At 44.0% G+C, this 128540-nt stretch overlaps 3 protein-coding genes and 1 long non-coding RNA gene across 5 annotated transcripts; 1 reads left to right on the top strand and 3 right to left on the bottom strand.

The window, feature by feature from the left end:
* Nucleotides 1-13957: 13957 nt before the first annotated feature.
* LOC309444310 (G-protein coupled receptor 12-like) lies at nt 13958-15013 on the bottom strand (the record flags this gene model as incomplete). Its single annotated transcript, XM_082062015.1, has 1 exon — nt 13958-15013. One exon carries the CDS (start codon nt 15011-15013, stop codon nt 13958-13960), a length of 1056 nt encoding a protein of 351 aa, XP_081918141.1.
* A 17516-nt stretch (nt 15014-32529) lies between these two features.
* LOC309444350 (ubiquitin carboxyl-terminal hydrolase 12-like) lies at nt 32530-66042 on the bottom strand. 2 transcript variants are annotated; one of them, XM_082062095.1, is made up of 9 exons: nt 65880-66042; nt 52869-52949; nt 47531-47744; nt 46332-46558; nt 45093-45169; nt 44109-44192; nt 43228-43425; nt 39774-39852; nt 32530-35504 (listed from the first exon to the last, which is right to left on the bottom strand). In XM_082062095.1, the coding sequence occupies exons 1-9, from the start codon at nt 65925-65927 to the stop codon at nt 35403-35405; spliced, it is 1110 nt and encodes a 369-aa protein (XP_081918221.1). In that variant the 5' UTR covers nt 65928-66042; the 3' UTR covers nt 32530-35402. The 2 variants fall into 2 exon arrangements, with proteins under 2 accessions (XP_081918221.1, XP_081918222.1); XM_082062096.1 differs by having other exon boundaries at nt 32531-35504; nt 47531-47604; nt 65880-66022.
* A 3790-nt stretch (nt 66043-69832) lies between these two features.
* Nucleotides 69833-80688, bottom strand: LOC309444246. The gene is made up of 3 exons (XR_014184974.1): nt 80592-80688; nt 80130-80205; nt 69833-70309 (listed from the first exon to the last, which is right to left on the bottom strand). It is a non-coding gene; the product is annotated as an uncharacterized lncRNA (long non-coding RNA).
* LOC309444245 (ras-like protein family member 11A-like) lies at nt 72218-81763 on the top strand. The gene is made up of 4 exons (XM_082061909.1): nt 72218-72768; nt 74174-74230; nt 76528-76610; nt 80334-81763. The coding sequence occupies exons 1-4, from the start codon at nt 72624-72626 to the stop codon at nt 80799-80801; spliced, it is 753 nt and encodes a 250-aa protein (XP_081918035.1). The 5' UTR covers nt 72218-72623; the 3' UTR covers nt 80802-81763.
* The last annotated feature ends 46777 nt before the right edge of the window (nt 81764-128540 follow it).

Here is a 128540-nt window from a genome sequence, read left to right as displayed (position 1 = left end):
TGGGCTCTTGGAGCTGCTGTTACTTGTTCACGGTGGTCGAAGGGCTGCAGTTGACTGCAGGGACCCAGCTGGGGCTTGGACAGAGCTGGTGAGTCCCACTGGGACATGAAGAGGGACATGTAGGACATGCAGAGCTGGCTTGTCCCTTGGGTCTGTGAACGTCCCAGTTCTGCAAAGCTGAGCTGATCCTGATGGGAACTGGAGAGGAGCCCAGTGCCCCTAGAAGACTGGGTCCCTTCTTTTCATGCACTAGTTGCTTTGTGTGTGTCATGTGAATCTACGATAACTTTCGTAGGACTCCATTGGCGTGTCAGGATTGTCCTCATAGTCTCCCAGTTCCCTGTCACCTCACAGCAGCTCTGCTCTGCTTGGGATTGGCAGCAGTCACTCAACCCCTGCCACTAGCAGGGTCAATGCCGTTGAATGGCAAAGCGCCCGACAATCACAGAACTCCAGCCTCGCCATGTGCACCAGCCACATCTGCGGAGCAGATGCACAGCTGGGAGCCTTGGGGATCCAGGGAGCAAGGCTCATCCCCATTTCCTCACACCTTTACATTCTTACACCATCCTCTCCTCTTTGGACATCCCAGCACATCCTCACCATTTACAGTCTGCTTAAGAAAATTCCCAGCCCCTGGTAACACAAACCCATTTCACATGCTCCAAAACAAGTCAGCAGGACCATAACCTCCTGGTGTTGCCCATTGGTTGAAGACATCATGATACAGCTCTTCCAGGGATCTGAACTGCCTTGGCTTCACTGAAGCTGTCTTGATACCCTGGATGGGGCTGATCCACAGGTAGCCTCCCCCAGAGAGATGTCTGCATCAGAGCTCATTGTTCAGGTCTCATGTGTAATCAATGTGGGCTGTAGACACCCATTTCTGGTCTGATCACGGTGCACCTTGTGCTTCCCAGCTCTCCTGACAACATCACAAGGTGGGCAAGCACATGGTGGCACCAAGAGCCCCAGTCTCCGCCATTCTTGCAAGGCCAGCTCTGCTGGTCAACATCCTTAGTGCCTTTGCTTGGTGGACTCAGCCATGTTTGAGGATTAACATCTTACTTTAGGCGCATTCATCTATTTTTTGCCCAGATGACTTCTGAAATCCAACACAAGTGACACCAACTCCTTGGTTGGTCTGGGCTGGGTTAGTGCTGCTGGAATTGGTTGAGCCATACTAATTAGCACTGGCTGGCTGACCCATATGCTTTGTACTCAATATTTTGTACATATGTGCCTATTTCCGTATACTCTTCCAAAAGTAGGCCATGGCGCGTTACACAACCTGAAATGCTCAAATCCCCACATGGGCTGATATAAAAGTGAATATTTAAATATTTTATCTAGCTTGGCAGCCATTAAAAATACAATCCAGGTCACAGATGATTTAATTTCTCCTTTCTCAAGCATACCAGAAGTGGGCTGAGGAGATTCTCTTGTACATTAAGGCATCCCATTTCATGTTAAAATATAGCAGCGGCATTTCATTGCCAACAGATAATCACAGAGTGCCAAACATTTAATGAGCCCAACTGATCTCCTGAGAGTTTCTCTTACCATTTTATCTGCTTTCTCCTACTTGCCAATTTATGGGCATAGATTAAAAATAATAAATATGACTGCCAATAGGAGGAAGTATATTCTGCGTGCATACAAATGAATTGGGTCAGAGGCAGTGGAAGAGTAAATAAGCCGGTTTGGTTCTGCTTTGATAAATTAACAGAAGGCTGTAGTCCTTGGGGTCCATCAGGAACCTCTTGGACATTTCTGATTTATCTGAAAAGGAACATCATGAACACCACTGGGCACAGGTTATTACCTGTGAATGCTACATAGGTGTGAAGTCTGGTCTTGCTTAAGTTTTGTAAAGGTTGGTGGAAGTCTAGCAGTGTTCATGTCCTGGCATTGCACTCTCAGTGTCTCCTTGATTTTGAGTGGACATTGGAGCTGGCAGTTGACGCTGGTGGCTCTCAGAGGATCAGTGCCCTGAAGGAAAAAAGGAGTTGGGTAGTTTCTAACTTTCCACCCTGGGCAGTGACCTCAGGCACCTGAACATCACATCCTATAAGAGGTCCTGTTTTTGCAACTACTTGATCTCAGGTTTTACTCTAGTGAGAATTTAAGGCTGAACACAGCTTCTCCAGAGAACTCCCTTCACCTAAGAGCCCTCAAATTTCCTCCCAGCAATTTTTCCATCTCTGTCTCCCTTTCAAGACACCAAACAGCCTGAGCAGCAGCTTTGCAGACTCCCCTGGGAACAGAGCCTGAATTAACACCTCAGCTTTAAGGACAAATGGAAGTTTCGCTTGTGGGGAGGCAGGTTGTAGCACGGGAGGTGGTATTTTGGAGGGTGCTTTCTGGAGGTACGTGGCTGGCAGGAACACCATGCCAGTATCTTAGGGATGGACCATGGAGGGCTGTGAGAAGCGTTCCCCATCGTGAGATACTGTCAAGGAGAGCACAGGCTGTTCCTTCTACCATGGTTCCTGTTTTTCCTGTAGTAGTGGTTGTTATTTAGGGGTAAGTGTTATTTGGGGATAAGGTTTTCTCAGCTGGCATGTCACTTTACAGATAAAAAAAAAATAAAAGGGCGGGCAAGGACTTTGTCCTGAGGAGTTTACAGTTTACAGCAAAGACCATATAACCTGCACTGCACTTTAGAAGCCTCAAACGCTCACCCACCCATGACTCCACTCCCAACTGGGCAGCAGCACGTTGAGGACTGTTGTCCCTTCCTTAGGTGACCCCACAACCAGCACCACGACCACATCCCCCTGCTGATGGCAGCAGTGGGGCTCTCCTGCCCCTCTCCACTATCCCCACACAAAAGTGCCTGAGCAAAGTACAGGAGCCCCAAGACATGCTGGTTTTGTCTCTGAACAGGTCGCCATGCCCTCAGGATGGTCCCCACATGTCACTCAGGGCTCTGCTCCTCTGGGATGTCCATGCATGTGATAGGAAACATGCCCAGGGGCACCATTGCAACTACCTGCCAACACTTAGAGCTGTGCATACAATACATATAACACCCTACTAACTCATAGAAAGTGTCCTCCTTCAAGCATCTATACATAAGCCTAGATTTGGAAGTATTTCAGTCTTGTTTTGAGAGTCAAAGGGGTTTTTTTTTGCTTTGGTGTGTGTGAAGCTGATCTTTTAACAGACGCCAGGTTTTCTAGGATCACTTTCTCAAGCTCTGCTTTCTCCAGGTGAGAACTGCACCTGCATTTTGCTGGGGGAGTGAAAGAAATAACCACACCCACAAACTTCAGTGAGGGGTTTGTCCCTTCTGTACTGTGCCAACAGGCAGGCTGGGAGGAGGTCACCAAAGTGGTCCCAAAGGAGGACACCATCCTGGTGGTGTCACTAGGCTGAGGCAGAGCCTGCAGCAAGGGATGGGCTTTTGCTGCAGGAAATCCCCAGCTCAGACCTGGATTGACCATGGTGTCCCCTGAAGGTTATGCTGATGTGACATTATCACTATTATCTGTCTTCTGTTGGTACAGGGCCCTGAGGTCACAAACATCTCCATAGAACTACATGATGGTAGATCACCAATGCTTCACCCTCCCATGGGCATATCTCCTAACAGACATCTTCCCACAGAGCTGCACCCACAGACCCCTCTGTGGTCTTTTAGCAGGAACAGGCTTAAATCTGCTGGCAGTCATTGTGTTTGGGAGCTTGCGAGTCCAAGGGTGCATGATATGAGCCTTTCCCTGCACCCCTCTCCCATGGTGGCAGTACCAGTGGACTGGATTGGTCCCAGGGGGACTTTCAGCCCAAAGGTAGCTCTAGCACTTAGCTGTGCAGAAAGTGTTCAGAGTGCAGAGAGGAGGAAACAAGACAGAAAGAAAATAGCCTGGCATTTTAGGTTGGTTGTGCTCCCACCACTCCATATGGGAAAAGCCTCAGGTGGGCAAAAACCTCTGCAAAGCTACAAAGAACAGGGGGGAGAATAAACCCATTTTTTTGTGCAATGTGTTGGACTAGAGTAGAAAGCATAGGCTTCAGTTGTGACAGAAAGGAGTAAAATCAGATCTCAGGGCAAGCTTTCTCAAGGTAAGGATGAAGAAACCCTGAAATGGATCACAGGCACTCAACCATGGGAGGTCTTGGAGAAGCAGGTAGGCAAAGACCAGAGAGGAGCTCATGTTGGCCCAGTGGATGGTGGAGGTGCCCACAGGGCATCTCTTCCAGCTCAGTATGTTTGTAGTTCTGCCTTATCACCTCCTCCAGCAGCACCACTACTTATAGAGCCATCCTGGCAGGTTACAATCCCAAAACATTGCCTATCAGCCAGGGCAGGATGCTTGTGCTCTCCCTTAGCTTTGTTGCCCCTTTTCTGATTTTGGTGTTGACCCTTAAATACAATACAGATAAAATGTACTGCAGAATAAGCACCTGAGGGGGAAGGATGTGAAGTAACCACAGAGAACCAGGACACACAGCTGTTACCACTGTATTTCAATAGTTAGAAAACAACAGCTCCAGCAGCCTGCTCCTTCAGACCATTCACCATCCACAGACTGCATTGTGTAAACCATGGTGGTGCAGCAAGTCAAGCAATTTTAAAGTTACCCTTTGATTTGGGGTAGCTCAGTTCAGGAATCTAAAAACAAACACAAAGCTGAAAACAAACAAAAAGTAACTTACCTGTGATTTCCAAAAGGAAAATCTGTTCTGTCGCCTTCCCCTGGACCTTGAGGGACAGTGAGACCCAGCATCGCTTCCCAGCTAAGCACCAAAAAATGGAGCAGTTATCACCATAACCGCTTCCAAAAATCAGCTCTCTAAGAAACTGCTGCTTGAGAACAGAGCAAACAGCACATTAGCCCACATGGCAACAAAGAGACAGGGCTCCTGCTATTGTAGGAAGTGCTTTTATCCCTGAAGGTCCCACCCCAGCTCAAGTGTTTCAAATCCCATTGATTTTCGCCTGTTACCAGTGTTTGTGTATGCCTGATGCCTCAGCTGGGAACACTTACTCCATAGAAAGTCACTTCTTGGTGTGAAAAAAAACCCATAAAAATTTTGCATTAGAAATGCAGAAGACTTTGAGCCTGATGATGTTACTGTGATACACATGGAGGACTTGCTGGTTTCCTGCTGGTGGTAGGAGCATCTTTGGCGTGATCTTGCCAGGTCTCTGAAAATCCTACTGTTATGAGCATCAACAACCCCCCTCACCACCGCCAAAGTTATTTCAATACTGAGATGTTTCAGATCTACCTTTAATTCTGGCCATTTTTCCACAAATGGGGCCTCTCTTTGTGGTGCCTTTCATCTCAGAGCAGATTAGGCAAAAGAAAGAAAATCCCCACTAAAATGAAAACTTTTTCTCCAAAATGCATTTTTAGGAGTGTTTTGGGCCTGATGGCTCCTCATTTCCTTCATTCTGGGGCTACTTGACTTACCTGGGGGAATCTGAACCAGGATATCCCCTGTGTGAGTTTGGGTTGATGCTGAAGTGTTGCTGGTGCTTTGTACCCCTCCGCTTTTGGCTGTGCCGTGTCCCTCGTGCCTTTTCTGGAGGTCCCCATTGCGTGGCCGAGGAGCGCAGGGCTTTGCGGGGCTTCCCGGGGCGGGTGTGTTGGCCAAGCTGGGGAAGGGCAGAGCATTTCCAAGTATTTCTGATGCTCAGCCTGTCCTCACCTGGGTGGAAATGTGGACCTGCCCAGACCCTGAGGTATCCGCTGGGATTCCTTCTCCACGCAGGGGGTTTTTACACCCCTGGCTGTGCACAGGTAGTTTTGGGAGCAGCTTTTACTCTGATCTTGGCCAACCCAAGGGAAAACTTGCATGGGGACATGGAGGGCACGCAGGAGGAGACAAACCCTATCACCGCTTTGCTGTGGGACACGCACATGCTGGTGGGTTTGCTCCAGAGCGTGTACACTGCTGCTACCATGGGACAAGCATTCAGGCTGAAGAGCCTTCCTCCTCCTCATCCTCCTCCTCCTGCCGCAGCCCAGGACGTGATTGCAGCAGGACAGGAGCCAGCTCGCTGCCGGGTTTCCATGGCCATCAGGGTGAGCAGGAGCAGCAGCACCCCTGGGTGAGCCCGTGTGCTGCAGGAGTGTTATTTTGACAGGCACTGAAGCCTGCCCTGCAGCCACCAGCTGGGGCTTCCAGGCCAGCCCAGGCTGGGAGCACCTCAGATACCCCAAAAAACCCTCTGCGCTACCCAAACGCAGCAGCTACGAGGTATGGAAAACCCCTGGGGCAACTGGTCGTCCTAAAATACGGCATCTGTGAGTGGCCGGCTCGTGCCGAGCACTTTGAAAGCAATTTTCTCCCCTTCTAGCACTGGCCTTTCATAGGGACAGCCTGGAGCTGGGGCTGATCTTCACAGAGGTTGGCTCCAGCTCTGCAGGGTTGGCATGGCGGGGACAGGGAAGTGTGGTGTGCTTCCCAGCATCAGTGGGGCCACCCTGATGCTCCTGCAAAAGGCTCACTTTATAATACCGGCAGAAATATTACCTGTATTTCTTTCAACTTGCTGTTTGACAGAATCAGCTGATGGGAGACGGGCATCTCTCCCATGGGAGGGTCACCCGTTACAGGCCATAACTTGATTTCCGTTATTATATAGGTGACATTGAAAAAGAGGGAGATGTTCACTGTCCAATGGGGTCTTTTAACCATGTGCACTTAGTCAATAGGTGAGTAGATGTTGCTGCTTGTATCTATTTACCGTACCCAGTTGCTACATGTGAACAAGTGTGTTTTTTCCCAGTGTTGTGGGTTCTGCCTATCGTGACACGATGACGGAAAGGTAGGGACTATGTCCATCGCAACACGAGCTTTCTTCTGTACAGTGTAGAGAGGAAACCTGGAACAATCCGAAGCACCGCTTGTAACTACATTTGTTCAAAAAATGTCGTCTTAATCCCAAACTGTTGACACTTTATGCATGTGATAATTTAAAAAATAATAATAATAATAAAGATTTTAAGAGGTTAAAGTAGATTTGGGTTTGGCTTTTTGTCAGCTTGCCCTCACTGAATCCCTTTGCTGTGAGTTATCAACCCTGTGATATGCCCTTCTCTATTAGAGTCAGGGCACAAAAGCAGCAGCAGGAAGCTGTGATTTCTCTAGAACTCTTCATTTGGAGAAGCCAGCTCTCAAAGATCAGTTCATTCCCATGAGTATTTAATCCCTGACCGCCTGGGCAATCAGAGGACAGAATCACTTGCTGATGGAGAAGTCTCCATCCTTTTGCATGAAGCCGTTCCTTTCCAACCCGTACGATCAATGTCTTGAGCAGGTTTTATCCTCACCCAGCTCATCGTGATCCAAGTGGAAACACAGACCTTGGGTGAGGGAAAACAGAAACCTGCACCAGGCTTGCTTCAGCTGAAATAAAAACACAGACACGCACAGTATGGCACATACCTGGGACAGGAGCCCAGATCTCCAAATGTTTTAATTTTAACCCCCCCTCCCTCTATTTTTGGATATCCTCTTGACAAATCACTTTAACAGTTTTATTTACAGTAATAAAAATAAATTACTCTTACAGATGAATGTATAATATTGTACACAATAGAGATACAGTGCAATAACAGCATTGATTTGTTTTCACTTGTTCATAAAGTGCATCAAAGGGGCCTGATTTAACCATAATTGAATGATAACTGTACATTTTTCTTTGAGATCCGTTTTCCCGGTCAAGTTAAAAGGCTAATGAAAACACATCAAAATAAGTTGCTGTTTTAATTGCTCGGAAACAGCCTTGTTCCTGGGAAGCAGGTTGGACGGGAGGCAGGATGGGGAATGGGGACGATTGAGTCCCGCTCTGCCCATCTGTGCTGCCGTGGGTGACACTGACGGATGCTGCCCAGAGCCCGGTCAGGCTAATTTGGGTTTCAGAGCCTCAGGAGGGCAAATGAAGGGCCACCCCAGTGACCCCAGAGCCACCCCGGTGACCGCAGGGCCACCCAGTGACCCCAGAGCAGGGTCTGGCCCTGGGCCACCCCACTCTGCCTGAGGCTCCTGCTGGGCTTTGCCACCAGAAATTCATCCTGCTTCAAGCTAGAGGATGTGCTCTCCTGGGAGGATTCTATTTATCCTGCTGGGGGATTGATTCTGTCCTACTCACAAAGGACATCAGAAAAAAGCCCTGTCCTTGTCATTCTCTACATGATGAAGAGAAAAGGCAAGGCAGAGCTGAGACCCCAGGCTGTAGCAGAAGCGAAAGGCCAGCACTCCCTCTCATCCTTAGCCAGATACTACCCAGATGGAAAAGAGCTTTTCCTGGGACAAACCAAATGTTTTCCAACTCCCGGATCCTGCAACAAGGTCGTAAACCTGTTCCTTTGATTTTGGTCTCTACTGAGATGATGTGCTGTCAGACATCCAGCATCCTACCCGTTGCAGTATGCTCAAGTTGTGAAGGAATAACCTGGGTTTAGACATAATTAAGCTTGACATTGAGCAGAATTCGTGAAGGCAACTGTTACCCTTGGAGCCAGAGACTATTCACATCCCTCAAAGTCAGGCACAAAAGACCTCTGGACTACCCATCCTGATTTGGGTCTTCTCTACTGAAAATCCGTTTTCTCTCTACAATGCTCTGTATTGCAGAGTTTTCCAATGGGAGTGGGAAAGCTCCATTCCCGGGGTTGCAGACACGGTGGGAAGGGTGGCTCTCGGGGGATTTTACAGTAGGCAACTGCATTGCTAACAGCAAAGGTACAAATGGTACAAGCGAAGCAATCAGCTGTGTTAGGGAAGTAATTCCCTAACAGCGGCATGTTACCACCTCACCCAGAGCAAAGGTTGCACACGAGTGGAAGAAAAGAGTCACAAGGAAATACCATGCGCATTGAACAATTATTCCTGACAATTAAAAGTGAACCGTTGTTAACAATTAGGTGAGTTTTCAACGCTGGTCACTACACATCGATACAAGTGATTACCAAGATCAATGGCTTTTTAAAGACCTCCCTACCCCAAATTTGATGCTTCTACAAGGAAGAGGTACTTCATCACCTACCAAGAACACTAACAGTTTCTTGGGATTTTATTCAAAGCTCAGTTAAAACTCTTTGTTTGAGATGAACAAGTTACGGCTGCCACATCAGGACTGAGATCCTTGAGATATCTACTGCTGGTTACTCAACTGAAGCTGGCTAAAAAGAGATGTTTTCTCTGCTCAAAATCCCCAATTGAATGAACTGGAAAGAAAGAAAGAAAACAAAACAAAGAAACAACCAACCAACCAAAACATAAACCAGCAAAACAAACAAAATGGGGAAAAACACAAATAAAAAACTACTAAAACCACAAGCAAACAAAAACCCCACAAACCCTATGTGACTTCATTGGTTTGTTGGTAGAGTCTGTACATTTTATCACCTTTTCTTTCTTTCTTTTCTTTTTTTTTTTTAATTTTTTTTTTCAGTTTCTCAGTTGAACCACTCTGGGACGGGGACAAGAGCTTGCTGTTCATGCACAAGCTCACACCCACCCCTAGCACATCTCTAAGAAACTCGGGGTGTTCGTGCAGATGTGGTCACATCCCATCCGACAGCGTCCCTGACCTTTTCACAGTATATTTGAGGAATGTTTTCTCTTTCTCCTGCTTGCCCTTTCCTCATCCCCCCAACTCAAACAGCCAACCACTGACACAGGAAGCATTTCATACCTATAACCTGCTTGCCACCAACTCACAGTAGAAAAGCCAAAGGCAAACAGAAACTTGTAAACAAATCAACCAAATAAGAAACTGATTCATTTCCCTGGATACGTTGATCCCTGCCATAGGTTTGGCACTGGTTAGATACCTCATGTAATTGCTCAGGACCAATGTTCTCCTTGTTTCTGCTGCTGTAAGTCCAGACCAGCTCCTGTAGGGTCCAGAAGCAATGTGAGTGTAAGAGGGGCCAGGCTCTGGCCCTTCACCTTTTACCAGAAGCTATTTGCAAAGCTCAGTTTTTGAAGGTACAGTGGCAAGATCTGGGCTGTTCACCAGGGTGAGGACACAGAGGTCTTCCCACTAAACTCCAACCAATCCTCTCCAAGCAGGTGCAGCTTCCAACTGGAATGGCCATAGTGGCTCTGCGGAAATCACACAATCATGTAATAGAATTGTTTTGGTTGCAGAAGACCTTTAAGATCATTGGGTCCAACCATTAACCCAACACTCAAGTCCACCACTAAACCATGTCCCTAAGAACCTCATCTACATGTCTTTTAAACCCCTCCAGGGCTGTTCCAATGCCTGACAATTCTTTCTGGGGATAATATTTTCCTGATGTCCAATCTAAACCTCCCCTGGCACAACTTGAGGCCATTTCCTCTCGTCCTGTCACTTGTTACTCGGGAGAAGAGACCAACCCCCTCCATGCTCCAGGCTCCTTTCAGGCAGTTCAGGGATCAGAAGGTCTCCCCTCAGCTCCTGTTCTCCAGCTGAACCCCCCAGGTCCCTTGGCTGCTCCTCATAAGCTCACAGGACACCTGCACATTTCCACCAGCTAAAGACCTTGTGTTTTGCAGAACTGCCACCGTCCTCTTATAGCTCATCTGAAAAGCACTACAATTAGATCAATGGCTTTTATAGATCTTAACTTTTCTAATGACTCATGACATAGGAATCCCAGCTGGAGGAGGCTTACCAATACATTCAATACCAGAAAATCGAGAACAATGGTCCATACTGTGTCCTTGTCATGAGGCCCATGAGCTAGACAGGGGCTGGTTGGCTCTTTTCACCATTTTTTCCAGATGTTTTAGACCCTCAGTGAATCTGCAGAGGATTCACTGTGCTGGAAAACCCTTCCTGTTTTCCAGTGCTCTTCTTATCATTGGTGCCCCATCCACATAGGATATCATGACATTCACAGGAGGTGATCCTGGTTTATGGCAACAAAATCTCATCCAAATTCAGGCCCTGTATTCTGTACTGAACATGTCCCAAAGCCACACCGAGCACCAGGGCATTCCCACCCTGCACACAGCATTGCTAACTTGCTAAGTATGTTAAGGCTTTAAGTTAGCTCTCACGATGTCCAACATAAGGAGCTTCCAACATCCAGCGGCCTCGCTGATGTCCAACGTTATCACTCAAAATATTTTCCAGTCAAATATTTTCTTTATGAAAAAAAAACCCCAACAAAACACTAAGCAAAGGTGCAGTAAAAGGGTTAGAGATTTCCATAATGCAATGTATGGCAGGTTAACTCGTACCTGTTTATTTTCTTCCTCACTTCTCCTTGTTTTCCCCTCTTTCCACCAATAAGAAACAACAGGGGAAACATCAAAGGAAAAAACACTTAGAAAATGTGTTTATTTTTACTTAGTGGAAAGACTGCAAAAATGCCAATGCATCAAAATGTTCTTTAGAGATTTCTTAAGAGTCTTCCTATCAAGCATTTTTATCAACTTCCATGGCCACCTTCAACAGTCTCCAAGAGACAGGTTTTAGATCAGCATTTTGAACTAAACCTGAGCGTGCAATATACTTGTGCCACATCTTCATGCTGACCATGAGCTGGATTAGTGCAGCAGAATGTCTCCCTAGTGCAAGGACCAGAATTTAGGCAGCAGCCTTCACCTTGGACAAAGTTGTTGTCCAAGTGTTTGGGAGAGTACCAAGCATTTCAGTGAGGACATCTCCACCTCCTCTCTAACTCAGCTCTTTGGTAGGGACCTTATCCTCATCTCATCCCAAGTTTTTCTCCTACTGTTATGGAGGGACACAGCAGAAAATTGTTTTCCATTGCCCCTCGTACACCTTTGTCAAAGCTGATCCATGATCCCTCCAACTGAGACAAGTTTCAAGTATATGATTAAACTCTAACCAGAACATTTTAAAATAAATTCTTCAGCAACAGGGAATTGACTGGAAAGCCAAGAAAATGCAACTTTTTTCATGACAATGTTTCTCTGGAGACCATTAGTTAATACTACATTTCATTTAAAGATACAAAATGAGCTTCCCAGAGAAACAAATACTGTCTACTAGATAGGGTTGTATAAAACCAGTTCAAAGTGTTCACAATGTTTCAAAAATGGTTTAAATTATGTCTTGAATTTTCACACTGAGGAACTGCAGGGACCTAGCTGCAGAATAAATAAAATGAGCAAAGTTTTTATATATATATATTACTCTTTCTTACATATAGATTTACTTTTGAATGTATGCTGATTCAACATTGTGCCTACTGCCCATTGTCCAAGGCATTCAAAAGAGAAAGAAAATGAAAAAAAGGTGAGACTGGCCACCTTTCAAAGGTAGACAATAAGTCCAAGCCCCAGGCACGCTGTGGAGATTCGTAGCTTTCCTGTGTGCACTTAGCTCTGAGGAGCGAGAAATTCATTGCACAGATCCAGAGAGAAAAACAAAAGTTGTGCCTGTATCCACCCATAAAGTGGCTTCGTACCCACTACTGCCTCACAAAGCAAGAACATTTCTGTCTTCCATGAAATCACGGTGTACACACACCATGGTTTGGTGGCAGTGATGCCCTTGGGTTCTGTCGATAGGAACCCGCATCTGTTTTGCCCATGGTGCAGCAGAACCTGGCTCCTGCTTTAAAGAGGGGCATCTTGGATGCTGGAGATCGCAGCATCTTTCTTTAAAGAAGAGCAAATGTGTTTGGGACACCAGGCTCAGCTGGTGGGGTGTCTCCTGCTGCAATGGCTCAGCTGTTTCCATACCAGACCCCATCCACCACCTCTGCCCTGGGCGTTTCACCCCAAGCCCTGCCATCTCTCTGAATGTTGCTTGATTTCTTGCTTTTTAAGTGAATGCACTATTCCACTTCTCGGCCAAAAGAAAGCACAAGATAAAGGACACTTCATCATGGTCTCACTAACACCACAAAGCATGTGATACAGTAGAGGAATGTGAAGGTACCGTAGCTTCTCTGATGAAGCGAGTTAAACTGGCAGCATCCAGAATAACATGTGTGAATATAGAGGCTTCCCTTTAGGGGACCCAGCAACCCAGACCTGTCTTTGGATTAAAATCCCACCCCATGTAAACGATCGGTGTGGAAGTGAGTGCAGCTGGGGCAGCACATCACCCCAGGGCCCCAAACCCTGCAGGGGTGCCCTACTTTGGCCTCCCCAGAGCCTTGGGGGTGCGGGGCACCCCAGCTGCCCTCACCTCCTGTACACCATGAGCCCCCACCCTGCCCATTGTCACCTTTTTTTGGGGGGGAGGGGGGAGGGGGAGTGAAGAATGGATTCCCTGGGGTACCCCCATCCCCACAACAACCCAAAACAACGACTGTACCCTAAAGTGCCTTTCGCCCCGCAGGTTCTCAAAGTGCTTTGCAAATGACATACAAATAGAGACACATTGTTCGCCCCGCAAGGTCCCCTCCACCCCAGATCCCCGCAGCTCCCTGCACTCCTCCGGGTCCCCCCCGGCAGAGCCACCCGCCCCCACTGGGCTGCAGCTGTCCACCTCCCCCCTCCCCCCAATTATTGCATAGCATTGCAAGACCTGATTTTAGGGGGATGGGCGCCCTGGACAACAAACCCACACGTGGGGACCAGCCCCGTTGTGGGGGACCCGACACCCCCCCGCCCCCCACCACTCCCCGTGGCCTTTCCAGCAGCTGCCACTCGTGGGACGTGCCCCCCCAGGCCAAGCTCGCTGCTCCTCTGTCTTCTTACCATGAGAGGAGACAAACGCCATCGTACAGACATTCTTTTTTCCTCCCTTATTTTTTTTTTTGTGTTTTGTGTTTTTAAATAAAAAATAAAATGTGTAAGAAAATAACATTTCTAAAGGAAACCATTATCATTCTACTCTCTCTCTTTCTTTCCTCCTTCTTTTTCCCTTTTCCTTTTTTCTCTTTTTGGCCATCTTTCCATGGAACGAGATGTGCTGGCCGGGGAGGGGGGTTCCTCCCGGTAGGAAACAATAACGGTGGAGGGGAAAAGGAGGAGAAGGAGGAGAGCGAGGGATTGCGTCTCGCTCCGTGCTCAGTCCTCACACATCACTGGATGTCCTTGGTCTGGAGGAGAACGTGGAAGGGATACATCCGCAGCAGGCCAGCCAGAGCGACTTCTGGATGTCTGGGTTTCTGAAGGCGTAAATGATGGGGTTGATGAGGGAGTTGCAGGTGGCAGGCAGCGCCAGGGAGTAGGTGTAGACCACGGGGTAGCTGGAATCGGCCACCAGAGAGTAAATGGCAAAAGGGATCCAGCACAGGGCGAAGGTGCCGAGGATGAGGGAGAGGGTGGAGAGCCCTTTGCGGGTGGAGGTGGCCTGTGCCGTGGCGATGAACTGGTGCTGCACGGCGATCTGCTGGGCGTGCCGGAAGGCGATCTTGCAAATCTGCAGGTAAAGCTGCATCATGAGGGCGAAGAGCAGCAGGAAGGTGACGGCCAGCACCGCCGCGTTGTCCTTGGTGACGGGCCGCAGGATGCTGCAGGCGCTCTGGTCCCGCAGGCAGTTCCAGCCCAGGAGGGGCAGCAGCCCCACGCCCAGGCACAGCAGCCACATCAGCAGCACCATGGCGCAGGTGAAGCCCAGCGTGCGTTCGCTGTGGTAGGTGAGAGCGTTGTACAGCGACAGGTAGCGGTCCACGGTGATGGCCAGCAGGCTGCAGACGGAGGCGGAGAAGGCGGCCAGCAGCAGCCCCGCCGCCCCCAGCTCCGCCGCCTCGCTGGGCGGCCGCAGCAGGTACCGGACGGCGAAGTTGGCCACCAGCCCCAGCCCCGCCAGCAGATCGGCCAGGGCCAGGCTGCCGATCAGCAGGAACATGGGGGCCCGCAGGCTCGGCGTGTAGAACAGCACGGCCAGCACCAGCGCGTTTTCCCCCGCCACCGCCGTCCCCGTGGCGCACAGCGCGATGTCCCAGGGGCTGACGGCTCCCCCGGTCCCGGTTCCGGCCCCGCCGCCGCCTCCCGGCGCCGCCGTCCCCGGCCCTCCCGCTGCCGACGGCCAGGCGCTGGGCTCAGAGACGTTGCCGAGCCCCGGGAGCCGCTGCTGCTGCGGCTGCGGCTGCCACGGCTCCCCCATGGCGGCGGGGCCGTGCAGCATCGCTGGGGAGAGAGGGAGAGGGATGCGGTGAGGGGCGGCGGACCCGGGCGCCGGGCTGCGGGAGAGGCACCGAGCCCCGCACCGAGCCCGGGGAGCCCCGCACCGAGCCCCACACCGGGTTCCGGGGCCACCCACCCCGTCCTTAGCTCCGGGACGCCCCGCACCGAGCCGCTCCCGCCCGCCGCAGGGCGCATCCCGTCCACCTCTCCCTAGCCCGACTGCAGCTTCCCCGGCAAGTAACATCCCCTCCAGCCCGGGGTACGCCCGCATCCCCCCCACCCCACACGCACCCCTGCCCGGGGAAGCCTCGCCGCTAGCTCCTGCTCCTCCCGTCGGGCTGAGGCCGAGCACAACTCAGCGCCCCGATGCCGGCAGCAGCCTCCATGCGCTCTGCCCCGCGCAGGGTCCGCGGGCGCTGCGCACCCCGGCGCCGGGGAACACACGGTACCGCCTGCTCCGTCGTCCTCCTCCTTTCCCCGGGGCAGCTACCTTTTGTCGCCTATTTATAGCTCAAAGCTCGCCCCCCCCACCCCGCAGCCTTTTCTTTTCTGCGTGCAGCGAGTAAAAATAAATACTATTAATAGGCCAGCCCTCGCATGTATGCGGAGCCGCTGATGAGCAGGCAGCGGCAAGGGACGGCCTGCGTTAACTTTCTCCTTTCTCCTTCCCTTCCCCTCTTTTGGAAAAGACTGGTGCAAGGTGCTCCCAGCTTGCTGCAGACAGCTGCAAGATCCTGCCCGGCTCAGTGCAGTCCCTCTTGCAGAGTAAATGCGCGCCCCCCAGGGCCGGGCAGCCGAAGTGTGAAGGTCGGGGGGGGCTCTGCCCGCTGCCAGCCCCCACTGCCGGCATCACCCTTTCCCGCATGCAGCCCAGCCCGGGGGTTGTTGTTTTTTTACCTGGCTTTAATGCTCAAGGATCAGCTTGCTTCCCCTCGTTTTTATTTTTTTGCTTCCCAGTCCTTCCAGTCCTTGGTGTTAAGCCTCATTCCTCGGTGAGCATTGCTAATAACGTTGCCAGATAGCTGGCATCCACTTGCACTTAATATTCCTGCCCCATTGGATCTGCTGATAAATCTCAACTCTGACGTCAAAGTCTTCACTTATATTCATGATCCAAGTCTGTGAATCAGAGCCGCTGTGATCAGAATAACAACAAGGCTGGCTCCCTGCTCCACATCCACATCCACACCCGCAGGCACGAGGGGATGCGCGCACCCGCACGCACCCATGCACGCACCCCTGCACGCACCCGCCCCGCCGTTCATTCATAAGCTCTCCCGCCAGCCCGACGCACCTCCCCAAGGTCAGGGCCCTCCGCACCTGTGTTTTGCAGATGCAGTTTGGGTGCCAGCCAGGCCCTGGTGGCTCGCAAAGGCGGCCGGGCAATGTTTATTTTTACCGCTTGTGCCGAGGGACGCGAGGATCTGAAGGGAGGGGTGGTGACCTGGTGTGGCGTGGTTTGGCTGCCCCACTCTTCAAGGGCAATGCCCAGGGACAGCAGCGCTTGGTCTCCATGCAGCCCCAGGAGCTGGCAGCTGGGGGTGTTTGGGGGGCCCTGCGTAACCAGGCTGGGGCAGATGCATCCCCGCATGGGGCAGACATTGAACCCCAGAGCCTTCACCCTGCATGGGCTTCCCCCCAGCCAGGGGAAAAACTGGGATGAAGACGATCAACCCCTGGGAGCTTCATGTGGGCTGCCCAGCCCAGCACCCACTCTCTTGCACAGGAGTCCTGCCCAAGGACAGTGGGTGCGGGGGGTCTGTCCCCCTCCCCACACCACAGCACCCACCCACCCCCAAGGCTTCCTTTCTGACTATTTGGGAAAGGACCAGCGTGGAAAGGAACATATCCCAAAGACACAATTATTTTTCTGGCCACAGACATCTCTGTGATTCAGAGAGGGAGCAGGATCTTCAAAGCAGGGATGCTCAGCTCCTGCGTCGGCAATATTTCAGCTACACCTTCTCCCCCCTTTCCGTCTGGTTTCATAATACTCCAGCTTTACTCCTTCATCCCCCTCTCTCTTCCAGGCTGTAGCTATACAGTGCAGCAAGCTTGATGGCAGGAATAATTTCCAGCTCCTGATGCACAAAGATATTTTGATGAATACCGGTGGTTTTGGATGAACCCAGTCGCTCCAGTTAGGATCATCTGGGTTCTTAATCAGGCCGAGCCTCATCCCAGGGGACTTAAATCGTCATCTACCTGGGGCCGCCGGCCGCGTGACTGAGCGCTGTTGTGTGCCGAGTGACATGAGCAGCATGAAAAGGGGCGGAGGAAATCTGAGCAAAGAACTGAATGAATTCGCTCCCGCTCCCAGTAATTACACACTGCCTGGGAAAGGGGAGGCGGGTGAGGAGCTCTGATTGACTCCTATCAGCAGCTGCCTCTGCCAGGAGGTGGGTGCAGAAGATGGGCTGGGCTGAGCTGTTGCGGCAGAGGAGATGTGACAGCTGTGCAAGGGACAGAGCCCACCCAGGGCCCCCAGGCTGAGATGAGTGGGGGTGGCCTCAGCCCAGCCAGGCTGATGTGCCATGAGCAGCTGCAGGTCTGAGCAGGGATGGCCCTGCTGCCACCATTGGATCTACAGGGGGCTTCCGAACCCCCTACCCGGCCCAGGGGACACTGCTGCAGCTCCGGGTCCCCGTGTCCAGCCAGCAGTGAGGCTGAGCAGGGATGGGCACATGCAGATGCACTGTGCATCCCTCCAGTAGGTGCCCTCAGACACCCAGTTGCCCCAGTCTGGCCCTTGAATCTTCTTGCACAGACACACACACCCCAACAGGTCTCAGGTGACCCCAAACCCCCTCATCTCACTGGCAGTTGGCTTGGACCTCTCGCTCCCTCCAGCATGCAACCCCTCACTCACAGAGATACCATCAAACGGCCAGGTGTCTCAGCTGATCCCCAGGCCCCACAGTGGCCTTGGTAGTCCCAAACCACCCTGCTGCTTCCTTTCCCCACCTTCAGCTCCTCCCCTCAACATCCGAGCACAAGTTTGGTACAATCCCGGGATAATTTTCCCAGGTTCTGCAGCGAGTACCAGACCCCACAGGTTTTGTCCCCCAGCACTGGAGAGGTGCCCCCTTTCCATGTACTCATAGCTGTGCTGGCGCATCCAAGCAGCGTCATAGTTTCCTCAAGGCACCGGTGATAAAAATGACCTTATCTGGCCATTTTTTAACCAAGGCATTGTCACCTCCAGAGCTGCCCGAATGCAAGCAGTGTTGCATCTCTGATGAGCACCACTACACATGATATTCGTAATATTTGAGCATCCACCTTTTATAGTCACAGATAATGTTTTGAGCTGGGTATCCAAAACAGAATTTTGACAATGTATTAAGTATACTTTATCTATATTAAAATTACAGACTTAATAGTGAGGTGTAAAAATCAAAGCTAATCAAAATCACCAGCAAAAGCCTGACATAGTAATGACAGAGCAAGAGGCCCCCAGCATCACGTGGGAATGTCATTCAGCAAGAAGAGGCTTTCCCTTGTAATTTCTCATCTTCCTTCTTGGATTTTGGCTCATGGGAAGAAGCTCAGAGTTAAACACCACACATGGTCCTCCCCAGCACTGCCAACCCACAGCAAGGCTTGACCTGGGTCTCATCCTGCCTTAGAAACTGGACTTTTTTTGGTTAGAAACCAAGTGGCTGGCAATGTGGTGCCTGGAAGGCAGGAGACAAACTTGAGAGCCACTAAGTTTTTCTCTCCATCTCTGACTTACTTCATCACAGCTATTTCTATAGCCAAGTCTTTGTGGTGATTAGGTGGCCCTAAGAGGAAGATAACGAACACCTGGGTGGGTATAGGGTGGTGATCACTAACAATCTGGCCATCCAAGGCAGAGCCCACTAGTAACCAAAGTTTGCACAAGGGCTGCTGCTTAACAGACATAACAGGTGCTCCAGAGCTCACCAAGAGGAATAACTGTGATGCCAATAGTCTATAAAAGTGGACCGAGTGGCAGCATTTTCACCACTCTGTGTTTTGCAAACAGCAACAAAAATACCCTGAAAACCACAGGTAACCGAGCCAGCGGGCAGCTGGGTGTAGGTCCCCTGGGCTATGTGGCGAGCCCTGTGCCACCACCAATCGCTGGTGATACCGTGGCGAGCTCTGTGCCGTCACCGACGGATGGTGACGCCGTGGCGCTTTGCGGCGCTGCCCCGGATTTGTGGCTGTGCAGGGAGCCCTTCTGGGCATCCTCTGCCATCCATCATGGGCTGTAATAAAATCATACCCAGGACACATTTGATCAAATAGAGGGAATGCAATTTGCCATCATTTTTTTCTCTAAAAGCATTAAAATAATCTCTATTTCTTTTCCTTGGGGAAATATCACTACCTCCTTGCATCACATGAGCTTTTCCTACCTCAGCTCCCACTCCTACCAGAGCACCCATGGCCAGACCAGCAAGCATTGCCTTGAAACCCCCCAAGACAGGTGTGCAAAGCTGCACCGCTGGAAATTCATCCCCATATTTACACAGGCATCTTTTCCGCAGCAAGTGGATGCAGCCTTATTTCAGCACCTCTGTTGTTCCCTATTACTCCAACAGTGCTTGAAGAGCTATAAGAAGGAAAAGTGTGGCTATAATTAGCAGTGTTGACTAATCGGGGTGGCAAACAGACGCGCTGCACCCGCCAGCCTCCCCGAACCGGGGCTGTGCGTTGCTGGATAGTGCGTGAAGTCCTACATTCAAAGGCTTTGCATAATCTTTGCGGCTACGGGGTGGAAATGAGGCCATTTTCTTGCCGCTGCTGCTGCTGGGGAGCGGGGACTTCTCCCAGCGCTGCTTCAGCTCCAGCCTCCCTGCCTGGTGGGAGAAGGGACCGGGGCTCGGTTTGGGTGTTTGAGATGCTGATGGCAAACCCAGGCTTTGGAGGAGGCGGAGGCAGGCCTCTGGCTTATAAAATCATCCCACCCTGTTGAGAAACAGTTGATTTAGCTGAAAAATCTCTCTTGTGGCCACTGGAATGGGTCTGTTGGAGGGCCCGGCTTGCAGAAGTCACCTCTGCCTTCCTACCTTCAGCGGCACCATCACAACATGACTTTGCCTCTCAGAGAGCTGTGGATGGGTAGTTGCCTTTAGCACACAGGTCTCCGCTTGCCCCACACTGCGGAGGCATGTCAGGCCTTCCTGCACCAAAATGAGGTATCTCTGGGTTGTCTGGTGTGGGGACAGCGAGGACACCGTGTCTCGCTGCACCGTTGCAGTGAGATATCCAGCTGCTGTGAACATTCTCGCATTCACCTGCAGGCTCAGAGGGGTGCAGGCACCTGCAGATTTGTCCCAGGAGAATGTTGGGGTCCCATCACTGGGTTTGGGCTCAGCCATGCTCCAGTGACAGATCCAGGCTGTCAGGGCCACCCCTGCTCGAGGACAACTTGCATCCCTGCATCCCGCTGGCACTGCACGGGGACAAGGCTGTATTGCACATGCATGGGGATGGGACACAAATGGCACCTGAGCAGGGACAAGACCCCCAGCACGGGTGAGCAGGGCCGATGCCACACTGTGCCAGGAGGGCAGGAGCAGCCCTGTGTCATTTGAAGTTTTCTCTCGATTCCCACCAAACACTCAGGCCAAACCAGGGGGAGGACTTTCCCTTCTCCCTTCAGTGGTATCATTCCCATCTGAATGATTTTTCTCTAAGCCCTTAAGCTTCTGAGCTTTCCTGAGTCAGAGGGACACACTTTGAAGCACCTTTGCTGACACACACTGTGCCACCATATGTCAGCTCAGCTCTGGCATTCAGGACTTCTGGGGCAAGGTGGGTTTTTTCCAAAATAAAAAGCATTTGCGCTATGTTTTCCTCCTTCTCCCAGGCTGTGTTTGGTGCTCTGTCTGGATACCTCACCAGGAGTGACTGTGTTTCCCTTACGCCATGATTCATCAAGCCATAGGGAACACATCAAGCCATAGGGAACACCGGGAGCATGCAGGATGCAGGGCAAAATATTAGGGCAAATTATTGTGATAATTAACAACGAACAAAAACCTAATTCACCTGATGTGGCACAGAGGAAAGGAAGGTTTTCTGTGGTTTTGGAAAGGGCAAAATAATAAAAATTCTTTAAAAAAAAAATAAAAATCTAAAGTCTATTTGCAGCTGAATGCAGGGCAGCCTTCATCCCCGCTGGTCTCCTGGCCACCTGCTGCCACCACCGAGAGCTTTCTAAGGCCAGGCTTGCAGAAAGCTGCTCCAGCAGAGCTCGGTTGCTGCGCCCACACTGGAACCCCCATAACCCCCTGGCAGGGACGCAGGTCTAAGGACCAACAAGGTCCCAGGTCCTCGCAGAAAAGCCATCGGCTGCCCTGGAGCAGCACCAAAAGAAATCCGCAGCCACCATGTGCCGACAGGGATGGATCTGTCGCCCCATTGCAAGCGTTAAACACTCATGCTGATCCCTCCTATTGCGTTGGCACAGGGGAGTGTCAGGCAGCCCACCCAGCGGGGAAAACCCCCCTGCGGCAGCACTCAAAGCACCTCCAGCCTCCCCAGTTCCTATCCTGCTGGGCAGGAAGGACGTTGGGTTTCATAAAACCCAGGGAACAAGTTCTCAGCTTTGAAGTCGAGCAAAAGGCAGCTCCAACACCCCCTCACCCAAGCACAGCCAGTCCTCTCTATTTATTGATTTTAAGTCTGGCTTCTGACATTTAAACAGGATCCTACGTAGAGACACGGTGCCGGGCTCCCCTCCGAGCATCTCCTGAGCGCGGGCACATTCCCTGGAGTTGGGCTGGGGACCACGCTGCCCAGAGCCGTTGTCTGAAGCCTGGGGTGGGCTAGGACTTCACCAGAAAAAGGTCACAGCTGCTTCCTGGTAAGTGAAATAATTAATGTAAAGCAAGCACTTGGCTTGGAAAAAAAACCCCAGCTTGAGTTAGGGAGAGTTGTTAGTGGGTAAAACCAAGTGTCAGGAGCCAACAGGAGCAGCTCCCATGGGCTGGCCTGAGGTGCTGCCCTCCCACTGGCTGTGTGCCCCAGCCACAGCCCTGCCCAGCCCAGCAGGATGGGTCCAAAAGCAGCTAAAAACGCCCAGGTGTCCCTCAAATTATTAGTAATAGAAATAACATGGGAAGAGCAGATTTCAGCCCCTTGCATCTGACAGGCTCAGTTGCTCCTGTAGCTCAGAGCACAGGCGTGCAGTCCTCGGCCCATCCGTTCTGCAGGTGACGTTATTTCTGCCTATGAATATTGCAGCAGGAGCAGTGAAGGGTTCCTGACTTTCCAGGGTGCAGGGCAGCATTTGCAGGCAGCATTGCTGCAGGTATCGGGCTTGCCAGCAACCTGGATCTTATCCCAACCTTCAGCCTGAGCCATACACACCTGGATTTTGGGTGTATGGAGGAATTTCTCAGGCTCTGGGCATTGTGTTTTCTCCTTTGGCACCACTGCCCACAGCTGCATCTTGGTGGTGGGAATTTCCTGAGGGTAAAAGAGACATTTCCAGAAGTACAAACACCCAGCCAGACCGGAGAGCTGCTTAATAGAGTGGGAATCTGCCTTCTCCATCCTCCGGTGTGGGGTTTAAACCAGAAAAGTCTTCTGTTCTCAAAGGGTTTCCCTGTGCCCTGCGGCCTTTTCCCCAGAGCTGTGCTGCTCATCTCCCCGCAGCGATGCTGGAGGTCACTTGGCTGGAAAACATCATCCCCTGAGATGGTCAGATCTATGGCAGAAAGGCTCTTAGCAAAGGGAGTGAGAAAACAGAAAACTAGCAGTGGGGAAAGACCCTCCAAATCCTTTAAACGTGCCCAATTTGAAGGGATTGGGGAGGTCTTGGTGGGAGTTTTTGGGAACATAGCAGCAGTTTTCCCTGGCATATGCAGGAGAATGATGCATGGCCCTGAAAGAACCACGGTGCATGTCACCGACAGAAGCAGCAGAGACTGTTTGCATCCAGTCTGCTTTTATTTACCACCTGGGAGTTCCTAAGCAGGGTGAGGGTGGTGGGATGAATAGGGAGGATGAGACATGGGACTGTACTTTCCCATCCGGTTTTGAGCTATTACCCTTATTTTTAATTCTTTTTTACATTTTTTTTCTCCCCAAAGGTCAGCTGCCTTGTCAGAGCTAGAAGTCACAATCAGCTTCCCTGATATCAGTGTAATCATGTTTGATGAGTCACTTGTTTAACGGGAAGAGGCTGCTGGTTGCTATAGGGATGGCAGCAGCGGGGAGAGGATCCCTTCATTACCCTAATCACTGCTTGTGACAGAGAAAACACAACCCCAAACAATTCCAGGCCAGACTCCCCTTCACTCTAACTTTTTGACACAGTGTGATATGTCAGGTTTTTCCCCAGCTGCAGGGATGCCCAGACAGATCCCTGAGTGATGGACAAGATGGAGTTTGAGGATGTCACAGGGCTGGGAGGTGACAAGGACCAGGGAGGGGTACGGATGAGCATGGTGCTCGATGTCGGGCTTGGGTACCATGGAGAAACCGGGGCCTGTGGGGGCTGCAGTGGCTTTGGGGTGATGGAAGGAGCTCCCCACCACTGGCTCATTGGATTCCCATCCCTCCTTGAGCTGTTTCTCGATATCCTGGGAAAACACGGAGCTCCTGGGCGTGCCAGGGCTGATGTCTTTGCAATGCAGCTGGTGCTCTGATTTGCAAAGGTGAGATATTGGCAGCACCAAGGGAGCTGCGGCTGTTTGTTGCCTTTGGAAATGAGGCCAGCGGGTCACGGAGATCAGACGTGAAGGTCACTGGGACCCATCTCCTCCCAGCTGGGTGTTTGCCAGCCTTTCTCCCTGCTGGCTTTCATCACCATGGGGCATCCCCATCCCGCAGGCAGGGACCTGCCAGGGGAGCCTGCTCGGTCCCTTTGCTTCACCTTCTTCTCTCCCATGCCAGACTGGGGGATTTATTCCCCAGTTTGGTCCCAGAGGAGCTCTCGGGCACTTCTACAGGGGACACAGGGAGGGCAATTCTGCCAGGTCCATCTCTGCAGACCCCCACTGCCATCAGTAACCCCCCACCATCTGTGCGATGCTCAGCAGAGCTGCTGCTCTCCCCCGGAACACCCGCTGCTTCCCCAGCTCTTCATTAGGGGATCCCTAATTACCACCAGAGCGTTGATGGATGCCGTTTCACCACAATGCTCTCATTCTGTGTAAACGGCTATATTTAGCTCCGCTGCTCCTGCCGGGGATGCAGCTTACCTGCTCACACTTCTTCCTCCGGAGCAGGAGGTGCCTCTTGATGGTGGGGAGGGGAGATGGGAGAAGCCTCCAGCTTCCAGCCGTGCTCTCCAAAAAGGTTCATACTTGTTCTCTCCTACATGAGCAGGGTTTGAAGAGCTGCTGTCTCCCAGCAGCACTGGGTTTCAGGAAGGACCACCCTTCCCCCTTCACAAATCCCCCTGTGAAAAATAAAAGGTGGGACATAAAAAAGGAGGATGGCAGCAGGGGAGATGCAAACCTCCTGGGTACCGGCTGGCCTGTTGCCCCTTTGGTGGGCCGTGCTTGAGCCATAGTGGGAGAGCCTGTTTTTGGGTGCTCTGATGCCATGGTTGCACTGACAGGCTCTCTCCCATCATCTTTGTGCTCTCCAAGCAGCTGTGATTCCATCAAGCTCAATCCCATAAGCTCCCCAAAGTTTTAGGAGTTATTCATGCTGGCAACCATGCCATGGCCTCCTTCGCTCCATCAGCCACTTGGCATAACCCCCGTGGGTCGCATGGCTTTCCCCTGTGCAAGAAAACCTTAAACACAGCTGGTTCCAGAGCAGCTCTGGGGATGGGGACATCAGGGCAGTCACGGAGCAGATGCAATGGGAAAAAGCCACTTGTGGTAACGCGATGGCTGCATGGTCGCAGCGACGTGGCTTTGCATTTGGAGCGCTCCAGCCCCTCTGCCCGACCCATCTCACCGGGTGCAACATGGGGACCAGCGCAGGCACCCACATTTATCTGCCGTCCTCAGCGCGTCAATTCATGGCGGTGCTGGCTCTGGCTTTGGGCAGAGACCCCAAACCCTGCACAGCCCCTGCGGGGGTTTGCTGGGGTCCCTGTCCCCGCTGGGTCCCACTGTGCTGCTTCGCAAGCAGCGGCTCTCAGCCTGTGTGCAAATGGGCTGCTGGGGACAGCAGCGTGTGCTGAACTGCAGTGTGACTCGTGTGTGGCTCGGGGACCCAGCGATGCTGCTGGTGAACATGGCTGAGAGTGCCTGGAAGGGGGGACGGGGGCTGCTCCGCTTCCTCTGGGGCTCAGCGGGGAGCTTGGTCTGGCCGTCCCTGCCCACAATGCCCAGCCCAGGCATGACTGTCACACATGTGGGGACACCCGTCCTACCCGCATCAAGCAATGGGGTATGAGGAGCAAACCAGGGACATCCCCTTTGCTGGAGAGACACCCCTGTCCTTCAAAACGCCCTGCCTCTGATCCAGCAGAGACAACCTGGAGGTATTAATGAGGCAGAAAGAAGCTCATCCTGCATCACGGCCGTGAAGCAGCCTGGAGCCCACGATTTATTTATCGATGCAGGTGAAAACTGCTGCAGGGATGACAGCAGAGAACAAGGGCTGGGGCTGAGCTGCAGAGCCACAGGCAGCAGCGCCAGGCACCCCACGGCACCCAGTCCCCACAGCCCCGGTGGGGTTTGTCCTCGCAAAACCCACACCGGGCATTGCGGGGTGGGCAGGTGCCGGAGCAGCTACCTGCTGCCTCAGCTGCAGAAACCAGCGGCAAGGTCTTTTTCATATTCTATGCACTGTATGTACCTTAGTGCTACACGCAACCCCCCTGCAAGGTTTTCAGATGCCTTGGGAAGGGGGATGCAGGTGATGCAGTGCTGTTCCCACATCCATGCTCCTCCTGTGCGGACCCCACTGTCCCCAGGGCCAGGGACCGCTGTGCCTGAAACTGCCCCGAGACCTCCAAGCTCTGTCCTTTGGAAGGGACAGGTACTTTCCCATTTGCTTCATGCTGCGTCTGTCCCCATACCTGCCCCATTGGGTGTCTGAGTCTCCTAAGTCCTGCCCTGTTGGTTACCTGCATCCCAAATCCTGCTCCCCAAATCCCACCTTGCTGGGTCTGAACCCCCCAGATCTTGCCTCAGTGAGTCCTGACCCTCTCTGGTCCCTGCACCCCAAGGCTCACAATGCCAGAGGGGACAGCAACACCCGCATCCCCCTCTGTCCTATTGGGGGCCAGGGGGAGATGCTATATGGCCATGCAACTAACCAATCATTAAAATCAGTGCATAATTAAATCCGATCCAAAATCTCTGAGCTTGGAATCATCTGTGGCTATTTCAGCAAGGAAAAAAAAAAACCCTCCCTGCTTTCCCCATCAGGTGTTTCTTGAGACACAAAAGAGGCAAAATAGCTTCTTTAAATAGGCGAGCGCAGGAGGCAGCCGGCAGAGCGGGAGGCGGGAGGCAGCCGGGCTCCCGCTGCTGGAGCTGCGGCTCCGCGGTCGGCCCCGCACGCAGCCTGCGCCGCTTCACGCCGGGACACCGCGGGCCAGCCGGCCGATGGCTATTTTTAGCCACTTGGCTTTTGAAGAAAACAAAACCCCATCCAGGAAAAGCACCGCTGATACACTGGCAAAAATAAACCCAGCCCAAATGCCGGTCCTTGGGAGCATCCCCAAACCCTCCTGCATTCGGAGGTGCTGTGATGGGGTTGGGGACTGGACCCCCAGCCCTGGCTCACTGCAAATTTAGCGGAATACAGGGGATTTTGTGCCAAGGCACAGACTGTTTGGATTGCCTGTGTCTGTTTAACTGGAAATCAGGTAGTGAATGCTCTGACCAGGGTCAGAGCGGCCACTCGGTGCACAGTCCAGGTGGCATTAACTGATGCCTCAGATAAAACCCCAGTGTGAGTGCAGAAAGGGAGGGGAGCGGACGGCAACTGGGGTTCGTTTGTGGAGCACCCATGTATGATGCGAGTGCCTTCCTCCCCACCCCTGCACTTACACAACCAGGCAAAACCAGGAGTATGTTTTTCCCCCCAGATTACAGAATTTTCATCCTGGAAACCTTTCAAGGCGAGTGTGACCCTGGTGCTCACAGCGTGACTCAGTCCTGGTGCCAAGTCCTGTACGGGGATGAGTGCTGGTCCCTGGCCCCTGCTGCCCAGCCATGGGGGACGAGACAGAGCATCTTAGGAGAAATATCCCCAAAACAGGGTGGTTTGGATCCCCCAGATGCCCCAGAAAGCAACAGAGGAGCAGAGCTGTGTCTGGCCAGTGCAACCCGCTCTGCAGGATAAATAAAAGAGAGTTAACACACAACAAAAGCCAGGTGGACACCCCCGGCCAGACCGTCCCACTCATCCCTCCGCCTGCTGCTCCTGACTCATCGCAGCTCCGCAATGTGGGGGCAATGGGAGGAAGAGAGGGAGGAAGAGAGGATGCCCGGCTTCTCCCGGCAGCCGAGGAAGAGGCGATGGCACCAGGCACGGCAGCAGCTGACGGTGCCAACTCGGGGAGCGTTGGCTGCCGAGGGGGCGAGCGGCAGTTTGAATCCATCAAAGATGCATAAGGTGAAGGGAGACTTCCCGAAATGCTTCCCACCAGCCGTGGAGGAAAACCAGGGTGGAAATGGATGGGATGAAACCCATCATCCCCAAACCTACACTGGAGAGCTGGAGAAGGGGCCAGGAGAGTGGCTGCTCGGTGATTTTGGGGCAATCTGGCCGTCTGCACGAGCGCCCAGAGGAGAGACGACTCCCTCCCAGCAACATTCGCCAGCCCGGCGTTTTATTTCTTTCAGTGCCGAGATATAATTAGTGGCAGTTCTTCAGGAGCTGCCACTCACCATCACGCAACATTTGCTTTTCTTAGGAATATGACTAACTGGCAAATGATTAAACACGCTCACCGAAGGAGGAGGGGGGAGTGAATTCTTTTTCCTGCCTAGGATTTGAAAAAAAACACAACCCAACAAAACAACTTCAGGAGCCACTTTGCAGTCGCAGAGAGTGGAATCAACTTTGACAGCGCTTGAGGAGGGATGCACGGCTCCAGCACAAGGATGCTCAGAGCCATGACCCCAAGAAAAAGTCAAGCCACCTCCCTGCCCAGCTCCTGGTTTTTCCCGGTTTTTGTGCTGCAGAGGATGCTCTCATTCGCCCGCCTGTCCTGGTTTTGTTAAAAACCAGTTTCTCTTTTAGTGAATTTGCCTGTCAGCTAAAGCTTCATATCAGCTGCTTTTTCCTGGAGAACCAGATAAATGTTTTGGTAAACACAGCAATGGAATGTGAGGTTATTGATAAGCACGGATGCACATCTCGTGAGAGGGGCAATGAGACACAGGTGACCAAAAACTGACCAGCTGAAGTATTCCATCCCATATTCACATGAATACTTCATATAAAAGTGGGAGATGACAAGGATCTCATCCCTTTTCCTTATGGCCGACATTAGGAGAGGACCTTGCTAGTCGTCCCTGCGAACTGAGGCCAGTGACAGACTGAATCCAGCTCCGGTTGGCTGCAGAGTCCAGTCCAGGACTTCGGGTGCCAGCTCTGCAGTTGCTGGGACTTTCAAGATTGGTTTTGTATATTTTGTATTATTTTCTCTATTTTATCAGTAGCATTAGTAAAACATTTTTAATTTTTCCAACTCTCTTCTCTCTGTCCTTCTTTCCCTCCTGATCACCTGTCCTTAGGGGGAAAGGGGGAGAGGGAGGGCAAAAGGGGAATTGGGAGAGGAGGTTAACAATACATCTGCCAGGGTTTTATTGTCACCCCGCAATCAGAACCTCGACACCGCCCTCTCAGCAGAGCCCTTTTAACACAGCGGTTTCTCCAAGCTCCTCTCGCCAGCCGTGCTTCGAGGAAGGATGGCTCCCTGGGGACCAAAGGTGACATCGCTGCAATTACTGCCCTTTAGCTGCGACCCGCGGCCCGTGCTGCAGCCGAGAGCCGAGCTGCAGCCTCCAGAGAGCCCAGAGTTGGATCCCGCGCTTTCAGATGGGTTATTTCGGAGAGGTTTTATGTTTTGTCAGAAGATATTTTTAGAAGATAAAGCGGTTGCCAGCTCTCACGGGAATTCTTCGCTCCCCGAGTCGCTGCTGGTGAAGCACTTGGCTCAAACTGTGGAGGAGCAGCCTGGAGAAACTGGTTTTCCCAAATCCAGTAACCTCCTCCTGTTGGGGGATGGATGGGAAACTTCAGTAAAACCCAAGTTTGGCCTTTCTGCCGGGTCTGAGTCTAAAGAAACTGTGAGGCCTCAGAAATTCAAACCTAGTTTTATCTTCAGTTCTATACTGTCCATGAGAAACCAAGCAAATAAGGGTAAAACTTAAGCTCTGCGTAACTTGCACCTTAGGGCTAAGTTAATGAAAATATTTTCATTTTGCTCTGTTTCGTGGCTTCACACATCCTTTAATACCCCTTCCCACCTGAAGACTCATTCTCTGATCCTCACTTGTCCCCACATTTCGGGGACACCCCAAGCGCCTGCCAGGAGGCTTTGCAAGGTGTCAGCGAGTGTCCTCGGTGCGGGGACACGGAGAGGTCGGGGCTGTTCCTCCATCCATGTCGGCAGCAGGTACCAGCGTGGTTTGGCTCTTCCGTGCTGAAGTGACGGCAAAGAATTTTGAAGGAATAAACTGGATTTTTTCCAAACTCGCGGCCTTTTCCGTGGAGAAACATTGTGACTCAAAATCTGAAAATGAACAGTTTAACATCAGAAAATGTAAAAAGATAAAAAAAGAGGACTTGGAAAGGGTTGCCAGGAATAACACTTTTCCCCCATCACCACCACGTGCTCTCTCAGGCAATTCATTGTGCTCTTGCCGGGGAGGAGCTGAGTGTTTGCTAGTGTGAGGGTGGAAGCAAAGGGACCCAGAGGAGTTTCGTAACGGAGCAATCCTCTGGCACTTGGCTTGTCCAGGTGACGGGGCAGGGGAGCTTACAGGTGTTGCTCAGACTTGAAAAGCACATGGCAACTTGATGGTGCCCCAATTAGAGCCCAAACATCCACCCACATGTGTTTCATCACCCAGGGACACAGAGGTGGAGACGTGCCACTGAGACAAGACTTCCCACCTGCAACAGCCCCTGGAGCACTCAGTGCCCCCGACCTGCAGAGACACCACCACAGACCTGACGATTTCAAGATACTGAGCATTTTTCAAATTGCCCATTGCTAAGAGAAAAAGGAACAACGAGCCCAAATTGTAGGGGGTGCAAACGAGTCAAGACAAGGAGGTCTCACAAGGTGTGAAGTCTGTGCTGACACCAACACAAGGTTCCTGGCCAAATACCTCTTTCCTGCTGGCTTTGCCTGGGGTCTGTCACACAGACCTCCGAGACATCAGCCCTCTGCTCCCCACTGTGGTTTCCTTTCCTTCGGGCCACCCCTTCCCTGCCCCCGTTTCTCCACGGCACAGTCCCGCTTTCTGCTTTACAGCGTCGCGGTGACTTGTTGTGGTAGATGCACGCTGCTTCTCTCGGAAGGAAACCAATGCGCTAATAGAGCACTAATTAGGGTACTTAATTACAAAGTTATTCATCTCCTGCTGAAAACCACCTGCTATTGTCTTTTGTGTCTATACTTAGGGGTAGACAGAAGAAATTACTTCAGTCACATCTGACCCAACCTCTATCCCCAGCCATGGTCTGGTGGTCAGTCTGAAGCTCACTCAGCTGGGCAGCTGAAGCTCCTGTTAGCTTGTCCCTTCTATGTCCAGGCCTTGAAGCCATGTAACTGTCTCTTTCCACCTCTATATTCCTCACACGCTATCTTCTGCTAAAGCATCCTGAAAAGGAAACGAACTCTGGGTAGATCTGGGGATGTTCCCGACCCCAAACGCAGCTCTAGCCCCCAGCCTTGCCCTTTTGCCCTTCCCCTGCAGGTTTCCTCTTGCACACCCCCTCGGAAATCACCAGAAGACCCAGCTGGGACCCCTTGATTTTTCTTACACAAACCGCGGTGTCCTCTGTGCCTCCACTGCATGTCCTGGCTCCGGTGCAGCTCCCTGGCCCAGGTGCAGAGGACACTTCTCAGCAGCATGGCACCGAAACTGTTTTGCCCTCAATAAAACTGGGCCAATGTATCTAGAGTAATACTTTGGGAGCCCTGATATTTTAAGACCTTCATAAATCCTTTCTTAGCTTGGCCCTTCAGGTCTAACTCCTCCTCTTGGGGTTTCTAAGTCACCTTCTGTTTCAAGGCCCCTGACACTGGCCCAGGGGTCCAGACCCCATCATGGTGGTCTCAGAGAGCATCTATTCCTACACCCATCTCCCACGTCCCAGACAAACATACCCTGGCACAGTATGAAGTAGCTTCCAAAACAGCTGCCAACGGCTAAACGTGCTCATTGTTGGCAACCCAAGCGATATCCTGCCCCTGTGGAATTTGTCCTTCCCCTTTTGGGTGCTGTGCAGAGATGTTGCACACACTACGACAGGTTCATTCGAGTCCCAGCCTCCCCAGGGACCTGCGATGCTCCGCAGCCCGGGCCACCAGCTTCAATGCTCCTACACTCTGTTGTACATACGACCTCTAGCAGTGAGATTCTCACTGTGGCCTGGGGCTGAGCTTTGACACAAGCCGAGCTCCCCGGATGTCACAGAGCCAGCATCCCCTCCAAACACACGCTGACACAAAGGGGAGTTGGTTAAAATGAGCAGCCAGATGGCAGAAAGCATCAAATCCTTTTCCTTTGCAAAGCGTTGTCTTCAGAGTTAAAAGTCCAAGATGAGCCTCGCGCTATCCCCCCGCTACCGCTTCATGTTTAACTTTACGTACTCTGAGCTATCACGTACAGACATCTAATCCCAGTCGGCTGCTGCTTTCAGGAACCAAACAAAGGCTGGCTGGGTAGGTGGAAACCAATTCTGCAGATAGGACTGATGTTGCAGGAGAGGGAGGGAAGCAGACAGAAGTAGCCCGAAGGTTAATTAGTGCAACAACGGCAAATGCTGGCAGGACTTTACATGTTGAGAATTAATTATGTTTCAGGGGATTGTTTCCTTTTGATGAGCACTGAGGACTACAATGGGAAGGTTTGACTTGTCTCAGGGGCCTTTGTTAGTCTATTTTCTTTCTTGTACCAATCAAATGTGATTTGTTTTAAACAAATGCTAAACCGAGCTGGCACGGTGACTTTAAAAGCTCTTGCTGGTAACTAGAACATGCCAAGCACAAACACCAACTCATAAACAACTCTGGTTTCTGAAGTCTTTAGGGCAGAGCCTCTCCACAAACCACAGGATCTGCTGACCTGGAAGCAAAATAGCCACACGGGGTGAGTTTTGCTTCAGCTGCTGGTGAGCAGAGAGAAATAATAATTATGGGATGGTCTTTAGAGCACCCTCACTCCAGCACCAGGTTCTGGAGGACACCTGAAGTGACAAGACCAGCCCCCAAATCTTGGTATCAATCCTCCCTTACCTGCGCTCCAAGCTAAACCCACGTCGCTTTCAGATGTTCTGATTTTGGTTGTTTGCCCTCGAGAAAATTAATTCTGGGTAATACTTTTTTGAAAGTGCCTGAAAGTCAAACATTCACCAGCGTTAAAATGAGCTCCATTTATTTATTGCTAATGTGTGGCCCAGCCGGACAAGGACCAGACAGTATTTTGGATTTAAAATATGGTTTTACAGAGCAGTTGTCATTTTTGAATCTCATTTGCTTCCGTTGCATCCTGATCTAGTCCCACGAATTCCTCCTCATGGGAACAGCCTTTGTTTGATCCAATTTTCCCCATAAAAACGTAAACTCCAAGGAACGACACAGAAATGAAGACCTGTCCCCCAACGAACCCATAAAGCTCCAAGCATATGGTACTATCTTTGCTTTTAAATGCCTCTGTTCCAGATCAGTCAGATAACATTTGCAACAAAGTCTTCAGGAATCCAAGAGCAAGGGGTGAAAGAGGGAGAAGGAGAAAGGAAATGAGAGGGAAAGGCAAGGGCAGAGCTCTGGGGGCTGCTGACCCCTCAAGGAACACCCGCATCGGGCCCAGGCCCTGCCAAACCTCTCCAGTTATCATCCGTGACGCTGAATTGTTCGTTTCTCTTGCTTTAAACCGCTCACGCACAGGTTATACAAGTACAAATCCAGCCAGCGCAGAGGGAGAAGGTCTGAGGAGAGGGAGCGCCCAGCCGCGGCCGTCTGTTCAGCCTGGGGCTGAAATACAAGGAAAAGCATTTGGGCCATGTGCATTTGATCATACATGACCTTTATTGGAGACAGGTGGGGTCATCTATTATACAGAAGTAACATCGCACCGTTCTCTTCCAATTTAATTCCTTTTAGTCTCCTTATAAATCTGTAGCAAAAGTGCACTTTTAACAGTTTTTAATCTATAGTATATATCTTTCAATATTATCTCTCAGTCAGGTATTTTATTTGTAAAAATGTCTCGCCAGATATACAAAATACATGTCTAGTGTACTACATTAATTCTTGTATTTACTGCTTAGATTATTTTTAACTCAGTGCTCTCTTCTTATTATTTTTTGCAAGGCTTGGTGATGACAGGCCCCTGGGAGCGCCACCAGGAGAGACTCACAGCTTGTGTGTGAACAAGGGGAGAAGGCTCTCAGCCAGCAACAATTCGCACACGACAGGAACAAGATGACAAGAACGTTTGCTGTTATCGAACACGGCTCTTCAAATGACAGTACTCTGGATAATAAAAAATAATTTAAAAACCCAGTAGCCATATTTTCTCTTCTGGAAGAGATGTGCCAGGAGGATGGAAGCTGTACCCAGCTGGAACACAATGATAGTGATTCATTTGCATCTTGAAGACAGGAGTTAATTGCTAACGTGACGTTTCTGGTTGTGATAAGAAGAAACAGATACATAGAGCCACAACTAGAAACTGTTTGTGAAATGCTGTTTTCCTGAGGACAATATTTTGGTAAGATATTTTCTATCCTGTACAAGCCACAGAATTGCATAAGTTAAATATCCTCAAGAACAACAATCACTGGTAGATACCATGAACGGCTGTGCTGGGAACAACCACACAGAGGACAGCTCGCACGTCACCTAACAAGATGAAGAAAGGAAGATATTCATTTCCACTGGTAGTTTAGAGCCAGCTGTGACAAGCTTTGGCACGGCAACAGGACTTCTCAAAAAGAACATTTCAGAACATTTTCTGAGATTTCTTACAAACTTCCTTAGTCTTTTCTTTCTAGTTATCCTTGAGATTATAATATATACACACATAACGGATAATTACTTAATTTCAGTCTTCAAAAGACTAACAATTTCCCCTGTTAAGCAAGGCCTATAGAGGTAAAACAATCAGAAGCATTTTTAAGGAGTGTTGTGATTCCCAGATGGATCGGAACGTTACCAACGGGTGACGAGGAACACTTAGCAAGGTAACGTCTGGGCTGGGTGGTTTGTTTTCCTTCTTACTTGTTCATTATCTTGAAGACTACAAACAACTGGATTAGCTACATAAATAATGCTTCCCTTGGTTAACTCTTCACAACTAGTGCTGTTTCTGTGTATTAGCATAGATTCAAAACGCGAGTTGCATCAGTTTACGACGTATTGAATGAAATGTTGAACAGATCCTGTTTCGGAAGGAGGGCACTTTTGGTTTACACAATAGCTCCAAGAAATGCTGTAACTTCCAAGTTTCTACAGCAACTGGTTGCCAGACATATTGTTCAGAAGGTAACTGCTCCCCTTAAATCTGCAGCAATGAGGCTCTGAGTCAAGACTTCTGCTTCAAAAGAAAAACACACAAGAGACTAGGCTGAACATGGACAAAGTTCTAGACCTTCTGAAGAAGAAACAGAACAGGAAAAATAAAAATATACAAAGAATCAGTGCTGTTAGTGTTACCTAAAACCAAGATAATGCATAATGGGGAATTTACAATGCTGCAGAGAGAGGGTTTTTGTAATAAAAACTACAGACTTGACATTTCCAATATGTCTTAGCTTTGTACTGCTTCTCAAGTCTGAGTCACCCAAAATATCCAGCAACCAGCTGCTGTGCATATCCTAAAATATGCCTTCAGCTGACACTGAATATTGAAATCGTTCTGCTAAAATACAGAAAAACGACAATGGTAGAAACCAAGGTATAGCCTCAGGCCAACGTTAAATGGTAAAAATTCTACAATGCTACTTTTAAATCTCTTCTTCAGTTCGTGAACAAATAAGCAGCCAGGTTTCAAGTAGAGGTAACACAGCTTTTGGAAGATAGCACGTAAAAAAAAGCCCAGAAAGAAAACTGGAACAAAAGCTCTTCTTGTTACGGCAGTCGGCACTAATCCTCCAGCAAAGGGCAGGGAGACACCTCGACTCGCCCCGCTCCGTCTGTCCTGGTCCTACGGCAACAACGAGGAGCTGCTGCTGCTCTCACAAACACGTTCCATTTGGACATATCTTGATCCCTTTTTTATTTGATTTGTATACATGTATCTCTTATCTTAGTCTCTTGACTGGTAGAAGAGGATATATCCAGACTCTGAGTTTTTGGAAATGTCTGATGTTAACCCATAGAATTCTTCAATGGCTTGGGCATCGATTTTCTGAAAATTAATGAGAGTTGTAATTAGCCTCAGTCAAAACACCGCCCCAAGAATCCCTTTCCCAGACAAAGCATTATTTTCCACTCTTTGGGGTGATGCTGGAAAGCCACCCAGCATTAATGCAACAATATTTCAGTATCATTTAATCCAACCCAATACAACAAAACATTTTTTCCACTTATTACCTTACTTACTTTTGAGAAACAAGGAAATAAAGATGTAATAATAAACCTCTCAGAATCAATGCACTCTTAACCCTGGCTATGAAAAAAGGGACCCAGGAAAATGTATCCTTAAAAGAATACATTACTTTTTTAGTATTTGCTTTCGCATTCAGATAGGTGTTACCTGTTTGTAATGTACATTTTAAAAAAGCGGTCACTGATCAGCAAAGAAGATTTTTGTACAGCTGGGAGTACATAATGACCATCTTGAACATTTTTTAACATTCAGATTAAATAACCCCAGATTTTAAAGTTCTTGGGACCCTTTTACATAGAGAAGCCCTGCAAGTGCTACTGCCAACTATACCATGAAATCTGTGGATCTCATCTGATTATGATCTTCTGGTCTGACAAGAACTTCCTTTCCTTAGGATTTGCCAGTACAATGCCTACTGCAATATCATCACAAGGTTTTCACCTATGAGAAATAAATTATTTGCCATATTGATACAAATAGATGGTCTGTTTTTATTTCAAGTTGAGAACTAAATGCAGAAAAGCTGTTTTCCCATTTTCTCCTCCAACCAGCAAGGCCTGTAGGGCATTTTAAAGGTCTTTTAAAGATGCAAGTTCCAGAGTCTTGATCCAGCTCCTGAGAATGATTGGCTTCACATTCCTGAATGTGCCTCTGCAGCCAGTGGAGAGCAAGCACAGCGACTAAACGCTGAAATAAACCACTCCCAGGGACCTCTGTTGCTCAGCACTATATTTTAGTATTTTAAAATACCTTCAGGACTCCGGATGTTAAGAACAAAATAGTGGGGGAAAAAAACCCCAAGGAGATGTTTTGCCTTTCTCTCTTCTCCATTCTAAGACTTCAGAGAAGCTGCAATACTGTACTAAGGGCTTTTGTATCTTCACCCCATTTCTTAACCAAACATCTCCTATAAACTGTTAGGTACACAGGCCTTGTCATATATTTAGGAGACAACTCAAACGTTTTATTTTAAGTGCCAAGTAACTTGTCATGCAATCAAGTCTATTTCCACTACTCATTTTGAATGCAACTCAAACATTTGATCTAGATTAATTCATCCTACAGATATTTTTAGTTTTCTCACAGCAAATCTGACTTCCTTTTTTAATTTCACTACCCACAGAAAACACCGTGGGACTGAAAGAGGATTATATAGACCACAAAGTGGACCACAAAGTTGCAGCTTTAAAGGAACAACCAAGTTGATGGTTTCACAACTATTTTTAGGATTCTGCAGCCTCACCTGGTGTTATGACTATTTTTCCTGCTAACTGAGCTTCAATATTCTTTGTTCATTTCCAGATAACTCTGCTGGTTCCCCAAACCAACTCCTTTTCTTGCGTACCATTCATTGCATTCAACTGAACAAACATTGAAGTGAAGATGTAGAATCATTCTCCCCCTTTCTCAATGTGGAGAAGTCCCTGGGTGGACACTTTTCCCTCTCTCAGATAAAAACTGTCACCGTAACGTCTCACTTAGCTGCTCTAATGACAACACGCCGAACTAGCCAGAGATCATTAACTCAGGTTTCTCAATTAATTTTATTTGGCACGGTATCCCATGCGGACTGATCAGCCTCCTGGATTTGATGCAGCTGCTTTTCACATATGCTGTAGTATGTTTGATTATTATCTATCTCCAATTTAATTGAAAGTTGGCCTGCCAACCCAATCCAAACAGATAAATAAATATGACTTCACCATTTCTGACATTTAGTGGCTAATAAGGATAAACTACTTCCTATTGGCGGTTCAGAGCTACTAATTCCTATCACTTGCCAAAAATGCAGCAAAGCTTTTAAACTGTGCTTGAGGGGAAAAAGCTTTTACCCATGTTCTCTTTCAGTTGCAATATCTGTATAGAGGCACAAGAGCTTTGGACTCATCTCCTGTCATCTGCTGACTAGCACTTGTTTTGTCATGCAGCCAGTTCACACAGAAAATGTTAAGTCTTAAAAGTCTGACTTCATGTTCTTAGAGTCTCTGAAGAGCAGAAGAATTCACATTTTAAGGGATTTGGAGGTTTTTTGTCGGTCCATTTTTGAGGACAACCTCTGAAATGCCACACACAGCCATTTCCTGCGGTGTCACCTTATGGCCAGTCACAAGCAGTTTGAAAATAGTACTTGGTCGAGTTCAGAGTGGACACTTCAATGTCTTTAGGCAGCAGATGGAACTGACAAAAGCAGTTGTGGCTTTACCTCACTTTTCCAGTGAACGGCCTGCAGCACTAGTGAGGAATTAATTCTCAAGAGCTGATGACTAAGAGGGGAGAGAGAGAACAGATGAGTAAAACTGCAGCTACTTCTTCCAGCAGCCTGTAGTATCAGCAGAGCAGGAGAAGCCTCCACTGCCCTGTTCTCTCTGATCACTGAATCTCCAGAAATTCAGGTGAGTTTTAAAAGGTCAAGGAAAGATGAAGGGTGGGACTTTATAGATAGAGGGAGGTGAGATGGGACCTTCATGTTCATCACACATGTGGAACACAGGAGAAGCTACAAAGAGATGCTCTGGGACAAACCCAGCAGGAATCCTCATCCTCTGCTCTTCAAAGCAGTGCAAGGAGCAACCGTTCATCTGAAAGGGCCAACGGTCTCGAATGACTCGTGTAAAACTCTCCTGTGCAGTTTTTCATGCCTTCCAGCAGAAAAATAAAGCCTAAATTTCACAGAAAATAAACACCACATGCAAACGCCAGCCAAAGAGAGTCCTCTAGCAGGAAAAGGAATTGTAAACTGCTGAGACAGTGCTACAGGACAGGGCTACCTTGCTAATCCTAATCAAGACAGTGAATACTCCAAGAACCATGGAAAACACAAAAAGCAGAAATTTCAGAACAATGAGCTTTGTTTTTACAGCATTTTAGATAAACTCAGTAAAAGAAGATGAACTTAAAATAAAAAAGAAAGCCATTATTAAAGTTAGAAGAGTAACTTGAAGGAAAAAGACAAAAAAAAGCATCCCTCTGAGAGAGAGGAACTACATTCTAGCTTACTTGTGACAGCTCCTTGAATTTATTGTCCAATAACAGACAGCACATATTTAAAAGCTGTGTTTTGGCACATCTATAAAAGCGCCCACAGTGTTTGCAGATAACAAGGAATTCCATTTTGACCTAAAAGCTAAGATACAACATAGAAGTGACTGATAAAAAACAAATAGAGAACAACAAGATGGTTATTTTATACCTGCTTTTAAAATGTAAAGTTCATCTCCTGGCTGGAAAAGACAGTGAATACTTGCATTTAAAAATATTGAAGTGAACACTACTTCCAAAATTTGCTGACACAATTACATACCTTGGCCATGCCAGAAACAGAGGAAAATAACCCTCAAAATACAATAATGGGAGAAAGGCAACTTTATATCAACACAAGCAAGGAATTTGGTGCACCTATTTGGACAGGTAGCATGAGGCCTCAACCTTGACCATGAGATCTCGGAGGCAAACACTACATTTTCATCTCTATAAAAAGCAGCCCTACTGTGGTATTTGTTCTACTGTTCGATATTTGCTTGATAATTATGTGAAATACATGGATATATAAATATTTTGGATATTAGTCTTTACAGATATGTTAGTAGAAAAGTTAAGGAACAATTTGCTTGAATAGACTATTTAAATATTATCACAAATAGCTCAAATATCTTTGTATGCTCTCAGGACCTTCCCACAGTCTTCAGTTTTAATACACTTCAGTTTGGGGGGGGATTTGCCTACAAAGGAGAGAAGTTCTTCAATACAGCAATGAAATGCAACTAGCACAAAGCAAGTTAGCAACAAAACGGAGCCCAAAAGGTGGGCTGAGATAAGAGCATTTCAGATCAGGAACAAGACAACTGTGGTCTGAAGGGTCAATACAGCCCTCGTGTGGGTTTGCCCTTCTCCACACTATTTCTATAACGAAGATACCCCAAAATGCTGAAGTTTACCTTTGAAACGTCTGGAATGATTCTGTGTTTTGCTGAAATACTTTCAGAGGTACAAAAGAAAATCCCAGACATAAAAGCAGATTGGGGGAGCGATGCTGCTTACACTTGTTTTCACCAGGTAAATCATACCTACCTCTACAATGTCATCATCAAACAGCAACCAAAAGCCATGGCTCTTCACAATGGTGATATAATGTCCACGGTTTGGACCACTGCCAGGAAAAAAAGGATTAAAGGCTTATTAATCTTGTGCCTACAAAAGCAGGAGTGCTGCTCTCCCTCATGATTCTAGCTATTACTGGCAGGGTTAGGTTTCCCGGCTCTTAATGTTGTCTAATAGTACTCATAACATCATTTAGGTTCTTAGCCTTCGCCAAATTGCTTGAATTAAAATGTCTGTCTTTGCTACTTGTCAAATACAATATATTCAAAATACACCGTTTCCTAAGTATTTCCGATTGTCATTCATTTCTTTCAAAAACCAAAATTGAAAGCCAGTTATTTCAACCACTGTTCAAAAACTTTTGACCACGGTCCAAAAATTTTAATAACTGAACTATTTTATTTGCACAGATTTTTTTAATTCCCAGTGTGGTTTAGCCTATGGCTGACGGCAGCCAGGCTTTCTGCAACTGCTGCTCCCACTTTTCCAGGAGCAGTTTCCCAGTCTGATTCTATTGCCTATATCCCAAATGCTCGCCGTGAAAAGGTGGTGGTTTGGGTTAATGAACTATTGTCCTGGTTTTGTTAAAAAACAAGTTTCTCTTTTAGTGAATTTGCCTGTCAGCTAAAGCTTCATATCAGCTGCATTCTCCTGGAGAACCAGATACATGTTTTGGTAAACACAGCAATGGAATGCAAAGTTATTGATAAGGACAGATTCACATCTCGCGAGAGGGGCAACGAGACACAGGTGACCAAGAAACTGACCAACTGTGTATAACATCCCATTCACGTGAATACTTCATATAAAAGTAGGAGATCACGAGGATCTCGTCCCTTTTTTTTCCCTTTTGCTTATGGCGACATTAGGAGAGGACCTTGTGAGTCATCCCTGTGAACTGAGGCCAGTGACAGACTGAATCCAGCTCCGGTTGGCTGCAGAGTCCAGTCCAGGACTTCGGGTGCCGGCTCTGCAGTTGCTGGGACTTTCAAGATTGGTTTCGTATATTTTGTATTATTTTCTCTATTTTATCAGTAGCATTAGTAAAACATTTTTAATTTTTCCAACTCTCTTCTCTCTGTCCTTCTTTCCCTCCCAATCGCCTGTGCTGAGTGGGAAGGGGGGAGAGGGAGGGGCAAAAGGGGGAAGGGGGGGAGAGGAGGTTAACAATACATCTGCCAGGGTTTTATTGTCACCCCGCAATCAAAACTCTTGACAACTATATGGATGGAAAACCACGAGCTATCAATCTACCAAGCAAAAAAAATAGGGTTCTGACTCCACCCCTGCCCCAAAGTACTCTTTACTCTGCATGTACCCAAGGCTTTAAAACAACCTATATTCATATCAGGTGTAGGCAAAATAAAGTACTTCTCTAATCCTTCTGGAATTATTGATATACTTAAACATATTACCTGCCATGGAATGAAACTTCTTTGTTTAGAACAACTAAATGAAAACTGAAACTTAAGGGCAAAATATTCAAAACAAGTTCTGAGAATTCCAATATTTAGAAAATGTAGTTTATCTTAAGTCTTTGGTAAGTTCCTAGTAAGAACTGAGACCAGAGGGGTCACAGGATTCCTAGAAGCCCTAGATAAGACAACAAGTTTGAGAAGAAAAAGCAAAGCCACTTAATACATCTAAATTATTAAACATCATTGTTAAAACATCTAAGTGTAGTTATAGGTATAGCAAATTAAGATTCTATAGAAAAAAATACATAGGATAAGATCTTAACATTATACAATAAATAAAAAGTAGCACAATTGTACCACAAGAGAAATCACCTATCACTATATGCAGTTTATTTATACTAAATCTATGCAATATTAGTGTGTTGATTATATTGTCTTGCTCCTCACAAAAATGTTTCAGAACATTTGTGTGCTGTAATAACTTATTACTTTAAAACTCACACTTCCAGAAGGCAGTTATAAAAATGTTTTGCCTTCCACGGCTGCTTTTTTCCCTAAAAGTGCTTGAAATTTTTTCCTCTTTGCTTTTAAAACCAGAATTGAAGCCGCCACCACCACCACAACAATTTAATAAAGAGAATAAGGGTATTTTAAAAGATGAGCAGTACACAGTGTATTCCACGTGGTGGCACCAGCTTCTAAAAAAACCTGTAATGGTTTAGCAAGCAGCAACATGAGAACTGTAACTTAATTCTGATTCAGTGTTTTTCCAAGATTTGTTCTAACTTCATTTAGCTTTCTTGGAAAGCGGGGGTGAGGGTGTGGGGCTTTTGTTGGTTTTGTTTTTTTAAATACTGCTCTTTGCTACAGTTCAAAGATACAACTTGTCTGAATTGCTGACATCACAGAATCCCAGAATGTCAGGGGTTGGAAGGGACCTGGAAAGCTCATCCAGTGCAATCCCCCCATGGAGCAGGAACACCCAGATGAGGTTACACAGGAAGGTGTCCAGGCGGGTTGGAATGTCTGCACAGAAGGAGACTCCACAACCTCCCTGGGCAGCCTGGGCCAGGCTCTGCCACCCTCACCAGGAACAAGTTTCTTCTCAAATTCAAGTGTAACCTTTTGTGTTCCATTTTGAACCCATTACCCCTTGTCCTATCATTGGTTGTCACTGAGAAGAGCCTGGCTCCATCCTCCTGACACTCCCCCTTTCCATATTGATCCCCAGGAATGAGTCCCCCCTCAGTCTCCTCTTGTCCAGCTCCAGAGCCCCAGCTCCCTCAGCCTTTCCTCACACGGGAGATGCTCCACTCCCTTCAGCATCTTGGTGGCTGCGCTGGACTCTCTCCAGCAGTTCCCTGTCCTGCTGGAACTGAGGGGCCACAACTGCACACAATATTCCAGGTGTGGTCTCCCCAGGGCAGAGCAGAGGGGCAGGAGAACCTCTCTGACCTACTGACCACCCCCTTCTAACCCACCCCAGGTACCATTGGCCTTCCTGGCCACAAGGGCCCAGTGCTGGCTCATGGTCACCCTGCTGTCCACCAGGACCTCCAGGTCCCTTTCCCCTACGCTGCTCTCTAATAGGTCATTCCCCAACTTATACTGGAACCTGGGGCTGTTCCTACCCAGATACAAGACTCTACACTTGCCCTTGTTCTATTTCATTCAATTTTTCCCTGCCCAGTTCTCCAGCCTGTCCAGGTCTCTGGATGGCGGCACAGCCTCTGGTGTGTCAGCCACTCCTCCCAGCTTCGACATATTTGAAAGCTGCTAAAAGAGCAAACCTACGTACCCAGAAAGGAAAATTTAAACCAGGAAAAAAAAAAGTAGTAAAAAAGACTGAAACATTTTAAAAATAAGTACTTTTGGACAATTAGCTCTGACGCTGCTTAGCAGGGTCCCATATCGTCAGCCAGGGTACTGTTATAAAATGGTATATGGATGACAGACTCTGTTCAAATGTCAATTAAAAGCATTTAAGGGCCACAAAGCCAACATACCTGCCACAGTGAACAACTACGGCCACGAGGTCATACATTCTGTCAGGGTTTGTAGCGTCTCCTGAAGTGTTGAAGAGCCGGAGCTCCAAGGGAAAGACGACACGGTAGGAGAGTTTGGTGTATCGATGCAGCTGGTCCATGTATTTGAACCTTTTTAAGTGCAGAGCTAGAATCATGGGCAACTTTTTCACTCGCATTCTGAGCCACAAAAAATACGTTAAACAAAGAAAAAGGTATTAGCAGACCACCTAAAACAGAGCTTTTCAAGAACAGTTTCAATATGAAGAAGCTTCTTAAAAGGCATCTAAAATGTTGATGAAAATTTTATTTTGAAATTTGCCTGTTTTTTAAAAAAAATTCACTTTTCTCATGTATATTCCAGTGAGAATAGGCAATATTTACTCTGAAAGATTAACAGCACAACCGACATCTGAATGCAGGACAACTGCCTATGTAGAAAACATCATTTTTCCATCACATCAATGGGAAGAAATAGATGGAATAAATCTGGTTTGCTGCTCTATCTGTGACCAAGTATGAGGTGAGAAATAAGATTTTTGTATTTGGTATTCCCAATGAAAGCAGATGGGATGGTTTCCAGTGCCTTTAAGCTGATTAATGTTAACTGGGGAAAATGCGAGTGTCTGGAAGCACCAGATACAAGCTCTTCTGTGAGGAATACAAAATTAATCTCTTCATTTCTCTCTGATAAGGTTGCCACAAAGTTACTTGGTCTCTCCACTTTTCCTTACTCCCTTCCTCACCAAACACAGACCTAAACAGTCATATATTCTCTTTTGACTGAATTCACAAGGTGTATTTTTCCCACAACTGCCCATTTTAAGAGGACACTTCCATTAGCCTGAATATTTGAACCTTACCTCTTCTGTGCTTCCTGTTTACTGCGGCACTGCTCGCAATAGTATTTATATTCACTGCATAGAGTTTCAGTATTACTAAATCCCCTGTGGAAATGAAAGAAAAGTGAGATAAGCTAATAATGCTGAAAAAAAAACCCCAAAGTACACACAGAAGATGAAATTCCTCTTATTCAAAATGCTCATAATACCCAAACATATTTTAGGTGTATATGTCCCAGTCTTGGGATGTAGTATCAATGTTCAGCTGGAAAAAAATCTGGAAACAACACCCTCAAGCATTAACTGCGTATTTTCTGGGCAGGAGTTGAACATGATAGGCAATAAACAGCAATAAGGTTTTTGTTGAACAGCAATAAGGTGTTTTGTTTCCAGAGGTAGCCACTCTGTGTTTTCTTTGGGGGCAGACATTAAATGTTAAGACCTATAGCCATGAGCCGTTGGCCAGCGCAAGTCTGGATTATCTTTCATCTCCTAGCAATTATACATCCATTATCAGCTATTAAAAAGCCAGCTGCTATGCGCAACTTGTAGTATCCTAGCAGCTGATAAGCCTTGGATCTAGCAGCCAAATACACGGAGCAAATTTCTATCAGCAAAGAAACCCCTGGACACAAACATCAGGACCAGACAACCGAAATGCAATAACGATATTAAAATAAACAAGAAATTATTATGAAACCAAACATATTGTGCTTAGTTTTGATAAAACCTGACTATATGATGTAACCAATTTAAATCCCCATTGAAGAAAGTGAAAAATCAATCCTACATACCACTAAGATATGAATCACTGTATTGGTTAACTACTAAAAACCGAAGAAACTAATAGCAGCTTCAAAAAGCCACAATAAAGATAAAATGAACAGCACTCTGAACAGAATGTATTTTCCCATAAGTCAAAGCCTACACCTGCTGCACAACAGAGCCACTAAGCTAGGCTCTTTTCTTCTGACCATTTTTCCATTCACAAGTATTTTCATTTACCTTAGACAGTGTGTAATTGATGTATTTTGTTCCACATCAACCGACAGATCCAGAAAGTCCTCATCTTTGCTACTAACCTTGAAAAGAATAATAAGAAATATTTCATAACGGTTTAGAACCGGCAGATTTCTTTTACCCGTTGCTGGAATGCCGCAATGTCCTCGCTGCAAGTAGAGACCTTTGTGATAAGGAAGAAATCTACACACACACACAAGTTCTTTCTTGAGGTAAACTAAAACTGAAGAAACAATCTGATGTGTTGTTACAATCCAGAGGGGAATATTGAAAAACAAAACAACACAAAACCACCAAACCTTTATGGCAAAACATGCCTCCCCCTTGAGACTTCAGGACACATCTGCTCACTTCACTGGCAAAACTGAGTTTTTAACCAGTCAGAGCTCTCAGAGCTGGACAAGTTTTAACCATATTCCACTCTGCTTTGTAAACCAACACAGCTTTCTGCTGCATTTCAGAGTTTAACAGTAAATGGTTATAGGAAACACAGAAACAGGCAGATGGGTTTTCAATTAAATGGGTTAGCAGTTAGGAAAACCATCTTTCCATTTGTGGAACACTCACATTTAATTTCAAAATTCTTTTAGAGCTTCTGTTCACCATATAACCATAATTTTACATGTAAAATGCCAAGAACAGCCATTTCAGTTGTAATCACTTCTCCTTTCCTCTCCCCTTCTAAGTTTTAATTCTTTTAGAAACATTAAACTAGACATAGCACATGACTAACTATAAATTCCTGGTCTGAAGGTGGTGTTGTTCTAATTCTAGACTTTGTGGCACTACTTTTGCTCTCAAATAGAGTCACTGTGGACCAGCATCAAGAAGCACAGACTTAGAGTGCAATAAATTCAGTTAATCCCGGAGTTCAATAAATAGCGAGCAACTCTCATGTAGAAACACAACATGAACTATCAATCACTGACACAGGAATAACACGAAGACAAAAAGGCAGCTTAGATCAGCCAGGTGCAGACTGCCTCGATGGAAACAGGGAGGAGGAACAGAAAAAACACTACGCTTTTTCTGAGAAACATACCTTAATGAGTATTGGTTTGAACATAGAGGTGATACAGTCATAAAATAGGCTATGCTCCATATTTTAATAGAGAGAGTGCAATTTCATCTACCCTAATAAATGAAAAAGTGTGCTTAGTATTAGGAAAAATGAACCAGAACCTGTGCAAAAATCTAAGAGGTTTTGTTTTGTTTTAAACGTACAGCCTCACAGTTAAGACATCTGGTTTCATTGGTTAGTGTTCCTTGGAAGATTTCATGGACCCACGTCAGATCGGTCTTGTCTCCTTCTTCACTCTCAATGCTGCCGTTCTGGAGTTTGCCATTCTGCTTCTCCTGCTTTTTCTCTTCTTGGAGTAAGTCAGCAATAGTGTTAAGTAGGTAGTTCAGGAATTCGTGTGCATCCTGCTGCATATAATTATCAAATAATTCTGCAAAGGAGGAGATGAAGGAGAATGAAAAAATACAGATACTTCATAATATCAAGTTACTATGATTTAGCAATCAGTGCATGCCCTTCCCTGTTTTCTGGCCTATTCTACATTCGTGGGTTACACTGTTAAAAGTCTTTAAAGAATTGTACTTTGTTCCCACAACAGATGTTAGGTTATCCTCACCTATTCCTCAGGCTGCAAGAAACAGGCAGCTGAAATAGAACATAAAGGAAACAGTTTGGGCATTTCTTGGAACTGAAGAAAACCATGATTGGTTTTTAGGTTTGTTGGTTTGCTTTTTGTTTTGCTTTTATTTTTCTTTGGGAAGGGAGAAAAATAGAGAAATTCAGATTTGCTGCCTTTGGTCATTAGTTCATTAAGTCCAGCATCATTAGGCGAAAATCCCTTCCTGTAAGTTTGTTATCTTTTCAAATTCAAGCAGAGATGATAAATCAACATACAGAACCCTTCCTCATGAAGTAGCCCTGGGAAATAAACACTAGTTCTCATCCTAAGGAATTTATCCTACCACAAATATAAGTAAACAGGCTAAGGGTGGTTAAATTTCCTTAGAGACTCTGATCAGCTCCGTGAGGCCTGTTTAGCCCATGATGGTTTCCAGCAAAGACCCCAAACGTGCTGACTTGCAGCCGACCTCTGCAGAACATGATGCCAACATGGAGTAACTGGAGCACTGAGACTCATACAATGCTCTGTGCCTGGTCTGAGCAAGTACAGAAACAGAGATATCTAGAGAATGCTCTTACGACACAGCACCGTTCTGATACAATCTCTGCTCCTGTGCTACACAGGTGGTGAAATTCACACTGCAAACAGGAGTTTGAAAATCTTCCAGAAATCTGTTAAAACTTGACAGCTTGGACTCACTCAAAAAGAAATCTGTTTATGTTTTCTATTCTTAAATATCCAATGCTTAAATCTGCATTAAAAAGTCGTGTATTCATTTACCATTTTCTTTCCTCAATCGGGAAATAAATTTCTTGGGTGGGATGACTCCCACCTTCTTCTTTTGCGTAGCAATACTGTTGAAGAGATCAGAGAGGCATGTCAGGAGGCTTTCCTTCTTTCGAGGCTGCACTTTGTATGCCAAAACTTTTTCCCGAAATGGACGACAAAAATAAAGTGCCTGTAAGACTGAGTTGCAGTAGCAGGTATTGCCGAACTGGTTAAAACAGAACAGAAGGAAAACAAACGTTTTCATATTAGGTCTGTTAGGAAGTAATCAAAGAAAGGTTGCTCATTAAGAATGTCACATACTGAAAATGGAAAGGTTGTCTGTCAGAGCTCATTTACTGGGGAAATACATGTAGGCGTGGTGTAGGAGATTCATCCTTGTATCCACACAGCTGGTAACAGCGAGAAAAGGAAGAGAAGGCAACAGTCACAGTGATGCTGAGCACACACAAAAAGCAGGAAAGCACCAACAAAAAAACATCCAGTTGAGGGCTCACCACAAAATCAAACTTGTGCAGATACAGCATGTGACTAATCCTGACGGGAGAACCTGCTGGTGCTGATGTGCCAGGGACAGAGGGACAGAGAAACAGAAAGAGACAGCAGCCATCCGCAGGCACACGGCGCCCATCTGCATCGCTGCGTCCCAGCCGTGGGACAGTAACGAGCTCAACGCACGACCTCAGACGGTAGATTTGCCCATGTCAGATCCACAAAGTACTTTTTAGAGATAGTTAGCAAGGTATCTGCTAAACATTTCCTGTTTCTAATGAAATATTATGAGAAGAACAAGATGCAGGCAAATTCAAAGAGCAGCTGGTTTACATCTGCCGTATCCGAAGTCGTTTTGGAGAAAGGAGGACAGTGATAACAGCTTCCAGAGGCAGCGCTGCGCATTGCTCAACCAGAGCAAACACTCAGATATTACCGTATCATCCCCAAGAAATACACCATGGTTTTTAAAGATGTCTCTTTGCAATTTATTGTGCAACTGTATTGTACAATGCTGTCGCTTCAAAAAAGCGAAAGAAATCCTGGCTTTGCCCGTCCCCAGATATTCTGGCAATGAGATTCTGCATCTCAAGAGTATTGAGAGCAAAGTATTTTAAATAAACAAAATGAGCATAAAAGTCTCACTACGGAACACTGACTATTTTGTTAAGTGGTACTCAGAGAATATGGTCACTAATGTTCACCAAAATTCAGTGTGATTACTGTAGCAGAATGATTTCAAGTTAATATAATAACCAGTTTGCTGACTGAAACAGAACATTAACAGCTTAAAAGGTTACAGCATTATAGTTACATTAACATTAATTCATACCGTATGCAAGCAACACAGAACAAGAGTTAAAACTTACTGACATGAGGAAAACAAATATGCAAGCTGAGCAAATGTGAATTAGGACAGAAACTAACTCATATGCTTGTTAGCGGCCGAAGAAAACAAATAAGCATCATGCTAACTAAATTTGCATAGAAGACAAAATGGGCAAGAGAACTACCGAAAGTGTGATTAAATATGATGGTTTTCAGATGAGGTATCTAATATATTAGTCTATAATAATCCCAGAAAAATAAGAGACAGAAGAAACTAGAAAATAGCCACCTCAACAAAAAAAAGAAATAAAGAACATCATGGTGCACCTTAAGTCAAAACAAGTTTACAAAGCAAGTAGTTAATGAGATTTCAGAATTATATTAATGGTGAAATCATATAAAAAACCACAAGTCGACTGGTTATACATGTCCTGCTTCGACGCTATCTATACAGAGAGAAATTATTAGAACCAAACTACATGGAAGAGTTAAAGGAGTTAAAGAATTTACATTCCATCCAAATAGCTTTTAAAATTGCTGCCAGTAAGATGCAAGATGCTTTGCAGCAGTCAGTGTGATATGGTGAAAAATCCACTTTATGGCATGGTCTAGATTTTGAAAATGTCCTTCTAAATAGTATTTCAACTCTTTTTGTTGTCTACCACCTTAACATAAAGTAACATGGAAGAACTTTTATTCCTGAAATCAACATCTATTTTAGATATTTTACTGCATGCCAAGTACTTTGCAAAAAGACCACACCATGCATTTTAATTCAGCATCTCTGATTTTTTTTTCAAGCTGGAACACAATCCTTCCAACTTTGAGCAGTTCAGGGCTTTGGGAAATGTCTCAATTTCTCCATTATTGATCTACCCTTCTCTGAAGTAGAGAGTTCTCCACAAATAAATAGTATTACATAGCACTGTCGCACTTTCAAACCTCAAGTGGTTTGCATTGAGAAGTCCGAAAGAGTCAGATTTTTCCAATCATGACCTTAACTGTGCTAGGAATTCTTCAGAAAAAAAAAGAAAATGAGGGTTCGAACTATTTGTCTTTGATAGAAGCCCCAAAACCAGGTTGGCAAAGCAGTCCTCAATGGGCTGATGAATATTTCCAAACCTAAATCTATAACACACAGATCAAATACACAAATAGCGTATAAAGTCTAATGTGACCTAAACTACAACGGAAAAACAGGTACAAACATGTAGGTTTTAATTTTTTTTGTCATGGTTTCTCTGGTATAAAAAAGTATTTTAAATAGATGCAAAAACATAGCGTTTTTTTTGCTTAAAACTGTATTTGGAGTCAACATAGACTACCTTTATAAGAACTTGTACAATTTTACACTTTCAACATAAAACTAAAGTTTGAAGGCTTAAGACAGCAGCTTTTTAAAACTGAAAACCGAGATGTAATTCTAGAATGAAAACATTGTTCCATCCCTCTCGTACTTCAGTTCAACGTCACACGTAATGTATTTGAGCAGGGTCTGGGAAGGAGCAGTCTGACCCTTCTCCCATTTACTCTGTGGTGGTTTTAGCAACAGTTTGAGTGCAGGCAAACTGGTTCCGCTCACAGATCCAAAGAGAAAATAACTATTTAAAAAAATAAAAAGAAAATTTTAAGGCTTCCATTGTCCGTGGGTTCAACATCTTTATTGATGATTTAGATGAGGGGATTGAGACCATCATCAGCAAATTTGCTGATGACACCAAGTTGGGAGGGAGTGTCGACCTGCTGGAAGGCAGGAGGGCTCTGCAGAGGGATCTGGATAGAGTGGAAAAATGGGCGGATTCCAATGGGATGAAGTTCAACAAGGCCAAGTGCCGGGTGCTGCACTTTGGCCACAACAACTCCCTGCAGTGCTCCAGGCTGGGCACAGAGTGGCAGTCGGGCAGAAAGGGACCTGGGGGACTAATGGACAGGAAGCTCAACGTGAGCCAACAGTGTGCCCAGGTGGCCAAGAAGGCCAATGGGATCCTGTCCTGTATCCAAAAGAGCGCGGTCAGCAGGACAAGGACAGTGATCCTTCCCCTGTGCTCTGCATTGGGGAGGCCACACCTGGAGTATTGTGTTCAGTTCTGGGCCCCTCAGGTCAGGAAGGATATTGAAGTGTTGGAGCGGGTCCAGAGAAGAGCAACAAGACTGGGGAAGGGACTTGAGCACAAGACCTATGGGGAGAGGCTGAGGGAGCTGGGGTTGTTTAGTCTGGAGAAGAGGAGGCTCAGAGCTGAGCTCAGCACTCTCTAGAACTACCTGAAGGGCAGTTCCAGCCAGGTGGGGATTGGGCTCTTCTCCCAGGCATCAGCAATAGGACAAGGGAGCATGGGCTTCAACTCTGCCAGGGGAAATTTAGGCTGGAGATTAGAAAGCAATTCTTTGCACAGAGTGGTCAGGATTGGAATGGCTGCCCAGGGAGGTGCTGGACTCACCGGCCCTGGAGGTTTGTAAACTGAGATCGGACATGGCACTTAGTGCCATGATCTAGTCAGTGGACTGGAGTTGGACCAAGGGTTGGACTTGATGATCTCTGAGGTCTTTTCCAACCCAGTCGATTCTGTGTGTGATTCTGTGTGTGTGAACACTTTATTCTATTTGCAATGCAACCACATTTACCAGCAGTGATGCTGAAGCCATGAAACTGCCTTCTTTAAAGTGCTCCAATTACCTTCAAAACATGAAAGAACTAGAAATAACTCAGGAAAAAGTTCTGCAGAAAAACAGCGTGAAAACGATAAACCTAAAGAAACTGGTTGCAAGAAGCAAAGCACAACAGTATTAGTAATATTTTGTCCTTCAAAACAGAGAATGGATGCGGTTATAATAATTCTGGTTATTTTTAGAATGCTATTTTTTTCCTCTTTGCACTATTCATCGCTTGGCTATTTATGTTACAATTGGAGATGCCTTCCATTTTTCTCATTATGGCGCAAACCTCAGCAGCTTTGGAATGGCCGTTAACACCATACTTACGGAATATAACAACGTGTTTAGACAGTTTGGTGTCTGAGAGCACAAACCGCTAGAAACCCACACAGAAGTCAATTAAATGCATTTGTAACAAGCTGCAACAAATAACACTTCAACTGTTACGTTAACCTTATTTGGTGTGTCAAACAAAATATCTTTCCATTTTCAACAAAATGTACCCAGACCACCAGCAAACAGAAGTATATTTATGTTTTTCACGAGTTTTGCAAAAATTGTAGTGTCACATAATGAATATGATGCCATGGAATTAGTGTTTCTGTTAACCAGCTTCCTATATTAATTGGTAAAAGATGTCACAGGTGCAACGCCTGCCTTTCTCCTCCAGAAGCACTGGCAAGATCAACATCAATGTTCCATTCTCCCCATAGGCAATTTAGGCAGACAATTCTTATTGTCCAACAGATCCCAGGCAAGTGAGCTCTACACAAACTGACAGATACCAAAAAATACAGCTTTTCAGAAGGATTCACTGTTACACAAGGCTGTCAAAAAATAAAGAAGGCATATTACTACATGTAAGAAAATTATTGACCAAGCCAATGCCATCTCCTGACTATGTTCTTGCATAGAAGAACTTCCACTAATCCCACGAGCAATATCTTTTTGGAAAAGTAACACATTTTCATTTTTAAAGCTCAAAATTCCATTTAAAAGCTTCAAATTTTACACTGTAGCATCAAATCTCTCTTCTCTAGAAGAACATATGAACAATGCACATACATAATGAGTTAGTGCCCTTTCCAGCTAAATATTACAATCCTATAATTAGAAACGTACCTGAATAGGAAGGTTTCTCTCAAAGACTTCATAATATATATACTTATTTTTCTGTATTTAAGATGACATTTATATCTTGGTTAATAACAAGGCACAGCACCATATTGTAGGATGTGGTGTGTATGCAGAGTCCGCTTTTAAGTTAGAAGTGCCCACAGATATGTTTCTAACAGAGAAGCTTACCAAAATTATGATATGAATTAAAACCCAGCATTTCAAGCATAGAAAATTCACTTACATTAACCAAACCAAAATAATGCTCATTCACAGGGAACTGTTCAGGACCAATCTCTTTCTCCAAAGCAGAGGCATTGGCGCCCTATAAAGAAATAATGTTATGTTAGATATTAGAAATAATGCTTATGTTAGAGAAAAAAAACACAAACTTCCTAAAAAAATCCAACAGAATTTGTACTACTCCTATAAAAAACAAAGAAGCTAAGAAAATAAGATACTTCCATAGAGAATTAGCATCTTGTGCTTCTGATGTTCTTCAAAATGAAATCAATATGATGCTTTATTATTATAAAAGGTAACACGGTTTCTCTTGAAAACTCAGCTTCATCAGCCCCAATTAGAGCTATCTGATTTAACAAAGGGGGGTTTGGCATTTGAGTTCATTTGAAAACTAACAACAATAAATTTGTTTTCACTTAAGACTTCAGGTTACCCACAGTGACTTAGCAACACCAATTTAAATTTAGTCAAGAATGCATTGTACAAATAAAGAAACTTGTGACACACAGGGAACTTATCAATCTAGAGGACACAAACCATATGGGCTACAAATCCCACGAAAGAAAAACCACCTTTTTGTGATCTCGATGCACAAAAGGTTTGATGTGGCTGTTTATGATTTGCATCTCATGCAAAGAATTCTTGGAAAAATCTTGCCTTCACTGACACATTAGAAATATTAGAATGTTTTCATATTCTTCCTGGAAAATCCTAATGGAAAAGTGGAGCAGGATTACAAAAAGAATGGAAAGGATAATTTTATCGGTCATTGCTCAAACTCAGATCACCAGAAGGGCTTTGGGTTTGCCATTCGTGATTTAAGAACATGGCATTAAGCTTACAGCACATTTTGATACATCCTTGTGTCTCCAGCAAATAAGGACAGAACTCACTATTTTTGATATAACTGAAAAATACCACTACAGATCCATATAGTGTTATTTGTCACACAGAACAAGAACTAAAGCATAGAAGGATTTTAGTTTCAGTTTTAACTTTGCCACTCAAAGTGGTTTATAAACCTCTCTTTCCATTTTCACCCCCTTTTTTTTTAATCCACCAATACGTTATAGCTGAGCTCTCACTTGGGATTTGGAACCTTCCCTCATCCCACTCCACCTTGTTCTCTAATGTTTCTTGTTGATCTTCCAACAGTCCTTAAGCTGCATCTGTGCTGTTGTCTAAGGAGCTGCCATCATTCAACGCAGAATCCAAGCACTTTGGATTCTTGCCTTGTATTTCAAATATCCAAGTCACTCCAGCTATAACCTTCTGTAAACAGAGATCCTTCTGCATGGGTGAGCCACCTTAAGGCGCCCCAAAAAAGCACTAAACAAACAAAAATTACTGTTCCAAACAATTCAATTCCTCTATTTCCCTGAAGCTGGTAATGTTTTTTAATTGCTGAGCAAATATTTCCATCACTTCCATTAGCGTTCTGCTATTAATGTAAACCACAGACAAGGAGAGACTGTATGGACAGGTCCATCTAGATTGCCATTACCAAAGAAATAGCTAAAAATCTTCTACGAAACAGGAAAGAAACCAAGAAATAATCTAGTTTAAAAGGTGGAATGGAAACTCTGTAGTTGGATCTCCCATATCAGATTTACAGTAAATTACATATATTAAAAAGAGACACAAAATGCGGAAGGCTCAAAATTGGGTACTATAAAAACCACAAACACGTTCACTAGGTGCTTAAAGATTTACAAGCAAGAGGCTTTGCAAGCAGCAATTCTACAGACATTTTCTGAGGCATCAGTGCCAGTTCAAGCAGCTCCTCTCATTTGTTTCCCTGCATCCAGTGCCTCATTTATCCTCCATTATCTCCCCCCAAGAAACCCGCACCAAACCGAGACATCTGCAAATCTGCAAGGAAGAATGGCTGATACAACTCCCTCCAAATTTAGTTCAGCTCTTCACTCATCTTGTTCTGATCAACCCTGTGACTTTGGGTAATACTGTAATAAATTTATAACCCACGTACTATGTAAGTGAACAAGAGGTGATGCTGGTTTTGAAAAATGTTCAGCCTTGAAATCAGACCTGACTGCTCAGTGAGGTTCCTTTACTCATATATTCTCTTTGTGGCAAGATAAAGGAAGGGACGTATGTAAAATCTGCAAGCCTACGAAGCTCAGTTTAAATTGCTCTGAACTGTCTTCTGATCTCCTCCACAATCACCGACACTGTATTGGAGAAACAAACGAATAAGCAGGTACCACAACCTACAGAACTAGTGAAACCAGACAACCCCAATACTCCAGTCTATAAAGCAATATATGGAACAAATACCTGAACAAAAAATAAAATTGAATTTTTTATCAAAAGTATGCTATAAGGAATTTAATAACCTACCATAAAGCACTATTGCAGTTCAATGAAACCACCAACCCATGTTCCACATGTATCTATCCATTTAATCTAACAGGCTACATGTGGCTTTTTTTCAAGCGCTTCCTTTTATCTACTGCTCAAACTTCGTACGTTTGGGTAAGTTCACTGCAGGGGCAGATCAAAAATTAAGCTTTTCTTAATAAGTCAAATGCTAAAGTCAATCGGCCACAGAAGCTAAATTAACCTGACATTTAGCTGCAATGCTTCTGAAGTTTCTTGTCAGAGAAGATTATAAATTAGCACACCAAAATCATAAAAACCAAACAGGAGACTGAAAGCAATTGTGGGAGGAATCAAAATTACAACCGAGTCATAAATAGTTCTGAAGATGCAAACTTGCAAATTAAATAATATGTAACATACTGAAGAGGCTCTTTAGGATGCACATGCCTAGCATACCACAGTAAAATACCAACAGCGCAAACAATATAGAGCGATTTATCATTGGAGTCAACGCCCAGATCTACACTACACAAGGCAACGAGTACGTAGGGAAAAAAGCACTTTATGGGGACAGCACAAATTGGCCTTGGTCACGTATCAGCATGGAAATACATAAGACACTTGTAAGGCTGCGCAACTGGAGTCAACGCTCAGCTACTCACAATCCGTCACCTTTACAACTAAATGTGCGATAGCAAATTAACCAACCGGAGATGAGATCTAGTGCAGCATGAATCGTGTCTTGCTGTAATGAAGCCTAATAAGCAGCTTTGTTTTCAGACCGATAGGTGTTATACACATTTTCCCACCCCCACTCCAAATTTTTTCCATCCAGATAAATATTTCTGCCTCAAATCACATAAATATTTGTCCATAAGAAACAATACATGCTTCATAATTTTGGAAACATAAAAGTCATGTTTCTCATCTAGAAATAGAATCTAACAAAAGTGGCAAGCATCCAAAGTATGAAAATTTATACTTGGTTATTTGGTGAATCAAGAGAGATGTATCTCTTCTGGGGTGCCACAAACTATTCTGCATCTTACAGTACTTTATACATCTAAAAACATAAGAAAATCAATACTGTATTGCTAAACTATGACACACATTGTGGGAGCAATAAAGAAATGACCAAAAAATATCACTAATACATACCAATTGAGTTTGGTTGGCATATAAAAGCTAAGCAAATAATGTACACCACAATACAGCTAAATATAAAGTTTAATGCATGAGATTAGAATTGACTTCTCATTGCTAGAGCAAGACAAATAAATACATCTTATAAAAACCCCGGAGGAACATCCTTGAGACTTCCAGGAGCTCCAAGGAAATGCTCTCAAGTATCTGCTCTGTTATTCTGGTTCAGGAAGAGACGATCAAACTTTCTGTACACGGCTCTGTGAGCAGGAACAAACCACAAATTTATACAGTCAACATGTAATTACTTGACAAGGAAAACATCCTCCTAGTTTAACTAAAGCAGCAATACTGTTTTGCTTATATAATTAGACTCCCAGATAGATGCAAATTTAACACTTCCATATCGCTGGGGGAGGTGACAACTGAAGCTTCAGCAACTTGCAATCAGGATTTTAAATCTTCTAGAATTTACTGTGACTTAAAGCGATGTCTTGGAGCTTGGTTGCACTTTTCAAGAGCTCCCATACTCTGTTCACATCTCCTTTGAATCCAGAGAGCAGGCAAGCTCAGCTCAGTGGTTTCCACAGTTCTTGCTCTATTAATCGAATAGAAGAATGGAAAGCTGCCTGGTCCATCTGAACTATTTTAGCAGTTCGGAATAATAGATACGATTAACAATGGCCAAGATGGCCCCAGAAAAACAACAATAAAATATTTTCTGTCATAGCTGATTAAAAAAGGGACCTATCCAAGAACATTTGTGCTCGCTGATTTCCATCAGAAAAGAACACCCTTAAAACAATCCCATATAATGGATTTTAAATTAGCAAACAAAAGCACAGGGAACTGGTAATATTCAAATTTTTCTCCATTTTTCATACCAACTCAGTGAGGACATCACACCAGCATTAGATATGTATGAGATATAGGGAAGACAGGATGAATTAAAACTAATATTTACCCAAAGAACACCAAAAGGTCTCTGAGGCAGGTTTTGTTGAGTTTGGTAAAGCCAAAAAGGACAGTAAAGTAACAAGGGATATGAAAAGACCAGTTTCAGAAAGTCTTACCTGAGGTAGCTGTCTAAGCAAGTCATCACGGATGAAGTGACCCCACAGTATAGCTGAAATTCTAACCGAATAACCCATCAAAACCAGAACAGAGACCTATCAAGCCTTCCAACTTGCAAGCTGTGAGTCCTTTTTGCTCGGTAGAGAAGTCTTAGAGATTTATTTCCAGTTCAATACACCACGCAAGTAGAAAAAATAGTAGTAGACTTCTATTTCTTTAGCCAGATTACACTGCTAACTCATTGCATCACCCAAACGAGATAAGAAACAAGTACGCTCAGGCATTACAGTCTCTTATAAGCTCTACAGTTTGCGACTACTCCTGCAAAGAAAATGAATATTTTGCCTGGTCTAGATTTAAATTATTTCGGAACTGGAACTGTATCAACATTTTCCAGGGGCTTAAATACTTCTATACCCTTAAGCTTATTTGAATTTGTAATTATTCCTATAGACCAGGGTTTATCGATTGTATCACTTCTCTGAGAGGAGGCATAAGAAGAAATTATTGTTGGGAGATGAAGAAAAGTTATCACTTTTCTATTCACTTTGCATAAGTAGCTTTACAGTAGAAGTGATAATAAGGCCCAGAGCTGAAGAGTTCTGAAGCTACAGAAGAACAGCTGGGAGTGATTAGGAACAACTACACAGCTCACAACATGAACTAGGGTCAAGTGATGAGAGAAATCCACGGCTGGCATCCACACGGGTCCCGCTTCAAGTTAGAACTTCTTCCATTTTCAGTGCTATGGATTTTATTAAGTTTCAGTGATCGTCCACAAAACTTGGCTGAGAAAAAGTGGATTATTACAGACAAAGCAACATTACCAATCCAAATTGTTTATCTTGAACTAACACTTTCACACTTTGAAGGAATTCACACTTCCATTTATAAGTATTTACTTTTTGCTAGTATCAAGGTAACTTTGCAGATGTGGGAATGGTTATAAAAGCAAGGTTGTACTGTCTTGATAAGCACGCAAGCAGACCTTATGAGAATGAAGCAGCTGCTGCTGAGCTGCAGTAAGAAAAGGATCAAAATTAACTCAACATTGGGTATCCTTGCTGCTGTTCAGAGCTCTTGGCAAAAATAATCAGGTCAAGGCTGTGCTGCTGCTCGAGCAGTGAGAGGCACTGAGGGTATAAAATGAAAGAGAAAACCAGCACAGAGCAGATGACGGCAAAGAGTGCAGTGCTGTGATTCTGTCAAGGGTTAGGACAGCACAGGAGGGCTCAGGTCGTCGTCCTGCACATTTTGGAGGGTGCTGGTTTCACACCTGCTTGGATGGAACAGTGGAGTGTCTCACATTAGCACAATTCACCAGCTACCAATAACTGGGTGCATTTGCTACGCTGTAGAGGTGGGTGTGTGGCACATTCATGGCACAGGCTGAAAAAATCACTGTAAGAAAACAAGAAACAACTATGGTGAAAGAAGAGGGATAGTAAGTGAAGATACAAAAAAAAAAACACCCTATCAAAATAGTCATTAAAGGAGGTAGCGGTGCAAGCAGCATTTCTGACATGCTCTAACTATACAATGGGTTTGAAATTACGCAGGAAAATCCACGCAACAGCAGATTGTCAATGGATTTCTAACCATTCCTTATTAGCTCAACAGAATGGGACAGCATACTAAAGATTTGCCTGGTTTCTTAGAAGGACATTGAAATTTAGAGATACCTAAGCAAGACAGGACACTGGACAAACAAATGCTACCAGAGTTTTTTAAATGCTAACAAGGATGAAGCAGTGGCTTAAAGTACAAGAAGTAAGTAGAACCACGAAGCCCTTCTCGCATTTTCATAAACTACAACCACAAAATTGCAGTTAGTTTCTTTTTAACAATAATGATCCTGACAAAATCTACCGAGTCCGAGTAAATCACCGTCTTGCTTATTTTAGATGTTCCATTTACAGTTCATTTGTAGACGGCAGGGGATTTTCAGAAGTGAACTCTTGAAATCTGTATGTATTTGTATTACTGCTCTCAAAGTCCCAGAAGAACTCCTATATGTCCATTGTATAACATTTAAACTGTAGTTTCCTATACTTGCCTACATACTTCAGCTTCTTTAGCCCTATCTAAAATATATACAAGACTAATATCATCACCCGATTACTTTTAACGAGCTATAGAGAACCAGGTAATTTAAAGCACTCCATGCAGTCCATGGAAGTCTGAAGATACAGTCTTCCTTCAAGGATAAATTACTGGGTTTTTTTGTTCAGTGCAAAATATTAATTTCCACATTGTATGCTTTTACACAAGCCTTTCATCCTTCTCCCATTGCAAATAATATCATTCAGTTCAAATGAAGTAATTAAAGCATTGCAACTTAGGATATCTCTACACTTTTATGACAGCTGCATGCAGGCTCAGAACAGAGTAGCATGTTTGGTGTAACAGCTTGTTGAAATAAAAATCCCTTATGATATACTAGTTTGGGCTCGATACCATAGTAATTCAGCTTTTGGATTGGAACCAGTTTATTCCCACTGAGCACAGCGCATGCACCTGCCTGCAAAAGACATTTCTCTTCAAGAAACACAAAAAAGGGAAAGACATTTAGTTGGTTAAATACACTGCATGACTGCAGACTGTCTTTTAAAGAGTGAACAAACAAAACAAAAAGGAAAATTAAAAAATGTAGGCCAAGACAGAGCTACTTAAAGCCTTTCAGGAAAGAAAGCTGAAGGAGATGATGCATTTCATAAAGTCTGCCTGCACTTAAATTGCTGTGTTAGCTGTGATAATAGTTCCAGCTTCAGGACTATTAGAAATACTATGTGGGGGATCGCAGAAAGGAGCAGAGCTGAGGCTGGATTTCTGGAAGTTTACAGAACATACTGTCATGATTTTCTAAACACAGAATGAGATGTTGCTTCCCCACCTTTTAAAACTCCTTGGTTGTGTAGCACTGAAGTCAGATAAAAAGAGTTGTCAGCTCAGCTATCAGTCAATGTGATTTAGGTTTTGAAATTATCCCTTCTCACACATCCAGGAAGGCTGCCGCTCTAGGCATAACAAATTATGGTAAATTGAACTTTGGATGCCAGCGCTTAGCGTGCTTATGCATGCAAAACAAGCTGATAATCTTGAAAGGAGCAGGTGTAACAGTGTCACAGACTTTACAGGCAGGAACGCCCGGCTTTGCCCTCTCTTCGACAGTGAGCCAAGCTTATGGAACACTTTGGTTACTGCCAATATCATGGCGACCACAGGGAAATTAGAAAAAGCTGTATTTCAAAATAAGTTGACTACTCTGAAGGGTTTAAAATCTGAAGTCTTAGTTGGAGTGTTTTAAATAAATTAATACAGAATGCTTTATAAACTGTTGTATGTCAATGTTTATTCAATTAGGAGCTGGTCTTGCAAGGTCGAAGGATCTACGCCTCACTTACAGATGTAAAGCAAGTCGCATACACTCGTGAAATTCTGTAATTTCATGCTCCTTAACATTAAATAGTAAAGCCAGGTTGCTATAAAAAGGACATATAGAAAGGATGCTGGATGAAGGGTAAGAAATATGGAAGCTGCTGCTTAGTCTCAGCCTCTAAAGTCCTACTGTATGCAACCCATTTCCCTCTTCTTGGCCACTGTCTCCAAGATCACCAAAGTGTTCACAGCCAGTTCATCCACCCGAGAAGAGCTTCACAAGATTTCTCCAGACCTTGCAACACACAGAAGAGAGGATGTCTCGCTAGCACAGCTCTGAGATATTGTGCAGCTTTTCGGCTCTCCAAAAGAACAAACACAAACAGATCTACAGGTGCACCCCAGGCCAAATGTTTACCAGTTCTGTTCTTTTGTGAGCTGGGAATAAGATTTTCTCACGACCTTCACACATCAAACAGGGCAGAAACAATACTGTAAGAAGCAAGGAAGTGGATGCTGATGGAAGGCAAAGCACTACGGATTTATTAACAGGTTGTAACTTCACAGATTACGCATGTACAAGTTAAACAGCCACAGAGGTACAGCAGTAAAATTCAGACACAGGGCCCATCAATGGATCTGAATGTGTATATATTCACAACTCAGTGGATGGGAGGCTAAGTGGATAATTCACTAGGAAAGGAGCTGAAAATATAAAATACGACATAAGAAACCAAACAATGATCCCTTTTATTTAGCCCTTTGTTTTGGCAACAAGTTCAGGAATCTCCCAAACTGACATCTGTAAGAGCAAACACTGAAAGCCAGTTACTTTTCAACAGGAACAAATACTAAGTGATGTTCATATTAATATAAATACAGATGAATTCATTGTATTAAAAGCATCTGCCCCAAATCCTGACCAAAGAACAAAACAAGAAAGATTCAATAATATAGAGCACATTGAACTACCTCCACTGCTATGTTGACATCTTTTCCTGGGTATTCACACTTCATTTTTTAATTGTAACAGCTCTGTAGTAAAGGACCTCTAGTATAATTAATATCTAGCTTCAACTAATGAATCATATACTGCACATAGTTTCCTCATGGCACAACACAGTTATGATCTCTCATTTTCCAAAGGAAAGTCAAGAAATCTAGAAGTTTATAGGCAATCTGGGACAAAACAGACACCGGAATAGGAGAAGAAACTAGTCCATGCAGTAGTTCAGGACTCCTGCAAAATCCTAAAAAAATCATTCAAAGCAAAGCTGTATATTATGGACCGGAGCTGGCGGGTACCTGCAGCCTGGCTGGCTGCTTTGCACAGGCTGCCATCTCCAAACTGCTGCGAGTCCAAAATCTGGAGAACACATCAACAACCACCCATCACAGACGCAGCAGTGAACCAGAGTACAAACAGCCCACGAAACACCTTGCACAAAGTGACTTACTAACTGCTTTGCAATGGCTTACACATGTGGTTTTGTTGCTTTTTTTTTCCCTTAAAATAAAGCAGGTTATTTTTAAGCTGAGTTTTAAGTCCAAAGATGAATATTTGTTCCCTTTAGCTTAACAAGTCAATCAAGAAGCAGAGTACTGCTGGAAACAGAAGTCTGCTTAGCTACCTCTGCTTTTATCCTCCCTTCCTGAGTGATGCCTTCCCAGCCATAAATGCTATTCCACTGATAAAGCTAAACCAGAGTTCTATAAATACAGGTGAAACAGCAGCAAGGCAAACATACATCAGCAACACGAAAGCCCTGCTTGAACTGAATAATGTAAATTATTCAGGCGGCAAATGGAAATGCGTTACTTACAAATGATTCAGTCATCTTCTCTCTAGCACTGAAGTTAATAATTACACCCGTGCTGTACTGATTCAGAGGAGTAGAATAAGACTATGACCAATTTGTACACTGGATTTGAGTTCTTCAGGCATGTCTTACAGGTTTAGCAAACAATTAGACATGAATCTAGGGGAAGTGTCTCTAATTAGCCTACCAGAAACGCCAATATTTCTGCTAACAGCTTACTACAGACTTTTTATTATACAAAATTAGCAGTCAGAGAGGACAAGATCAGATCTATAATTCACATTTTGCTCCGTTCTAATGTTCTGTTCTGCTTCTCCAACAACAAAAAAATGTCAATGCAACAAGAAAACCCCAATTCCTGACTCAATACCCCAGTTCGATGGCCTCAGCCCCCTGGAGGTGTGTCCTGAATTAGATGACGCAGTCAGACCCATGGAAATTCAGCCCTCCCTGTCCGCTCTCCTCAGTCAAGAGAGGATTCACATCTGTCCACGACCACGTGTGTGCCACAGAACTACAAAGACATCGCTTTGAAATATTTTTGAAACAGGAGCTATATATTTTTCATGAAGGGTAACAAAATAATGTAACAGTGCTTTCTATTTCACTTTCCCACTTAATTCTGCAGTTGCTTGCAAAAAGAAAACAGAAGCTCCTGAAGTCCACAGGAAAGATAAGGGCTGGGAAATGAAATTAAGTCAAAGGGACGCAGCAGAGCTCTAGTTGGTAGCTCTTGGCTATGGACGTGTCTTGCCATAGGCGACAGCAGCTTTACCAAAACAATGAATCATATGGACAAGTCAAAATGGACAAGTATTTTCCTATGAGTTTCCAATCTTCGCAATGCTATAGGTGCCACATGAACGGTAAGGAATCGCTGAAAAAGGGACGGTGATCACATAAAGGAAATGCAACAGTCATGGGGCACAGGAGAGATGATCCGCAGCACAAAAATCTGGAAGTTATTTCAGGGAGGGGCATATGATTAAAGTTATAACTACATTACTGTCTACTAACGAGTTGAGGCGTGGAATTTAATTTTTAAAAAGATACTGGAGACGAGCGTCTGAGACAGAAAGGCAGAAACGCCAGTCCCTGTGCTACTGATTGACTAAGGGGTCTGAGAATGTCATAAACCTGTGTTTCAGTTTTCCAGCCTGAAGCGCAGATGATGACTAGAAGCACTGGTGAAAACTGCATATTTTACTACAAATATGTAAAGTACTGTACAATCACTACATATTAGCATAATCCTGAAGAACGTAGTTTCCCAAAGGGACTTTGTTAATGTAATTACATGTGTTTCTAAAGAAGGCTTAGGTTTTTCATATTCGCATCATGACAAAGCAAACAGTGATTTCTCTTACTGGAAATTAATTGAAGTAGATTATTAAACTGATTCAATTTTCAAATACAGCACCCAGGCCTTGTTTTTCCTGGGCTAGCTGAAGAAAAAAAAGTGAGATTGACAGTAAGTTTAGCCAAGCTACACATGCACCTAAAACACTGATGCTCAAAAATTCCATAACATCTGATTAAACAGCTACATAAGAAATTTGGGAGCAAGTTTAATACAATCATTTAGTGCCAGCAGCACTGCCTAACCTTTTCTGCAGAGAAATGAAACAAGTTCTCCACTTGAAACAAAAGCAGCAAAAGGAGAACCGGCTCCCCAAGAGCTACAACATTGTGAAAAGTCTCTTGAAAAAACCCACAGTGTTTGAGAAGGGGCACTAGCAAGCTATAGGTATCTGCTTAGCTTTCTGTCATCCCAACCAAAACGAAGGTAAGCGTGGGAGCAGAAATGAATGCAAGATTGAGCACATATAACCAAAGTCTCCAAAACCAAATCACGAGCACCAGAATGGCTGTATTCAGGTTTGGCTACATACTCACAGGAAAATGCGTTGCCTTACACTTGTCCTCTTAATCTGAGGCTCAGTCAGCTGATCTCAGGAATGCATCCAAAATATTACATGGGGCTGAGTCCATCACTTGCCTCTGGGGAGCAGAACTCCCCAACAAAGTCTTGATTCAGCCACCTCTCATGACCTTATTTTCACTTGTGTTTGTGATGGGCAATTAAAAATGCAAATTATATTGTCAAAAAATCTAGTGAGATTAGTAAAGTGTAAAGTTCTGGAAAATCTTCAGTGCTTCAAACTTTAAGATCAGGTATCCATTGCCACAAATTTAAAAAGAAAATAATCTCTTGTTAAGAGTGTTACTATGAAACTGCAAACGGATTTGTACAGAACCACTGCGGCTTTGTTCAACTGGATCGCAAGTTAATCAAAACCAGCAGCCAGTACCTACATGGAAAAGAAAGAGGAAAACCTTGCATGCTTTACACACGTGTGAAATCAGTCTCAGCAGGTTGGAAGACAAGAGCCCCTTTGCACAGGGCGACCGGCCCTCTGCTTTGCTACTGCTTCAGGTGAGATCTAAACCTGATGTCTGACCACTCAGAGCAATTAAGATGCAGGATTACGAAAACCAAAATACCAAAACTGAATACCCTCAGCTTGATTCTAAGTTGGATTTTGACAATTCAACCCCCTGTTATAGTTTATACTGACTAAACTCCTTACAGTAAGAATCTTTGTGAAATGTTTTGATGGCGTATCAAGTTGCAATATTTTCCTATGAGTCAGTGTGCTTCAGCACTAGACAAACCACTTACTGGCCTCTATTATGCAGCAATGTAACTTCATTAAAAATTCTGCATAATCATGCAATTATCAGTCTCCCCTTGCTAGATTTTCATTGGTAACATGGATGACACCCTGTTATGTGCATTCATGTGAAATGATTACAGAGCTTCTACAAACTGGTGTAACGACCTTTAAATTGAGCTCAGTTATCACAACAAACGACTGCGACCTGACCCAGAAAAATAATTTATGCTCGATAATTCCTTCATTTCCTGAAAGCGAGCATCCACCTGCCCTAAGCACATATTTCTGGGAGCTGACACATCCCCCGTGAGCTCTCCTTTCTGCAGCGAGCTCCCCACGCCTCTCCCCGCTCCCCGGGCCGGGGCCTAATCCCCCCGCAGAACCACGGACTCGCGGCCCGGCCGGCCCTGCCCGCTCCGCTCCGCTCCAGCCCCGCTCGCCCCTTCCCGCCGCGGCCCCGCCGCCGCCTCACCCGCTCCCGCCGCCGCCCCTGCGAGGCCGCCCCGCTCCGGCTGCGGCCCTGCCGAGCCCCTCAGCGCGGGGCCGGCGGCCCCGCCGCCCCCCCGCGGCTCTCACCATGGTACAGATGGAGGCGAGTCTCCGGACCGTCGTCAGTACTTCCATCCGCCCGCCGCGGCCCCGCGCCCCGCGGCCGCTGCCGCCGGCGCCATGTTGGGACGCAGCCGCCCAACTGACAGCGGCAGCCGGAGCCGCAGGTGGCGCAACCGCCAAACGGGGCCGGGCCGGGCGGTGCGGCGCTAAAACGGCGCCGGCTGCGCCCCGCGCCGCTGCCGCCGGGGTTCCCCCGGCCTCCCGGCCCTCCCCGCAGCCCCTCCTGGGCCCCTCGCTCCAGGCCGGCCCGGTCCGTGCGGATGGCAAGAGGTGCCTCAGTTCCCTCCCCCAGGGAGGTGGCTGGAGGCCCCGTGCGTCACCGGTGAAACGGCTGGAAGGTGCCGTTCTCACAGTGCCGGTGTTGGGGAGTTGGGGGATGTTGTCAAACCCCCCAGCGAGGGAAACCGCAGACACCTAGAGCACCGAAATGGTGCGTGCTGAAACTCTGTGTTCCCTGAGATGCTTTTCAGTGGTTGTGAGCACTCACAAATCCCAGAATGTCAGGGGTTGAAGGGCCCTGGAAAGCTCATCCAGTGCAATCCCCCCATGGAGCAGGAACACCCAGATGAGGTTACACAGGAAGGTGTCCAGGCGGGTTGGAATGTCTGCACAGAAGGAGACTCCACAACCTCCCTGGGCAGCCTGGGCCAGGCTCTGACACCCTCACCATGAAGAAGTTTCTTCTCAAATTTAAGTGGAACCTCCTGTGTTCCAGTTTGCACCCATTGCCCCTTGTCCTATCATTGGTTGTCACTGAGAAGAGCCTGGCTCCATCCTCCTGACACTCCCCCTTTCCATATTGATCCCCAGGAATGAGTCCCCCCTCAGTGTCCTCTTGTCCAGCTCCAGAGCCCCAGCTCCCTCAGCCTTTCCTCACACGGGAGATGCTCCACTCCCTTCAGCATCTTGGTGGCTGCGCTGGACTCTCTCCAGCAGTTCCCTGTCCTGCTGGAACTGAGGGGCCACAACTGGACACAATATTGCAGGTGTGGTCTCCCCAGGGCAGAGCAGAGGGGCAGGAGAACCTCTCTGACCTACTGACCACCCCCTTCTAATCCACCCCAGGTACCATTGGCTTCCTGGCCACAAGGGCCCAGTGTTGGCTCATGGTCATCCTGCTGTCCACAAATGGGTTTTTACAGCGATGCCCAGAGCAATGGTGGAGTCAGAGAGCGGTTTTGCACCAGTAATCCTTTGCTGTTCTGCAACACATGTCCTCCTTTCAGCAAAATCACAAAAAGGGCTCTTTCAGAGCACAGCGCTACAAATGACAACAGTGTCTATTGTAAACCCAGCAGGAAAAGGAGCGAAAAATGTTGCCATGTCACCATAAAGCACTTTGTGCAGTGCATACTCAAAGCAAATACATATCAGAGGAATGGAGCCAGGGATGGGTAGAAATGTTTGTCATTTGACTGATTAATATCTACAGAATTGTGTCAAACCTGAAAGGAGCCCGGCTTGTATTTCGTGCTAACTAGAAATGGAGCACTGTTGAAAAGTGCTGATGAAGTGGCTGGAAGTCCCCTGGTCACGCTGTGCGCCACACACACCATCACCGAGACAGGACAGTTTCCACACGCTGTTCCTTACTCCAGCCCTGACCTCGTGGCGATTTCTGCAGGGATGGAAGGATGGTTCAGTTTCCAAAGCACCAACTTTTTTTTATGAGGCCAAGATGTTTCTGTTCTATTTGAGTTGTCCGCCTGCAGCGATGTTCTCTTATACACATTGTACTTTCCACGTCATCTACTACAGGCTCCCAAGGGAGAGTATTTGGCAACCTAAAAAAAAAAATTCCTTACAAGATATGCTAAAAGTGAATAAGGACACGTGCTCCTTACAGGGTTTCCATGAACAGCAATGCAACAAAATTAGGGACAGGAAATACAGAAATAGTGGAATTTGTACAGAGTTTAACCGAACTGAACTATATATTTAAATTATCACTTCCCTTACATCTCAAAATAGAATCAAATATGATTTATCACAGCTGTCACAATAGTATCTGAGGACGCTTCCTTCCCCTTTGGCCTCAGGATCAGAACAACTTTGTGCTGGGTACAATTATGGTGCTAAAATAGCAGCCTTGTCCCCAGACAACATCTGCTGAGGTTACTGCTGGAGCATGCGGCTGAATTTTTAACACATTTTGCCCATGATCAGGCACCGTGCAAGGTGACATCCCAAGTGCCCAAAGAAAGACTGGCTCCTCGTGCAAATCACGTTGTGTTCTGTTCCTTCCCTGCCTCCTGCAAAGATGCTTTTTATTTGCCTTTCCCAACAATGAGGAAAAAGGTGGTGAAAATGCTACTTGTGTTTAGTGCAGTGTGAGAACTGGCCTTTGCGCCCCAAGTTTGCAGCAAAGAATGGTCAGACAAAGCTGCAAAGATGGATCTGTTGTTGTTTGAAATACGTTCAGGAACGGGGGACGTGTACATGAGCTGCCAGCTATGAGTTTTATCCCAGCATCTGCCAAAGCAACTGGCATTTCCCCAGCACCACCTTTGGCTTTTCTGCTCAGAAATGAGCTGTGCTTCTCCAGCCGTGTCACTGTAACATCAGTGTGCTGTGCAAAAACATCTGAGATGTACTGCAGGGAAATGTGACCATCGCAAATAGACTTTCACAAGAAAGATGATTTTTGCCAGTACTGGGCAGAAGGGAAAGAGTGGCAACAATCATCATTTCCCCAGCATGCTGGGATCTTAGCATGATCGCTGGCTCTGCTCATCTGTTACTCCTTTTGTAAAATGTATGAGGAATAATTACACCCAATTTTGAAAGCAATTTGACATCCTCATATGAAAAGCACTATGGTAATAGCAAATATTTTTATTTTTAGAATGCTTCATCTCTGAAGATGTGTAGGAGTGCCAACAACAATAAAAACAGAAAATCTTATTAAAAACGTAGCCCAAAGCAACACAGACCAATAAATAAATCTGTAAAAAAAATGGTGTGGAAATAACATAGTCTCTGTGCAGCATGCAAAGGCACATATCTTTGCGTGGAGCAACCCAAGGAGTGGTTAGTGAAATCTCCAGAATCATCCAAATGTTTTCAAAGTTGCTCTGAGTTTTGCAAACACTTTCCTTCTAAATTAAACTATTGTTTTTCCAAGAGAATTTGAATGTAAAACATGGTTTTCTTAGCTAAATATAAGTCCATTGTGCACAAACAATGACTATCTCTTTTAAAAACAATTCTTATTCTACATGCCAAGGGTTATACAATCTCAAATAGTGTGAATCCTTCTGCATGTTTTCCCTCAGTGAAAAGACTATTCTGACAATCTAGAAAATCAGACAAGGATCAGATTTTAAAACCTCTGGCTTTTACTCTATATCTTAACTTGAATTATTTCAGAATTAGAGCCTAAAAGTTGGGGGGGGAGAGGGGGGGAAGAGGGGCCAGAACTTGAGAATAGATTTAAAACTTTTGGAGAATATGCTGCTTTGTTATTGTTACTAAACCCCATTCTCTCTGGACAGAGGTTTCTGCGCACAGTGGAAACAAGCTTTGGTTAGAAGCACAAGAAGCCCAAGTACATAAGAAATTTAGATTGAACCATATTAGCAAAGGAACGAGAAATCAATTGGTCTGCTTCCAAGATGCAGCCTAAAACTGCTTTCACATTTGTTTTAAGCAACCAGAAGCCATCACAGCTGCCAAAAGAAGCAGTTCAACATTTCCTCCACCACGGGTCTTTCATTTCTGCCCCCACGCGTCTCCTCTCATGTCAGCACCAGCGTCCGTACAAGCACATGCGAAACAGCTTTTCCAGTCTCTCCTCCAGCTGCTGTCATCATTTCTGGTGCCCCGCTCTGTGCCTCTGCAGACCCTGCCACGTTTTTGAGATGCAGAGAACTGCGTGTTGCCCTGGCAACGGGGATGCTCTGAGGGTTTGTGTCAGCAGCAAAATGTTCCCCTATGACTCCTTCTCCGTTCCCCTCCCAAGGATACGCAACATTTAGTTGGCTTTTTTTGCTGCTGTTGTACTCTGAGCTGATGAGTGTGAACTGCCAGTGATGACTCCAAGGTCTCTTTCCTAATTTATGAGTGCCACGTCCAAGTTCAGCATCATTTAAGCATAGTTGATATTCATTTTCTCTGGATGCATTCATCTAGGCTAAAACTCACCTGCCAACTTTATGTGCACTCAGTCGCTTTTGTGAGAGCCTTCTGGTGTTCCTCAGCACTGGCACAACATTTGGTTACCCAAAAGGACTTGAACTTTTGTTTCTGTTGATTGTGTTGCCTCTCTTTTGGAGCAAGCCAGGAGATCTGTAGTCTTCTAGAAATGCCTTTGCTCATATGGAATATTCTCCATGATGTTCCTTAACTGACCTGGCATTTTTTCCTGGGTTGAAACTCTTCTGACCACCTAGAAGCTGATAGATACATTACTGTTAGTTTTTATAGGGGCACTCTTCAGATGAATACTTCTATATTACTCACTAACATATGCTTTTAATAGCAAATGGTAACAAAGGTTCTAACATCCTACACTTAGAGAGGCGGACAGTTACATACTGGTGGTAGCTAATCCCCAAATTTATAATGTGTCCAATCCAATAACACATTTCAAAGTGCCCTGTTAATTGACCACAAGATTTTGAGTATTTTCCTATTCCTCCTTTAATTTTCCCTGTTCTTACAAAACTTGTGTGAGATTAAAGCACCCTGGTAATGAAATTTCCTGGAAAACAAATCTTCTAGTCTGTGGGTGTTTGCAAAAATCTGGAAGCAAATTTACATTGGAAATTTGAAAACCATTCGCACAGGAACCGTGTCCCAAAAGACACATGATCCGGCAGCTCCCTCCCGATACCATGAGCTGGAGAGCCCTCCAGACATTTTGTTCCACCTCTTCATCAGCTGACTGTCATGATGCTCAAAGTAATAACACTTGGTGCTTACACAGCAACTCTACACAAATACTGCTTCAGAAGTAGTTTTCAGAGGGGAAGCAGAGTCTTAGAAAAGTGACACATCCATAAATCTTCTGCATCCTGTGCTTATTTCACCGGACTGTTGCACACCAAAGCTGGATTTTTCTAAAACCAGTTCACACTCAGCATGTCCTCTGTGATGCTGCCGTGGAAATCGAGATCATTTGACAACCTGGCGCCCGGTGCTTCAGGAAGAGGTCATAATCCAGAGACCTGGCCTGATTTCCCTTCCTCTTGTGCTCACTCGCAACCGTACCCCTCGGCTCTAAATCCTTCTGGGGAGAACTCGTGTGTGTGCCGTGATTAAAAGCGGTGGCGTGAAAGCAGCTGGGCAGAGAAAGTCTCTTCGGTGGCTGCAGCCTCTACATAATGACCAGTGACCCATGCCTACCTTCTGCTAGGGCTGTACAGAAGATGAGAAAAATCTGCATCCTCAGGTCTCCATGATCTGTGGGTGGATTAGCTGCGGTGCCACTTTCTGTTAATATCCCTGTCTCCTACACAGCGTGACAGAGCACACGTCTCAGAATTATGCTGCCCGCACCAGGCTCGCCTCTTCCCCCCGCTGCCTGAAGCTGCTCCTGCCCCTTCCAGACCTCTTTTGAGAAGTTTTTCAAAGTTGAATGCTCTAACTATATTTTCTGTACTTTAATTTACATCTGGTTTATATTATTTGCAGTTTTGCTTTATCCGGCTCATTCCCTCCCCACTGCTCTTCCCTTTTTCTTCCCGCCCCATTATCCTTGATAACTGAGAGCTGATTGCAGCCAGTGTACGGTTACATGCTGTCATCCCTACAGACCTCGCAGCCGCCAGCTGTCTTAAAACTATGCTGGGTTTTCCTATAGAAGTCATTCTTTCTTCATTTCCTCTGCCTGTCTCGCCCCACTGAAGGATACTGAGTCCTTCCGCAGCCTTCCCAAGTCTGTTGCCAGCCCTAAATTCACTTTTCCATGTTTGGAGAAACTGCAGGGTCCCAACCCAATGCTAACCCACATTCCAGTGGGCCATTAAGACTAACAACATGTATAAACCAGCAGATCAAATGTATCCTGGAGGATACACATGTGAGCTAGTATTTCAGAATAACCCACAGCTGCCTGAAAACTGGAGGGGGGTGTGTGTGAAATGTGTTTGCTTTCCTGAAGAGGAGTGTCCCATCAGCTTCAGCACTCTGAAGGGGCCCAACTGCAGGATACAATAGGACAGGGAGAACAACAGAGCATGGAGCTGGAGCCAATTGAAAATGCAAAGAAACTAGACAGGCAGAACGGGATTATTCAAAGTGGAATTAGAGCAGAGCACGGGGGTGGCTGTATCTCGCCGAAAACGCTGCCGGGAGGACTGTAAAACAGAGGAATCTCGTTTTAGCAAAGAGCCAAGGGCCAGCACATCAAACAGGCAGCGGGGAGATAAAGCGGGGAGCGAGTGGGGAGCGCGGAGGATGGAGACACAGCTCGGTGCCCGGCCGGAGGAATGTCCTGGGTTCCCTTGTGATTGGCTGGGGAACGGAGGAGTCAGTTTTCACGGGGGCTGATCAAAAAGTTCCCTTTTGCTTTCCCAAAGTTGCTGTCTGAGCAGAGGCATTGGGAAGAGGAGGCCAGGCACTCTAACATTCCGCAGGAAAGCGACTTAAATGAAATGAAAAGGCTTCTCTATCCAAGGATATACAGCCAAGAACTGACGCCGGGAAGCTGTTTTCCTTATTTTCTCCCCCAACTCCTCGTGGAGTTGAACGGCTCTCATTTCTGGCATGCGTCTCATCTCTCAGGATACTATGTCACAGTATTCTACTAACTTTCTCTTGCTCCCCATACCAGAGTATCCTGTATTGGACTGCGTGCCCAACAAAATCATCAAGCTGGTGGTACTGGGCGGCAGTAGCGTTGGCAAGACAGGTAAGTCCACAGGTGTAGCTCCACGCTTTTTCTTGCTGCTGCACTTACCAGCTAATTTGCAGCTCAGTTAGACCCAAGGCTGTGAAAATCCTTAACTGTTGCAGCTTGAACATTTTAATTATTTTCTTATTTTTTCCTGAAAATGCACTGAATAATTTGAGGGTTTGCATGAGCAGCCAACGTGAGGTGGCGGCTCAGAGGAGAGGGCACCGTGTTGGGAGCTCTGCACTCACCAATGGTTCTACCCGCTCCTGTGCAAATTATTTAACTGTGGCTAAATTTCCACACCCCAAAAATGGAGCTAATGGTTTTTATTCTCCTGTTGTAAATGTTTTATGCTCTGCAGAGAAATAACAGCGTACATGTGTCTTCCTGTATTGTTCTCCAAAGGGAAGGAGAAGAAAAGAGGATAAAGCAAGCGTTATTGCTTTTTAATATGTGGTTCATAATTTCAGATTATTAAGGCCAAATCTGTTTTACTACATCTGGGGTTACACAGCACTCAGCGAAACATCTGATTGGTTTGGATTTGAAGCAGACACATTTTCATATTATTTTTAAGTAGTTTGTTGCAGAGAGGTGCACAGTCAATTTCCTTTAAGGGTACTGAAGAGATGACCTGGTGGTATTCACTGTGAGAAAAATGATTATTTTAAATGAAATCTATTATAGAGTTATTTGCAGAACTAACCCTTTTATTTAGCTATTAACGAAGTGGTTTTGCAAATGATAAGGAATCTGCTGAGATGAAAGCACTACAGGAATGTAAGTTACTGTTGCCATGACAGGATTTTAAGTGTTGTATAGCGATCAAGAAAAAGGAAAATGTTCTAATCGAACAGCGTAAGACGGTCCCACAGGTTAAGATGAAGAAGGCCCAGGGAGCTGGAGCATGACCCATGTGTGCAGAGCACATGCAGTTTGTTTGCTGGATGTGATTAGGTACCGCTAATGGGTTCCATGAGGAGGACTGAGAATTTTTAAGGCTGGGAAGAACCATTACAGCCTCACCTCTAAAACACAGAGGTCTTAAGTGTAGTATTGGGATTAGGTTTGGTTTACTGGTTTGTTACTCTTTTTCTAAATTATTTCAAAGCAAAGGTCAGATTGTTATAGCTGCAATCTCAACAAGCAAACCTCCGTATTGTACGCTGAACAGCCACGTTGAATCTAAGGGGTAGTTTCCAACACAAGTTGCAAAAAACTCTGCATTAAATATCACAGCCTGGCCCCAGATCATATTCTGCGAGTGCTGAGAGGAGCTTTTGCAGAATAATGTATGAGCAATTCAAAGATTAACTTGGTCTCATATTATACTAACTCTTCCAGTAAGATATTACATGTGTTCTGCAAAGACTGATTTTGGTTCACATTAAAGACCCATCTTTTTTTCATTGTTTTACAGCCCTGGTTGTGCGCTTTCTCACAAAGAGATTTATTGGAGACTATGAAGCCAATACTGGTGAGTCTGCTTTCTACTGCAGTACTGCAGAGAGCTTGAAAAGAAATTTGCTCTCTTTTGTGACTGGTGCATATTACAGGAAAGCCAGGCAGTGTTAGATGTCCATAAGGTGCATATTTTCAGTTAATAGCCTCAAGCTATGAAAGCAATAAATCAAAGGCTCATTATTTATGATCCTTTTAGCTATTTTTTGTCCAACTTGATGGAAAAGGATCCGAGTAAAAGGTTTGCTTGGAGACATACCTGTACTAAAACGCAGACCCAAGGAACAACTTGCATATCGACTAAACCGCAGAAACCCAACGCTGCTCCCTCTGCAACCCCAGGGAAGCCAGAGGAATTCCAAAGTGCGTAAAAGGCAGTTCAGAACTTTTCCTGTGTATTCCCTTTTTTCAGCGGCTTTTATGGGAGACTTAAGGGAGATTTCTAACTCGAAGTCTTCTTTCCATGATATAAGCAAAGTGACCATGCAAACTGCTTCTACTGCCTTTCTTGTTTAATCCAGACACCTCAGAGGACGCGTTCCTGTGAGCTGTTTAATTCACAGCCTCTGTTCCAAGAAAGTGCCAACCACACTGGCCAGTGTTGTAGAAAGGATCTACGTACACCATGCCTACCAGCACATCCCGCACGTAGGCCGTCTCCCAGGTTTTGGGTGAAGGAGGACAGGATTTAAAGCAGTGATGGCTTGACTTTGGAGACACATGCTGTATTTCTAACGATGAGTTAGGAAAGGAGATGGCAGACACCTTTGATCTCTGCCTGTCTGACAAAACACAATCTGAAAGCTCCTCCTTACAGCTCTCACTGACCCTAAGTAACCTTGAGGGTTGGCTGCGCTATTTCTCTTTCTTTTCCTTCATCTCTTCCATGGGAGACTGTATATCAAGTTAGACTTCTGAGCTTTGCAAAGAATTGCTGCCAGAGACATTACTGAGATCCACATGCTTTTCTCATTAAGCTAGCAGCCCAACAGCCACGCTGTAGAAGAAACAAATAGGCCAAAAATAAGAAACAGGTGGCAGTGTATTTGTGATCATTCAACCATGCTTCTCCTTCAGCTGGCTATAAGGCAGAGCACAGTCATCTCTGGAAGTACCTGTGTTTTTTTCTGCAACGCATTACAGAGTGGAAATAATACGTTGTCTGGTCTTGGCTTCCCAGAGAACAGTACCACCTTTTCATCTTAAAATCTGATTTTTTTTAAAAAACATCTCAGAAGGGCTCTATCACCTCACAGAGTCAGTATTAAAACATAACATGGTAATGCTAGATTGAGTTAGAGCAAACTTTGCCATACGAAATCTCTTTATATTGTAAATGTTTCTATGAACACAGAAGCAATGGCATTATTGTCACTGTCCTCCTGTTAATCTGAATTCCTTACTCTCCAAGAGATGGGATTTCTCTACATTTGAGGTGAAATACACTGGTTTAGATGTAGCGGTGACAATTGTATTTGGACAAGACTGAAAGGCTGCACTCAACAGCTGTGGATATTGCATTTCTTCACACAGCCGTGTGACTTGTATCAAGTTCCAAAGAAAAATGATGATGGCATCAATCTCTGAAGCTGTCCTTGTCACAACCATGGGTAGTTCATAACATCAAAACTTAAATTTTCATCATCACTTAACCCGTATTTTAGTAATAAAGTTCAAGCCCAGAATAATGATGGTCTTACTAGAGCTGGATCGATCCTAGATGTTTTGAACTTGCACACTGAATGTGTGTCATTCAGATAAATCAGAAGTCAGATTCTAAGTGTCCAGTGATTGGGGATTTCAACCAACCCCTGACTGCTAAGGTCACACAAATCCCAAACAGCATCTGGGTGTTTCGTGTACAGTCACTCTGTGTCCAAAACTGGAATACATTTCTTTTTTAAAAACTTTCCAAGAATAGGAAGAGGAAACAGATCAGAGCTTTTACAGGCAACACCTTTAATCTTGGTTTAAGATTAAAAATATATGCAGTTCACATTTTAAGAAGTTAAAAATATGGACTGAAACCCCGAATGGGATTTATGCACCCAGTTTGACTATTTAATTCAACACAAGGTGCCACCTTTCCCAGATACCACCCTAGCTATACATCCAAAACCTCCAACCACACAACAAATACAAAACTGCTTTACTGAAGTAAACAGCCACACAACCGCTCTGCTGCCGTCCAATTCTCTATAAGCAGGTACGTATCAGAAGCCCCAAAAATCTGGATTTCAACACTTCCACTTTACCTTTATGTTCTCTTTCTTGTTATAATCACTGACTCCTATGATCTTACTTTTTCACCAGGTGCTTTGTATTCAAGGAAGTTCACCATAGATGGGGAACAGATCTCTCTACAGGTGCAGGATACTCCCTTTGTTTCACTGGAGGTAAAACATCTGCTCAGTGCATCGGTCCTTCCAGCACAGTTACTGTCTCTTGTTTGTTGCCAGCACTTCTGTAACTCCGCTTTGGGCTCAAATCTAAATGCATACTAACGGGGGTACCTTAAGCCCTGCCAAAATGAGCCCTTGAAGAGCTTAAATCAGGCTCCTTTAAGAGTGAATTAAAACAAATCCATTTAAAACACATTACTGCCTCCAAAGCCTAAAGAGCTGTAAAATCATAGACTGGCTCACTCCTGCCAACTCCTTTATTGTTTTATTTCCTGTCAAATGGTTTCTGTCCTTGCATGGCAGAAGACTCACCTGCCTACAAGACCAGCTGGCTCAGCTTAGACCTTTCTACACATCCAGAATCTTTCTTCTCTAGAAAGGTGTTTCTTTGCAAAGGAACAGGCCTTACAGCAGTTATTATTTCCAGCCAGAGTGTTTTTCAGTGGTCTCTTTAATGAATTTATTTATTTTATTGTTATTTCATTCATTCCTTATATTAAAGGTGTGAACATTTACCTATACCCCTTTCTCTATACATGTTCTAGATTTGATATTTGACTAGGAACCTGTTTCTAGAAATATCTTTCCAAGCAGGATCTAAGATTAAGATGTCTTTTTTTGAAGATCTGCTTTGCATGCAGAACAAGTGCATAAAAATAATGTCAAAGCAGCAGGAAATGTAGTGAAGTTTGTTTTTACATGAATGGTGGAAATCTCATGAGAGAAATAATTCCCAGAGAAGAGCAGAGATTTCATGATAAAATTAGGTACACTCTTGTCACCATCAAACATGGGCTCATTTCTGTGCCGTAAAACTCTTCCACCCTGAGCTTCCAGAATAGAATAAGCAAAGCTCCCACAGCTTCAGTTTCCATTTCCATTTTCTCTGATGCCTGAAAGTAGATTTAAGCAGAAATCTTTGACAAAGTTCCACGCTCTCTGCTGCTGCTGGGGGTGCTCAGAGCAGTGGAGAGGACCCCTCATTTACTCTGGACACTAAAATGCAAACAAAAGCTGCTATGAAAGTCCTCCAAATATTCAAGTAGGACTTAATACAAAGGCTATGCCATCTTGCTTCAAGAAGACCTGCAAGGAGAAGCTGTTGGTGGTGATTAGGCACAATTGGGACTGCCTGATAACAAAGGGAATCCCCCCCTTTCACACAAGAAAAGTGTTTATTTTCCAGTCTTTCTGTTTTAGTCAAGACTGTGCCCTAAAGTTCTGTGACTGTAGCCAGAACTCCTTAAAATTTAGTAATGGCAACACCTGAGGTTTCTTAGTCAGAAGCAATTTTAATTTAGTTAGGGAGGAGTTTTGTTTTTTAAGTCCCAGTCAAAGATCTGCACTGTTTCAATAGTTCCCACAGACACACTTATCTTTGCCTTATCTCTCTTTGCATCAAATCATGTATCTAAAATCATTTTAAGGGACTGTTCCTGAACAGGACTTGTTAAGTCTGTGGACAGGTTGGATTTTCTGTTTAAAAACCTTAAGGAAGAGAATTTCTTGTGCTCTGCAGGCTGAGCACAGCATTTCAGGAGGAAGTCATGTGGAACCCCTCAGGATTCTAGCCACATTGGAAATGTGAATGTTTAAGAGAGAAACAGAAGCAAACAGATAACTGATTTTGTTAGGCCATTCATTGCTGCTTGGTCTATACACGGCAAATGACTGTGTGTTGCAAAATTCATTCTGGAGCAGAGATTTCCATTTAAAAAGTAGCCCATTAGCCTTTGATTTTCCTGAATAAAGCATTCCGTTGGGGATTATCCATCCATCTCACTGCTGGGTGGGCCTAGATGGAGTAACTGAGAATTTCTGCTCATTAGGGCTGTCTGAATGTACACCTTCTCCAAAAACATTTTCAGACGCTTGCCAGAGCAATGAGTTCTTTTTCCCCCATGAAAGGAGTTTGCTGGTGAAAAGAGGCTAGCAGGACACGAAGGGTGGCTAATTATCTACAGATTGGATACAACCCAGACACCAACAGCGCAAATTGCCCTTCTTCCCACAGCCGGCCCTGTCCTGGCTTGAGTTCACTCTCATTAGCCTTTCAAACAAGGCTGCTAGTGAGGAGCCCTCTGATTCCATGTGCAACTCTGTTGGGGTTTGGGGTTTGAGGGTTTTGGGGAGGGAGAGGAGCGATAAGAGCATCTGTTCAACAATTTCACTGCTAACAGGATTTAGTGTTAACTGTGAGCTGGCAAGGGCAAAGAACTACTAGGTACAATAAGCCAACGTCTCTGTGGGCAATACTGAAATATTTATGAAAGGCAGTTAGTTAGCAGAACTCCTGTTGACAGTTGTAAGCCTGATTTATACTCTGAGCCTTCAGAAATTCTGCTTCCTTCTTCCCACAAGCCTTGTCGCTCATCCTTTCTTTACTATCCGATCTACCATAGAAGAACTGACCGGCTTTACTCATTCTTTTCCACCTCTGCTTCTTGAAGTTAGGCTTTATAATTCATATTTAGGTGTCTAAATAAAAGTGATCTGTTTTGGGAGATTGCTGAGCACATGCAAATTCTGTTAAAATGAGTGTGAATGGCTGATATATATTCTATAGGTAAATAGATAATGGAACATATGTTCTAATAGTCTTACTGAAGTTGTTGAAGGTTTCTTGAATAGAATTTAGCAATAATAATAAAAGTCTGGGCTCTATATCCATGATGTTGAGCTCCCCCTAAAATACACAAGAGCCACTAATTCCTACCAACTTCATCAAGAGCTGAATAGTGAATATGCTTAGGGCCTTGATGGATATGGAAGAAATTACAAAGTTCCAGAAAACCTGTAGTATTGACAGGAATGTCAGTTCTTACAGACTGAGCATACTGGCAAGAACTGAAGCAGTGATCTCCCTGTCTCGTTGGGTTACACACCAGCACGGATAACAAAGAGTAGAAGATTAGCTGAAAATAGCTTCATCTTGAAAGAAAGCTGATGTCTTTTCAAGCCCCACGCTATTGTATTCAGTTTTATATTCCCAGCGCTGGTGATTGTTATGGCTGGCTGAGTAGGAGCAGTGATAGACTGAACAAACCTCTGAGCAGCAAAATAATAATGTAAACCCATTGCTGCTCTACAAATGAGCAATGAGATTTCACCTCCTTTTAAGTTCCAGGAATTGGTGATTTGTAACAAATTGCTCTCTCAGAGGAGCTTTGCCTTTGACTATCTGGACACCTACATGGTAGGAAAACCTGTCAGGCTTCACCAGAGTAAGTGAGAATCCTCGTCCGTGGAGACATTGAGCACAGAACTTGAAAAAAACCCTAAAAAATCACCTTGGGGGACAACAGTTCATTTCCAGCAGTGTGACTACACTGCTGAATTTGATAAGGCTCTTACGGTGCTCATCATTATTTTATCCACAATGAAAGCGTGGGTTTCTGTCACACTGATTTAGCACAACAGAATACAGAACAAACTTTTCAACATGAATATTTTGGCTGTTGTCTTATTTTCAAGCAATTTGCTCTGACCCCTCTCCACTCCCGTACAGCTTACCCATCATCACGTTACTGTCACAGTGGAGATTTCTCCTGTCCCTGGTAGATTCCCCAGTGGTCAGAGGGGTTTCTGCCTGTACATTGAGAAACAGCCACACGTTAAAACAAAGCTCTGAGTAGCTAACAGTGCTATACGACTCTTTGCTCTGTCTGCTCCCGTTTCTCAGTTTTCTAATCTCACACCTCTCGGTTTTGACGGCAGGATGACACTGACAGCATCTGCTGCCAAGAGCAGATAAACCGTTCAATCTACTGGGCGGATGGCTTCGTTTTTGTTTACTCCATCACAGACTACGAGAGCTACCGAGTCATCCGGCCCCTGCACCAGCACATCCGCAAGATCCACCCTAACGCCAACATCCCCCTGCTTCTGATGGCGAACAAAGGAGACCTGCTGCGAGCCAGGCAGGTGTCCTCCAAAGAGGGACTCCAGCTGGCCAGTGAACTGGGAGGTACTTACTACGAAGTCTCAGCCCGAGAGAACTGCGAGGGAGTGCACGAAGCCTTCCAGCAGCTCTGCCAGGAGGTCAGCAGGATGATCGGGAGCTGCAATGGAGAGAAACGAAGAGGCCTCCACCTCGTCCGGCCCAAGTCCCCAAATATGCAGGACTTGAAGAGACGTTTGAAACAGGCTCTGACTTCCAAAGGGAAATCTGCCACGACGCTTTGATGGAGCCCACAGAAATTGTTTTCCGCAGCCCTGAAAAAAAGCAAAAAAGGCAAGAAAATAAGCTGGTCATAAGGGGCACCACTGAAATTCAGCAAGCAGGTTGTGTGAGAGGCTCTTCCGTGTTGTCTTTACATCTTCCTTAAAAATCCCGTGCTCATTCAGCAAAGGAACCTGCAGAATTTGCTCCTTGGGGTGAAAGTTTAGAAACTGCGATTTAAAAAATAGGTTGTCCTAAGTAATTTCCTTTTTGAAAGGGACAAAGTCAAATAGTCTAGGATTACAATGTGGGTTTTTATTAATAAAAATCATTCAAGTCTACTTTGAAGAGAAGTGACTTCTCGTGGGGATGGCTGTAAGCTCCAGCAAGACAGGAGGAGAGTGATGTGAGCTATACTGAGCAAGCAAAATTTACCAGATACGCCCAGTCACAAGACTGGAAAATAAAGGCAAAAAGTAAACGAAGAGCATAAATAGTGAAAAGTAGTGATTGAACGCTTCTAAATTGCAGTTTAGAAAGTGTTCTTAGAAACTTGGGGAGTGATTTGTTCATATGCAAGCTTTGGCCTCACAGTGTCTCTTCAAAGGGAGATTTAAAAAAAATCACTATTTTTTTAGATTATTTTTCTTTAAATGTATATTGACTATTTCTGAAAGTGATTATATGGACAAAATACGTACTTGTAGCAGCATTTTGTAGGCATACTTCTAATTTTTGTATAGGTTTCCTACATATCAACAAGAGAGAGAAAAACAGAGCAGTGTGGTTTAAAATCTGCAAGACAAATGGACTGTGTTAAAGAAGAGCAAGGAGGTGACCTAAAACTATTTAACTTTTTCTTTTTTCCAAACTAGTTAGCTTTCGAGTTCAAGATGCTGTTTTAAAGAAACAAGGTCATCACATAAACTAAATTTAACTCATTAGTGTGTTTTTTTTTGTTGTTGGTGGTGTTTGGGTTTTTTTTTTAAGAAAAAAATGATTGATGATGCCTGAAAATTCTGGCTTTTGGAAATCATGCTTTTGTCATTTGCCTTAAAACCAACCTTTACTCAATACCTTGCAATACATCCAACTCACCAGTCTCTCAACACGCATTTCATGGGCAGCACGTCCCTGCGTTGTGTCTCAGCACGTACCAAGGGGTTGGAAGCTGCATCCTGTGAGCTGCCGTGTTTAATGGTGACAACAACGCGAAGCATCCATCGTGCTGTTCCCAAAGCGAGCGGGAAGAAACTGGCTTGGACCCCGCCCAAGTCACGAAGGAACAATCTTTTCTTTAAACAGACCCTCTGAGCGATTCACAGGACCATGAAATGAAGGAGAGCTCAATGATTTACACTCAGGAAGGCAGAAGGGGAAACCCTCATTTGATGGATACAGAAAAACACTCCCAGCTGTGCTTTCAGCTGGCAATGCTGAGCTAAATCAACCTTTTACTCATTATGAGCAGCAAAAATATAAGCTGAGGCTGATGAGTATTTATATAGATCAGGGCTTGAAAATGTATTTTATATTTTTCTTGTCCCTTTATTAGACAGCTCTAATAATGGTTTTCCTTATCACCTGGATTTGCTCTATCTGCAGCTCACTTTCTGTTTTATTTATTGTTTTCCACAGCTGGTCATCTGAGAACACAAGTTCTGATTAACTTAAATGGCTTTTGTTCACACAAAAGAACTGGGTTTTTTTAATTAGTTTCAAGTGGTAGTAGGAAGGGAAAAAGAAAGCTAGATCATCCAAACAGGGACTCAAACAATAGCAGGGGATTTCTCCTTTAGCTTATGTCTAATTAACAATTTGATGTTTGAGCAGTGTCATTATTCACTGCAGGTACTTTGATATGGCATTTATTGGCACAGAATTTCAATATTTTAAATTACTAATAGCATAGCTCAAATATCAAATCTAAAGATTCATAACACAAAATAGAGCAAAATGTTTGCAAGAGAGAAACAAACTGAAAATTGTTCACGCTGGAAAAATGATCACTAATTTTGAATAGCAAGCAAATATTTTACCATCCCAGTACTGCACAGCAAGGGCTAAATTTGCTGACATGTGTTTTTATAAGAGCCTCAGAGAATTAGGTGATGTAGCTTGTTAAATTTTTTGCAACTTCCTCTTTCAACTTGAACCCTTTCTTATTTGGGAAGAAAGTTCAACAAATTTCAAACCTGTCAATGTTTTATTTTCAACAGTGATTAATAAAACATGCAAGGTCTTGCCTGAGTAGCATCTAAAATAGCTCCTTTACGTCTCACATCTTTAAATGTTCCTTGTTTATACTATAAATATATTTTTTTCCACTTCTATAACCTAATACACCCTGCTTTGGAAGTGTACACAAGTATTCCTGTGCTTGTACTCCTACATAAGGATGTATTTCCATGTTCCTGCAGCACTGGTGGGGGACAAATAAAATCTACATTTTAGCTAAGGCTAAAAAATATTTAAGTCTTCTCCTAAATACTAACATGTGGCAAGCATTTCTTCTGCTACAGAAAGTTGAGTATAGTTTCTTCTTTGTTCGTTGACCAGCAATACAAATCCTGTAATGGCTCTGATCCTGGTTTTAAGCCAGAATATACCATCCACAGAGGACAATAGAGCTCAGCATATTTATTATGATAGTAGTGCAGGACTTAAGCACCAGAACACAGGGCTGTGCCACTGAAGCTAAGCAAGGAGAACGGTAGCATGAAAGCAGGGAGAAGAGAACACTGTAGAATTAAGCGCCTAAAAATAATCATGTAAAATATCAAAGATTAGTCATGTAGAACCTGATCCTGAATTAGAAACTTCAGGCTGCCAGGGAAAAAACATGTATTCTACTGAAGGTTTAAAGTGAAGCCTCTAGAGAGAAGGTACTTGACATAAAGTCAAGAGGAATGGAAAAAAAAAAGATTTGAGGATGAGGTGGGTTTTTCTGATATCAAGGCAAATTCTATTCTCAGTTATATTGGTTGAGTCCAGATTAACTTCATTGGAAGCAAAACCAATAGCAACAAGCTGTAGAATTCACTTATTTTTTCTTTCTCATCCCTCTTCATTCTCCTGAGCTGTTTAAATCTTGTGCACCATCTGTTTTTCAAGATGGTTTGCAGCTGGGTTTACTTGGGCACAAAGCAGTTGAGTGATTTGCCCCAAGGTTACACAGCTGAGCAAGTACTTGAGAGCAACTCAAAACCTATGTCCTTTGTAATTAATTCCAAACTCTTTACAGTAACTACCAGACCATACCACCTCCCTCAAGGTATGCACAAAGCACAGTGAGGTGTATTACACAAGAATGTAATTAAAAGTTGGAAAAAGTAACTTAAATTACAAGCTATGTTAGGAACTGACTGAGCAAAGTATTACTGACGTGCTGGCACTGTGCACAATTATAGTAATACCCAGACTGGCTCAGGAGATTGAAGATTTCTGAAAATGGTTATTTGCTGAAGTATTTCTGTCAGCTGCATTTTTTATATGTTTGCAGTGGTTCCTCGTGGAAATATAGTGTGATTTGGGAGACGGGAAAATCAGATTCCATTTTTATCTTGTTCTGTGAGTTGCTTGATGGTTTTGGCCAGGTCTCTTAACCGAAGTTACTGTGTCCCTAAGAGGAAGGATATTGTCACATCTTTGCCATGCACAGGAGAAAATCACCAGTGAGAAATAAAGGAATTGCCTGCATTTGTAGTAGGAATGGCTTAAATCTTAACATCTGAATTCAGATCTCAATTCCAGATTCCTTAAACTCAAAGTTGTTTGGATCTCACATTTATATTTGAAACTCAGGAACAAAATGGAAAATTCAGATCTTGCTTTCAAGGAACAGCTCAACAGAGTATGTGGGGTACCCGTCTACCTACAGGATTTATGTCAGGTGTATAAATGAAGAGGAAAGAGTAACTTTCTGAGACGCTGAAAGAAGCTTAGTCTGTACCAGAAAACAGCCGTCTAAGTGGTTTACAGGGCAAACAGGAAGGCTGCCAGCTTATTGTTACTGCTGGAGTTCCCTCTGCCCAGCTAGAAGACTTGGGGTCAAAATCACACTGACTCTGCTCAAGCTGCAGCTATATTTGCAGAGCCAGCACATGACCCGGAGGTAGCAGAACATAATGACTTATTTGCTAGCATTTAGTTATTAATGTATTTTCAGAGTTGTTAGAAGCTGTCCCTGTCTCTTTTGGGGCTGGCACAGGAAAGCCATACAATTAGAAGTTAAAAGAGTTCTCCAGTTTCACTCTCAACATCTCAAAAGCAGGGACAGTGGTGCTAGAAAAGACAATCTAATCTGTCACCTCTGGAGCCAAAGCAAGACTCTTCCTTCAAGAGTTTTTCACCCCTGTTCACACTGGCTCTGCCCTTCCTTGTCCCTCTCCATTCATGCCTTTGTGCTCATTTAATTTAGCGAGCAAAACTTCTGCAATTGTTCTCCCTTAGATTTAGAAATATATTTTTAACTCCAAACACGGTTGATAGCAAAATAAGTGTCTACTTAGCCTTTTGACCTTACTTACCTAACGCATTTTAAAGCATATCTAAATGAAGTCAGCACAACTCTGTATTTAGACAAACCTTTGAATTCATTCCATTTCTCCCCAAGTGCTCTCACTGGCTTAGCCCAATATTTCCTTCCCTTGTTTTGTGCTTACTGTGTTGAGCTCATTTGAGTTGAATAGTCGTTGCTTACTTAAACCTGTTTAGTTCTTATAAAGTTCTGCTGCTCTTCCCTGAAATCTCTTTGGTTTAATCAAGCAAGTTCTCTTCTCTGAGCAGCTGTGCAAGCGGTAGATGAGCTCAGAGCAGCTGGTGATTTTCTGCTCTGTCAGAGTTTTGCCCATTATTGAAGATTTTGGAATAAACAGGAGCATGGAGAGCAATGCAGCAAACCCAGTTGTAGTCTCCTTTCATCTGTCAGCCTCATTTGGTGACAATAATTTTATCCATCACAAAGTGGACAAAGTTTATCCTAAATGATAGTGTTTCAGCATGGGTTCCTACAGCTGGAAAAAACCACCAAATATGAAGCAGAGAAATGAGTTGATAGGCTCTGTAAACCCTGGGATCCAATTCATTCAGGAGCTGTCATACCAATCTTCTTCTCTTTAGAAGATACATTTTTTACATTTTCCTTTTTATCCAAATGGGTTTCAAGACACAGGCTCTGGATCTCATCACACAGACACTTACTGCCTCCTCTGCTGCAGGTCAAGGGATAGCCGCACATTTTCTAAATACGATGGGTGAAAGTATGCATGCCTTGTGCTGTTATTACGGATGCTTGTGGAGACTGTTCCTAAGAATAATGTTTTTCTTCTTTCTGGGCAATAATGCAGAACATTAGCAATCAGTAAGTGGTCAGTTTGAAAGGATATTAATTTTGTTTGATGAATCTGGAGACACACTGTACCTTCTCTGCTGGTTAGAAAGCTCACCAGATAAGCAGGGGTTGGGCTTTTTCTGATGTAGCTTTTGAACTCCCACAAAGAAAGCTGAATTATATCACTTTTTGACCGTGATCCAGGTTTCCAGATGCTTGCAGGAGCCACCACTCTTCAGAGTGTTCTGCATTGTATTTCACTTCAAAACTCTCAATATTTTTCTGTGCCATGATGAAAAAGAGAAACAACTTTGGAATATCACACTGAACTGCAACAGCCTATTCTCTTGCCTCACTATTTTTGATCAAGATCAGGGGTATCTGAGCTGTTTTTACATTTGTTGGGGACTAGAACTCGTGCTCTATAAGCAAAGGTGTTTGTCATTTCAAATGAACAAGGCTTCATTATTTAACTAGCAGAACAAGGTATACTGTTGTTCTGTGACTGTCAGTAAAGACGAGTGGGATAAGGAAATGAAAGAGAGGCATCAAATCTTTAAATTATGCTCCTGTGTGCATTTGATTTTCAGTAAGAGAGACTGATTCCCCCTCAAGCACTGGGAAAGGCAACAGGCTGGTGACAGTGCTGAATATAGAGAATATGATGATGAACATAGTGATGGCAATTCTGGCTCCACAGACTGTGCTCCACTCCCTCCGTTTGGGAATGGTGGGGAAGGTCACATTTGTGAGAACAGCCTCCCAAGTGCACAAAAAAGGGTCAGTGGGAAACTACGGGTTCTCTGAGGCAGAACCAAAGTGGCGCTTCTGTGAACTGCACATCTGGAGGTGCTCTGCTGAAATGCGAAGCCAGAATCCAGGCCTTGGAGAGCCATTAGCATTTCCCTTCTACATCCTTTCAGAGCAGCGGTGAACACCCCACGTCTCTGTCACACTGCAGCCCAGGTGCTTCAATTATGCCCATGTCAAAGCCACTTCTTCTCCTAAAGGACCACAGCAGTACTGCTGGTCTCACTGTAGACACTGGTACAGCTCCAGCAATGAACGGTGGGTTTGAGTTGCCATCCTTACGCACCTTTTCACTGCCAAGACCACCTATGAAGTCCAGAGTCCAAGAGCTAGTACCAAATATATCTGACTCGCATTCATCAGTCTGTGCTGGAGAGCTGTAACTGGCTCTCAGGAGAGCCACAATCTGCCAAAAGAGCAGCTTTTAAAGATCAGAATACATATTTGTGTCAGGACTGTGAAATGATACATTTTCTATGTAAGTGCTGTTCTGCTAGTATTATTTATTAGGCAGCTTTGCAGAAAGCAAGAAGTTTTGTTTCTAAATCCTGAGTGCTGATCACCGAGATTCCTCATTTTATCTATTTTTGTGTTTTTAATTTTAGCCATTTGCACTTATGAACCTCACACTGGGGAATTAAGAGAAACAAATGGAGCCAAAGTTTCATCTTTTATATGTTTTGCAATGCACATTTTCCCCACACTCCAAATATGTCTCAGCACTGGAAGAACCAATAATCATGAAAAGGGCTGAGAAAATACGTTCAGTTTGCAAAGCCCAGGTACCCCTCAATCCCTGTGCTGTGGCTACTGGTAAGAGCCACTGGTGAGAGAAGAATATACAGCTGAAAAGCATCAGTGCTCACCACCTATTTACACACGGTTTGCAAGGAGCTTTAAAACTGAGGCTTCACAGGATGAGGGGAGAAGGTTGTCAAAGGGTTAAATGTTTCCTGCCTTTAATCTAGAATCACGTAATGTGGAATGAATGTTTCAGCTCAAAATGTTTCCTCACTCTGACAGTTTCATGGTGTGAGGTCAAAGTGTGGGAGAGATGGGGAGGAAAGAGGGGGAGCATGGAGTGGTGAGCTACTAAACCCAGAGAAACACACAGAAACCCCGAGAAATAAAAAAGGTGGTTTCTCAAGCAGCTTCAGCCCAGCTGGAAGGGGCTGTGGTGGAGCCATAGGCAAAATCTGTGACTTTAAGGACTTCCTGCTCGGGGCTGCCTCTGCTTCTCCCATGTGTGTGTTTCTGCTCTGGGCACAGTTCCCACGCTACATTGCAAAATGTGCTTTGAGTTTCTCACAGTATTGCTGCCCAGACACTAACTGCAGCTTCGGTCCTTCCTCCACCCTGCAAATTCAGGAGGTGGGACTCCTTTGGGGGTAGTGCTCGCTATACTTATTTTTCCTGCCTGTGTGGAGCTTTTCCTGTGCTACGAGATCTGTTTCTTACACCAAAGGGCTCTACTTGACGTGGCAAAGTTCAATTTCAAAACTCATCAGATTTCAAATCAATTTGGTTTTTTGGGCTAACCTGATCTCAGATCACTTGTCACACAGAGACTGGCCTGGTTTGATACCATTTGCAGGCCTTCCTGCAAGGACAGGGTAATCACTCATTCATGAATATCATGATGTCGGAAATGTATTTCTACAGATCAGTTAATCACATATTTGCCTGATTCCCTTGTAGTCCCCACCTTCTCTGCCACGGGCAAAAGTTTCCATTTGGGGAATTTTTACTTCTTTAATTTCTTGCTACTTAACATAAACTTGTAAGCACTGATACAGGGTCTGAGAAAACAAACAAACAAACAAACAAAAACAGTTACACAAACACTTCAGTAAACACATTTCCTTACTGTCTCCCTCAAGCCAAACACAACAGTCTCAACCTCCCTGTTTTCAGCCTGGGTTACACTCAGGCCACCCCAATTCCTTTCTTAAATAAGCCTGAGGAAGGGCATCATCATGCACTCCTCTGGCGGGCTGAGGTTTGGGCATGCAATGGGGTGTTCCCAAGCAGCAAAACAAGGAGAGCCCCCTGCCCAAATGATAGCAATAACATGGAGATTTGGTAGATCAGCCTTCCGCCGAGAACAGTAAATTCTGCATCTTCCCACCAAATGATAACAAATGTCTGAAGGGAATCAGCCGACAAATCCTCTTGCTCAAAGCCACTCACCCCTAAGCTGCATGAAAGAACCAAACTCCTTTCATGGCAGGAAATCCTCAGGCCGGTTTGTCGCCAGGACTCAGAAAGATTTAAATAACTGAGCCACTAGCAATGGATTTTGACAGGTGAATGATACAGCCAGGAAAGCTGGTCAGCAAGCATTTCTGTGGGCTGATAGGTACAAATCCTATTTTAAGTCTATCAGGCAAACACAAGTACTAATGCTTTCAGGATGAAGCAGCAGGCTCCTCCAAGGAGGAGGGCTCTAGAACTCTTTCTAAGAGTTTTACATGAAAACAATTCCTTATGATTTAGGAAAAGGTCAAACTCCTGCCCACAGCTCCAAACATTTTATTTCTAAAATGGGCCACATGAAAATTCCCTGGGTCAGACCTACCAGTTTTCAGCATGCAGTTTCACCCTTTAAACTGAACAGAAAGGTTCTAATTTAATTCTCTTTCCTTAATGCTGCTGTGTGTATTGTGGGACACTACCAGTCCCTCTAATTCTGTATCTTCACGCTCCCTGTCTCTCAGGCACTTTTTCCTGCCAGTGCAAGACATAATGTAACCTGAGGGACCAAGAGCACTGCAGGGTGTTGCTCAGGTTGTCCCACCCTTGTGCTTCAGTTTCCATAAAATTAAAATGATACTTCCTTCCTTTGTAAAGTGTTTTGAGATGTATTGATTAAATTCCTGTGTGTGAGCTAGGTGTCACACTGTTTCCAAGATTCCATTGCTGCTGTGGAGAAGAGCGGATGGTTTGTTATTACTAGAGCAGGAAGGGGGGATTAAACTTTGCTTGCTAATCACAAACAAAAGCTCTAATCACAAACAAGAGCTCTGTAGCTTCTGGGTAAACCTAGGAATGAACAACTGTTTGTAAGGAAAGTGAATCCCAGAAGCAGAAACCCAGATTGATGTCTCCAAGGGAGCTGAACTGAAAGAAGGTCAGGCTTGGCAGCCTGCCTCCTCTTCACCTTGTGAATGTTCTCCAAGGGACGGGTCTGGAACATAACTGCTTTGACACGGGGTTTCCGGTTGCAAACGCTCTGTGCAGGCTCCACATCAAGCAGCTGGGATTTTTATTAACGTGTGCCTAAGCCACATTTTCAAGTGGTGTAAATTGCCGTAGCATCATGAGAGTCTTGCGGATCAAAAGAAATCCAGCTGTCAGTTTTTATTGGCTGAGGATTCAACCCAGCCTAAAAATCACCCACAGCAAAACTAATTTCTGAGGCCAGGAAAGTAGTTTCACGTAGGCAGACAAAGTAGGACAGTCATCTTTTCCAAGCCCAGCTTTGCAGAGGTAGCTGTGGTGTCTACATTAAGTCACACAGAAAAAGCTTCGAGAGTTGTGTAAACAAAAGCTCTGCGTGTTTAGTGGCCTTTTGATTTGCTTTAAACTCCTCATGCATATTTTGCATGCACTTTCCAGGAATAGCCTGGTGAGATTTATCCTGGCACAAGAGCTCCTAGCAACTAGGATTGATGTCTTCATGATATCAATTGCACTGCTGTGCAGCATCAGACTGCTACGATGCACGTGGGAGTCCTGATCCACCCGTGGGCTACCAGACTATCATAAAACAAATATGATATTACAGCAACAACCAAAGAGATTATTTATAGGTGCACCAGCACCTTCTAGCACGGTACAGAAGGTTGTGAGCTCCCACTGGCCACACCAGTACATCCAGATAGCACAGGAATTGCCTCCGCAGCCATACCAGACCCAGCTCTGAAAACTGCGTAGCTCTGTTCCCACAAAGCTGCGTTCTCGCTAATAATCCCTGCTTAACTGCAAAAATGTAGCACTATGCTAGCACAGGCCTGCTGCTTCCAGTTTTGGAGCTGGTTTGGTCGGCATTAACTGAGGACTTGCTGCCCCACACTCTATTGTGTGATGTGGACGTGCCCTTAGAGTTATGCAGCTGGGTATTTGTTCTGGAAACGCTCATGCACTCACCCACTCAGCCCAGAAACAATGCAATGTGATTTTTTCTAAGTGGTCATAATTAACAAAGCACGACCCATATAATCATACAGCACTGCTCAACATCACTGGAGAAATCCACAGAAAAATAATTACCTCCCCACTGCTTTTGAATAGCACAAAAAAGTAAATAATCTTACCACCAGAATTCAGTGAGCAAAACAAAGCCTAAATTCATCAGCGGTATCATCACCCTGCCTTTAATGTTCAAGCAGTGTTTAATAAATGCTCTGTGGTATGAGCAGCCTTCACAATTGCTGCACGCTTAGTGTGCTGTGAACTGGAGATGTGACAGACAGTGTTCTGTAAACATCTAAGCTCACAAGGCTTGTTCGTTTATTATAACATCAGTGGTGGCAGTAGCTATGCCACTGCGGTTCATGCCCAGAAATCCAGGTCTGAGAAAGAACTATCACATAAAAATAAACAGGACTCTCTGGTCCAGTTATTCAGCAGGGCATAAAAGCAATTAAAGAGATACTAAGGAAACCAGTCACGGAAAATTTAGGTCATACTATTTAAATTCAGTTTTATGGTTGTGTTCTTTCTTTAGTGCGTTTTCCTCCTTATGCTTTAGTGTTGTTTCTAATGATGATGGCAGCTACAAAAGCATCAAGATCTTTGAATGCCCTTCTGACTATCCATGCCCAATTTACCTTTCAATGTTCCAGTAAGTCCAGACGCCTCAATAAAGATTACCTGTAAAGTAAGAAGCAGGAAATAAAATGAACTATAAGGAGCCACTCAGCCTAGGTCTGTTATGTGAGTTTTATGAAGTCCAGAAATGTTAAAAGCAAAACATAAATTTTGTACCAGCACATTCCAAGCAAATGTAGAGGGGGAAAAAAAGAGGCTTGCCACTGTAAAACTGTTTGGGTATTTTTAGATACCAGTACTTCTGCATGGAGGAGATTTTCCATTTGATTTCAATTGATCAGCTTGAATAACTTTTTTTGCCTTGAAATTCCAGCCTCCTTTAACGAAGATACTTTAACCTCAATTCTAAAAAGCAGGGAAAACGAGCTCAAACATTGTCTAGCACTATAGCTGGGGTTCCAGATCACTGATGGTTTACAAGGCCATGATAAAAGACTTGCAGCTGCCCTGCAGAACTGCACTGGCGCCTTCAAATTTGCAACTGAAAATGTCAGGCAGGTGCTTAGCAATTTGCAGTCGTTTCTTTATAGCTAACAGCACTCTGCAGCCCCACAAATCTGGGAATCAGTAGTCTAGGCCAGATTAAGTTTTAAAGGAAGGATAACAGCGAGTTATTTCTGCGTTCTACTAAACCACTTAAGATATTATATAATAAATGACTATTCTCAGATATTCATTTGTATCTCATTTCTTTAACATCCTCTCTACAGACTCCATGGAGGCAGTTACGTGTCATTGAAAACTCAGTTTTATATTGTACCACTTTTGAGTGGCAGAAGGGCTGTGTGCAGGGGTGTGCTCTATACCAGACTTTATGGCCAACATTTTCCACTACCAAAGTTCCAAACTATGTGCTTTAGCTGCCCTCACCCAGGCATCCAAATAAGCATCTGAGGATTTAATGAAAGAGGATGGCTGTTCACCAGATGTCCACGCACATATAATTGACCTGGGCTATATGGACATCAGTGTAGAATTTACCAAAATATCAGCTGGGAAAATAGTGGTTAAACCACAGAAAACAGGGCTTGGTATAAGGATTTTTCTGTAGATAGAAAACTATTTAAAAGAGAAATGGTAACAGAATGGACCGAAGAGGACGGGACTCGTATGAATATAACACTAGAGTTTCTGAAGAATCAGACTTGGAACAGATCTCGTTAAATATTTTTATGAATGACCCTGGCACAAACCATCAGAATATGCGAGTAAAACTTGCTGCTGATGTAAAGCTGGGTGGGACCATCAATATACAGGAGGATCAGAGTGCCCTACAGGAAGAATGACATTCCTCTGGGGAATTGAATCATTGTAAGAGGATGCAAGAGCAAACGCCTAGGGACTGAGAACAAGAATTTCTCTCCTAATCAGTCAGAAGCAACACAGGAAGAGAAAGGCCAAAGCACGTTACAGTAGCATGGATGGATATCAACGTCTTGCAGCTGTGAAACAGGAAAAGCGATCTGAGGATGTGTCAGGCAAAATATTACAGCAAAGGCTGGGCGTATGGGTGGAATTGCACACAGGCTGCCTGAGACCTTCCCCTGAGCGCTGCCCACAGCCCCATTTTCATTACAGGACAGGTGCAGGCAGAGGAATTACCGAGGGTTGGAAACCTGTTGTACCAGAGGAGGCTGAAGCTGTGGTTATATTTTTATACCTCTCACCTGTAAGGATCCTGCAGCAGGCTCCAAATGTGTTTTCAAGTCCACATGGAATAGCACATTAGGCACAGAAATGTTAACCCAGGTGTGGTTGGATGTTTGGTGGTAGGGCTAAATACACAAGCTCCTGTGCACTTGCTGGAGCCTCCAGCTTCTTGTTCTTGCCCTCCAGGCTGCTTCTTTCCATCGTGCTGACACAAACTTCTCTGCAGTCACCTGGGAACAGAGTCAGAAAATTGATCCACCCAAAGAACAATGCAGCAACAATAAAAAGCTAATTATTCAAGATCAGGTCTATAGACAGTCAAATATGTCTGCACTTCCTTGAAATCTGAGGTTTGCTCAGTCAATGGTGACTTGAGAACCCTGGCGAAATGGCGTGTTTGTTGTAGCGGCAAGGCTTGGCAAGGGTGCCCTATTTGGGCTTGTGGAAAGTATCCTGAGAAAAGACAAAGTTACTCGCTGTACACCCATTAGAGCAGTGAAGAAAAATTAGTTAGCTGAGGAACAGCACTGAGCAGGGATTACTGAAGAAACTGCCTGTGAATCCCACTCGTCTGGGAATTAGAAGCTGGTTTCTGTCCGTGACAGCAGGTGAAGATCTGGAAGAGCCTTCCAGTGCAGAACAAACACTTGAACTGGTTTTAGAACAGGCTTGCCCCTTAGGGACTGTACAAGACAGCTTTGCAATAGCTGGAAGTGTCCAAGGAGGTCCTTTCCAATGACCTGGCACACACAGAGCCAAAAGCACTCTCCTCCAACAGCCTTTGTCACAGAACACAGTAAAATGTGTGGCAAACCACACCGCATTTGTCTACACACAAAAAATCTTGGCCATTTCCCCCCACTTTTTAACTTTGTGATACAGTGCAAATTCCACCAGTATTGCTTATGAGCACTTTTCACTCAAATATCTCAAGACACATCAACAACACAATGTCCAAGACAGGAGAACAAGGCTTCAGAGACTTACTGTCTTCTTGGAAGGAACAAGCCCTAAAGTAAGCAGGAGAAGGGCATATCCCAATCTCTTACGCTGAACTGTTGCACTGCATTCATTCCCATACCATTCTCCACTTTAATATTGAAGTTTTCCATTCTGGGCAGATTGACTTCAAGTGTTTCAAATACACAGAAGAGCGGAACTGGCCACTGTGGCTAAAAAGAAATTGTCGTAATGAGGAAGACTGATCCTAAATAGAGAAAAATTCAACTCAAAACGATAGATGAGGAATAAAAGAGGATTTTCTTCTGCCCCAGCCTAAAGCTGCAGCATGAAGTTGGGATGATGCAGAGGTTTGCTGTGGAGCGCCCATCCAAGAAGCATGGCCATGGCCCCAATGAATCCCCCTGTACGCAAACCTGCAATGACACCTACTGGTAACCAATCCAAGATGTTCCTGCTTATGACCAAAGTGAGCCTGCTTGCTTCCAAACATCAAAGAGATTTATTTTCCATCATCAAGGTTCTCCACAGTGGTTTTGTACATTCTAGTGCCGGAAGCTGGGCTCTGTTTAGCCTGGCTTATTTGCAAACCACTTATTTACCACTTTTATTTTCTGTTCTGAGCTGAATAACTCAGGCTGGAATACATCAGTGTGTGCGCCTAATGTCTGTGGCCACTGGGGCCTTGTTGCTTCTCTCACCTTGGGCCAGGTCAATCAGGTGTCTATGACATGGACCTTTCATGTCCCACTCCTCTGCTTCCACATTAACAGTTCTGTTATAGAATCAGGGAATCATTTCAGTTGGAAAAGACCCCCAGGATCGAGTCCAACCATAACCTAACCCAACTCTAGCACTAAACCACGTCCCTAAGAACCTCGTCTAAACGCCTTTTAAACCCCTCCAGGGATGGTGACTCCACCACTACCCTGGGCAGCCTGTTCCAACACCTGACAACTCTTTCTGTGAAGAATTTTTTTCCTAATATCCAATCTAAACCTCCCCTGGCACAACTTGAGACCATTTACTCTTGTCCTATCTCTTGCTACTTAGGAGAAGAGACCAACACCCTCCATGCTCCAACCTCCTTTCAGGTAGCTGCAGAGAGCGAGAAGGTCTCCCCTCAGCTCCTGTTCTCCAGGCTGAACAGCCCCAGTTCCATCAGTCGCTCCTCATCAGACTTGTGCTCCAGACCCCTCACCAGCTCCATTCCCTCCTCTGCACTCTCTCTAGTATTTCAGTGTCCTTCTTATGACGGGGAGGGCCCAAACTGAACACGGGATTCAAGATGGGGCCTCACCAGTTCTGAGTACAATGACACAATCACTTCTGTTGTCCTGCTTGCCACACTATTCCTGATACAAGCCAGGATGCTGTTGGCCTTTTATCCTACAGGACAGGAGTTGCCCTTAAACTGCACCTAATTACCTGCTCTCTGAAGGCCTTGAAAGGTGACCCTCTTTTTCTGTAGTTGTCAGTGGTAACACCTAGAAGATCACCCATGAACTGGTGAAATGAAGCAAGCATCACTTCAAATAAAATACACCCACAGCGGACAGCAAGGGAAACCAACAGTATCTGATAAAAGTCTTGTTTTAGAATCTAACACTGGGAAGTTTGAGAGCCAGGGAGAGTACATCTCCTTCTAAAACCTTTGTTTCCTCATCTTAGAATGAAGACTTTGACAAAATACAACCAGAAAATCTGTGGAGGACTGATGGTATGCTAAGCTCTTTACAGACCAAAGGAAGGCAGGAGACATGACCAAGCTGTGAAAAGTCTCGGTCCTCAGCTCAGAGTTAGCATTAGACTTTCTAATTTAGAAGAAATAACATGGAAAGAAAGGGAAGAGTGGGGAAGGGGAAACTGCATATATTCTGAAAGTCAGAAGGGTTTTAATATGCATTCTGTCAGTCCACTGGAACACTGCAGAATGATTAATGCTTGTACAGGGTGCCATAAATCACGTGAAAAATACACGCAAAGTAATTAGACTCAGGAATCTCACATGAGATTTTCTTACTGAATTCCCTGGATTTGTCCCAAATTTTAAATTGTCTCCTTTGTCTTTTTCTAACACATTTCTGGGTGGCATTACAGCCATGCATAAGTAACGAAAGTTCCTTTAATTATTTCTAAGACTGTAGCAGCTGATTGGAATTATTAATTTGCTTTAAAGAAAATCTGCAGTGAGAATGTTCTGTATTTGTAAATAGGTAAAGAGCTGGGCAGACAGATCATCAGCTGTCATCCCTGAGGAGCACACAGCCTAGATTAATCTCATTAGCTTTGGATATCTACAGACTGGACATAAATAGCTGAAGGCTAGTTTTCCAACTCCTCTCTGCAACTAAGAGAAACAGGTACTTGAAGGGCACACTTTGCCTCATCCTAGACATTTGGAAATATCTCTGCCAGGGTGAGATGAATTGCACCTCAGAGAAGAACCTATTTTTCCCTTATGTAGAGTCACCATATGTATAAATGTTATACTATATATAAACCTTGTATAGAAGATCCTTTAAGGAGAGCCTGGACAACTATCTGGTGTGGCAAATGCCTCAAAAGTATCTAATGTGAAGTGACGAACTCTCTCCCCTCATGTTAAGAGAGAGACCTTCTTGCAACAGCCTTTCCTGGGCCTAGCCTGAACTTGTACTGCAAAGGCACAATGAGAGGCCTTGGTAATTCCTTTTATGAAGGGATTAAGATGTTGTGATTAAATTTTCAACTGAAGCAGGTATTGCATTGTGATATCTTATGATCACATTAGCCCACATATAGTAAGGCTTACGTTTACCTCTTTGATTAACGCAAATGACACAAATAACTCCTGTAGCAACAGGTGGTCCAAGACTGGGCAGCCAGGTGTAACTTCCTACAGCAGTTCCTATAAGTTTTCCTTTGCATTAAGCACAGTTCTTCTGGGAGCTATATAGCTCCAGTCACTGAGGGGCAATTCCCACACAGCACAGAAAACTATCACAGGCCACAGAGCATCATTTGAGCCCTTAATTTGGGCATAAGTAGCATTTTGATCAACCAAAACTTTCTATGGTAGAGCACACTATCTTTTTATATGTCTCCAGGAAACAATGTAACTTCCAAACAGACTAGTTTGTCCATGATTTTCATACACAGAAATCTAATATTGTATTTACTTAATCTGGCAAATTTTGAAGTCTTCCTTTAGTTAGAGCTAAATACAGTCTGTTCTTGAAATTCATTTATTTATACTACTCGGCGTGCCCACTGATATAATCAAATGAGAACACTGCCTGCAAATATGTTTTTCCTCCTGCATTTAGAGCTCATGGCATTCCGCAACACTTTGAGGCCAAAGCCTGCGACTTCAGAGAACCAATTCTTTGGCAGGAGTCGCTTCTTGTGAAAATATTTTTGGCCCAGAATGACAAGACTTATGTAGCTCCTCCCAGTTCCCTATCACTAAAACCCCGCAAGCTATTATGGAATGGAGTCACCAGGCTAAGCCAATGTCCCCTGGATCACTGCAAATCTGAGAAGCTGACCCAATCTAAGCATCTGATGATGGATTTCTTTATTTTCTCCAAAATCACGTTATCATTAAAACTTGTCCAGCCACCTAAGATAATAGCATCTTGAAGGAGGAAAGAATAACGCTACCTGTTACCTCACCTGCACGAATTGCCAGAATTCCAGTGCTTGTTTTCACAGCAACAGTCATCTTGAAAACGCGCAGACACCCTCAAAAGACACTCGAGATCCACAGCGTGATTTGATTAACTGTACAGCAAGACTGGATTAGCAGCCCTACTGAATTAGTGGCTGATGAGCTATTAAAACTTGAGCTGCTGCATCCCCACTGTGTGCAGCACTTGACCTTTCCAATAGCCTAGTTGGTGCAAGTTCAAAGGACCAGCAGATTTGGACAACACCTTAACGTGGGGACAGGGCTTGGGTTAGTGTGACACCAGCTCAGGTACCTGCACGAGTCACTGCTGTCACTGCAGGGATCACTGGATAAATGTGAATGAAAGCAGAGTGTGACAGCTGTGTCAGGCAGCTGAAAAGATAGTGTATTTAGTCCTGATGTCACTTCAACAAGAGCTAAAGACCTCAAAAAGTTTTTTTTTCCAGAGATCTACTAGATACGAATTTAATGTTCTCAGGGTTTAGGAGACAAACATCCTTCACACAAAACTCCTCAGGACAAGTGATGTCAAAGAGTAAGGGAAAAGCGCAGTTCTTTATAACACTACTGCAGAGGTGTTTCTCTTGGGTCAGTTCTGAAGTACATAAGCAGAAGCATTCCCAGTTACCACCCCTGCACACAACTGGGATAACCAGGAGATGCTAATCTCATTAATTTACACATGGCATCAGCATTTACACAAAGGCTTCAGGGAAAATCAGTATGTTCCTTATGTGCCCTGGAATGTGGCAGACACCTCCAAAGAAACTGTGAAAAGTCTTCTAAGGGGCAATACAGCAAAGCATCCTACAAAACCAAACAAGGAAAGGATTCGGGAGAACTGGACATCGCTTGGCAAAGACCAGAGCCCTTTCCAGGTATTTTTCCCCTCAAGCCCCAAGCTGAGCAGTATCCCTTTACTTTGTTGTAGACAGAAGGATGGTGTCCCTGCACGCTGCCATATACAAAGATGTGCAGATTCTAGACTTTCTTAGTGTGCGAGACTTCACACAGAAAAACACGTGAAAGTCCCATTTTCTTCATCTTCTATCACTATTTATAATGCTATAAAGAAAGGCAAAACAAACGAAATTTCACCAATACAGCTTTGTGGCATTTTACAGCCTTTCAGCGAGGGAAGTAGCAACAGGAAGGTTTGGAAAACAGAGAATCAAAGCTGCTGGATGCCAATATGCAATTAATCTGTTTTCATTTGCTACTTTAGGTTTTATTAATATAACAGAAGAAGAACCAGGGGATCAGAGCTGAATCAAATACTTCACACCAAGAGCATCCAGATTTTTTTTTCTAAAATCTTGTTATTTTCGAGCACACAATAGAAACCAAATGTCTCCATCAGGATTAGGCCATAAGCCACCCACAAAAATAAACATTGCCAAATATAAACTGTTCCGATTCCTTTTTTTTTTTTTTCTGTCAGCAAACAAAACATCATCAGCTTGTTTACGCAGAACAGTAACCAGCTTCGCAATTAAGTAAGGCAAAAATTCAACAACTGATTTGCATTGTTTTCCATGCAAATGGAGACTTTATCAAGCCAGCAGAGAGGTAGGAACAGCCAATTCTCTCCAAGGAGCAACGCACAGCAGGTTAAATTGCATTGCTTGTTGATATATAAAGAGGCACCACAATAAAAGAGCAACGCAGTCTGAAGAGCCAACCATTTCCATTTTCCTCTGAGGAGCTGTTAGTATGAATTAGAAACCATTTGTCACTGCAACACAGGGGTGCAGGACACGGAGAATCATCAGGATCACTTTCAGTGACAGATCTTCTAAATCCATAGACAAAATTATTAAAAAGTTATTTCCTTACCCCACACTGGAACCCCAGTGCAAAGAGTAACTGCTTTGCATGTCATGGACCCTGATACCACCCCCGGGCAAGGCACAGTGACTTAATTCTCTTTTTAAGCTGCTGCCCGCTGAAGCCAGGGTTTGTCTCGATGCCTGTCTTGGAACACATCAAGCACAGTGTTGGTGTTCATTTAATAGAGAATGGCAGTTAAAATCCCAGGAAACTGCTATAAATATGGGGGGGAACCCATGTGATGTCAAAACAACTGGGTATTCCGCCCAAGGTAGATCAGCCAATATGGGAAGTGACAGCTCAATGGCAAAGTGTCTTTACTTTTGAACATTTCCAAACGGGACCCATTAGAACTTAGCTTATTGTGGAGATATTTGAACTGCAGGCTAAGATACAAGCACAGTTTTACATTTGGATCAACTTTTGGATTAGAAGCGTTTCGATTATTTCCAGCCATTTTTTCATAAAGCCTCAATTCTGTGGGGAGTTGTTCTGTGTATTTTTATGTGGAACCAGGACCAATCTAAGATTATAACACATATAACTAGGCTTTATAGATCTGCATATTAAGGGCATATTGCTGTTGTTTGGAGAAATGTTTGTTCACCCAATTTTTAAAAATCCAGCATTAAGAAAATCCACACAGTGTTAAGAAAATTCCAGTTTCAAAAGACAAGATGATGTAACCTTAACCTACACTCTGTTACTCACAGAGGGTAGGCTGAAATCTCGCAGTTGTGCTTTTTGACAGCCTTCATATATTCAGTCAGAAATCTTTGTTTCTGAAATCTTTCTGTGTTGTCATGGAAATTATCGCCATGTCCCTAAGACCAGGATAACAATTTTATGACAAATTACAGGAGATAAGGAAGGAGGATATGTTGGCATAAGACAATACTTACAAGGAAAGAAAATTCACACGATGTTTTTGCACCCTTAAAAGGCATCCAATTAAAGATTACTCTCCAATCTGTTCCCATTCTTTACAACTAGGCAAGTACAAAATGTAGCAATCTACAGGGGATATTTTTTGCAGGATTGGATATAGGGCAGCCCATGCAGTCCAGGGAAGATTGGCCATTCTCAGGTTTTCCAACCATTTGTCCCAAGCATCATGCACCAAAATCTAAGAACGAAGCATAGCAGAACATAAAGATCTCAGTAAGATTTCTGACCATTTTAACATCTGAATCTTGCAGATCATGTCTGCCATAAACACCCTGTGCAATTACCAGGTCTCTAAACCTTTATAAAATTGTTCCTACATGAAAATAATCTAAATGGTACCCAACATAGATTTTTAACAGGTGAAAACTCTTACTATATAAAGAAAGGGATGTGAAAACTGATTTTAGCAGAGGAAAGAAAGATGATTTTCCCCCTATTGCTGTACTATAAGCTTTGCAGTGGTGTCCAAGGCATCTGGCAACCAAAGAAATATGATCTTCCAGAAGGCAGAGACCTGATCTTCCGGGCTGTATTCTAGGCCATATCAGCGGCAGTATTAGCTCTAAATAGCCAAATGCAAACGGATTCTTTAAAAGGGCGTTTTCTCAAGGAGGGCGATTCCCCTTCTGTGATGAAACCATCTTCACACGCAGCTTCCAAAGCGAGGGGAAGCTTTCATGGGCAGTAAGTTAGGGTAAGTAAGTTAGATAAACAGATCATCTGGGCTGACAGTGGCTTTTCAGGGGGTCATTTTGAGGTGCCACATCTAAAGCAGGTTTCTGCTGCTCCACAGATCAGGCAAGTCAGAGCACAGAGAGAGCCGAGAGGCAGCTTCGCCCTCACCAGGCCTGTCAGACAACCAAAAAGTTGATTGCGACAAGATACTGAACATCTGTCTCTCTAAAACTCCAACCCTGCCACCTTTCACAGTTACCTGGACTCACCGACTGGAATACTAAAGGATGCAAAATTTCTGCTACTTTCCATTTAAGGCATAACTAATTGACCTATAAACAAAAATAGCAGTTCTGTAGCTGTCTAGAAATCAAAAATACTTCAGATGATTCATATAAACAGAAGTGATATTTCTGGTATTTTTAAAGTAAAAAACAAATGGGGAAAAATGAAGCTTAGATAAATGTCCAGATTTTTTTTTCTCCTTTTTGAATTTTTGCTGGAGAGACATTGCTGATTATTTTGGTTTTTAGACTATTTTTTAAAACTAACTTTAACTTATTTATTTATTTTGCAGACAGCACAATGCAGCAGCATGCAGAATCAAAGTAAAGGTACTCCAGCTTTGTACTGGTTGTGCGTAGGCAGAGCACATATAACTTTGTGTTATATGCACTGGAACAGGCTGCCCAGGGACGTGCAGGAATCACCATCCGTGGAGATGGCACTTAGGGACATGGTTTAGTGGCGGCAGTGTTATGTTAACAGTTGCACCTCATGATCTGAAGAGTGTTTTCCAACCTACATTACTCCATGATTCCATAATTCTATGTCTGAGCTGCTTTTCGTCCAGTTCTTGGAAAACCTATAAGGAGACTCAATGAACGAGATCCTGGACAAAAGAAGGCTCTCAGTAAGGAATTGAAAATATTTGTATTGTTGTTTTTTTTTCTAATATTGATATTCAAAACTGTAACTACATCAAGAATTTGGAGTTTCAAAATTTTGTTTTCCTCACTACTTTTCAACTAGCAAACCCCTTTATTTTATTTGTAAAAGGAAAGATTTTTTTTCACATTAAAAAAAGATTCGGCCAAGTGAGATGGTCCTAAAATAAAACAAAAAATCCCATGTGCTTTGAGTTTCTCCTTTCAACACAATTTAATGTGTTCAAGTGACAATTTCAACCATTTACCAGTAGAGGGCGGACGCTGACAATAATTTGAGGCTGCAGCCCTAAAGCTTTTGGTTTAATTAAAGTGCTAAGGCTGAGAAAAGGAGTAGGATGCATTTTAAGATGATCACTTATTAATAAGTAAGTCTAACACAAGCTCTCCAAATGGCAAACATTGCAGCTGACATAAAAGAAGGAAGCTCGCTGCTGAGGGACAAAACCTCCTACTTGGAAAACAAAACAAATCCCTTATTCTCTTCCTGCCGGACAGTAACTGATTTCAGTCCAATTATTTATTTCAAAAGAATAAAGAAACTTCCATGTCTGAAAACCACACAGAAAAGCGGTTCAACACAAAACACCCCAGCCCTGGTAATGGTGCCAGCTCCGAGGAAGCTGCGCCATCGCGGTTAGGGCAGCTTTGAAGATTCGAATGGCTGGTTAAAGGCCTGCACAGAAGGACCAAGGGAAAGACAAACAAGCCTCAAAGGCACAACACACCCCTCCAGACCTGATAGCATCCTTTAGCCACTTCAAAAGAGCGCAGGTCTGTTTGATATTCACTTTTCCTCCTTGAATTTGGGAACATGTAAACAGAGAGCCGGGCCAGCAGCCTTGAGCCGAATGCAGGATCTGCGGAGGGAAGTGGGAGGAGAACGTGGCACAGCTGGCCTGGCCTGGCTGTTGTCAAACGGGAAGGTCTATCTGGTGCTGGCCCCTGGAGATCAAACAAAAGATACAGCCCCTTTGAGAATATATGACTACATACATTAGGGAACTTCCTGGCCTGGCACAAGGTTACCATAGAGGATTTTCATGCCAGACCCCCATTGCTAGTTGTCGGGATTTTGTTGCAACTCTTGAGAGTTGACCAGCTCTGAATGATTCCGCCCCTGGAATTCACTGTGCATGGGTACAGTCCTCAGCCTGAGTAATAAGGAATACACCTGAAACAGCTGAAAGAAGTAAACCCAAAACCTGTAACCCTAAAGGATGCAAACCCAGGAAGAAAGCAAAAATAACCCAGTGTTTATCATTTTTAGGTTAGTGAGAATTCTATGAAACATCTCATAGTTGGGTGCCTGACTCAGGATACTTAAAAGCTTGAGGATGTCAAACCTGTAATTATTTACCACTGGCAAATCAAAAAGAAACATCCATTTTCATAAACCTCACGCTTCAGAACGTAAGCCAATCTCTGCTTGCACCAGGAGCTTCTTTTTGAAGTAGGTTATTTAGAAAGGCTCTTTATGGAAATTCCTCTGAAACACCCTGTCCTGACGTCTGCTGGAGATGGCAAACAAGAGCAAATGAGCCACTGGTCAGATGGCTTTGCGGTTCCTCGAGCAGTAAGGTGCCTCCTGACCAAAATATGTGGTCAGCAAAACAGTGTGAATAATTCCTCGACAGGCTCTCTGAAGCCAACCCTGTCAATCCTGCGGCTACTCTGTTAGAAAATAAGGGAGAAAAACCACTTGGCCTGAGCTTCTGTGAGTTAATATTCCTCCCCAGAGCCCTTCACTGAGAGAAATTTCTCATCACGCCACAGACTCTCCGTAGCCCTCACTCAGCCTGCCAGCCTGCCTTTAAAGTACCTTTTTACAGGTCCCACAGAACTTTCACAACAGTTCTTGCTTTGCAAAACAAATTCCTGTTGCTCTCCTGCCCTTGCTTTCCAATCAGATCCCGCTTTTTTCATTCTCCTTTAAAGTTGAGGTCACTTTGCCCATTTCCTGATAGTGACATTGCGGAGCAGGTCTTGTAAATCCCATCACTGCTACCAAAAAGACCCCGGGGACCAAAAAGCTAAAGAAAAAGCATCTTTGGTTAGTGAAGTTTTCCCCTTCCCCAAATTTGCAAAGTTCAGGCAGGATGAGCCTCCAGGCTCCTCTCTGAGTGCTGTCACTTGTGCAAACAGGGCTCTCCTGCACAGCAAAGGAGAAAGGCAGAAACAAGAGATCTAAAGGCTCCTGTCCATACGCTCTCAGGCTTCTTCCCTTTGCTTTATGAAGGCGCCTTACATGAAAAGGAATCTCGCAGTTTAAAGGTCGTGTCAGCCTGCAGCTGGCTATGAAAGGCTCACCATGAAAATACTGCAGCGGTGAGTGAGTGACGGGGTGGAGACAGCCTATGCACAGCCCCGCTGCAGCTATTGTCTGGCGGTTTTGCTGAATAGGGTTGGAAGCCTCTTCTGTGAAGAGCTGATCTTTTCTCCTCCTCTGCTACTTACTCGTCCCACTTTCATGTTTTGTACTTCAGAGCTGTGCGGCTTCCTCGCCAGGGTCAGCACAAGGTCATGACTTGTGACATGAGGTTAATGTAGTTGTTAAGTAACAACATGAGTCTTTTCAGTGGCATGAATATTCCACCCCACCCTCTCCCAGACACACACACACGCGTTCTGTCTCCGGGCTGAAGCCTCACTTGAACACTTGTTTAATGTATAGGCAATCATGTGAGTCTCTTGGACAATATGTGGTGCAGTTACACAGATTTCAATTACCACACGCCCAGTAAAATAAGCTATTTAATACGTAGCATTGAAAGATTTCACATCACTTTTAAAAGCTGGGCAAATATTGTGACTGCCTTTTCATAGTTGAAAATGAATGATAAACATTGACTGTAGTGTTGAGACTATATTTTGAACAAGCACAGAAAAGTGCAGGTTGATCCAAATCTCTAAATTTGCTGAACATCTGCAGTATTCATTTATTTTATGGGGGGCTGCATATGCTTAGGAAACAGCTTAGGTGATCTGGATGAGACTTTTGAAGATGGAAATGTGGAAATCGTGGAATTGTATTTCAAGGTTGCAAATTTTTGAAGTCAAAGCACTTGGATGTGAGGCTTGTCTTTGGGGGGATGAGAAAGAAGAGAGAGACGAAAGAAGCTTTTAGAAAGTGTCAAGCCAAGATGCACCCAATTTTTTTTCTACCCTCTTCTGACAAACTGTTAATAAATGCATTATTGGAGTGATATCTTAACAGATAGTTTCTGTTTCTGTTTTCCATACTTCAGCTGAACATGCTCCGTGTAGTCTGTAATTATCCAACAGAAATGAGAGCAGGATACTGGATCAGACATTAGCGTCATAGGACGGTACAAGGCCCCTGTTTGATAGCCACATGCAACTGCGAAAGGGGCAATAGTTAGGACTGGAGAAGAGAAATCCAACTGTCTGCTTTGCTAATGAGAAAGCTTCGTCTGTGTCTCTGAATTCTGAAAGGGCTCTCAGAATAGCTATTTACCTACTCCCTTAATCTGATGGGAACTTTTTGATCTCAGCTGGATCTGACCACTCAGTTTACAAAGTACAATTTACGACAGATAAAGCCTCTTGGAAACAAATCATTCAAATCAGAAGACCCTAGAAAACAAGCCAAATGATGTTAAGTGAGAAATGTGCAACTTTACTAAGACTTTGAATCCAAGATCACCCCTGAAAGAAGAAAGGGGCTGAGGCAAGCTATACTGGATATGTGGCTCTAAATAGGAACCAGAGCAGCAAGGCAAAGCAGACCAAACAGGACAACTTCCCTGCAAGAAAGAGAAACTAAAATCCAAATAGCTTATTATAGTTTATCAGACTTTTCCATCTGCAATAACCACACAGCTGCAGATTTTGCAAACCACCAGGTATTTCACAGCTACTGTTCACAGTTTCACAGACCTATCAGGAAAAGAAAGCAGGTCTCATTTCTCCAGAAAAGTAGATGTCAAAGCAATTTGGAATGGTTACTATTGTCAGAATTGCACACACATCCAAGTAGAACCATCCTAGTCACCAGGGATTCCCCAGGTGTCAAGGATGGGAAAGGACACCAAGCTGTGTTGGTTTTCTCTTCAGTTGTTACACAATTGATGGATGCATTGGTGAAGCTATGGAATGAGTCTCAAAGGACCTGAACCTCTCAAGCTCTGCCCTGCTTTTGTTTCAGGCCTCTAAAGGACTATTTAAGATGAACACAGAAAATAAATACATTCATTTACTATTTTGTGTACAGCCTAAAGTGCTATTTCAGAACCTCTTCTGTGCTGCTTGCTCAGTGAGAGCTTTATTGTTCTAGGTGGGTCTGATGTCTTACAGAAACCAGAGGTACCAGGTTTTGCTTTAGACAAGTGTCATTAAAATAGCTTTAAAAGCAACTATCATGGTTTTATGTGGGTTTCCATGAACTTCCAACAGCTGTCCAGTTATAAAGCAGCCTACAAAACATCTGTGAGAGGCCTCAGAGAAAGCAGTTGGTTCCTACATGCCACAGATGCGTAGGCAGCAGGCGAGTTAAACACAGCAGGACAATTAGGGGCCCAGGGGAACCTGGGCTTTTCTCTCCTAGAGGTAGAGTGAACCATTTACAAGAGAGAATGGTCAGAACCAGATGTGGGGCAAACTGCAGTCAGCACAGTCTCTGTCTCTTTCTCCCTTGCTCTACAGGGGATTCCTAGTCTCGACTTGCAGTTACTTGTTTCTTCAATCTGTGCTGACTTTCTGTTGCATTCAAGACTCACCAAAGGGCTCAGGTCCCGGGGTCTCCTCTCTGAATTCCAGCTAAGAGTGACCAAGCAGAGCCTGGATCTACCTGCCAAATATTATCTCTAGCCCATGACAGTTTTTTCTTCCCAGTCTTTTCTCCAGAAGAGCGATTCTTCTTTGCTATTTACTTTCTTGGTAGAAAGTAAGATCATGCTGCCCACCCCCCCCTTATATTTCTGTTACCATATTCCTCCTCAAGACTCTCACTGTTAACCTGTGATCCCTGCAAACTACCAATCTGCATGTAACATGCATGGTATCAAGTGTAGCAGTACTTAAAATCATCATATGTTTACTCCAAGTGCTGGTTCTTGGGGAAAATATTTATGTCAAAGATCTAAACACCAAGCAGGGAAAGAAACTATTTACAATGGCATATATGCCTCACATCATGATGAAAAAAAGAGAAAATTTAGGTAGAATAGTAAAACTTACTAAAGTATAAAAATGCCTCTGAAGGGACATCTATTCCTAACAGTCTTCTGTGTCTGAACACTCACGTTGTTTTCAATGGCATCTTTCACCAGGCTTTTTAACTAGTGCATTAGAATATATTTTTGTTACTGAAATAAATTACCAAAATCAAAGTATGGAGATGAGGCTAGCTGGATAATGTACTCTGCAATTAATACAACCAGACGTAGAAGAGCTATAGGATAGAGCCTAGTACAAAAACGTGCCAGCAGAGGGTACTCATACTTTGGACATCCCAGAGCCGGGTGCACTGTAATGCTCTGGAAGGCTGGAGGGACAGCACTGGCAGACAACAGGGGACCTTCAAGAACAAGCAAAGTACTGACATGAAGAATGCCCAAAGCTGCTTACCACCCTCCTGTCACTGAAGAGCTTCATTAGGAGCAGCTGTGAGTAATGTAGCAAGAAAAGGAACATGAATCAAACATTGAAAATGTTGCCAAAGACAATGATTTATAGGTTGTTTCCAAAAAGCTGCTCTTTAACTCTCAGTCTTCTAGGACAAGCAGAAGGTCATCATTATTACAAAACAGCTAGATGGATGAAACTATCATAAATGTATTTTTTACAGTTCTGTAGCTACAGTTCTGTAGCTAAGTGAATACAAGTCTACGTATAAGTAATATTATCAGTGTATACATGCTCATGCCAATACAGAATTGGAAAATAAACAATAGAATATAAGCAGTGACACCACTATGAATGAGCAGGGCTCATTCTCCAAGAGACTCTTGCTTCCAGTGCAAGGGTAGAGGCTGAGCGAGGAATACGCAGGATATTCAGTAAAAAGACGGCCCCAAAAGACAGACGTTCCTCAGGGAAAAGGGAAATTAAGAACTGAGATTATTTTGTTATAAAGGCAGCTTGAGAGCAGAGAGCAACAAGAAAACTTCATGCTTCAACATGATTGATACCTTTAAGACCAACTTGGACTTTAGCTGCCATATTTAGAGTAATCTCCTCTTAATTTGTTGTGGTCTGACCATGCATGGTAAGAGCTCGAGGACTCTTTCTAACTTCGCTTGGTGTCATATAAGGACAGGTATCTAACCTGCTCCTTAACTTACTACTCAGACTCAGTTGCAATGTTGTTTTAGCCAAGCAGAGAACATACCTGTTGCAGAGTTACTACTGTATGGAACAATTTAGCAAATACTAATTTAAAAGTACCAGAACATTGTTGAACATCCAGTACTGGAAAAAAAAGAAGAGCAGGGGAATATATTAGTATCAGCATTTTTGTTTGTGCATAGACAACTAACCATAATTAATAGAGCTGTCCCTTTTTAATTTTATGATTATCTTATTTGAACCAAAATACTACTTGGATTCCTCCTCCACACCTTTGTTTTTACTTTAGATTGCAAACACATGATAGACACACAGTGCTCTGTGCTAACATACATGGAAGCAACATCTTGACACCAAGAAACCCCAGAAAAAGGAGTTTCCTTGTGATACATTTACAGGATAGCCTTTTAAGAAGTGAAATTTCACCACCAATAGTTAACAACACAAAATTGCTGAGTACCAAGTTGACTTTTACCTTGTTTTGAACCCTAAGCACCAAATTAACTGCTACTCTAACATCAGTACTGCAACTTAAGAGTCACATCAGAGATAAATATAGCATGCCTGTCTTGGATGTGGGGCCTTATCTGGCAAGCTCTTCAGAAAATTCCACACATAAGCCTTCCTGTCCCCAGCAGCAAACAAAACCATTCAGGAAGCCTTCCTTTTTGGAGAAAGCAAGATGACCACTGGACCAATTTTCACAATTATCAAAAGAATCAAGGAATATACAAGCTGATGTCAATAAGAATAGAAGCAGCCCTTTGAGTTCTGTTAAACACAGGCTTTCTTTGTAGTGTCACAGTGACGAAACTTCTGCGTGCCTCAGTTTCTAAATCGGTAGTATGGATTGTAAACTGTGCGACTGCCAGGAGGCAAATCTGCAAATTAATATCTGCAAACGACTTTTTGATGATTAGGTAAAAAGAAATTAAGAAGGACCACATATTATAAGTACAGAAGGCAAACTTGCTAGTGGACTCATCAGCAAAGGGGAGCTTCATGGAAGATGAGGAATGTAGTTAGACCAGAAATCAAAAGATGTCATGCGAGCTGCAAAAACAAAAGCATCTTCAACCACAGGAGAGAATTGTTGTATCCATGAGATGGAGCAGCCAGTTGAAATTATTGTTTCTAGTAATTCATTTTTTGAGATATGTTTCAGTCCTACACTTCAAGAAATTCTTTTTAACTAGCTGAATGCTAGATGCAGATAAATAATTTGGATGTCCCTCACTCAAGCAGAGATGCAGCATTTATCGGTTTGGCTTTTTATTTTTTTTTAATATACAAGGTTCACTACTTTGACCATTGAATCTTCTGAAAGATGTAAAAAGGATAGTACTAGAAGTGAGCCCTGTTTTCTGGTCTGAATAGTTGAACAGATTTAGTATCGGTTCTCTTCAAGTCAGAAAACACACTAGCACATATACCACGCAACATTCCCAGGGCAGCTTGTTCTTAAATTCATCTTCTCTGAGGATGACCAACAGTATAGCTATTGCTTTTCTTACCAGTTCAGAGTAGGTCTCCAGATTTCAAACAAAAGTGAACGTTATAAGTGGGCTATGACCAAAAATGCAGTTTTAATTTGGGTACAAGGTATGTACTTCAACGAATGTTATACAATAGATCTGTGTTCTGTTTCACTTGACATCTCTTGAGCTTTCATTAAGTGATTATTAAAGGTATTTCTTGGGTACCGGCAGCAAGATTTTCCTTACTGTATGCACTAATGAATCTAATTCAGGAGAGGACTGATACCAGCACTTGGCATGGAGCAGCCTCCTTTCAGAGGTAGGTCCATCACAGGAACGTGGGTGTCAAAACACAAATGAAAGCTCTTCCCGGGAAGGTCTACTTAAAATATCTGACTGCAGCCACAGACATATTCTATTTCTGCAAGTAGCTGCTTCATGGCAGGGTCAGATTCCTCCATGTTATTATTAAAAATTAAAATATTTTTACTCCTTCCTGTATTTTGAAGCTCATACAAGTCTGGATGACCGAGCTGGAGGGAGTCATGCCTTACCCAAAACTCGTTTATCATGTTCAGACTGTAGAGTCTTAACTTGAGTCAAGCAAACTATTAATAGTTAAAAAAACCCTGACCTAGTAGCATTTTTGCTAAAATCGTGTGGAATATGCACGTTTTCTTATGTTAACTCACCACTGGAATGTATTTAACAAGGTTCTTCTCCCTAAGTCACGCATAGCTTAAATTGAAGGCAGACTGCTAAAACTGGTCAGAACAGTCTCTCAGGGCCACTGACATTGTTTGACAAGATGAGCCTATGGAATACGGGTCAATATTCTTGTGTACAGAAACACAAAAGTGTCGGCTTCTGCAAATCATGACTTGAGTGTTTGGGGGAGAGAAATGGCTCGGAAATAAATAGTATTGGAATATTCTGTGTCAAATGGAGGTACCTTAATTTTACTGAACTTACTGCCATCTCCTGCATCAGAATTCCCCTTAATGGGGAAGCACAACAGAGGACTTCTATTACTGCAAAGATTCATAATTATCGTCAGGAATCTCGTGTACTGTATCCATGAAAATGCTCAAAAAATCTGAGGCATCTGGTCCAGAATTTAAGGTGGCAACTCTGCAGAATTACATTTCTCCAGAAAAAAATACTCAAATACATATTAAAGAAGCATGTAAGACTTAACAACTGGGTCTGCCAAAAAACAGCCTGGTTACAGTTCCAAGTTAAGGTAGAATTAGTTTAAAAAATAAAGTATTCCTAGGAAAGATCTATGCTATTTTCACAGCTGTATTATTGTTGTGACACCATAGATTTCTAATCTAGAGTTCACCTAAAAAAATTAGAAGTGATTCACAACTACTAAGATTATGGAAAGCCCTATAGTCAGGGTTGTGGTGTCTTTTTCAAGCTAGAATCTGGGACCTAACCACTAAAAGTACGTGTGCTGTCCATAAACTCTCCTTCTCACATCATCTCCAGTGGAACTGCAACAAGCAGAAGAAAACAGCTAGAGCTGCAGGTCCCCTGGGAGGGTCTGCAGGGTTCCTAACTGTCAGCTAGAAAAATGTAACCTCATGGTTTGGATCCAGAGTAGCTTGGTCTAGGAACGTGAGAGAGAACTCACACTGGATGCCACTCTCAGAAAAATCCGATTAATGGTATAATTGTACTTTAAGCACCTATATTGCTTATTTCTCTGATCTCTTTCTCAGTGCTGTGGCAGAATGAATTCTTGTGGATTAGCTTGTTACTATGTAATCCTATTTAGTAGGGACCTTTGCTGCAAAGCAGTCTTGGCTTCCCACCCATTCAGTCAGGAATGTTTATATTTAGCTATTTTCTGGAAACAGAGCTCCAGCGGCAGCACATAGCAATGACTTTGGATGGATCTTGGTTTTCCTCAGGACATGTCTTTTTCTTGGTGTAGACTGAGCTGTCTCACTAGAATATGTCACTTTGCCCAAAGAGAGTTTTGAAGAACAAGTAAGTTTAAATAGTACAAGTCCAGATCATGTTAGATCTTAATGAGACTTGCAGCCATCCCACATTCCATCCCTTTGGGTGTATACTGCTGTTATTAAAAATTGATTGTTGCAAATGCTAAAGGTATACTAGGGCAATTTTAGTAAATAAAAGCTCCAGGGAGAAAATTAATTCCAAGGTGTCTCAGTACCTTTTACCTCTCTAACATCCTGATGCTGAGATGCTTCTTCACTCTCTTGCAGGACGGTGCTATATATTATTAAATAAATGGACACTGAGTCTCATATTAATTTCCAGAAGTGAGTGCAAACCAGGAAACGATGCAGAAATCCCTATGGAAGTCTTTTCTACATAGATATTTAAATTGCTTTGGCACCTGCAGTGCTAAATGGCTTGCAGCAAGCTGTTGGTAGGGAACTGATGAATGTAATCTGCCCATTTTAATGAGTTTCACAATCTTCATTTTTATTCTTCAACATTCTTTGCATAGCTATTGAAGTAAATTGTCCCGCCTATGATGGCTAGTTTGACACATAGGATTTGATGCAGTAATTTTGTAAAGCCAGGTGTAGGTTGCATCTGTACAGCTGGATGAAATACAACCAAAATAGACGCTTTGAAAGATACTGCTCTAGAAAAATATTTGATAGATGTTGTGGTAGCATGGACTTGGGCATCTCTGGTTTAGTTTTCTAAATGTAGACGTCTTGCTAGCAAAGAACATGGTACAGCCAAGCAGAATGCAAACAGTTTTTGTCCTAGAAATAACCTTGCTGAAGCAGACAGCACACCTCGTAACAGTGCAAGGGGACTGACCTTATGGTTATCCAAAGAGCAGCAGACAGTTCAAAATGAAAGGTGATTAAAATCCCCAAACTCATATCTATCGAGTATTTTACACTTATGCTGGAGAAATAAAGGCGTTCTGTCCATTACCTTGAAATAATTAACGAACAAGACCTGAACGTACTTCAGAAATACCACACCAGTGCTCTATATTCCGCAACCCAGCCATACTCGCTGCTGCTACTAAACCCTTGCAGCAGGGAGTTTACATACACTAGGAGTAGTGCTGCAGATTTCCTGTCACTCCTGCTTCCCCAGGAAGACACAGCAAGCTGCCACCGTCTCACCGGGGACTTGAAGGGGAAGAGTTTCCTGTTAGGGACAGGATAATACCCCTTGACATACGCAGCCTTTTCCTCTGACCCAGCTGCCCAAGAAGCAGCATTCAAAAACACGGGCAGCAGAAAGCATTTGTTTTTAAACAGTTAACAGAACAAAACTGGCTAGAGGTCAAATTCTAAATGCTGCAGAAACAAATTATTTAGTTAATATTCCATATCAGAGAGCAGCAGTACCTCCCAGGCACAAAATTATGCAGATAATTGGATCTAGTCTACTCAGTACCTGTTATCAGTTTTAACTATGAGAAGAGTGTTGCAATTACAGGCTATAAAGTAAATTGAACATCGTATTTGCTTTATAAAAATAATTGCTAGAAGCTTGATTGTACCTCATCTCTTTTCTTCAAGAAGTTAATAAGGGAGGGGAGTCAAGGCAGTTCAGCTCAGCATCACAAAAGATCAAGTCCAATCCTGTAAAATAATAACAGAAATTTCAGTAGGACCTAAAATTGGCCTAATGAAATTGTATTTTATTTATTTGTACACTTGACAGGTGTTATATTTCTGAAGTCTCATTTAAAATGCTGCAACAGAAGCGTTGTGATTAAAAGAAAGCTGGGTTGGTTACAAAGCAGCTGCAATATTTCAACAGTGTAATTTAAAAATTATGAAATAGCCATCAGTATTGTTCACAACAGCAAATCAGGAAAGCAATTTCCTTCATGTAGGTTTTTTCTTATATTATCATATCTGCTCCACTGTAAAAAGCCAGATGGGTTATTCCCCTCCTAAGAAAAGCCAGATGTCCTCTTTATAGCTGCCAACACACTTTTCTACAAGCGGAGAATCAAACTGTTTACTTCTAATGAAAACATTCTACAGATCCATCAAATAAAGTACTCCAACATTGTTAATAACTGACCACTCAATAAACCACCACAAGAAAGATAACGTAAAATAGTCCCAAGTCATTACTAAGACATACAAGATTTTTTTGATATTAATATTCTGTTTTCTCCCATTTATAAACTTCAGACAATGGGACTCCAGCCACTTCCTATAAATCTAAAGTATGCAATGCATATGTAGCAATAATTTGTAGCAAACATAACAAAATACTGTAAAAGGAACAAATGTCCTATAGAATCTGGCAGAATGAATCCAGACAATGTGCTAAGGGCCTTGGATTTACCAGAATCCACCGTGTCTTCATGCATGCGTACTTCCATTGCTCTGCTTTCCACAAAAGGGAGATTCCAGGCCATCTAATCATAAATTCCTGGGATGACTCTCCCTCCTTGTTTGTTGTGTGGGTTTTTTTCTTTCTTAATTGTGTTTACATTCTTGTGTGTGGGTTGAGAATTTAGGTTTGTTTGTAATGAAACATCAAAGGTGAGTCCCAAATTAATACTGTGCAGTGGTATATTCTTTGCACCTTCCCACACAAGGACGATAGAAACACATACGGTTCCTAAGTTTTATGCAACATTAATGGAGCTAAACTAACCTGTAAACCTTTTTGTGATGTGATTTTGCTTCCCCAGTCCATTTTCCTACTGTTATTTTTCCTATTGTTTGCTTACCGATTTTCTTTTTCAGATTTTAAAAAACCCTTCCAAATGGTAATGTGAAATAAAAAAAAAAAAAATCTGTAAACGTGCAAGTATGTTTAGTTGATATATCTAATTCTGTTTGTCAGAAAGTGGCATTTTAATCCTGACATGCATTGAGCAGGTATGTGACCCATCATCTTTCCCCACATGGTATCACAGAGGTTACTGTACAAATGACACCATCACATACAGGAAATAATCAGCAGTTAGAGCAGATCAAAGCTCTAACTCAGATTGCTGTATTTTTTCATAGAGAGTCTTCTCAGTTACCAAAAAAATAGCAGAACTGCTAGCAAATAAAAAGTCCTGAAGTTCTGCAGAGGAACTTTGGTATTTCAAAGACCAACAGATTGTGGGGTTTGCAAGAGATGCCAGTGAAGAGAGCAGACTGAGATTCTCTTCAACATAAGGTTAACCCAAGTTATAATTTGAGTGTTACCCAAGAAACTATTTCTCTCCCAAATGTTGTGATGTTTTTCGGGCAAAATGTTTACATCTGAAGCTGCATGAGCTGCTGTTCAAATTCACACAACACATTAACTGCTAGCACAACAATCCAGTGAAGCAACCCATTTACGCTTTGCAGACTGAATATTCAACTGTGGTTTGGGATCTTTCTTTACCGGGATCAGTTTTGTACTTAGCCGCTTCATTCTTCTCACTGCTTGCTTCCATTCTAGTAGGGAAGAATGTCATCCCTCCATAACCTCTGAATTATAAACTAGACTGGAGCACTGATCTATCTGGCTTTAAAAATATAGGCATCTATTTTAAGTATGCTTATATTTTTCAAATAAAATCTGTTTATCAAGATTGCCACCCTGTTGATTTTTCAGGTGGATTAGTATCCTGATCTGATTCACAGCTGAGCCACACAAAGAGCTGCAGACACAGCGAAGGGCTGGTGTGTGGTGTTGCAAGCGCAGGAACAAGGAGCCAGTAGGAACCAGTAATACAGCAAAGGCTTCATGTCATCAAGCCACAGCCTTGTTTACCATGTGGCTGCTTTTGCCTGGACTAAGAAATAAATTAATTTCAGTTCCTCACATTTGTGTTAGCTCTGCAGAAGAGACCTGTATCCTCCATGAGTCCATTTAGTAACCATGACTCAGTGTGATTCCTTTATTGCAAAGCCAAACCAAAATTCCAGCACACTCATACAATAAACTTTCACTGTATCTTAATTACATATGGGCACACTGTCCACTCAGGAAAACAGGTCATTGTGCACGATAAAAATCTCCAGCGAGTGCTAACTAGACAGAATTCCTAATTTTAAAGATTTGCATCAATTTGAAATTTCCCTGGGGTTTGTCTTCCTGATACCTCGAGTTCACCCACACATTTCCTGTCCTCACCGACTGAGCTGCAGGCTGCACAAAGGAGAGACTGGCTCTCTGCTACGGTTTAAACCTCTCCCCTCAAAAGTGCTCCAGCTCCACAGAGCTTAGCTTAAGCCTTTGCTGGCTTACACACAGCCGGTCTTCGATGAGTAACAGGCTCTGGTGTGAGGTTGGCTGACAGCGCAGACACCGCTTGATGTCTCCGCATCAAGCTCTAGTCATTACACGGCTCTGGCTTGCTGTTGGCTGCTGTTCCTTCCCCATAAAAGAGCTTAATTCCACAGAGTCTCAGGCCAAACACTTTCTTGCCAAAATATTTTTTTGTTCAGAATGGTCTGAGGATGTGACGCTACCCATCTTCCTCAGCCATCTCAGCCTCGGTGCTTCAGAGGAAATCCTATCAAACAATTAACTTAGCCTAACCAAAGTCATTGCTTTTGCAAATCTAGATCACAAGTTCTCAGCCAAGGTCTTCAAAAATACCTTACACTTCATATCCTGTGGTAACATGAATCTCACTGAACAAAGATGCATTGCTGGTGTGCCTTGGGTCCATTAGATTTCCAACAATGATCTAAAATGAAAAGAAGAAAGGGCCTTATTGCATTTTTGGTACATGGTGCATCTCCTGCAGTCTCACCTTTGCAACATAAAGATATTCTTGCATGCTAACAAGCGTAGCCCAAACCCCCTCACTGACAGACTTCAACCGACAAAAAGAGGGAACAGAATTCAGTGAGGTAGCAAAGAATTGAGCAGATTACATAGGAAATTTAACACAGGATGGGTAAAATTGAGCCAGATCAGCCCATGTCTGAAATAAAAGACAATACCTTCTCTCTGTACCAACATTTCTTGAATAGTCTTAATGCAGTAACACAGATCCCCAGCCCCACCAAAGTTTTCAGGGCATTGAAAATGCTTATTCCTCTCTCCATCTAGGTCTGCTTCAATATTAGACATACCTAAATGATCAAATGCAGACAGGAGTGTGCTAGGTCCACCTGTAATACCTATTACCTATGTTAATGTACAAAGGTTTCCTTCTTCCTCTAAAACTCTGGTTTAATATTCTATTTTTCTTCATTGCCAGAAATGTCATTGTCTTTATTATTATTCCTGACCCTCTTGACTGCAGTGAGAGTATTTCCAAGGCTGAGAGATAATCCAGAGCAAGAAATTATAACCCAGAAAATACTATGGGTTAGTTTTGGGGGATTTTTTTTAGGGCTGAAACATGTTCTAGTTCACTGTGTGGGCCCAAATGTGACATGGTACAAAGAAAAGCACCATACCCACCCAGAGAGGTCTCTTCCTCTGGCAGGAACGCCTGGCCTGGCTGCAGCACTAACACGGCTTGACCACTTTTAAACCCCACCTGGTTTGGCACTCATTTCCTTGGCTCTTATTATTTGCCTTGCCAACAAATTAAATGCAAGTCTGAATTGTCAGTATTTCTGTTTATTGCCCAGAACGCAAATAATTTCCCCTCTTTTTTTTTTTTTTTTTTTTTTTCAGCCAGCTGAACTACAATTTTCTCCTTAACTCAGAAGAGAATCAGGTTTTGCTCTTTCTTCTGTTTGATGGGATTTTTGGTAAGGCAGAGGCCTCAGGAAACAGAGGATCCCAGAATGTCAGGGGTTGAAGGGCCCTGGAAAGCTCATCCAGTGCAATCCCCCCATGGAGCAGGAACACCCAGATGAGGTTACACAGGAAGGTGTCCAGGCGGGTTGGAATGTCTGCACAGAAGGAGACTCCACAACCTCCCTGGGCAGCCTGGGCCAGGCTCTGCCACCCTCACCGGGAAGATTCTTCTCATATTTAAGTGTAATCTCTTGTGTTCCAGTTTAAACCCATTACCCCTTGTCTTAACACCTCAGCATCACCTCAGAAAACATCCCCGGGCGAAAGGAGAAGCTGTTCCCACCAGGGCCAAGGTACCTGGGGTGAGAGGCCGGGGTCTCTCCCAGAGCTGCGCCCCCACACCTTTCCCCGCGGCTCTCGGCGCCTCAGGCAGCGCAGCAGCGCCCGAGGGGAGCGGGAGGCCCCGGGGAGGCGGCCGGGGAGGAGCTGGGGGCGGAGGGCAGCGCGGCGGGGCCGAGGGGCGGGCAGGGCGGGAAGGAGACACCTGGGCGGCTGCGCTGCCTCCTCCTCTCACGTAGGTTTCGACTTTCTTCCCCGCCCGGAAACTTAGTGGAGGAGCCGCGTATTGCCGCTGTCGCAGGCCGAGTTGGCGCCGGGCTGCCCTTCCCTCCTCCCTCCCCTTCCCGGGGGCGAGCGAGCCCCTTCCCGGCGCCGGCAGGTGAGCGGGACCCGGGGGGTGTGTGAGGGGCCCCCGCCGGGCTGAGGGGCCGGAGGCCGCGGGGGGGTCGCGGAGCCGCTGTGGAGCGGCCGAGGGCGGCAGCTCCTGCCCCGGCGGGCGGTTCTGTCAGCCGGGGGCTGCTCAGCCATGGCCGGGCGCAGCGGGGAACAAACGTCGGGCTTTGATAATGATCGGTACACAGGGCGGTAAGTGCGAGCGGGGCTGTGTCCCCACGGACACCCCACAGCCGGGCGCAGGGAGGCGGCGGCGCCAGACTCCTTCGCTGGGGGATGGAGAGGTACTAAGTTGGCAAGTTTCTGGCGCTGTACTGGTAATTAATGCAGGAAAAGCCTATAAATAGGAGTTGAGATAACAGGCGAAGGAAAGCGATGTGGATGTTTTGGAAATGCCTTAAAGGTAAGAAATACAGGTGATGTTAAATATGAGGTAATGTTCTGGAAAGGCTTGTAAGAGGCTTGAAAAAAGTGTAAGGGATGCTATATAACTGGAATGCTTTTATTTTCTTTTAGAAGTTTTCCATGAGGGGTTTAGAGCGGGTGAGGCCGTGTGCTGCTGAAGGGACCGTCCCACTGCTGCGCTGCTGGGTTGTGTGCGCTTGACATCTCCACTTGTGACATTGCCCTCGTTATCTGATTGAAAACCGAGAGAAGAGGCCACAGACAGCTGGTGCCAGCACAGGAGGTGGCAGGGAGAGCAGGATTGCCCCTTTCGGTGGCAGTGCAGGCTTGGTTTGCTTTAAGCCATGCTTGAAATGGCACTTTCAATTCCTTGAACAATTGTTTTTTGGTCCTGCTTTAGTGTGGTAAAGAATGCAAAATGAGTGTTTCCCCGTTGCTCACCAAACCAGGTCGTATTTTCACTGTCTGCTCCAGTATTTTAGACAAGGCGAACGGACCAGAACTTTATAAATGCTCCACGGGAAACATCATTTCAGCTGAAGTGCAGATAATAAGTGTTAGCGCTGTGCAAAGGGTACGTCAGGGCAGGGTCACAGCATACAAGCCTGTGGAGATAATAAGCAGCCTGGGGAAGTTTCTGTCACTGTCACATGGCCCCAGAGTTGTCCAGTCTAATCCTTCAGCCTCTGGAGACTCCAGAGCAGCCCAAGGTTTGGGTGGCGTGCTGTACTTTAAAGAACTGTAGTTATCCTCCCGCAGCAACGCCACTTGTGTGCTCTGCCTTTGAGGGATGGCGCTGATGTTTGTCCTTGATTCCTGAAAGGCCCGAGCCCTTTTGGCAGCTCCCCAGCACAGAAAAAGCAGACTGTACATGTGTCCTTCAAAATTAAATTTCTTTCTCTTAAGTTACACACTCAAACTCTTCTACAATGTAACTAAGCAGATGTTGCATGTCTGCTGCTGAAAAGGGCCTAAGGCAGTGGTAATATTTATTCCTTCCCCCGAAGGGATTTATTTGCGCTCTGAACCAGCTCATGAAGTCAGAACAGCATCAGTGCTTGTGCAGGGAAAACAAAGGGGTCAGATGGCTGAGGATGGAGCAGTGAAATGATAAACAGGAGGCCAAGCTTTCCTTGGGGTTCTCTAGCTGTTGGAAAACTCAGCTGTGCTGTAAATCCACACCTTCATTCACCTGATTTATGTCTGCTCTAGTATGCAAGCTGGATGCATATGTAACTCATTTAAAGAACAGAGATGCACTAGCATCAAACCTCAGTGCAATGGAGAGAAGGACCTGTGGCATACAGCAAAAAGGAACCTCAACTGTTGAAAGACAAGTTTCCTTTAAAGTTTCTAACCAAATGAATAGTGAGGAAAGTGAGGAAGAGTTAAAAACCAAACCACATGGCCTGGGGTATGAGAGCTGTAAAAAGTGGAAGGAACAGCTCCAGAAGGGACCTGGCAGCTAAATGACCTCAAAAAAAACCCCCATGGAGTTCAAAGATACCTGATGAAACAGGCTGCAGATTATTTTGGATAACATTAGTGCTGCCGGAATGGCGATTCCTGTAATTTCAATTAGAAATTGTAATGAATGGTTTCATAAACCATGATAGTGCTGTACTTCCCTGAGTATGGCTAATAGATGAATTAACACATGCTTATGAGATTGTGGAGTCTTAGACTTAATAGTATAATAAGAATAAACTTTAAAATTGCCAGAGTACAATATATGTAGTCCACAAAGCAACTCCTGCTGTATTTTCTTACTCTTCCTTGTGCATTGCTATATATTTTTTGTTTCTGCATTAAAAAAAAAATCCTGCTGAGACTGCTATATTGATTTAACTTTGAAAATCAAGCTGCATCATTTCATTCTGATCGTGTATATCTTGCCAGAGTAGTTGCAGCTGTTGTCTTACTCACAGGCTTGAGTATGTTTTGCTGGTTTAATACAAAACCCTCTTGTTTGGTTTCTCCTTCTCAGCTTACTTGAGTGGGGCTGTTCATACAGTTGTTAGGAATTGTATTTGACAATCCCCGGTCAGTTTATGTTCCCTGATTTATAACACATAAGATGTTGCTCTTGGCTTAGAAATTTCTTGACATGAATTGAGTTTGAAAACATGAAAATATCTGGCAATATTTTTGATACTTTGGACAAGAGATTGCCTGTGAGCCAGCGTCTCACGAACCATCTGAAGTGTTAGAGAGGATTTAGATGAACACGCATAGCAGGAATTACTCTGCTGGTCCAGGAAAAAGCACTCAGAGCTGGAAGGAGGGAAGTGGAATAAAGCTGGAGGGATTTGGAGAGACAATCAGCAGCACACAGGCAAAGGCTGTTTATGTGTATGTAGTGGTGCCATGAGCTTAGAGGGTCTCTGCACATTTTGTTTGTACTATTCCTTCTCTTGAATATTCTGGAAGTGATGTGCTGCAAGGGATTATGTATCTGAAAAACTGTGTTGTCCAGCTTTGTCTGCTCTTTGCCTGGGCATTAACTCATGTGACTTTTGTAAACAGCTGCAGCAGACTCTCTCTTTAAAAGCTGATTTTTCTGACAGTTAAAAAGGGGTCGAGATAAAACTTGACCTGCTCCTCTGAGGGTTTAAGGGGCTCCTCTTTGACATCAGTTGTGTTGCACTTGTTGAAACTCCAGTAAATCATGATCAGCCCTATTTGTAAAGTTCTCAGACTTATTAACCTACCACCTCTAGGCTCATAAATAACAGATAAATTCTTCTCACCTAGTAAGCACGGTCTTGAAATAGAAAATAAATAAATAAAGCAGTCCCTGCCCTGGGAACCTTAGATCTAAGGATATCCTCTTTTACATGGTCTCAATCGGTAGTGGACAAAAATTGCTGTATGATTATTTCAAGTAGGATACATAAAAATAAACATAATAGGTCTTCTGGGCCTTTTTGTACATATGATTTAAAAAAAAAAAAAAAAGTTCCCTTTGACATTAACACCTGGGGCTGTTTGGTAATCTCAACAGGCTGAAAAGGAGCAGAGAAAGGAGATTGTTGTCTACACAACCCAAGGTCGTTCACGGGTGGCTAAGGAAGAATGTGGTTGCTGCACTGATTTGTGGATAGTGGAAGGACTTTGGTCTGTTGTTCCAGCTCTGGTGAGACAGCCACGCCTATTTTTAAATTATTTTTAGAACAAGGGAAAATATAACATAATTCTCAATTTACGTATACTGTGAATGTGTGCCCAATAACGTAAGATGATGATGGTTCTGAAAGACCTGTTTCTGATACTAGCTCAGACACAGCTTTAAATCAGGTTAAGATTTGGAAAAAAAAAAAGCCTCTTGCAGTTTTGTTTCTCCCTGTTTAAGTCTAAGGTCAACAAGATACACTAGGAGAAACTGTATGATGAAAAGGCATCTGAAATTACAAGTGCAACTGCACTTGAGCTCATGAACCTGTAATACAGATGTCCTGAGGAGCAGAACGTGTCTCAAGTCTTTCAAAAATTAGGCATAATACTGTTCTGTAAATCTCAAAGGGAATGTAAGTCTTAATCCTGATTATTTTATTTTATTTTATTTTATTTTATTTTATTTTATTTTATTTTATTTTATTTTATTTTATTTTATTTTATTGATTTATTTTTTTTACTGTTTCCTATAGTGCTTTTTTCCTTGCTTTTTTACTCCTTGGCTGTCATCTGTGGCGAAGGGCATCCAGGCACTGGTTGCAGCAGCCGCAGCTCTGCCTGCCCACAGGCACTGGCGGGAGTTTAAACTATATTCAAATTCAGCTGCGCGCCACCCCGAGGGGCTGCAGCTTGAGAAGATGTGGGCTAGGGAGTTAGCTGGTGGTTTTCTTTTGTTTAAATGAAGATAACTTGTTTTATTTCTTTCCCCTTTACCATGATCTAACAATAAGATGAAATGTAAAGGGGAATTATGGACTTAATTATCTTTTAATTCAGCTTTTTTAGTTAGTGGGAACAAGTCTGGGCTAGCAAGTACTTTGCACTGGTTTTGATAAAATGCCTTTACCCTATTAAAAGAGGTCTGGGGTATCATTTATTGAGTAGGGTGATATGTCCTCCTGTTGCTGACAGCATCAAGTGCAGACTGGGGCCACCAAGGGGGAAAAAAGAGCCAGGACTGGGGAAAGCTGCCGGTCCCTCTAGAATAGTGCTCTCAGACGTGCTGCATGCTTGTTGCTGATAATTTGTTTTATTTTGCAGAATTTAGATTCCAAGCATCTGCTGATGTAAAGGGATGCTGTGATAGATTGTGCTAAACTCTTTACTTAAAACAGAGAACCGTAAAAAACCTCACAAACAAATAGCACTGCTATAACTGGGATGAGAATTGGACTTTGTGTGGGTAGTGAAACGTTCTGTGCTGGTTTGTCCTGCAGTAAAGCCCTGGTCTGATGTTTCTGATATTAACAACCGTAACTACCTGTCTGTTGATGGGAAATATTTCATCACCAGGTGCGAAACTGCTTTCATGCTGCTGGATCGCTTACGGTAAAGTTATGTAGAAAACAGTATTTGCAAAAGTGTTGTTTGGTTTTTATTTTAACTAATATAGAAAACAAGTGATTTCATGCTTAAGGTTGAGGATAGCCAAGATTAGTTTCTGTAAACTGAAATTAATTTCAGTTTAAAGTAACATTTGATAGAATGTGATAGAGATTAAAGCTTTGTAGGACTTTCTCACAGATAGGCAAGGCTTAGAGCTACAGAAATACCATAGGCCTACCAAACAACAGTCTCTCTCTTCCCTCTCCCTGCTTCTCATGTTACTTTTAAATATATTTGATAATGACTACCATGGTAAGGATATTTCAACAGTGACATTTAAAAACATACAGTTATTATATTATATTATATTATATTATATTATATTATATTATATTATATTATATTATATTATATTATATTATATTATATTATATTATATTATATTATATTATATTATATTATATTATATTATATTATATTATATTATATTATATTATATTATATTATATATATATTATTATAATGCAGTCTGCTTCTTCCCATCTATGCTTCAGAAACTCTGTGGTATGAAAGCATCTGCTTTTTTTCTGACCTGCATAACAAATCCAACACCTAGATCACAAATGGACACTGATGCAGAGGTTTTGTTTCTTCAGAGTAATAGCTGTAAGGGCTGGCTAGTTATGGAGCCTTATACCTGAGACAAGCCCCTGCACATCACATACTTATTTTAGATTCTGTAAGACATGGTGCTATTTTCTTTCTATAGAAAATAACTTTACAGGTTGACACACATGTGGTAAGAGCATCTGGTATTCATATATAGCCAAGAGACACATGATCTCTACCTCCTGTCCTCAAAAGCTAACCCAGCTCTTTGGAAAGTGTGCTACCAGATATTTAGATGAACTTAAATCTTAACATCAAATCTCCTAATCCCTCTTTGGTTTGGTTTGGGGCTTTTTGCTTTAACTGCAGAAGAAATTTTGGCTATTAATTACAGATTAGGTCCTTTATGCTTACATGATGGCATTGGGTTCTTTGGGTATAGAAAGCTTCTCCCACAAACATCAAACTGATTTTTAGGGATAAAAAAATGTAGATAGCTGCCAAATTCAAACTGTAGGTGATGTGAGGGTGGAGGTAGGGGTATTTAATTTCACAGAGAGAGAGAATTAGACACAAGAAGAAAACCCACACATGCTGCCAGTGGTGGAACTTCCATAGGAGGCTTTGGGTCAAATTCTGCAAAGAAGTAAATTGATTTCAGTGAGTGGTACAACAGAAGAATTCCTGTGAGCATCAAGTTGAGTGGAAGACAGTGTATAGAAAGGATGGTGGATATAGCAGAAACATCTAGCAATGGTGAGAAAGCAGGAAGAAATATAAATAAACCAGCTTTTTCTGCAGCACTTATCTTCTGTTTGAGGCCATTTAATTTATCAATTTTTCAGAGCAGTATGTTAAAATAGTCGCTGTTTAATCCCTTTGGAAGAAAAGTGTAGGTAGAAAACATTTTGCACCACTACTTAATTCCTTAAGAAGAAGGGAGGAGAGAGGAAATGTATTGGTTCTTCTTACCTAGATAACATGAAATGAACAAGAACAGCAGAATTTCCTGCTCTGTAGAAAGAATTGGGATTAATTGTTGAAATTACTTTTAAATAATCCCACTGCTGGGTCCCTGGTGAGACAATTACTGTTCTGTGGTATCATTAACTGAGCTGAGAAGCAAAGGTAGCGAGAGAAATGAATTGTAAGTGCCAGCTTCTTAATTTTTCATGTCAGCTTTTCTTCCTCCTGAAGTTAGGTGTTTAATGCAATTGAAGCTGTTGATTGCTAGTAAGATTTTAAAAATAAGTAATACAAAAAGAAGCGATCTTTTCTTATGTTGAACTTCAAATAGACTAATAAAACAAGGTTTGGTTTTGTTTTTTTTTTCAAATCTCTCTTGAAGGGCAGTGTGTTAAAATGGAAATCCATATACCATGCTGGAGAGCTGATGTTGCAAAAGTTGCTGAGGAGAAAACTCCTTGGGATAGTCTTGCCCTAGCCAACCACGCCTTTTGGCACATCTCTCAAGCAGGGTTTCCTGGAATAATAAGTCTTTTCTAGTATAACAGGATAATGATTCTGATCATAATTAATGGAAATACAATTGATTTTTTGTTTTCTAGTTGAGAAAATGGTTACTTGCTCAGGAGCCCAAGCAGACAAGATACAAAATTGTCCAACAAGCACGGAAACACCAGAGAGTTAGAATACAATTTATTTTCAAATTTGTGGTTAAATAATGGGCATAAATGATGAGGGCAATCAAAACTTTAAAAATCTTTGCTCTTCCTTCATACTGAGCACAGCGAAGCTGCTTTGATTTAGAGTTTCTTAACTGAAGTGTTCATAAACGTGCGGAGCAGTGGGTTGTGGAGGCGGCTTATCAGGAACCCTTTGGTTTGAAGGCAAGGTCAGTCGGTGAAAGGGTTGCTTCTTATTTAGCTGTATACATTTACCATCTCCAGAAGCTTTGACTTCCCACTTCTCCATTCAGTGGCCTGATCTTCAGCGATATCAGCAAATAATAAAGATAACAGGATATTGTATCAGCACCTGAAACTATTCCTGGGTTTGGTATTGTGGTTTTTGGTAGAAGTTAAAAATCCCCTGATATTTCACCGGTGTTCTCTGTGCTGCTCCTGTAAACTCAGGACAGTTTACTCAGGGTTGTGAAATGCTGCAGCAGCCACATGGGGAATGTTTGCTCAGGACATCAGTGTGTTTTGTATAAAACGTGCCCTATTTCACCTGTGAAATCCTCAGTCAAAATAGCAATGACATTTGCCAAAAAGCCCTGTTACAGAACGCTGCCACAATGTACTCCTCCCCATCTCTAGAAATAAACAAAATTGCCGTTCTGTGAAACACAAAACTTCTTAACTGACTGAAAACTGTTGGAGGAAAGTTTAGCAGAAGTTCTGCCCCTTTTTCTTATGGTTTATTGCTAGAGCATTGGATTTCTATGTTACAGCCCATCTTGAACTTGCTTTTATGTAAGGAGATGGTTTTGGGGTTGGTGCAGTACTGGTGTGTGCCCTCAGTCATCTTAATCCAGAATGTCCTGGTTTTTGTTTTGTCCACCACCAAAAAATTAATTGTTTAGCCTTTAGTTGGAATGTTGCATTTCCAGTCTCCCAGGGAAATGTAGCTATAAATATAATAACTGGCATAATTAATGTAGTGAACTATTACATAGCAGTATACGTGGGGCACGCGCCCTGCAATTTCAAAGCCGACTTGTATATTGGGGTTTTCAATAACACAGTCTATATCAGCATATAAGCACTAACCTACAGGTGCATAAAAACATAAACCCATTGTATTTCCAAAATATTCTCCTTGGTACAAGGAGGTTTTTTTAATATTAAGAACTAGTTATTTGACAGGTTGTTGTTATTTTTTAACTAAAGCAGCATCAGACATTCCTCTAGCCATCCTAATCCATGTTATACTTCTGTGTCCTTATTGCAGTCTGACTGCATGGTTTTTTATTTTACAATAATGAATATGCTCTGGCTCACTTACCATACTTGTCTTCTAAATCAGTTAGTTAATACGATTGATCGGTTAGTTAATACGGTCTTGATTTTCTTTTGTTGTTGTTGTGGGGTTTTGTTGGTTGGTTTGGTTTGGTTGTTCTTGTTTGTTTTTCCCAGGAGTTTCCCATGTGATCTGAGGTAGGTCACTTGAGATCCTATTTGGGGATATACTGAAGTGTTAAATTCCTAGGAGTTGATGCCTCTGCGGGTTTGTATTTTATCCCCTGGTGATGTAATTTCTCAGTCTTCAAATGGGATTAGCAACAATGCTTATACCTCACAGAGATGTCATTAAGGTAAATGTGTTCATGGCTGAAAGTGACTGGTGTCAAAAGCTGGAATTGTAGGAGCAGACAGGGCTGGACTGAATTGTGCCCAGATTTGTACTCCCCTCTAACAATGTCAGAGTGAAATGCCCTAAAAACAAGGAGCACAAAGAGCACTTGGAGATGCTGAGGCTTCAGATGATAAGATTGGCAGCCAGGTGCCAGAGACACAGTTCCTCTTCAGTGCCTGTAGCTAAAGTGGAGGCACCATGTTGGAAAGATTTATTAAAAAGCATCATTTTTAAAAAGCATAATTGTCTAGCAAATCTGTAAAAGTATCTCATCAGTGGTGTTTACAAGTCTGGGGTGCTTTGGAGAACTGAACGGAGTTTGTCCATGAGGAATGGCGCTGGGTGGTTTGCTGTCGGGTGGTTCTTGGCATCCTCCCTACTAGAGCTATTACCAGTGTTGTAGACGTGCAGAGGGGTGTAGATCTGAGGCTCTGTGCCCCAGCAGAGTTAAAACAAGAATAGGCAATGTGCTAATATTGTCAGGAATAGTCTTGCTTTGGCAGGAAAATAGATTAGACAACCTGATAAGTCTTCCTTTAAAAAAAAAGTCCATTATTTGAGTCAGTGTTACAGTACAAGAAATCATACTTAAAAAAAAAAAAAGAGCCAACAGTGATTTAAAAAAAATACAGTAAAGATAAAGGTGATCCCAAATATTTTCTTTAGCACCGCACAGTGCAAGAAACAGGGAAATATAAAGAGATTTCTGCTGGTTTATTTCTTTTAGTCCTTTGTCATCCATAGGAATAGGTGTATTACTTTCTAAATAATTCAGACTCCAGAGGCAATCCTTGCATTATATTTTAGAACAGCAGAGTCCCTTAGAGCAGCCACGTGTGTATATTTTGGGCTTTAACATTTTCATGTAGCCAATAAGTAGTAACTCGGGACCAAGGTAGATCCTTATTTTATGATTCCCTCATACTATGTGCCTTGTGCACATGATTTTATGATTCCATCACACTATGTGCGAGGCTCAGGGGAATGTGGCACTTTGGAAGGAAGCTGGAGAGGTGGAATGGTCCAACAAAAAGAGCAACACAAGAACACGGAGGGTTGTTGGGTTGGTTTGACCTTCAGAGGTT

This window comes from Streptopelia decaocto (genome assembly GCF_964273445.1).
Source record: "Streptopelia decaocto genome assembly, chromosome: 10".
NCBI classification, from domain to species: domain Eukaryota; kingdom Metazoa; phylum Chordata; class Aves; order Columbiformes; family Columbidae; genus Streptopelia; species Streptopelia decaocto.
This window is presented reverse-complemented; position numbering and strand designations above follow the sequence as displayed.

Coding starts and splice junctions, on each gene's coding strand:
- LOC309444350 (XM_082062095.1), bottom strand. CDS start 65,927: ATGGAAGTACTGACGACGGTCCGGAGACTCGCCTCCATCTGTACCATG. Junction 45,170..46,331: donor GATGTCTTAACTGTGAGGCT/GTACGTTTAAAA, acceptor ATTCTTTTCAAG/GTTAGTAGCAAAGATGAGGA. Junction 35,505..39,773: donor TTGATGATGACATTGTAGAG/GTAGGTATGATT, acceptor ATTAATTTTCAG/AAAATCGATGCCCAAGCCAT.
- LOC309444245 (XM_082061909.1), top strand. CDS start 72,624: ATGCGTCTCATCTCTCAGGATACTATGTCACAGTATTCTACTAACTTT. Junction 74,231..76,527: donor AGACTATGAAGCCAATACTG/GTGAGTCTGCTT, acceptor CTTTTTCACCAG/GTGCTTTGTATTCAAGGAAG. Junction 76,611..80,333: donor CTCCCTTTGTTTCACTGGAG/GTAAAACATCTG, acceptor TTTTGACGGCAG/GATGACACTGACAGCATCTG.